At 39.5% G+C, this 144179-nt stretch overlaps 1 long non-coding RNA gene across 2 annotated transcripts; it reads right to left on the reverse strand.

The window, feature by feature from the left end:
• Positions 1-43262: 43262 nt before the first annotated feature.
• On the reverse strand, positions 43263-99072 carry LOC128803597 (uncharacterized). Of its 2 annotated transcripts, none has more exons than XR_008435769.1 (3): positions 99006-99072; positions 96600-96706; positions 43263-44016 (listed from the first exon to the last, which is right to left on the reverse strand). It is a non-coding gene; the product is annotated as an uncharacterized LOC128803597 (long non-coding RNA). The 2 variants fall into 2 exon arrangements; XR_008435768.1 differs by lacking the exon at positions 43263-44016 and adding an exon at positions 49197-50080.
• Between the last annotated feature and the right edge of the window lie 45107 nt (positions 99073-144179).

The following is a 144179-nucleotide window of genomic DNA, read 5'->3' on the forward strand; positions in this document are numbered from 1 at the left end:
CCAAAATTTCCTGCTAGGTTTGGGGGACACTTGTCCAATGTGAAGTGACTATTGCCAGATGCTTTTAATATATTCAAAGTATTTTTATGTTTGAGTTTGGAAATATCTCTTATATTTGAAAAAGAGAATTTCTAAAGGAGTGTGGCAATTAATAAAAATTGTCTTGAAGATCACTTACACAGGTATGTGAATAACACCACAACTATTATATTTTTAAACAAACACACTTTCTTTGCTTTCAGGTGACTCCTTATCTCTCCTTCCTGCAACAAATCCAATGCCCTACAGCTAATATAGGCAGGGTTTTTTGCCAGAAATCAAACATTAGCCTTACAGTCATAGAAATGGCAAAATAATAAAATACTCCTTTAAGAAACATGAAGGTTTACAGTAAAATAGATTTAGCAAAGCTACCTCACCCATCTTCTCTAAAAGACACATCTTCTCATTTTCACCCATTAAAATAAACTTATTGAGCAAATTGCTATTTTCCCTCTGAGAAGCGTCTTTCTTTTGATTCATCTAAATGCCTGGTATCAAGGGAAAATGTCTGTGGGCAAACACCTCTAAAAAAAATGCTCATTAGCTATGCCTCATTTTCATCCATTCATTTTATAGAGTGAGCAGTCACTTCTGCAGGCTGAGATTGATCAGCTGAAATGGCAAATGTGGTGAAAGTGCTCAGAAACATGCCTGGGATGTAAAAAGAAATGTAGTGGATGACTTAGCTTGCTTGCTGTCTTTCTTCTAGCAGAAGGGAAAATATCAGGATCGTGAATATTGTAGGTCCTATAAAGCCAAAATAAAACAGAATATAGAGAGTGATTTGGATGATAAATTTCAGAATGGAAAAATAGCCTCAGATTCCAGGCCTTTTTTTCTTGGTGTGTGTGGGGGTGTGTGTGTGTGTGTGATATGGCAAAAATTAGGAGACTGAGGGAATCTGAGATTTTAATACCATCTGCTTTGTGATAGAGGCACAACAATGGTTCCAGGAGTGGAACTACCATCGCCAGGGTGAGGTCCTGTTCAGAGCTCACTGGGAACTCTTACACACCAGTGGTCAAGCTGAGTCAATCCCTAGGCTGACCTAGCTCAGTATCACACATCTTACAGCAGAAAAAAGCAGATACCCAGAGGAGACCATATGGACAGTGCAACATATATGGCCTTCTCTGAGTGCTATCTCAGCCTTCAACCATTTGTCACTCAAAGTATGATCCCAAATATGCTCTGCTCTTCATGAAGTGGTCCATGAGTGGCACAAAAATATGGCTGGGTTGTGTGGGTCTGAAGACTGCCAGCATAAATATTGAACGATACCTGGGAAGAAATTCTGCATTTCTTATTCCTCATGGCAAGGTTTCTCATTCCTTTGCTAGGCTTAAAAATTCTCAGTTGGCGTCACTTACGCGTGCCTATGAGAAAATAAGTGGGGATTTACAATAAATTACTGAAATGGATGAGACAGTGGTCTTATTTGGGTTTTCCTTGCCTCATCCATAAGGGATCGAGTTCACACCCCCAGGATTGCTGTGTGATAGATATCAGCATGAAATTTGCTTTAAAGTGTGTTCCTGTCCCCAAATGCTAGAATAGATGCACACTGCTTTTGCTTATGTTCCACATGAGTTCTATCAACCACAGTATTAGAAAATTTTCCTGGCACCTAGTAAAATGTTTTGCATATTCAAACCATATTCAAAGAGTAAGGTATCATAAGTAACACTGTCTCACTTTGATATTTTGAAGAGTTCCTAGAATAGAAAACTGCAGTTTTGGCTCTTCCCTTCTACTCTTCTTTTTCTGGGTCATTACATTTCTTGAAAATTATAGATGCTAGATATTTTGAGGCAGAATATGTAAAATTCATAACAGACATATCCAAGCTGAAGCTGAAGAAATTACAGTTTTGGCAATGACAGAGATGCACTTAGAAACATTGCCAAAATTCAGTGAAAATCTTCTACTTAAGGAAATATTAATTCATCTGGCAAAAGAGGAGATCTGAGAAAATCTGCTGACTTAATCTGGAACAAAAAGGTAATCCTGCTTTTTACTCTTGTCAATCTTAAATACTTTTAGATAGAAACTCTTTAGCCTCAGTCTTTATTTGGCTTCATATGTTAGTTTAAATTTCTTTGCTTTCACTGCCCTGGTTTTTAGCATAGTGATTAAATAGCTACATATTATTCCATAGTTTCTTTCAGGATAGAAAGATAAAGTTTGGGAATTAAATCTGATTTGGTGAGATACAAGAACAAAAGTGCCAAGTCAGCATTTGGGCTTGGCTCCTAGCTATTGACCATGGCTCTGAAGCAACACAGAGAAAGGTAATTTTGTTGACTGTTCCAAACTACCAGACTATCAGGAGAGAATTATGGCTGTGCTTTTGTGCACATCCATTCCCGCTTGACTCAGTCGTAAACATCTTGTTGTTAAAAAGGAAATTTTAATTTATAAAAAAGTCAAGAACACAACAAAAACATTAATCTACTGCTTCCAAACTTCTGCTGTGTACCTACCAGCATTACATTTTAGACACTATGGCACCCATTAATGTTATAAAAGACTGCTCAAGAAAAAATCAGCTATTCTACCTGATATTGGATATGGTGGAAGGAGTAATGTTTAAGACAAGTGAGTCAGTGTTCTTCATCCTAATTCAGAATCTAATCTTCTTCCTACTGGAGCAGTTTTAGGTCTTTGTTTTTGACTTCAATGGAAAGAGGATCAGCCCTATTAGTTTTGTGTGGGGAGTGGCAATCAGATTAAACAAAGTCAGCATTACTGGTTTGAAGGATTTATGTCATTGCAAGCATTTATTTATTCATTAAATGGATATCTCATCATAGTAAGGGCAATATTCAAAAGACAAATCAAGATAATAACATTCAAAATATTACTGGATACTAAAAAGAGTTGGGAGCTATGGTGTATCATGATTTTCCTTCTCTCTTGCCCTACAACATCTTAATACATGGTGAATTCCTGGAACAGGGATGTTCCTGTGCAGTCCTCGATGCATGAGACCGCCCTCCCTCCCCCTGAGTTGGAGGCATCAGCACTACCTGCAAAGGAAGCCTTGACACACTGCTCTTGTTAGGTCACTCTTACATGAGATCTATTGTGAAGTATTTTCTATTAAGATTTTTATAGATATTATCACTCAGTATCTGAATGCCTTCCAAACACACTTTACAGTATGGATAACATCTGTCACATGTTGTTTGTTCTCTCTTCCTTTCCTCACTTGGGGACTGGAAATGAATTCAGTGATTCTTGTTCCAGAAGGGATTTAAAAGAAAAATAAACATATATTTACAGGGATTTTAAAGAAAAATAAACATATACTTCCATGTATTTATGTGTATCGAGATGACAGAGTCAAAGCAACCTGCTTTGTCTGGAAGAACCATGTGTCAGGGTTACAGTGGTCCCAGCTATGGGGTACTTCACTTCATTACTTCACTCAGCCCCCACAGACACTGTCTTTTCTGCACAAACAAGCTGTACCCCTTTTCTAGATGCTTTTATTGTCTTCTTTAACACAATTGCCAGCTACAGCCTTCATCCTGAGGATTTTTTAACGCATTTTTTCAGACCATTAAAGCCTCAGCAAAGAAATCAAAAACACTACTTTGAGTGAACAGAAATTGATTTGCTTATCCGTGTTGTTGAAGTGCAATGTACAGTTGGTCTTAATGTTTTTTTACCTCAATTAAGACTCCCTTTTGGGGGAAAAACCACCCAAATTTCTTTTTACTGAAGGCAACAAGAACAGGAACCTAATGGTATGGGGTGACATGGTCTGTCAGCTGATGTAGCACCTCCTCTGGGCCTCAGCCACTCGAAACAGGATCTAGGAATGCAGGCAATTTGTGATAACATTGGACTGAATCTGTCAGGAAAGAAGGATTTTTTTTTTGCCTTTTCTTCTTTATTTCTTGAAAGACTGAAAAGTTTGGCCCACTTTTGCCCAGACTTAATAGAGGAAGACAATGTTTGGAAAGATGTGACATCATATGAAAATTTGTTTATTTTAGTCCCATATTGATTTAACACACTTTCAAGCCAGTTTGAAGGAAGATAAATAAGGAAAATATGGAGGGATCAGCTGGAGCTCCTGTAGCTTTCCAAACCAAGTTGAAAGGGCTTAGCATCAATGGACTCCAGAAAATGGCACTAGGTGGGATCCACGAGGATATCTCAAACTTTCCTACACCCTTAAGTTTGGGGAACTGGTCTAAGATTGCAGAACAGCTTACAGGACACTTCAGATCAATCTGGAATGATACATGTGTGGTCACTGGCTCACCAAACTCCACTGACTAAATTGAACTTACAAGACAAAATTACTCCAAATGTTAAACTGTACTCCAGCCATGGCTTTTCCCACTTCTGTAGAAAATGCCTCCAGGTGTTGGCATTGGAAAGAATAAGGAGTTCCTGAAAAAGAGAGCTCAGAAAAAGTGCTGTACTCTGTGAACTGAGGGAAGTTTAGTTCTCCTCCTCATTGAGGGCAACAGATGACTGTCAGCTCGTACAGCTTGGAGGCACAGATGGAAAAGGACAGCTGGGGCTGTTCTGCAGTGTCTGGGAGGGTTGTGTGTAGGGGTTCTGCTTCACAGGTGAGGAGCCATGCTGAAGAAACAAAGGCACTCAAAATATCCAAAAGTTTTGACTTCTCCCCCCACCTCTGTTTCCTACCATGTTTCCATGTGCCACAGAGCAATTTGGTTGTGGCTGGCTTGGAGCTGCTGATGGCAAGTTAGAGTGCAGAGCCCACTGATGGCAGCAGTGAAGTTCACCATGTCAGTGGTTTGGGAGGAAGGTGGAACCTGTCTCAGGAGTGTTTCAGAGGGCCAGAACAGATTAGTGGAGAATTAGTAGAGCGCAGGGAGGTGTGAAAGAAAAAAGATGGAAGGTGCTTTAGGCAGGGCAGCTGAATCTCTTGATATATTGCCTCCCTGACCTTCAAGTCGTCTTCTTCTTACCTTGGACCTCAGCCAGCTTGGTATTTCTGGAGAGCTAGGACCTGTTTCTGGGCAGTTCCACTGCAGAAAGGTTCATATTCTGGTATACTTGCTCCTTCATTTCCCATGTCCCTCTGAGATGTGAGGTGCCTTATGCCTCACACCCACCCTGTGCATACATTCGACTCAGCCAAGCTTCACCACACTCTGCTCACCTCCTCTGCTTCCCCTGTGCCCATGCTGGAAATCAAAGCTGCCTGGGAAAGACCTGCAATGTCTTAGCCCAGCTCCAGGACAAAACCAGGGAGAACAGAGCCAGAATATGGCACTGGTTTATCACAGCACAAAGCAGCTGTGTCCCCTGGCAGAGCCTTGGGAGGGATCTGTCTGTGTGTTTTGCAAATGGAGCAAGAGTGCCACACTTTCAGAAAAGCATATTTTGTCTCACAGCTGATTGAATGAGATGGACACTTACCTTTTATGCATATGTTATGATAGATCTCATGTCCACAAATTCTGTTTCTAGGTTCTCATATAGTTCATTGCAAAGCATTAACTGGAGGGCCAGCTGTCGGTCCATTGCTATATTGCTGTAGCAGAAATTAAAATCTCTGAAAATTGTCAGCCTTGTCAGTCCTTTCAAAGCAGTGGAAAGAAGTGACAGTGTTTTGCTGACTTTCCACTGTCTAGTGCAAATGCCATTAATTTTAAAATAAAATAACCCAGGTCAAGAAAATCTGGCTTCATGTAAAAAATAGTATTCCAAGCAGAAAAACTGTGTGAAATAAAATATGATCAAAATGGACTCTACAAGGTGGGAAATTGTTGAGGCCTACTCCAGCAAAAGTTTTTCTTCTCAGACATAGAAGTCAATAAAGTGCAAAGAATGACAAACACTTCTAATGAAGCCCTCTCTTAGCAACACCATTGAAGTGTTCAACCCAAAAAATATTTCACTGAAAGGCAAATGGTCCTTGTCAGATTAGGCTAATTCTCCAAGAGAAAGAATATTGTTTTAGGACCCAGAAGTGACAATTTGGAGATCAAAGAAAATGCCTAATGAATCAAAATGGCTGAAAAGTGACAAAAATCAATTAAACATCTGAATGTTTTCTTAACTCTGTGGAAACTGCACACTGGAAGATATAATTTCTAGTTCTCAAAAGGTGGCAATCTGTCACCAATCTACAAGTTAAGGTTGGCAAACAACCTAGAGGGACAAATGTGTGCCATTATTCTGGCTGTGGGAAATATATTTGGACCAACATTTATTGCATGAAATAATGAAAAAAAATGTGTTTCTTTTCCTGCAAAATCAAAACTTACTACAACTCCAGAGTCCAGAAAGATGAGCAAAAGTTTTGTGTCTGTTTAAGACGATTATGAAGATTTCAGGAAGAATCTAGGTAGGTTTAGCTCGGGTTTTTCTCCACAGTGAGTAGGTACAGGGAAGATGTTCTAGTAGGAGAGGCATGACTCCTCTATTTCTCATCACACAGCATGAATGGCATACACTGGGATAGTGCTGTGCAGCTTATTTGCAAACTTCTGTGAGTAACCCGACTAAATATTGCCTAGTGATACCAGAAATTAGTGGGAGGTCATGGAAAAGCTCCTTTCCTGGTTTAACTCATCTTGCCTTCCAGTATTCTCCACCTCCTCATTGTCATATTTGGCTCACTTCATTGTACATTATTGCAAAGCTTCCAGAAAAGATGTCAAAATACCTGTAAAAAGATAAAAAAACTAGAAATCTCAGTTTATAAAATATAAATGAGATTGACAGCCTCTGAGGTCACAGGAAGAGGATAGAGAAAAATTTTGAACTAATGTTGCTTGCATATTCCCACCTTATTCTCAGTAATATTTTTCCTTTGTTATTTTAAGATAGTAGTATCATTTAGCTGGGAGAACTGGGATATAAACATGAATTTAGAAGAATTTATCTGGAATATTTTCTGTAACTCACAGAGATGAGGGAATGATATAGAGATTATTCATGTCCAGACTGGTTAGAGATTAGTCTCAGTTATCCAGACCTGAGGATTTCTATCATCTCAGTGAATACAGTTGGAATATGGATACAGCTCAGCAGCTGTGTAATCTTGGACAGCCTTCCTGACTAGAAATGCCAGTGCCAGAGTTTTTGCAACTGAGTGCAACCTGTTATGTCCTGAAAATTGTTTTTGCGCCCCATCCTCATTTTGGGTGCATCTCAACATAGACACTCAGCAATGAGGCCAGAGGAATAGTTTGGGATTGGTTTTTGCTTTCACGAAAACAGAATGAGATGGGCAATTACTTCTAGTGCATTTCCAGCATCTCTCATCTGTGTTACTTGGCTCTTTGTTTAATACTTCCATGTAGGAGATGAAGCACGTTGCATACACAGAGAACAGTCTGTATCCTGCATCCATGGTGGCAGTTCTTTCTCAGCTGTACTTTTTCTCGTAATTTATTTCCAAGATGCATGCTCGCTTCTTTGAGTGTTTCATAACACACAGTTTATTATGTGGAGCCCATCAGCTCTTTCCTCTCACATTTTAGTGAGAAAAAGCAATCCATCAGTCAAAATTAGACACACTGAACCAGACTGTGCAGTGTGGCAGAGGAATGCTCAGTGTGAGGGAGGAGAAAGTTCATGACTGATGACAGTTGTAGTTTGACTTCATTGGTATGGCTTAAAATATTTTAAGAAAGCAAGCATGCATTAATTAGCATGTTTCATTGGGTGTTTCTTCATGAATCACAGAAGACCCCAGGCTGGAAGGGACTCAGGAAGATTATGTGGTCCAACTCTTCATTACATCTTGGAAACCTCCATTGATGGGAACTCTACCACATCCCTGGGGAGGTTCTCCCAGGGATTAGTTCTTATCACTGTTATCACTGCCACTTGTCTTCTCCCTGTGTGGAGAGATCCTCCCTCCTCTTTCTAGCCACCCTGTAAGTACTGGAGAACTGTGATGAGGTTCTCCTGAGCCTTCTCTTCTCCAGGGAGAGAAGACTTGACTCCTTCAGTCTTTCTTCATAGGGCATATTCTCCAGCCCTTTGATCATTTTCATGGCACTCTTTTGGACTTTCTCCAGTCTGCCTGCATCTCCCTTGAGTTATGGGGATCAGAATTGGACACAGTCCTTCAGGTGAGGTCTGACAAGTCCCAAGTAGAGTGGGATGATTGCTTTTCTATGTTTACTGGTAAAACCCCTTTATTCTTTCTTTCTGAGTGGAAGTTCAATTTTTTTGAGTGAATGTCCCATGTAGACATGAAGCATCAGGGGAAATTGCATCAGGAAAAATCAGTGGAAGAATCTCCCAGTCTTGCATTTTAACTTTTCACATTACTTTTAATTTCATGTCTCAGAGGGGTCTCAGTAATTTATCTTAATAAATGTATAATTTGCTACTGAGATTTCTTTTTTCTTTTTAGGTTATTCCAAAGCAACTGGAAAATTTAATTTTAATCTAAATCTCACTGCTGAGCTGGATTTTTTAAATCAATAATCAGACAGTAGCCGAATAATGAGGATAATGGATAATTAGAAAAAGCATATGGCTTCCTGCAGCTTCATTACTCATGCTAGAAAATCACTGGGCGAACACTCCCAGTCCAATATATTCCCTGAATGCTGAGCAAGTGAAACACAGCTGTGCAGTGCTCAGGCTGAATAAATTGTGGGAGAGGTAAAGGAACCCATTCCCCACCTCCCCCTGCCAAATGGCATTAATTCTACTTCTTAGAGAATAGCAGTGAACCTTTACGATCTATTGCACCCAAGATCTGGTCAGCAATGCAAAATTCTACATCATGACATTAATTCCTTCTGTCCTGAACATATGTTGAATTTCTCTCTGTGGGTAAGGGCATCTCGGGTGGATATCTATGCACACAGTAGGTAACATTTGAATTGTGAAGGACCAAGACTTGGTCTTAAAGCAATCAAAACACTAAGAACTAATGGAACAACTAGCAGTTTCTCAGTAGATATGAAATCTTTATTGCTTTAACATGTCAATATGTCACAAGGTTTGGAAATGCAAATTCTGCTCTCCTATAAGGCAGCAGGGATAGCATCTCTAATCTTACCTTAATTATCCTATTTAAGTCCTTAGATGGCTTAAATGCAAAAGAAGTGCTAAAGTCATGCTTAGCAATAAGATGCATAGCACTGGGTTTGTCCTTAACTGCTCTTGCACCTCTTAGCTCACCAGGTGACATGCTCGAGTGCTTCACTGCTGAGCTGATGTATAACAGCTGTACTAGGTCTTGCCAGAACAACCTGTTTTAGAAATATTTATCAGCAGGGTCCTCTTTTCTCCCTTGTTATTCATCTGTGTACTCACCATTTTCTCTCAAGCACTAAGATCTCTTATTAACAATATCTGTTGGTCACTGTGATAGTAGTTGAGAAGGTTTCTGAGAACTTAACACCAATGTTTGCTACTTTGTGATCCTCCTTTCTCTTTATGATGTTTGGTGTCAGTCTCTGATCATCTACAACAGGCAGCTGATTGCATTGGACTTTTCAGACACACATTGGTTACTGCAAAATTTGGCCTCCAGAGTGTCTTTTGGGCAAGAGATTACAAATGAACCTATCAGTGCCATTCTCCTATTATTTCTAATGGGAGCCAGCTGCTTATTTTAATCAAGATGTACTGAGATACAGGCTATGCTACGAATAATTTCAGTGTGAATAACTCGCCAAGGTGAGTTAGTATTTAGCTCTTGTTAGTGACACTTGATAGTGTTTTCCAAGACTGTTTCCCTTCCCCATCGTGTGTTCTCCTCAACCTCTGCAAAAGGATTGACAGTACTTGACAGCTGTCTTTTATTGTCTGTGAACATGGTAGTTTGTGATGGTTGTGGTCGAGATCTCTGCAAAGAAACACAGAGCTGACCAAAGCAGTGTATCAAGAATAAAGCTGAACAGCATCTTCATTTTCCCTTTGTCTTTAATATTTCGAATAGGATGATCCAGTATAAGGGACACACAGCAGTTTTTCAGTCACACCAATTTAATTTAACAAAAACTTTCCTCTCTGATCTCACAAAGTTTGAAACAAAATAAACTTAAAACTGAGCAATTAATTTCTGTTTGGAACAAATGCTCAAATTTAGGTGCCATGATAAAAAGCCATTGTGGAGAACAAATGGAAATAATTGAAATCTAGGTACTAGCTACATAGGTAGCATCCAACTCTATTTAATGAGTGCTGAAAAACAACTTAAAAAACCCAACACTTTTATATGAGTGCAATTTCTGTGGTGGAAAGGGCACAAGGAAAGTCTAGCTTATCTGTACACTGTATATCCATTTTATCCAAACAAAGCAATACATATATATATATCTAGAAATGACAGAGTAAGGCCTCTCAAGCTTCATGAAAAACCTCAATTTTTTTGCCATTTTTGCCATTTTTGTTTTCCTCTTTTGTTTATATATATAAAAAAAGAACCTGGTAGTATTCAAGAGCATCTGTTACAAAACAAAACAAAAAAAAAAAGAAAAATTGCAAGGAAATCACAAAAATCAAATCTTAAAAAAGAAAGGGGAAAAACTGCTTATGGATGCATGAACTAAGTGTGTTAAATAGTACATGCTGCTAAGCAATTTAAAAAAAGTTAATCAACATCCTTTGAGCATAAGCTCAACACAATTCACAGCCCACAGCTGTGACTCAGAAGGAAAGTTCACTATTAAAATGTCAACCTTGTCATTTATTCCTTTTGGCATTTACTTAATTCTTGGGGGAAAACTTTGTTCATTAATGCTGTTGTTTTTTTTTTTCAGTAGCAGTTGTGCTGCAGTGAACACATCTATTTGCATTCAGTCCTGAAATTTGGACTCTCTTATGTGAAGTTTACATGTGATCCTGTGCTGTGTTTAATATTTGACTCTCTGCAGCTTTGTGTGTGTACATAACCACAGCACAGAACAGCAAATGATTAAGTTAAAAACAAATAACCAGGAGAGTTCTTACAGCAAAGAGAGCAGAAGACAATAAAATGAGCTTGGAACTGAATTTCCTTCTAAAAGAGTCTTCAGGAACACATACATCTAAGACTTGAACACTAAATATATAACAAGTCTGGAGAGGATCATATATTAAAGGCTAGCGTACATGCTACTTTCCAGTTGACCAGGGAACTGGCAATGGTGCAAGATAAAGCCAGGAAGAGAAAGCTATCAAAAATTGCCTTTTCCTCTTTCCAAAAGGAGCCTCTGATTACGCTGAAAAGCTGTGCAGGGACTATTGAATGCTCACTATGGATATTCACAGTGAAGGGGAGTGCCTTAAATAATTTTGTCATCTTCTCTGAGAGCCAGAGCAGAGGTTGGTGGTCCTGTGGTATGCGGATCCCTCAAGATCCATGGAGATTATGGGAGCAAGTTGAAACTATTCCCTGGAGTAGCAAATTGCAGTATACAGATAAGGGGAATCTCACAGTATTCTCAAACTTCCTTGCAAAGAAATTTCCATGGGCCTGGGTGGTATGAGTTACTTTCCTTGGACTTGTTTTGCTCCTAAAGAATGTCAGGAGTATGGTTCTGGGCAAGAACAAACCCTGTGATTATGCTTGTGTTATCTGAATTGGACGAGAAATGTCATGCTCAAAGGAGCAGTGCATTTTTTCTATAAGCCTGATTGTGAACGACACCACTCACCTTTTGGATGAGCAGATAATTGGAAATGCGCTCTTCTATCATGTCTGACTGGGCCTCTGAGGACATCTCTATTACCTCTCTATTATGTCCTTTAGGGAGAATGGAGCTGCTTCTTTAATACTCCCTCTCCAGCTTTCACTCATTGTGATGAGCTTCTCAGTCATGTTGCTCTACTCTGTGGATGATCTGCTCTTCAGGGCTCAATGTGCTCTCATAGCTACCAGCAGAGTAAGGGGCTGCTCTGTGCAGGCAGTGTTTTCATGGTCCATCCCAAAACATTTTCCTGGGACACACAACAGCTGATGTAAGTTAACATCACTCCACTGACTCCACTTACAATGGACCTGCAGTGGTTGGCATCAGTCTGTCCTGCCCTTTGCTGTTTTGCTCCATGGACCTCTGTACCTCCTTTCATCCACAGCACATTGACTCCTCCGTTGCTGTTATTTTCTTTCCCAGTGCTTGCCATCATCTTTTCTCCATAGTTTCCCATTCTGGACCACTGTGTTTTTACCTGCACCCTGACCTGCTCTTAGCTCTGGTGGCACCTCTGGAGAGCCCTTAATAGTTGTCAGACCCCAGTGCAGCTGACTGTGCTGAGACATTGCTGATTTTATCAGCTTGAACCTCCCTGCTGGCCTCATCTGGGCATGAGAAGTGTCAGGGAGCTGGGAGCTCATGGCTTCCAGGGAAATTGTTCAGAGCAAGCTTCTAGGAGGGCAGGCAATAGAGCTCCTTGTTCCTGTGAGTTTTCCACCTCTGTCACATGAGAGCTGAGTTTACTTCCTGCAGAGAGAACCACTCCTGGAAGACCTCACTTGCCTCTGCTCTGGTCCTGATTTACACCGAGCTGAAGGCAGCAATCCTGGGCATGTGAAAAAGAGACAGATGCTTTAAACTGAGGGCCAAACAACTTACACAGAATAGAAACAAAATTGAATTCATCTCGTTTCTTATGGCCACGCTGTGTGCTGAGCTGGGTACCTTTAATTTGTAATTATAACTCACTGGTTTCACAAGGTACGTGTAAGCTCTGCTCTGTCAGCACTTACTGACAGCGTTACAAGGTTACCCTCAATGTCGGAAAAACTCTGGGGAACCAATAGTCCTTAAACTGTTTGTAGGATTTCAGTGAATAGGACATCTAGGACATTACTCTGCACCTCAGGAACAATTTATAATCTGAGGCAGGTACTCGCCTGCTTGTATGTGACAAATAATCTCTCACTTTGACTCCAAGAAATATCTGGGTGCTAATACCTTTATAATGGATGTATCTTACTCAGTTTTGGTGTTGTGGTGTCGATTTTTTCAGGTTTTTTTTTGTTGTGTGTTTTTTTTTTTTTTAAGCAAAAGGGCTGATGAGAAGAAACACAGACTAACTTTCATCAAATGGGCTTCCAAAAATCTACCCCTAGACTAATCTATATTTCATTAGATGAAGTACATAAGAGGCTGTATCCTTTTTGATTTACGAGCAAAAGTTTTATGAGAAATATGAGCTTTATAATGTAGCTGATCCATCATTCAGAATAAGTACTATTAATCCTAGCCAAAATCAAAATTCTCCTGGGTTGCTATCCAATGATACATGAGATAATTTTCCAGAGGTCCCAGAACACTACAACATGGCTAAACTGGCCTTCAGACCAAGTGCTATACTAGAATTTGTGATTCCTTGGAAAAGGATCATTAATATCAATTTTGACCTGAATTAATATACTCAAAGGATGACAACACACTTTGGCTTGAGATTTGTGTACAGCAACAGAGAAGAAGAGAAGGACATAAAAGGACCTGACTAAGGTTTTGCGTTCTTGCATGCAGTAATTAGGTGGTGTCATTTCTTTCCAGCCCTTTCAGTTATTTAGAACACTATGTTACAGCAACACACTTGTTATTTTCAGAGCAATGTACAGCTTGTAAGGAAGTCACCCCACTGCAGAGAGCTGGCTTATGATCCTGTGCTCAGGCTCTGTGAGGCTAGTTGTGCATCCCCTTAATACCCAGTGTTGACCATGACTTTAATTTATTTTCCTTATGGTTGTTTTTCAATCAGAAAAAGAAAAAACTGTGATCAAAATCCTGGAAGAGGAGTGAGAGTTATTCCTGAAATTTAGCCCTACCTCCTATACTGGTTTTTCTTGGCAAGAGAATTCTGGTAGCATTAAGCAGGTCACTTAATCTCTATATTTGTCAGAGATTGGTAGGAGCATTTGTAAAATGATTATGACAATGGTCCCAAAGGGATTTGACATGAAAAAAAATGTTTTAAGAAAGCTTGTAAAAGGACTTAAAAATGTAAGCAAGGTCTGACCACTAAAATGCTATTTAATGGTGATGCTCATTGCCCAGAGATTCAAGAGCAAGGAGAAAAGGCAGAACATGCACAGATAGGATACAATGGCAAAATGAGGAAAAGGTGAACTTATGACTTTTGCATGGATTCATTGTAAAAACCGGGGACAATTGAGATATTTTGAGTCATTAAGGATCTGTGAGGACTTGGATTTCCTCAGTTCAAAATCTCCCACCACAGCCAGATGGTCCAAATCTAATGAAATGAAAATGCACCATTTTTCTAGCTTCTGATCTCTCTTGCACAGAGGACGTGGTCCTATCATACCATCTGTTCTGAATGCATTTTAAAAAGTCCTTGGGATCTTCATAACAACTGCTTCTCGACAGACTTCCATGTTGCATTGTGTCTGCTTTCTCATTGCATCCCTCCTCACAGAGCATGGTTCAATTTTACCATGTCTTTATATGTAAGGAACTTCATCCATTTGCAGCAAGACTCCTAGACAATTAATATATCTATATATTTAACAAAGAAACTGCCCATCTCCTAAGAGAACTTTTCTTGTAAATGTAAAGGAGTATGAATATTTAATGTCATAGTAGTTGTTGAAAGGAGTTTGCAGAAGACTTTTTCTGATTCTGGTTGCACCTTCAGAATCAGGTCCTTGGAGACAATAGTTTTTTTGCCTCTTGTAAATGTTGAACATAATTCATTTATTTCAATAGTTCACTTATTTTAGATTATAACCTCCTTTAGTATTCTTGAAAAAGACAAAGCTCAAAGAAAATAGTAACTCTCTGAAATACTAAAAAGCTTTAAGAAATGAGTAATTTTCCCATGTTCTCAAGGATCATGTCATTTGCTAAAGCCATTGTTTCTCATGCTCTCTCTGGGAAGTTATTATTGTAATTTTTGGTATTTAACCGGGTTGCTATAATCACAGAATATGTAGAAATATTGATTTTTTGACATAAAACTTACTTTCTGGAAGAATAAGAGCAAAGGCATCAAAACAGGGCTTAGCTAGATGTTGCTTGCCCTACTCAGAAACATGGTCTATTAAAATCACAGATGATTTCTGAAAGAAAATCTTACCATTTTGCTGCAGTTATTTCCTCTTTCAGGAACTTTGCCTAGCAGATTTCTCCTTATTTCCCTGTATGTTCTCTTCAGATTATGCCTTGGCAGACCTTGCTGCTGGCTATGCCCTCCAAGCAATTACTATCTTGATTTTAAATTCCAATTAAAGAAAAATAATAAGAGAGAGGAGGTGGGGGAGGAAAGGAGGTTGTGGCCTCTGTAGTGTTTCTCCAAGTATCCTGAACTCTTCCTGCTCCCTTAAAGTGGTGATTTGGCACTTAGAGAGCTGCTCCCACCTTCAAAGAAAGGCATGTTAAGCTCACTAATAGTAGGTAGGTAAGATGTTCCTTCCATAATTACTAAAGCAATAAAAAGGTGGTAGTCCAAACATAGAAAGGATGGGAATTAGACATGTTTTCATGGTTACCTGGAGGACTATGGGTTAAACAGATGTTTTTTTCCTCTTATGTGCTGTAACAACTCTAATCTTTTTACCATGCATGATCCCTTGCTCAGTACAACTTATTCAACATGTAATCAAAGGGATGCAGGTAATAACCATGCCTACTGATCCAGAGATAACTACAAAAGGACAGAAATTGATGTCACTGCAAATAGTTGCAAAATCAAAAAAAAAAGAGCCAGGAACAGGAAATTAAGTCAATGATAACTAAAGTTTGTAAAGACAATTATTAAAAAAAATAAAAGAGGAAGGATTGAGAAGAATGGCGGATTTGTCTTTATAAACAAGCTGTGGGTCTTCTGATAGATAAAATTAGCACTGAGAGATAAAAGAAACAATGGGAAGGATTCCACTGATTGATGAATGGAAAAAGATATTTGCTTTTACAAATAAGCTTTTAGTTTGCTGATAAATGAAATTAGGCATTGAAAGATGAAAGAAACAATGGGGAAACCGCTAAATTCCATAAGAATTAAAAATTAAAAGGGAGGGTTATACATTAGAAGGAAATCTTCAGTATCAGGTGTATCAGGAAGTCTGTACCTCTCAAGTACCTCAGTCAATGGGGAAAGAGAGAAGCGAAATGTGGCTAAGAAATTTGGATAAAAGAGGAGGCAGTGTCCTCCAAATATTTGAGAGACCCCAGGGGAATGTCCCATGGCCTCTCCCTTTATTCGAATAAAGTAAGAGGACTCCTCTGTCTCATTTTTGGACATAAACCTCTGATGTTTGTGGATTAATTTTCCTGACAAAAGCATGAACTTGAAAAGAAAACAGAAGACAGAATGTTGCAATGCAAGAAATATGACGATGAAGAGTGCAGAAAGATAGGGGCATCACCATGAGAGTAAATGGTGAACAGAAAAGCCTATATTTTGCTATTTTGCAGACATCTTAATTTTGCTATGTTTTTCTTTTCTTTGCTAAAATTAAAAAAATAAAGAATCAACCCAGAAAAGTTGGGTGTCTTGCACACAGCATCTTGCGTCTATATATATCAGGTAGTCTTAACCTGACAGAAATAAAAAAAAAAATACAATAAAGCTGTTCACATTTGAATTACATGCCAGGACTCCCTTAAAAGCCAGAATATGATTATAATTTTAGGATGTGATTAATCCCATTTAAAAATTAATATCTGCTGTGGATCACATGAATTGTGTCGTAAAAGTACCTGTTGCCATTTGCTGTCTGTAAGAGGAGCTAGGGAGAATAGTTCAGGCACAAACATCCCTGTGTTGCTGACTTCAGAAAATCTGGTTCTTACCAGCACAGCATTTGAAGGGATAAACTCAAACTGCCTTCCTGATCAAACTTACTTTAGATGATTTTGGTGTTATTTTATACTTCCAGAACCAAGCAATTTTGTACTACTGCTGCTGTACTGTTAATGATTGTTATCAACCAGACAATTACACAAGAGGCAGCTCCGTTTTAATGTTGGGTAAAGTGACCTCTCTTAATTAGTTTCCTTATTATGCTGCATTTCTTGTTCCTTTGGGTTGAGAGTCATTAGATTCATCCAAGCTATTATTGTTTATTATTACAATTTCCCCCCATAATTCTCAGTTTTTCCACAGGTTTCCTCATTTTAATATTTCTCGTAGTTGCTTCTGAGCACCTGTTTTTAGTGCAACTTCCAGCTTTGATTTTCCCAGCCTATTAGTATTCAGGACATGTTAATTAGTGATGCAAGAGATGGTTAGGACTGATGTGTTCTCTCCCAGTGGAGTGCTAGATCTATTTCTCCACTTCTGCTTCTCATTAGCATAATTATTAAAAGAAATATGTTGGGGTGAGGTCTTCTTCCCTCCGCAGAGGCAGCTCCTGCTGCCCCCACTCCTGCCACTAAGTGCCTGTACTGGAGGTGGGGTGAACTGGAACAGATGCCTCCAGGTAGAAAAAAATTGAAGCCCCTTTGTCCCCCTGGTGAAAGATCCACTTGTACAACAGCCCTTATTACTTCTGTGCCTTGGCTGAATGGATGCACCCCAGTTCATCCCAAGGATCAATATCCCACCTAAAAGGCCAAGACTAGGTAATTTTTCACTGCCTTCTGTCCTCAGCCTCTGCTTCCTTTTTCCCTCTTCCACATTCCACTAATTTTCTGGATATCTGGGTCTCCTTTTCGTTTGACTTTGCTATTACTGTTTTCTTTGTCATTTAGGTAGGACTGCTGATGGCCACAAAGATGGGTGGTAAATGGGGTGTGACGGGTAATAGCTGTGTACCGCGAGGGCCTTAAGCTGTAAAAGTAATGCATCTATACCCGAGCAAAAATCAGAGGAAAAACCAGCAAGATCAATCCCAGACTAGGAGGAGTGCACTGCACTCAACATGCGTTTTGGAATATGAGCATTTGAAAACCTTTGCTGAGGCACTAAGAAACGTGACCAACAACAAGGAAAAGGTCATTTCAGACACTGGGAAAGTACTAAGTATGGTTTTCCTCCTTTTCTTTAGTCCCCTTTTCACAGCTGCATTAGCAGAAAATAGGTAGTGGAGGCTGGAGAGTTCATTGCTGGAACAGGTGTGAACAGGCATTCATTCTGGAGAAGTCAACTCTGCAGGGCCAGGCTGGTCCAGGGAGAGTCCAGTCTCCTGTGTGCAATAGTATTCCTCTGATACAGTATTGCTTCTAAGTCTAGGTGATGTTTAAGCATCCCAGGGCCTGGCCATGTGTCACTGGAGGAAAAATACACCTGTTCGTTCCCTATTAACAGATCAGTTAATTTCTAATCATAGTTTGTGGACAGTTGTAAAAGTATCAGCATTCTGTCAGCAAATGCTATTTGAAAGAAACTAAATTGAATCATGACCATGGCTGTGTCAAAATATGTGTGAAAAAATATCAAAATATTAGTTAGATAAAAGTTATAACATTTCATTTTGACCTTATTACTGTTCTCATTTATTTCAGAGGCAGCTGAAACAAAATAAAACAAAATATTTAAGAACAGTCAAAGTGAAGGGTTTTTTTTTTTTCATTTGTGATGTACAGTGAAACCAAGAGCCAGTGCCTTGAACTTCCCCTCAGGATAAGAAATCTGAATTTCACCAGCTTGAATTATATACTAATATCCCTTCCTAATAAGGGAATAATAAACTTGGCTTCCTCATCTATGTTGGAAAGCAAATGAGAGACAGACCTTCCAGTACTGGATCTGCACATGGAGAAGGAAGAGGGCCATTTCTAATGAGGTACCATACGCTCTCTCTCCTGCTCTGTGTTACACTTTTTGAGCCCTATATTGTGATTAAAATCCATTTTGCCTGTACTTTTAAATACAGCTCCACTGCAGGAATAGCAGGAAGAAAACTGTATTTGTCTAGCACAGAATATGATTATAATTTTAGGATGTGATTAATCCCATTTTAAAATTAATATCTGCTGTCAATCACATGAATTGTGTCCTAATTGTGACCTGTTGCCGTTTGCTGTCTGTAAGAGGAGCTAGGGAGAATAGTTCTGTCACGGACATGTTTTCCCCTGCCAAGTACACAAACTATCAAAACAAAATGTAGCAATTTGTCTTTCATTTAATGATGAACGTTTTGCTCTGATATTTGTTCACTTTTCCAGAACTGTCTTAATTAAACTGCTGTAATCTATGTTTTCATACCAAACATGGTAATTTTGTTGTTCAAGAGACACAGAGCTGGAACATTCTGATGCTTCTGAAGTGAGGGTGTATATGGAAATTTTTTCATAATTTTTAGAGGCACATGAAAAGATATAATTGTATTTTATGTAGAATTAATTCCCTTGGAAAATGCTACTGTGAAAAAAAATCACTGTAGTCTGCCTATAAATCACAGAGACATTATCTGTTGTTTGACAGCTAGAAAACTTAAATTCAAATTGCAAGGTAAAAATGTGAAACAAAGTCCATCACAATGACAGGAAAATTTCCATTTCTTTTTTTAATTTCATGAGGGTTGTCCAGATCAAACTTTACAAACCTTATCAAGGTGGGAGTGATGGTAAAGATGCTCCTTTTTTTTTTCAATGTTCTTCAGTCTCAACTCTAGCATCTGGTCATCATCTACCTTCTTGCAGCCATCTGAGTCACTCAGCTTTAATATTGACATAGCAAATTAGTGAATCCTGCCTCATGCAAAGATAGCTGTGATGGATTTCTATGCCTGAAATGTGCAATTATTGTGTGATACTGTGTTGATATTGATGTATCTGCAAGAATTTTTCTTGTAAATGTACACCCTTATCATATTGGAAATACCATCCTCCACACTTCTGTCCTTAAGGTGAACAGGTAAACCCTTTTTTGACAGAAACTAAAATAGCCTCTCCAGGTAAAAAACTCAAGCATTATTTATATTCACACATATATTTACAAAAAAAGCTTTCCTGACTTTTTTAAACTGTTCTCAGCATCCTTTGCATGTCATTGCTTTGGGCTTTTTCCCTGACTTCTTGGTAGATCCTTGAAGTGGTTGATTGCCCCTGAAGCCAGAGCAGAAACCAGCATGGCTGTGAAAAGTGATGTACGGCCCCTCTCCGCTGCAGACCAGGCACACAAGCAGTCCATTTGTTTGAGAAGAGGCAAAATAACTCTTCCCTCTTCTCCCAAGGGATGTATGGGCTAAACTTTTCCCTAGTGCAGTGAATCAGAGAGTCCTATAATGAATTGGGTTGCAAGGAATCAAAGATCATCTAGTTTTGCCTCCCTCATAGTGGGCAAGGACACCTTCCACTAGACCAGGTTGCTCAAAGCCTCATCCAGCCTGGCCTTGAATATTTGCAGGGTCTGGGAATCTACAGCTCCTCTGGACACCCTATACCAGTGTCTCACCACCCATACAATAAAGCATTTTGTCCCAACATAAAATTTAAACCTATCCTGTTTCAGTTTAAGGTTTTGCATTAACCCACTTGTTTTGTTGGTGAAGCTACCACAACCAAGCCCATCAGTACTGCTGCAGTCTGCAAGGTCTAGCCACCCTATTTCACCCACATGTCAATATTGAAAGTAAAAGATTGGGTCTCAGTTCATAGAAGGAATCAGAGCAGGAAAACAGCTCTGTTGTACACATGGCACACACCAAGAAATTGTGAAGGTCTGTGTATAAGCACGGCACAGCGCAATGTTGCTCCTGCCCAAAAAAATCAGATAACTGTTTTACTTCAGTGCTGCTCTATTAAGCTGGTCCTTGACCCACAGCAGAGCTAACCAGCTTGGATTTGGTTTACACTGCCACAAAGCCAGTTCCAGCTAGTGGGTCCTTCTCCTGCATTCCCCTGTGTACTGCAGACACACTCCAGCAGCAGTTCCCTTTTCCACCCCCTCTGCTTCCACCGTGACAGTCCAGCCTCACCATCACCTGCATCCTGGCTAAGCAGGCTTGCACCAATTTGCACTCACAACTCAAAAGAGTGCACGTGTGAGAAAAACTGATTTACCAGAGTTAAAGGGTCAGTGACTGTCCTTATTTTCACACTCTCCATCTATCCATTACATTTCTTATTAGAATGGCTGCTGAGACAACTGGAGAAATATGAAGTCCCTTTAACCTCTTTAATCAAGTTCTGGTGCAGTATCAGTATGGTCCAGCAGATCTCTATGAAGCCTTTAATTTTCATGCTCTTTTAATCTGCTTTCTGGGTATGGGCTGAGAGAAGAATTTCTCATGTCTCCGCAGAGGTAAGCTGGAATTAGACTGTCAGTGATGGTCTTGTGTGTGCTTTGGCAATACAATTTAGGCGGTCATCAGTCTATAATGAAGTCTTAAGTCCCTTCTGGCATTTTCATTTGTGGTGGCTGAGTGCTTTGCCTCCTTTTTTTCCGGCGTGATTTTCAGATAATTGTTCCAACTTACACATAATTATATTAGATCTGCTGTTTAAACGCCATATAGACTTGGAGGTTTTTTTTTTTTTTTAAGCCTGCTGCTGTTATCAAACTTAAAGAAACATGGAAATGTGAGATTTTCACAGCAAAAGTGGACTTCCAGTCTAAGTTGCCTTTTTATACTTTACTCACTCTGTAACCTAAAGCACCAAGTGCACAATTGACAGTTATGTACCACTCACAGCCCTGAAATCCTGCTGCAGCCAGGCAAAGTTTAGCAGGAGAGACTGAAGCAGGAGGGTAAACACTTGACCTCTCTTTTCTTAGCTCTTATTACTTATATTCCGGTTACCACACTGAAGAGATGAGTGTCAGTGTAGTAACTTTACTGAAAGTAACCACTTTGGGGCTTGAAAGATGTTACCTTCTCTTTTGAAAGCACTTTATCTCACAAATGGTTTTGGATTGTGCTCTGCTCATGGATCTTTGTGGCACAAAGAGAATGCATTTAAGCAACTGGAACAATGCTTGTCTTCTCTTGAACTTGCAGGTGCTTCAGACTTGTCTGATGCTCAACTCTTACTTCAAGCATTGCACTACTAGTTTGCAGAAACAGTTTTTCCCCTGACTGGAGGTTATTGCTTGTTTTGTGTTAATTATTTCTTCTTCTGTCAATTCCTATGTTTTAAAAATGTATTATGATTTATGTGCTTCTGAGTATATATAATTTCCTTAAACAGATAATATTCTCCAAGTGCAGTTTCACTCTTTGGATTTCCCTGGGCCCCAAAACAAACCAGAAAGCCAAAATCCTAGCAGGGTCTGGGTGGGAGTTTGTTTAGTTTTAACACCCAGCACTCTGAAGTGCTTATCAAGGACTGAGGTCCCAGCCTGTGTGGGATTAGGTAAACGCTATTTTAAAACATTCAGAATGAGCTATGGGTGAAATATATAAGTACTTTATAATTTATCTGTTGGAGGAAAAGGCATGAGAAGTGATGGTTCTTTTCTAGGTTTTGAATGATTGCAGTAAAATTGGGCATGCACTAAATGCATAATTTTAGATAGGCCTGATGAATGTGTTAATAAAAGTGTCTGATGTGTCTCTTGCTTAGACCCCATTTTCAGTTTTTTCTGTTGCCAGAATTTCACCATCTGAAGTTCTGCCTGTAATGTCTACTCAGGTGGAATTACAAAGAAATTTTGTTTCTTCTTTTGATTGGCATACAATTTTTGTGGAAAACATGCCATTTATTCTACTGGTGAAGTCTTCAAGTCTTACCACTTACATCTTGTAGAAAAACAAGCTTGTATGTGCTCAAGAGGCACTTGCTACACTTTGATTTTCCCTTGCTGTTTTCAAGTGTAGATCTTACACTCTCTAAGGCAATCTCTGTGCCATCAGTGCTTTTAAATGGGCTATGAATACTGCATAAAGTGATCAAGGACCTCTAGCACAGTGTAGATGGGAAAAGAGCTTTGGTCTGGAATGCTCTTTTTGAACTGAGGAAATGCTGGCCAAATCTTCGAACCCTATTCCTTGTGCAAAACTCAATGATGGGGCAGCAGCATGGTCTTACTTCCAAGGCTTCAAAGAGCTCAGTTCCTATTGCAAATCTATGAGTTGTTCTAATGAATATGGTCCTTTGCAGTTTCTTTGATGTCCTTCTGATGATCAGAGTAGCAGGATGGAAGAAACTGTAAAGCATATGGCCAATTTATTTTCTCCTATGTAAAAGTGTGGAAAGGATCTGTGGGAGGAGCTGTGCTGCCAAAATTCTTCTAAAGTCAATGCAAGAGGCTTTAGGATTGCTCTCCCACTGTGTTAAGCTATATGAATAGCACTGTGGTCTACCCTAATAAAACAAAAAGAAACTGCAACGTATCTTTAAATTTTCCTTCAAATATGATGAAACCTAATTTGAAATCCTCTACTTCCACTAAACTAACAAAATTTGAATGTCTTATTTCCACCCCCCCCGCCTGTCTATAAGTGACGCTCTCACTGTGACCACCACTACATTTTCCTCAATAGAATTAATGACATTTTATGTGTTTGCAGCCAGATGAATCTCCATGGTACAAGGGAACAGTTTGTTTCAAAATCTCATAAAAGCACAATACAGAAATTGCTCATGGAATGCAAGGAGAACTTCACATGGGATAGAGAGGAAGTTCTCAGTGTTCAATAGCTTAGGGGATAATGCAGTCTCTCCAAATTAGACTCTTTATTTGATATTGAAATAACTTTCATGTATGACAGGAGAGAATTAGCCATCTCCCTTCAAAGCAGTTGATCACTGGCCTCTTGCTGTTCCAGCTGTCACGAACTGTCCTCTGTTTTGGCTTAAAAACAAAACTTATCTGGTTTTGGGCTGTTGGAGCTTAAAAAGTAATGATCCAGATGAATAACCTCTTGGTTTTTCACTGCCATGGAAGCAGCATTAGTCATTCAATGCTGACAGATATAGTTAGCCACATAATTTTGGCATGCTAGTCACTGAAGAGGACTTCAGGGCTCTTCCACGGATCATTAGGGCTGTAGCACACAGTGACAATTTACCTAAAACAATTTTCTGCCATCCTTAGTTCATATTTGGGTAAAACTGGAGCTCAGAGAAATGTGAAGCAGGTAGAAATTTCAGTGCCAGTATTACAGGACTGTCAGTGAAGGAGATGGAGAGTTCCCCCTCTTTGCAGATCTTGCTGTGACCAGCCTAAGGCATCCTTCTTATAGGTGCTGCTAATACTTTCCACTGTCTGGGTTTGTCTGCTGAGTCCATAAATATTCAAAGTGGCAACACAGTGCTTGAATGCTAAATAGTCCTGTTTTAGTAAGGCAAAACTAGCTATTTTCTATGGTGTTGTCAGAGAGAAGCAATGTATAAAGCAGGTGAAAATGAGAAAAACTCAACGAGAGCATGTAAGAATCAGCTGCTAGCTCATGAAGCACACAGCAATTATCCTTTGTTTCCCTTCACCACAAATCACCCTGATAATCTAGTATTAAGACAAATGAGTTAATCTGATAATTAGAGAAGATTCAAATAATTAAATGTAGTTTGGAAGTAATAAAAAATAGCATCAATGCTGTGCTCCAGAGTTGGGGCTGTACATGCCACAGCTCACAGGGGAGGGTAAGAAGTGAATGCACTCCTTATTTGCAGTTGGTCAGGCACAGCAAAAGATCTTTGAATAACTCCAGGAGCTGGCAAGTCCCTTCAACCATGGACTATTTATGGTGCTGCTGTGAGCATGTTCTGACACTCTCCTTGTTCTCTGACACAGATTATTTTTAAACGAAACAAAAAGGCAAACAAAAAGGCAAACCTAAAGGATGCAGAAAGAAAATCACATGCAGTGGAAAGAAGAAATAAAGTCCAGTTTCCAGGTGCTCTTCCATATGTAGGTGAAGCTGATGGCTGTGGATATATATGCAAGGAGAAGGGCACCAGGAAAGTATAGTCTAGCAGCCCTGAGGATACTATAAATCATTACTTCAGTTCCTCTACACTTTGTCTGGATTTTCCCTTGTTTGAGGAAAACTATTTTTAAGGGTCTCAAAAGAGGAATGGGATGACAATAAACTATTCCTTCATTGTTTTGCTCACTGTCTAGTCCTAGTTTCTGCCATAGCTGTTTTTGTTCATGCTTTTTCAGATTACTTTTCTTGTTTACTAGATGTTATTTCACCATGTTTCTTTGTTCCGTGTTTGGGACAATTTGTCTTAAACCTGAGCTTCCCTCAGAACAGCAGGAGCAGCTGTGGCAGAGCTCAGCAGCAGCTGGCTGCTTGGATATTCAACCATCTTCCCAGTGAGATTTTGAAGGTACAGAGGTGTAGTTATCACTATCCCACCTAGCAAACAAGAAGGCCAGTTGGGTTACATCTGCAGGGTGGTTGTTGGAGGCTCACTTAGATACAGTCTGAGATTAAATTCCTCAGCCTACAGGGGTCCTTGCAGCCAAATTCTTTGATGCTAGTGAAAGTCACTGACACTGTTGGCAGTAGCACAGGTTGCCTTCTGCAGGGTTGAACCCTTTTTTCTTCATTTTTGAAGACACTGCTAGCAGTGGGAAGGGGTATTTTATCAAGTCCAAGCTCTTCCCCTTCAGTCTACACATTTTGGCAAGCTCTGTGCTTCAGCAAAGAGGGAAATCAACTCTGGTACTCAGAAAGATGTTAAAATAAAAATCAACACCATGCAATTATCGACAGCTCCAGCTCAATAGCCAGAATCCTGCACTGCATCAAAAGCAATATCATGGAGTCCAGTATTGGAACATTAGTGCAAGCTGAATATTGTTCCTTTGAACTTAGGTTGTTTTTGGTTTGCTCTGCTATTATTTCCTGTATTGTTTGTTTTACTAAGGAGACAGCAGGAAGATACACAGTTTGCCCTGTTTTTCATAAGCAGCACAGCAGTTCTGACAGTGGTATTGCAGGCAGCAGGAAGATCCTTCCTCTCTTGCTGCAGCCATAATGTAACAACTGGGCTATCTCTGTCTTATCTTTCATTAGGTTTTGTGCCCCTGCTTTGACCAAAACCCCATTGTTCTCTAACTTCCTTTTCCAAAGGCAAGAGACCTTTATATTTCCATACTAAATTATCAAATGTGTGTACATTCAGTTATTTGAATTTATTGTTTGACCTTCTTGATATTTTATAGATATAACCAATGATTTTATATATATGTATTTTAAATTTTTTTTTAACACAGATCTTTCCTCCATCTTGTCTGGGTTTAATATACTTCTTATTCTTCTCTCTGAAAGAATACACAAATCAAATTGTTTTCATTTTTTCCCTCATGACAAACTACCTATTCCTCTGGCCCTCTTAACAGTGTTGCTCTCCATCTCTTTAAGTTTCAACTTGAATCCTCAAATAATGATCAGAATTTTACCCATTTCCCCAGTTTTTGTACAATCCCCCTAATATCTTTTTATGTCCTTCTCCACTAAGAAGCCGTTAAATCTAAATGAAGAGCAGAAATATTTGCAGTTAGTCACTATATCAGTCTTTTCAGCATCAGATGGCTAAATTAGTTTCCCTCATTTCCAGTAATGCTCTGTCTTCAGTGAAGAACTTGCAGACCTCCTTTCATATGTTCTTCCACTTAATATAAACTCATCTTCTTTGGGATTTTATTTTTAATGGTCAAATTTTCTGTAATGGTTTCGGCAATTACAAGACTAATAAGAATAACCACAGTCTCTTGGTTCTATTGGCTATTTGGTGGAGAAATGTGCCACCCATCCCCTCTAGAAGTAATTTACCCTTCTATACCCTGTCACACTTATTCTACATCCTTTATGTAGGTTACAAAATATCCATTAATGATATGATTGTTAGTAAAACTCTCCTCCTAATAGCATTGCCTGAGTATCTATAACAACCAGACGTCAAAATGAAATTATGTAGTGGTTTCTCAGCCCAATAAAACCTCTTTCATTTTTTTCCCAGTGAGATTCAGACAGATACTGTTGTGCCCATGCCATTGTTTCTACCTTTACACTTTTATGCTCAGTTCCTTTGTTGATGCACCCCACTGCCTTTGGCTTCATCTCTGTCTTTCTGCACACTGCTTTTTCGTGATACATCTGCTCTAAATGTGGCTGCTATTTTACCACACGCTGTTATTCCTTCTAGTGTCTGATTTCACATTCTGTTCCAATAGTTTGACCTTGCCTGGTCTGTTTGCCAGGCCTCCTGCGTAAGTGCACGATGGGGAAGCAGTTTCTTACCAGCCATGCTCAGCAATCCACTGGGGAGAGAAACAGCCCCTTAGAAGCTCTATCAGCTGCTTGGCTGTTGTTTCTATTCGTGTGAGTTTGCTTCCTCATGATCCATCAGCTGTTGCCAAGTTTTCTGTTATCTCATTTGTTACTCCTGAGAACCAAAATCACTCCCAGTTTCCCCCCTAATTTCTTTCTGTTCTGAAGTCCTTTCTATGAGCCATGCAAGCCCTGTTTCATAGGAATTCAGGATAAAAATATCTATTATTCATATTTTTCGTCATGACTGGAAATATTCTTAGTGTCATTCACCTACACTAACTTCAAGTGTTTCAAATGTAATGTTTGGAGTTTGAACCAGTCCCACAGACATCCCTTATCTCTGATGCAGAGTGGGCACAGTTGGATGTGGATGGCATGGAGGTCTTTTATCCTTCATCTCTGCTCTGATGTCATCTTTATCATGAGAGTTTCTGCAGTCTCTGTATAGGATTTCTATCCTTCCCTTGCTGTGAGAGGAATGGATGGACTTGTTTCTTCAGATTGTTGGTTCAACCTTTTTGACATTTATGGTTAAATTCTCATTCCCTTTACTTATGTCAACCTGTCATTAAATTGTTAAAGGACTAATGACAGCTTTATTTATAACTCTTGCTTAATCATTAAGTTGGGAGATTTTCATGCCTCTTAGAGTTGGTCACTCTATATTTCAGCAATAACAGTATGTTAGATGGTAACGACGTGCTACCCGGAGTTGTGAAGGGAGTAAACCTAGCACAGATACATGACTAAGCACATAAACTGCATCCTAGACTCATTATTACATGCACCTCTAAAATGCTGCCATACATGTAGTTATTTTAGTTTTCCTAAGCACTTAGACTTGAATCTCAGTTTATAATATGTAATAGTTGATGGGATGCAAACTTTTTCCAGCATACCAGGAGCAGCCTGGTGCCCTGCTGCAAATCAGTCCCATGGGCCCCTTCCCCAGTCTTCGTACTGGAAGCATAATTTAAACATTTTACGGTCTTTCAGTGACTCAGAAACACTCTCTGAGTTTGACAACCTCTGCAGAGATTTTCTGTTCATGCCATGGTCCGTGCAAAGAGAAGCAGCACCTAAGGGACTTGAGTGCAGCAAGACCCAGTTTAAGAGAAATGCACTCCTGATTACTGCTGTGGTTATATGCCATGGCTGAAGTGTTGGATTATTTTAGTGGACCTGGTTCTCAGAAATGGAACAGAACAAATTTGTGCATAATTAGAGCAGAAATTTACCTGGAATTCAATCACAGTTACTTGTGAGTAACAGGATCTAATCAGATATTTCTCCTGGGACACATCTGCACCAGTACTTCCAATTAGGAAGTCATTGCAAAGCAAGCACACACATTTCTGAAAAACTCAGTTCTGTAGTAAACAGAGTTGGTATTGCTTGCTGGCATTGCATGTAAAACCCTTCTGAAAAAAGCTGATTGCATTATGGTCTGAGTATGTGAACTGAAGAGGTTCAGTAATGAAGATGCCTAAGCTTATTGCTTTACTAATATTCGTATTTTCTGTTAACAACACTGCTTACAGTTGGTGCAATGCAGCCCTGTTTTTCACAATATTACTTTACTGCAATTTGGTTTCAGTGAGGCTTAAGCAGATACTTAAATGTGAACTGTTCCAAAAGTGTGGGGCCTCACTGAACAAAATGAATATGCAAGAACATTTCAGAGCATTCAAATCAACCTGAAACAAAGAAATTGGAAGGTGCACCTTTGCTAGAGCAATACAAGACTTTCTTGTAAGGAAGGACTTTAGTTACAATCCCATGCTCAATGTTTAGAGAGGTTGCAGGCATCAATTTTGCATTTTTGCACTGAGCAAAAGTGCAAATTTTGCTATACTTTTAATTTTGCTAAACTTTTCCTATAGTCTGCTGATTTCAAGCTCTTGCAGGAAATTGTCTATTTGGGTTTGAACTGTACTAGCATTTGCCTTCTTGAATATTTGATCATGATACTAGATTAAAAAAAAATATTCTAATTTATGGTTGTCTGTCCCCAGAATGCTGATAGCTCAGTGCAGCACGCAGGGATTCATGTGCCAGTAGATTTGATATATAAGAAGCATTTGTCCATTTAGCTTTCTGCATTTCATAAGGCTATGGATTTCCTTGTTATGTGTAGGAGCTGTCACCCTGGACCAGAGCTATGGTGATTCATTGGCTTAATGCTAGTGGAGCCAGAAGTAACATTCACATGAGAATTTCAATTAAAACTCAGAAGAGATGTAAGATATACACTCTTAACAGGGAGGGTGATTCATCGTTGGGTAGGAACTAGCTTAGGAAGCAGCTAATTTTTCATTTATGTTTGCAAATTAGAATTGGAAGTCTTTCTGGAAGATATGCTGTAGCCAAAACCAGGTTATTGTGCTCAGTACAAGGATAGCCGAGTGAAATCAGGTAGCATATGCTTGAAGAATGGGCTACATGAAGAGACTGTTTTTTCAGTTCATTTGTCCCACATGCAGAAGAACAAAGTCCCTAGGAGCAGGAAAGACTAACTTTCATGGCAGAACAAAGGCCTCTGACTTCTCCTTCTCCAGTCATCTGATGTTGAGAAGGTTTCATGTTGCTGGCTTGGTGCTTGCTTTTGAAAGAGACCATTGGCACAGCACTGATTCTGTGCTGAAAGTATGCATTTCTACTGAGGGGCTGGGTTTAGAAAATATAAGGCATTCTGCAAAATCAGCATGTGTTTGGCATGGGAGAAAAAGGTTGTGGCAGAGTGTATACATGAGGAGTAGGACAGGAATATCAAATTCATAATTTTTGGTTTTCTAGGAACTGTATTAGGAAAACTGTTCAAGGAAGTGCAATCAGCTGGGGTTTGGTTTCTCTGGTGCATTTGAAGTAGTCTGTAAATTTAGAATACATTGTGTCATACACTAGAACATGATTGTACATTGGAAGCACAAGTAGCACCTCTTTGTTTCTAAATTTTTTATTCATGCAGGACAGAGCCCAGTAGGTGCTCTTGCTTACAACCTCCTTTCTAAGACCACTGTGATCTCCTGCTGTTTTCTGCACTGGAAAGGGTCATATTTCATCTGTAGCAGTAAAATAAATACATGTAAATCAGGGCCTCACTTACTGCTGAGGAACAACATCTGCAAGGTGATATTTGTTCATGCTCTTTTTTTTTTTTGTTTTGTTTTTGTGGGATGGTAGAGACACTTTCATTTGGGTATCATTTTTCTTTCATGTTTCTTGGTCTTGCCTTTAATTTATCCTCAAGGTTTACATTCCTGGACAGCTACCAGGAGATACCAAACTGCAAAGAGAAATCCCACAGTCCTCCAAGTGCTCTAGAGTTCAGGTCTCTAATAATTGGCAGATTAATGGGAACTGAAGAAAAGATCAGGTGTTTGTAGCAGCTTGAAGCACACACAGTTGCAAAAGTAATAGCTCTTGTCTCAGTAATTTACAGGCTTTGGCCAAAGTGGTAACAGCTAGCTGCCAAAAGCTTGCAAAATCAGCCTGTAAAAGTCCTCTACCAATAGTGTTGTGTTTCTCAAAGTTACTGAGTATTGTCCCACCAGGATGCAGAGTGGCTGCAGGGATGTAAAGGATGTGAAAGGCAGCTTTGGCTGCAAGCAGTGTGCTGTGTCATCTAACTTCACCATGCCAGATCCCAGGAGCAAAATCCAGCAAAGCATGTTCACCGATTCTGTGCTGCACGTGAGGGGGCTGACAGCATTTCATGTCACTGTGCTTCATGTCTCTGTTCCAGACAATGCCAGAGAGCTCTCTTCAAGACAATAGCAAGATGTTGCTGCCGAGGATAATCCGTGCCAAGCAACCTTTTCCACAAGCAGCAGGTATGAGATATAACCCTACCCAAGTATTACAGCTTTACTTCTCCAGAAATTCCTTTGTGCCACTCTCCGTGACTGGCTACAGAAACTTTTAGCTTCATGCTGTAGCAAGACCACTCAGCTTGCCTGAATTTACAACTTTTCAGATATTTTGCACTGTGAAAGCATTCACAAAGAGGAATAATTTTGTCAGGGAGTGTCATGGAGGTGGGACATGAAGACTGAGTGCTAGGTGGTTGTGGTCATTCTGATCCACAGAGGGTTACATGGAGCAAGGATCGTTCTCTGGTCCATCATAATGAGTTTTACAGACACAGTTTAAGATGTGTGAGGAAAAGAGTCAATATAGCAGCATGGTCAGTAGATGTTCCCTCATTGCAGAATGCCTGGAAAATGGCATTCTGTCAGGAAACTTGCTTGAAACTGTACATTTATCTGGAGCTCAGACATCTGACCTAAAGTTTCAAGGAAGTCCTTCAGCCAAAGTGGTAGCTACAGGTCTGCTTGATCTGAAGGTGCCCTTCTTTAGAAGATGATGTGATGTTCAGGGTCTTCCCTCAGGATGATGAGACAAGTTGTTGTTGCTTCTTTTGACTACCATGGTGAGATATCAAGCGACCAGGCTATGCTGAAGTCCCAGCAGGTTCAATTTCTGCCTTCACCCTGTAGGGTTCAAAGTGAACACTGGGAAGGGAAAGAGTGTCCCTTACCTCTCCTCCTGAATATCTGCCACTGGCTCAACTCCTGGGCTGTGTAGGTCTGGGCTCACTTCAACATGAATTAAAGCTCTAGGTGCTATGAACTTTATCAAATATAAGACACAGATGGAAGTCAGGGACAGAGGACCTTCAATCTGGCAGTAGGATGAAGGTCCCACTCCACCAAAGTACTTCAAACATAGACATTTTTCTTGTATCCTGGCTCTAAGTAGCCACTTCTCCACACTGATTTTCTGTAGAGAGAAAAGTATTTGACCTCCTGCTGGGTTCTTGTTCTGAGCATTAAAAAATTGGTGCTTAATAGCTGGTAATTTTGAGTGAGGGTAAAGTCTATCTAGCACTACAGCTGTTAAAATGTGAAAAATCAGACAGAAATCTAGTCAGAGTGACAGAATGACACATTCAAGAAGGACTCTGAAAATCTCTATGGTCAAGAAAAGGAAGACTACCTTAAAAAGCCTTGTTTCTAATCCCTCTCTCTCACTGTTTTCCATGAACACTGAACTGGAGCAGGCAGCACTTCTCTCTGATGCATTTCCTTCACACTAACAATGGTCTATGTATGTATGATTTTTGAAGTCAGTGGCTCTTATTGAATTAATGAGCTAGTCTATCAAACAATATCCCGACTTCATCGGAATTTCACATCCTAAGTTTGTTGGTTGTGTTATCTTTTGTTATATTTTTCATAAGGCTGTCATGGCAACAAAGGGAGAATGATATTTTTCTTCAAAACCTCCCTTTTTGTTATTCAGATGAAGGGATGGTGTGCCTCTGGTTACTGACTGTAACCACCCTTATGAACCTCTAATCTGTAATCTTCCACAAGGGCATGTCTAAACAGGTATTTACTCAGCCTCACTGTCTCATCTGTTTTCCCCTTCTGTGGACAAGCATGAAAAGGTAGTTTGTCTTCAATAGTTCAATAAATAAACTCCAAAACAGCAGGGTTTCCTCTGTGTGCTCTGCAGTGTGGACATTCACCACCTTGCCCCCAGCATGAAACTCCTCCTTGTCCCACTTGTTGCCGTTTCTGTCCCAAGCTACAAGAGCTGCAAGCAGTAAGGGAAGACAGTTCAAAAATGAAAGGATAAATTGCTGCAGACTTGGGTCTGGAATATGTCAAAAAAGAGAGATAAACCACCCCTGCTGCCAAGCACTGCAATATATTTGCCTGTGATATTTTGTCTTTACTCATGTGTTGCTTGTGGCAATTTGGCAGCTTATTCTTAGAGTCTTCACAGTCAGCTGCTTTATCCCTGATATTTATGTTTTATTTTCCATTGCCTAATTTCTTCTCCTAACTGCTAACTTTTACCTCCTGTGTGGATGAATCAATGCCTTTCCCTCTTTGATAGCTTAACCCAAGATATTTGTATTGGTGTTAGCTGCACAAAACTACTAAGCTTCAAAAATTGTTCACTGTACTAGTTTCTCTGTGAATTATTAAAAACTCACTGATCACGGCCTTAATTTCCTTCATTTCCAGGCAGCCTTTTTATAGGACATGAACTTTAAAACCCAGTTCTTAATGACATGCTATAACCATGAGACAAGGATCTGGCTATTGTCACATTCAATTTATTTTAATATTTCACATTACTAGTCAGGAAACATAGGTGCAGATCATGAACTAGGATTTCCATTTTGCATGCTGATGCTCCCATGAGATTGCTTTTCTTTGTTGTATACTTTGTTGTATTTGAAAGACACTTTGAAAATTCATGCACAGAAAAATTTTCCATTATCATGGGGTAATTCAGATCCATCAGAGGATGTAAAATATGTCAATAACACATGAAAATTGCACTAAATTAATTAATGCTAAATCTAACTATAATTCCCAAGGTATTGCTAGACAAATATCATTATGGTGATGTGAACTGCATTTATTAAAAATGTTATCATTGTGGATTTCTCTGTTAAGAAAGGATGTACTTGCAAAGACTGTGTTTCTTCTTGTTAATTTGCACATGCAAATGCAAATATGCAACTCTTGAAAAGTTACATTGGCCTTTCAAATAAACTTCAAATGTTTGTATATAAGCAGCAATTTTTAATTTTGTGATAAACTGGTAATACCCTAGGGCCCTTCCAGAGTATTTATGTAAGACAGATAATCAACTAAGCAGAAATTTATTTCTTCTTAATGATTATTTGCAGCAATTTCAAGAACAAATCTGCATTATTTTCTGACAGTTTTAAATAACTTTCATCTTCCTTTGTTTCCTTCAGTTTCTTGTAATCAGGATTTTGCTTCATATTTTGATTTGTTTTTTACCTCAATTCAATTAAACAAATATTCATCTGTGATGCTTTTTGAAAGATTTGGATTTTTCTCTCATTAGTAATTTAATTTATACTGTCTTTACAGCAATTGACACCTTCTGTCTATAAAAATATCTTGTAATAATGTCTAATTATTAATACTATACTAATACATTAATATTAATGTCTAATATCAGCTCTATTTAGTTTCAGGTTGTAATATTTCTGTTACCCCCTTCTTCTGCCACTGTCTCGCGGAGTTTCTGTGGCACTTCTGTCTCAGAGTCATAACTTGCCTCTTGTTCCATGTCCCAAAGTACCAAAGGTACCAAGATGGAGAAAAGGTGTGAGTTAGAGCTGGCAAGATGAATGCTGCATGGGACAATGGCTTAAATGTACTTTGGCCTGTCTCCTACTCTTACCACATCTTGAGGCTATGGAGGGACTCAGTCTACTCCTCTCATTTACATCATGGCATTCACTCATGCATGTTTATGGTGGGGTGAAATTCAGAAGTCCACATCCTGCAGAGCAGGAGAGCAAGGATAGCAGTCTAATTTACTCCACTTGAACTTGGGAGTTCTGTTCTTCTGGACCACAAATTGATACCATGAATTGATGGCAAATTTTTCCACACATCCCAAATTAAATGAATCAGCCATCTTGGAGTGTGCAAACTGGAGTGGTGCTGTCACCAACACCATGTCACTGTGCAAGTTCACCCTGCAGAGTGGAGTCTCTTGCTATGCACTACAGGATAAACAAACCTTTAAGGAAGTAGTGGGGGGCTTGTGCTGTGAACAGCCAGCCATGATCACCACAGGCTGGGCATTCCATAGGGGAAATATCTAACAAAGTCCTTGGGCACTTCTGGACTTTTTATTCCACATGCCTTTGGACTTATGATCTGTCTTCCCTGCTTTTGCTGCAATCCTTGTAGCTGATGGTACTTGGTACTTCAGGTGTCCTACTTGACACAATCATATCCAAGCGGAGCAGGGAGAGATGGAAATGATTTAAAGCTAAAACAGAAGAAGGGTAAATCCTAGCACAGTCAGAAAAGTCATGGCACAATATTGGTTAAAGGCATGGGACTTAAGTACTGCTGAAGAAGCAGCAGAGGGAAAAAACACCTACCTCTGAAAACAATGGGGGAAATAATCCCATAGGATTTTGTCTTTCCAGACAGTAAGACAGCAGGAGCTCAGTTTTCTGTCTGCAGAGAAGGCATGTTGGCAGGGGCAAAGCATGACAGGTGTGTTGTCATATTCCCCTCTGGGCTGAGCGACAGATGTTCATCTGAAATCTTACCGATGCAAAGCAGAGTGAGAGTATCAAAAGGTGGGAGAGTGGCATTCCCGGTATTCTGAAAATACATGCTGCAAATGAGCAACAGATGGAACCTCCAGCATCAGCAGCCTTTTCAAGCATGCTTGCTACATTGCAGGCTTGTCAGGTGTTTGAAACGGTGGAAAAGGCTCTGATGACGAGGTTCCTAGTACCTACATGCAGCTTAAGTACCACTAACAATTACCCCAGAGCAATGAATATCTATTCTTTCATGGCCTTTCCTAACATTGCATACATCCCTCATCTTACTACATACAAAAGGATTTTTTGGGAAAGGGTGGATGAAGTGCCTGGGTACACGAAGATACTCGCTAAGCTTTGACACTCCAGCTTTCCATTGGACCAAATCTGTTGGTGACTGGAATCTGTGCCCTGGTCATAGAGGGGAGCTGTAAGTTGATTGTCCAGCTAATGTTTAATCTCCAGCAGCTAGTATCCCTCATCCTTGTTGCAGTTGTTTCTGTAGTGCAACAGATAGTAACCAGATAAGAGTATGGAAGGTGAATCTGTCCAGAAAATCCCAGAAGCATCCAAATTACAGATGATGAGTGGAAAGCAGAAACAATAAGGTCCTCCGGGCTCTGTGGCAAAGTGCTTCTCCTACATATGATTATTTGTCTTCTTCACTAATAAAAAATGAGTGGAAGGGACTACCATTTGCAAGGTCTCATTTAGAGCCTGGTGAAGGGATGATTTCAATCAATTTATCATTAGTATACTTTTTTTTTGTTTCTCATTTGTTTTGTTTTAATATCTACAACATTGCTTGATTTACTGTCTGGCTTACAGTTTATTCTGCTGTTAATTCCCAGATAGAATGTCAATGGCTAAGATGCTATTTTAATGAGCTATCAGTTCTAAAACACTCCAGACTTATACCCTAATTAAACAGAAACATGATGAAGGGTTGTGAAATTGTTCTGTAAAGGACTGCCCACAGCTATAGCTGAAAACTGTTCCACAGGAATATTAAGGAGACAGCTACTGTCTGCAAGACATCTGCTGAAGTCAAAAGTAATAACAAAAATCAAGCACATTTGTGCTTTTACAGTTTAGTTTGCTTGAGTTGTGAGAAAAATAACCCCTGACTGGCAGTGTGCACTCGGTGTCTGCTGAGGGGGAGTGGCAGGGCTTGTCGTGCTGCTGGCAGTGGCACCAGCTCACCCGAGTGCTCGGGGGCTTGCTGTCACTACATTGTTGTGTAGTCACCAGGCCATGTGTTTTCAGAGTTGTTTCCTTTTTTTCCCCTGTGAGAATGAGCACTGCTGTGCCAAACAAAATAGAATGAACAATGATTTGGAGTGTTTGCTGAAGCACAAATGTTCTTGCAGAGCCTTAAGTGGCAGAGTGGGACAGGCAACAGATTATTGTTCAGATCAGTGATTTTCATTGCATACTTGAGACTGACCTGGAGGCTTCTGCTAGCTTGGAGAATCTCACAGTTTCAAAAAATAATTTGTGGATCTATTCTGGTTCAGAGATGTTCTGCATGTACTGTGTTAGTCTTTGGAAATTATTTGAGAAGGGCCCAGAATCCTTCTTGGGGAGTAGAAAAGGAGGTTGTCTCAGGAGAGGAAACAGGGCATAAGGATTGAAGACTTCACATCTGTGTGCTGAAATCAAATGGTCATCAGAAGAGAGGGGATTTGTGCATGGCATGCAACTGCCTTGTCCACTCCAGAAGCCCATCCTATTCCTGGGGCAACCCTCCCTATAAGTCCAGCTTTGGTTTTTCTCAGATCAGATTATGGGGAAGGGAAGGGTGAGAGTATGATGATGGCAGAGCAGAAGTAGTATCCCCTGAAGTTTCACAATGCTCCATGTGAAAAACCCATTATTTGATAGCTCTTATAGTGCCCTGTGCCTGTATGTGCACAGGCTATGTGAGTGTCATCTGGTGGTTTAATCCATCTTTATCTGAATTTATCACCTTGGCATTTGCCTATGGCCAGCAGAAAGGAGAAGGTGCAAAATTTTCCTTGTCCAATGACAGATGTTGAAGACAAGAAACAGGAGAAGCAACCACTGAAATTTAAACTAGAGGAATTGCATTCTTCATTTCTCAGTGATACAAACCTGCCTTTCTACACCATGTGATCAAAGAGCTGGGATATTCACCAGCAAATACCCTGAATATTTGGAACATGTCTTGAGTTCCATTGATGAGTGTTGGTTTTCCCAGCTTTTAGAGAGATGGGGCAATTGAGAGGCATTTTAAAAGCTTTTATTCTGTTATTAGTCTCGATGAAGGATGAGCCATAACAGATGTAAAACTCTACGCCATTCTATCAGAAGCCAACCTGTTTCCTGGTTACAATACCTTATAAATGTTTTTCAGCCTATTAGCTTTTGCCACACAATGCTGCTAATACTTCTAACACCAACCACCTATATTTTTACCCCACCTGCTACAATGCATCTTTCACAGTTCTAATTCTCTAAAATATCTGGTCTTTTTGCAAAGCCATATTTTGAAACTTGTTGAAACTTGTTTCTAGTTCAATCTCTCTCTCAACAATGTCGTCTCTATTCCATGGCCTTCCTAAGTCAGCACACCTTATCTCAGAGTTTGCACACAGATGTACAAGACTGTGTGAGCTTTCAGTCAGGTTTTGAGAATTCCATACAAATCCATTTTGCACAGCTGGACATTATTTTGAGGTGATCATTCAGGTTGCCAGGCTGTGTGTCCCCAGGCCATTTGGAGTCACAGAGGGTGCCAGGCCAGCAGAGCAGTTCACCCTTGTCAGAAGTGCATCCTTTTCAGGTAAGGCTTTGTAACTGCCAAAGCTGCTCCTGCAGAGACTGTAGTTATTGTAGCAGCTCTAGGCCAGCTTGTTAAACCTATAGACTAATTTCTTTTGGCAGTTCTGAGCTTGAATGAATTGAAAAAGAAGTGAAGTTTTCAGATTAATTTAATTTACATGAGAAAAAAAGGTGAAGAAGAAGTTTTTTTTCACTGTCTGTATAGTTCTGTACTAGCAAAACTGAATTCTGGAAAGAGGATGATAACTCTCTTGCAAAGAAAGAAAAGAAGATACCTTCTCAAACACCTCATACCTTCTCAAAGGATTATATTTTTATCATTTGTCTTTTACAAAATACTTCAAAAGCAGTATGAATATATGTGAAGAACTGAAAAGTCAAGGCAAAATTAAGAAGGCATAAACTCTCCCATTTCTGAATGTATTGTTGTCTCTGTCATGGTCAGGTGCACTGGGCATTACAGCAGCAGGATCTGGGCTCCCACAGGGTTTTGCTTTGAAGCCCTGGAGCAATTGGAATATTCCCCTGTCCCTCTCTTGGACAGCCTAGGTGCGCTGATCCCAGTTTACAAGCCCACATGCAAGGAGTTCAGTTCATGGTAACCAGGACACAAAGCTGGCAGCCCAGAGGCTTTCCCTGGCCATCATTTTGGTATCGTGCATGACATAATTCTTAAAATGGCATTTTGGCCATGTGACCTGTAATTCTGGTTCCAAAAAGGTAAGAGATGTGTTTGTGTGTGCTTGCCCTCTCTAAGTTGTGTTCTTCTATGAACTTAAAATTGCATGTAAACTGCCATATAATGTGCAGGGACTTTCTCTATTATTTTTTTTTTTTTTTTGCTTGATGGTTCTCAGCAGTGAGGACCACATTCTCTTTGCTCTCTGTTCTGATTAGGGGGACTGTGTGGTGAAGTTACCTGGGGAAAAGGCAAAATGAGAGATAGACCTTCACCTCCTGCTTGACATTGCTTGCTATGGTGTGTCCCACCTGTAAGGCCAGTCATCACAGCCCCACCAGATTCTGCACAGTTAAGGCAGAACTACCTCAGCTGTATTCTGGTCTCACATAAAAGAAAAACTGGGTCCTTACAGCCAGATCCTGCCTTTTGCAGGCAGAGGCACAGAAATGAAGGGGGAAGGGAGCGTTCTCTGCAGCCTGCCAGCTCCTCCTGTGCAGTATCTCTTTACTGAATAGGAATAAAAAGAACAGGGCCCAGATGGGCTACTTATGATTGACAGGTGTCAGGATGTGTGTGCAGCTTTGTCAGTCAAGCTGCTCCATGTCAATTGAACAGCTAAATGGTCCAGGCTTCCACTTGTTTTCCCAATCTAAAATGCTTATTAAAATCAAGCCAGAAGATATAGATCCCAGTATTTAGCGTTTTGAGCTACAGCTAAATATGTGTCATAGAAATTCAGCCAGATTCTTCATAAATTCTCTTGCGTGAAGTTTGGGTTCATCTGTGTGGACAATGATATATGTGTGAAGTGTATTCATAAACTGCATGGTTATCATCCAGCATTTTTATTGCCTCTGCAGGTGATTGTGGGAAAAACCTGCATTTTTGGATTGCACGCCTTTCCAAAATTTGCGTGAACAAATAACCACTACAGCTCTCACTGTTTATATTTGTAATGTATATTTGTAATGATTGCCACGTTGAGACCAACAACCATCTTTTAACTTAGATATAAAATGATGCCATTTTTGCAAGTGCTACTCAATGCTTGTTTGAAACTTTGTTTGTATCTAACTGTATTAACAAAAACCCATGTTTTATTAGCTATGGGTTGGTTTTTGGATTTTTTTCATCTTTTGTTGTATTTGTTTGTTGGTTTGCTTTTAATCATAATTCATTATTCCTCTGTTTTAGAAAATGTAGTTTTCCAGGTAGGTAACAGAAAAAATATTGCCATATATATGTGATACAGGACATTAGAAAGAGCGATCAGTGAGTTGAGGTAAATATTGGTAAAGTCTGCAAAGAACTATCTAACTTTGATAAACTCCATAAAAGACACTCACAAGTAATGACACCAGTAGCCAATGGCTTTCCCTTTGTGTCACATTCAAGAGTACCAGGTCCTTTTTGTCCCCCCTAGATGTCTGTGTTGTATTTTTGCACATGGCTTTTTTGTTAATTCCTTCCATGAAGTAAAAAAAACCCACCCATACATAGTTGCTAAGTTGAGTCAAAGCTCTTTTCTAGAAAGGAAACAGGATTTACCTCTGTAGCCTCAGAGGGTCCCTTGCTGTCCATATTCTTTGTTTATGTGAGGTTATATATGTTTTTGGTAGACGTTGCTTGTGCTCAGCAAGGTAAATAAAATGTTATATTAAAAACTTGTTTCTTCATTCAAGTCTCAGGGCAAAAAACAAAAGAAACATTATTTTTCTTGTATACAGCCAGTTCACAGGAACTCCCCTGTGGAAACACACATGTATACTTAAGGCTAGAGAATAAATGCTCTGACTCAGAGTCAGAAGGAGTAAGCAGCCCTTGTTCCCACAGCAGGCAGCTGCTGCCTTTCAGCTCAGCCAGGCTCTGTTGCCTCCATCAGCTCCCTGCCAGACACATGTACAAATCATCTTCTGTCTCATGTCTTAGGTTTTGTTTTTCTCTGATGATTTGTTTTTGCTAGTTATGCTAGTTAGTTATTCCATGATTAGGAGAAAAGAGTCGTTCCTTCACCAGGGGTGACACAGCTTGCACAATTACTTGTGTATCTTATCTTATCTTGGTGTCTTCTCCTTCCTGTACTGTGCAGATGCTATTTCCTTTGCAGAGAAAGAGAAGGATTCAGTGAATGGGGAAGTGACTGAAACATGATAGCACAAGTCAGGATTTATAATATCTTTGGCTAAATTTGGGTGGCATTTTGCTCTAGTATTTCTTGACCACTTTCTGATTCTGGTGTTTCTTGACATGCATTTCTTGACAAGCATTTCAGTTTTATGTTGATGATCTTTTGTCCCTTACTGGAGCAGACAAGACCAATAGTCAGATTTCATACACAAAACTGAGTCAGTTGTTGAAAAGATGTGTAAAGCTTAAAAGCTGTTTCTAACTGCAGTGCAGTTCAAGAAAAATGTCACCCAAAAGCCCTCCTCCTCCAAAAGCCACATTATAAAATAACAACCAGTAAAGAGTCCTTTGTTCTTTGCAACTACCACTGCACTCAGCTTTGAGTTGACAGGGTCTAATAATAGACAGGCTAATGTCATCTTGCATTTTTAAAAGACTTTTGTTATTAGAGTAATTAGGTCATCTCACCTTCAATATTGAATTTCAGAAATTCATACAAGTTTTCCTAAAGATTAGATAAACAGCATGCTAGATTTGTTTGAACCATAAGAAAAATAAATTTAAACCAAGGTCTCACCTCTCTTTCAGTGAAATAAGTGATATACCTCCAAAAACTCACTTGGCTATGCAGCCTCTGTTCTGTTTCATGAGGATGTACAATTTCACCTTTTTTCTTACATTGAAGATGAATGATATTCAGGAACGGTCCAACTATTTTATTTCATGGAAAGTGATTTTTTTAAACATAGACATTTTGTACCAAAGTGTAGTTGTTGCTGATCAAGTTTACATTTTATGAGTGAAAAAAAAAAGGGTTTTTTTGGAAGACCATCCCAAATCCATAGATGTGATGAATTGAATATTTCTGTGTGCTTATATGAGATCCTGTGGTGACTCACCAAAATAATAGACCCGATACTTCCTTGTTCTCTAAGTCTCTTGGTGCTTTTTCTTCTTGGCTGAGTATTCCAACAAGACCAAATATTTTATACAAATTATTTGACCATCCATAGTACAACCTCACTGACGATCTAGTTTAAAAATTACTCAAAACTTTTAGGAAGAATGGGAGACTAAGATGTCTACATGAAGTCTACATGAAGTTTGCTATAGTTTAAAATGGACACATAGCTGATATGAACTGGAAATAATCTGTTTTCAGTGTTTTCACAAATAAAACTTTTTGGAGATAGCACACAAAGAAAAATAAATGCATCTACCTTAATATCTCAATTTCCCATGGGATGAAAATTTTGATGTTTCTATTGACCCTACAAAAGCGCAGGAATTTGAAGCTCATTTAGGAGAAAAAATATTCCAGGCAAATAATATGGAAAATATAAACTCTCTTTTCTGAAATGGAGTGATTTTCATCAGCTTCACAGGGTTTTAGGTACCTTTGAAAAGGAAACTACTTTTATAGACATCAAACCTATGCTCAGAGGCTGACAAAGAAATATCCAATTTTGAAAATCTTGTTTATCACATTTATAATGTTCCAAGCTCATCTGTAATTAATGAGCCACTTTGCTGCTCTGAAGATGACGAAGTTTGTTTCTGAGATATGCAGTACACGGAACTGCTCAAAGCTCCCATATCTGGGGTAATTTGGCTGTGTGAGTCCTGTCCTAGGACCTCTCAAAAGTCTTTAGCTCAATTTTTATTCCTAAATGCATTCTAGGAGTGACTGAATATTGCATATCTGAAACAAGGATGGCAGCAGCACAGCCTGATAGGCCTTACCTGTGCCTCCTGTAGTATTCCAAGAGACTTGTCAATGCATGCTGCATAGTGCTAAGTTTTGATTTTGTCCTGAAAAATACAGGGAAAATTCACAGGCTGAAGAGGATGCTGAAGATTAGGCAGGCATTTGAAAAAATTTGCAGAGATGAGGCTTGTAATGTTGTCTCCAGTAAGAGTTATGTTTAACAGTGAGAAGAGATTTGCAGTACAAAAGCAAATGTAGTTGTCAGAGTGTAAGGTAAGTTTGACCATTAAGCTGGCAATGATGATTAACAAACCAAAATTTTTTATGGCTCATTAACCTTTGATAGACAAGTTCCTTATGCAAATAACAACCTTTTAATCCCTTGTCCAAAGCAAACTCTCTCTGAGATGATAAAATATTTTAAATAATTGAGATTTTACTTGTAGCTTCTGTGTACTAGGGGGGGTCTAGAACTTCTCAGGAGGGCAACAGCCTGAATTTTATGTGCAAGTTCACTTTCCTGAGATTCCCAACCAGTTTTGTAGGCCTGGGATGTGGATATGTTCTGCAGAATTTCTGCCTGTGCAGCTTCACCAAAACTGAATGCCACAGCTTTGTTGTTGTATGTAATACTGATTGTACTTGGAAAAATGTAGAATTGGCAGGTGAATCATAGACTTCCAGAGTGAGCTATAACATATTAAGAAAATAGCCCTTTAAAAACACATTCTTTTTAAAAAATTAATTTTAATTTCCTAATATTTTATTAATAAAGTTTTAACATTTATCTGGTGCTGGCATGTCACTAATTACATGTTTATACAAGTGAGAAACATTATTAATACTTCTTCCCTGGAGTGAGAAACTTTCCACTAGGCACTTTGATACAGTTTTTGGAGAGGCATGCAAAATTGGTTCACAAAGAGTCTCACCCTGCAGCAACATGGGGGTTTGTTTTCCTGTTCTATAGGCAAAGCTGACTGCAAATACTTTTTGTGCCTTGTTCAAAAGGTTTCTTTGCACAATACACCTGAGTTGTTCTTTAAAGATGGCATCCCTCAGCAGGATATGAGACTGCCTAGCAGGCAGCAGGGCAGGCAGTAATTGTTCCTGCATCAGCCACCGGGTAAACTGGAACAGAGTCGTGAAGAAGAAGGACCTGGCCAAACTTCCTTCTTCCACTTTCTTCCAGATCTTTCTTCTGTTTCTGATGCAAGGCAAGAAGAATGGGATGTCAGCTAATTGTGTTTTGTCCTTGGATACCCTCAATTTAACTAGCACACTAAAATACATGTTCCCACCCCTGTCCCACTCACAGATGGAAAGAAAATAAATATCTTGTGATCTTCTTCAAGCGGGAGTCTCTTTGTCCTCCTCCGAAGTTGTTTGGTGCCATATTACAAATCCTTAATTAGTGTAATGAGCTGGAAACATGTAGCATTGTAACTGTGATTGACCCCACAGTAGCTGCAAACTTCCATCTGGCACAGAAAAAAAAAAAAAAAGAGAAAAAAAAAGAACTTTCACAGAATAGAAGAGGATGTACTCATTAGATTTGAACTAGAAACCTATTTTAGGAAGATGTGCCATTAGGAAACAATGGCAATATATCAGATAAATCATCCCAAACCAGGAGATATGTACACTGCACAGGATAGTGCTAAGCAGTATCAAGCAGCCCAGAAGCAGGACTGCACTGAATGGGCATTGGCACTGCAGCATGTTGTTCTTGCTCATTTTGTCCCTGGCAGGGTGAGGGAAAGCCCAGAGTGGCATTTGAGCATCATGAGTGGTGTGAAAATGGAAACTTTGTGAGGAGAGGTGTTGTATCCGTACAAAGCATAGCACAGAAATAAAGCCTTTGTTATAAAGCCTTTGTTTTAAAGGTCCCTTCCCACCTGAACTATTCTATGAGTCTACTGGAGTGCTGGAAGTACTGTTGTGAAGACAGGCTGAGAGAGTTAGGCTTGCTCAGTCTGGAGAAGAGAAGGCTCTGGGGTGACTTTGTTGCGGCATTTCAGTACCTAAAGGGGGCCTACAAGAAAGATAGGGTCAAACTTTTTAGTAGGGTCTATTGCAATAGGACAAGGGGTAATGCTTTTAACTAAAAGAGGGTATATTTACAGTAGATAGAAGGAAGACATTTTTTTTTACAATGAGAGTGGTGAAACACTGGCATGGGTTACTCAAAGAGGTATAGATGTCCCATCCCTGGAAACATTCAAGGTGAGGTTGGACCAGGCTCTGAGCAACTTGATCTAGATGAAAATGTGCCTACTCATTGTAGGGAGTTGTACTAATGACTTTTAAAGGTCCCTTCCATCTCAGATTTTCCTATGACTCTGTGATTCTATATTAAAGAGAAATATGCACTAGATGAAGTTTAGAATTTCTGCCCTGGAATCAAGAATCATTAACGAGAAACCAGAAGACAGAAGTATGCAAGGGAGCTAAATACTCCAAACTCACAGAAATTTAAATTTGGATTACACTGAAAATCCAGAGCCATTACTTACCATGACTCCAAATGCCTCACTGGAAACCTACAAATAAAACCAAGGACAGAAGACAGCAAATGAGCTAACATGCAGAGGAGGCAAGGGTTGATCTTCATTTGTTTGCAGTCAAGTGCTTTTGCAAAAGCAGCACAGGAGTGCTGCAGGTCTGGCAGAAGGTGAAGCTGAGCAGCAGTGCACCTGGCACATGTCCCCAAGGCAGGCACAGAACTGATGCCCGGAGCCATGCGAGGGCAGCACAGCTGTACAGCCATGAAGCAGCAGCTCATGTCTCTTGTGTAGCTTAACAGCAAACCAGCACTCTGGAAGAGGAAAAAGGTGTCTCATCACTACACAATCCATGGCAGATGTGTTTCAGTCTGTGTGAAGACAAAAATGTTGTTTGAGAAGAAAGCTACATCTTTCAACACAGCAGGAGATAAAATAAGATGTTAACAGGCTCCTTACCTCAGCTACCCAGCAACTAGAAAGGATTAGATCTTCTCTGAAAATCTTCCTGATAGCAGCACCTGCTGAGATTTGGAAATTCCTGTCTTTTAGCTCATTAAAATGCAGACACAGCCTGTTTCTGATTCCTGAATTACAGTTACAGTCCAAAGGGGCCAATCTCACAGCCTTCAACCCTGTACACAATACTTTTGCTGAAACTGAGTTTGAATAACAACTTCAGAACCAGTTCACAGGGGCTAAAATTTAACCTGAAATAATTGCCAGGGTGGAGAGCCCTTGAAGTTCTCTTGTCTGTTAGAGAGAAATGAAGGAGTCTCCACAAATGAGTAGAAGATTGTGCAGGTGGAACATAGGTGCTAAAACTGTCCTTTGTGATGGGCACCATAAAGCTTGCTGCATGAGTCATCTCAGAGTTTCACAGAAGGGGAATTATATGAGTGCCTGACCACTACTTCAGCCTGTCTGAAGGCAACCTTCCAGCTTATGTTACTCAGGAATTTGGACAATGTGATCACAGCTGTCCTGCTCTTAAAAATCCAGGAAATCTACTTCAAGTAGAATGTTAATATCCTTCCAGCGTTTTTTGATTGTAAATGTAACTATATGGTTTGTGAAGTAAGAATTGTTTCCATTGTGAACATCACTCCATATTAACAGTGTGATCCAGGAGCCACATGAATGGTATTAATAGCATCTCCATCCTTGGGCATACTCAATAATTGACAGGAGAAGGTTCTGAGTGACATGCTGCAGTCACAGAGATGATTTTCTGTTAGATATACCTCCAGAGCCCTCTCCCAATCTAAGTTATTTAGGATTTTATTATTCTCTTGCCTAGACTATTAGGACTTTTGGTCTTGTATTATTTAAGAGGATACATGGTCTGTTAAAAATAAATCTAATTATTTCCTGGAATCAGATTGTCTAGTATTGGCTCGTGTATCTATTGGACTTGCATCACATTCTGGAAAGGGAGCACATCTGAAAAAACAAGTGGACTGTTGCAGATGAGAAAGGAAAAGCTGAAATTCAATTCCAGAAGGAGACTAGAGTGCATAATATTGCTAAGCAAACAAAATAACTAGAGCATTCAAAATTTTGCTTAGTAATTCTTCTGTACACAGAATAGCAGGGTTTTTCACTTGTTATTCTGACAGAAGGGGTTTCAGTTTTGTTTGTATAAACTTCTGAGCCTGAGTTAAGCCCTTTTCATTATGCAGGGTGAACACTGCCTCAACCCTTCCCCCAAAGGACAAACAGGCCTTAATTTTGTTGTTTGAAATCTTAAAGATCTTAATTCTTAGAATCTTCAGTCATCTCTCATGAGGCAAGGACTCGCTGCCATGAGTAGAACCATTGAATCTCTTGAATGATCAGTGCTTGCTCTTGGCTATGTACAAATTTCATATTGATCCAGGGGATCAGTGCAAATTCCATGTATTCCAAATGACTAAGTGTGCTCGGAATACACACTGCAGAAGTACTAAACCAAACCTGCAAATTTCTAAAGCAGACATTCTTACAGGAATGCTAAGTGAGAGCTGAAGTATTTGGTTAGGCGATACACATATGTAGTACACCTCACACAGTTACACAAACAAAGTAGCCATATTAATGAACTGTATCTTAGTAATTAGGGAAAGTAAGATTTTTGTGGACATGAATTTTGGTAGTGATCCTAGTAAATTCAATTAAGCTTGGCCCATTGTTTTAATGGTTATATCCATTAATTAACAAAATGTGCTTTAAAAACTAGACTTGCTAATAATTACAATAACTGCTTTGTAATTTAAATGTCAATTAAAAACAAATCACTGTTGTGTTTTACTGCCTACATACACTGATTTACTCTGGATGCATTCCAGGGCACATATATGTACTCTGAATGCATTTACTCTGCTTTCTAATTTCACCTGATGATTTACCAGTTGTGGAAAGCTTCTGGCAAATTACAAGTCATCATTCTCCTTCTGCATTATACTGTGAAAAAATTAACCTAAGTCAGATATAGATGCTTGTACTCTAGAATCTGCATTGCTGTGGGCTATACACCACTTGTACACAATATGAACAGCCTGATGGCTGGACAGACTGTCAGTGTGCTTCAGCAAACACATTAGAAACAAATTTTCTTCTGAAGATTCTGAGAGAGTTACAGCATACTGAAATTGCTGTCTCTCTGTAAGGGTTGATGTGTTTCTTCTACAAGCAGTTTGTCCTGGTGGCTTTGGGCACCACAGGGGACAGAGTGAAAATACTACTCAGACTTTCCCAACTCCTTAGTTCCAGAGAAAGATAATGTTATTTGGACAATATTAGAACTGTTTAATAAAAGAGTAGAAGAAGACCAAGGCCATGCAAAGTGCACAGCCAAAAAACTCCACCATAATCATGACTTATTCCCCATAGGGGAAGGATGGGAGAAACATGCTTCAGGGAAAGCAAGTCATATATCTGGGAAGATAATTCATTGTAAGTTAATCCAAGCATACCGCAGAAATACCTCTGTTGGTGACTGTTCTGCATAGATGCCATTCTTGATTTGTGAATAGCTAGCACCAGGGACTGGGAAAATGTCTCATATTGACTCATGCATTCCTTCATGGGTTATTCATAAATAAGTAGTGCTATCTAACTCTGGCTAACAAAAATGCCTCATGTAAAATTAATAGAAGCAAAACCCAGAAGGATCTTTCTGTGTTCAGAATCTGTCCCTTAAAAGCAGTTGTCTGATAAAGCTTTAAAAGAAATGTTCCTGACTATTCAGGGTGCCTACAAAGGGAAGGTGCTGGACACCCACAGGTGAACTACTAACTTTTCATTCTTTATTACTGAGGACAGAAGAAACAATACTCCAAGGAGCAAGATTCAGAACATCTTTGTCCACTGCCTGTATGCAATATATCCACTACTGAGACATTATAATGTTTGCTTCCTTTTACTTTCATATGATTTCCAAGAAACATTAAAGCATCCAAAATCCCAATGAGGTTTTCCTAGTATTAATAATAGGAATATTCAGTGCACCTCTAAAGCAAAGCTGGGGGAAAGCAGTCAGAATGATCAGGCTTTGTGTAATACCAAAACTGGCACATTTCTAGGTCAAAGGGGATTGATTTCAAAATACAGACCTCATGTGGGAATCGTCTTGGCAGCACCTCTCACTTTTGATACTGAACTCAAATCAAAACAAGGTATCAGTTCCCTACACAGGAAATCCACTGAGTATAAAGACACCCTAATGAAATCAATCTCTGTGAGTGATTCTAGCCTTCAGTGCTACTTCTGTAACTGGTTAAGATCCGTTTACAAAAAAAAAAAACAAACCCAAAAAAACCCAAAACCAGAGATTGGCAAAGCCATGTTAGATGATGCTGAGGACAGAGATCAGACACCTCTCTGGAGTCTGGGAGCCATTGGGTGCTGTGAGAAAGGATCCAAACTTAGGTCCTTCATAGCATGAAGAGGTGATCTCATCATTAGCTGAGTAGAGAGTTCCTCTCTTTTGTAGTATTGTGAAGAGAGCTCCTGTTCCATCCCTGACCTTCTACACTGCTTTGAATAGAATGTTTGTCAGAAAGAATACAACACACAACTTACAACTTTTTTCTCTTTGATTTCACTTAAAACTCTAGGAAGGTTTATGTGTGCACGTACACACATGCAGAGATTATTTCTTCCCTTCTGGGGTGAATAATAAATGGTTAAGGCAGCTGTGGTACAGACCAGCTCCATAGATGGTCAAGGTGTGGTTTCTGCTAAGTGTGTGGACTGATTGCAGCTGAGGCAACTGAAGGCACTGAATGGTCAGCACCTGAAGAAGATGCTCCAGGAACCAGGCATGAAATCTTTATCAGATTGAACCTGAGTGAAACTTACAACCTTGTCTCCAAGACTTTGTGGTACTAATAAACTGTGTGAACTACATGAACAGCAATGATATTCAGAGATGAGTTAATCCACTGATTACTGAAAAAAAAGACTTAACCTTTTCACTCATCCCTTGAGTAATCTATTCTTATTAGTCAAGGTCTAAAGAAAGCAACAACCCATTTGCTGAGCTCTCCAATGGATAAACTGTTCCAAGAACTAGGGAGTTTCAGCTCCAAGGAAGAATTCAATTCCCTAAGAATTTCCTATTACATCCTAGTGTCCATGAATGGAAATATGGTGATTAAAATGTAAAAGTTATCTTTCCTGGCAGCAAAGTCACACAACAAGACATCTTAGAGATGTCACCTACAACAGGAAAACTACCTGTCACTTGATGCTGTCAGCATGAAGAGCACTAGAAGTAATTATACTTAATGGTGCCAGGTGAAGAGGTGCAGAGAAGGCCAACCTGTATTCATTACTACTTCAGAAACTGCTTTTAAGCCCATTTAAAAACAAGCTTGATGACATCTTCCCAAATGACTTGAAACTCGGTCAGTTCTGATTTAAACTTCCATGATGTTGTTCTACACCATAACTCCCATAATCGTTGTCTCTCGAGGGTAATTTTCAAAGGCTCCAGGACAGGAGTTTTGCAATACTTGATTTGACTTGCAAATCTTGATTTTTTCACTCTTCAGCTAACCTGAAAAATTGAGATTGAAATTAATTGCAGTCTTTGTCAAATGGCAACTTTTGTTTTTTTTTTTCTCTTTTCTCCTTAAACAACAGACAAAATAATTGCAGAGTAAAGTCCATTACAGGATTCAAATCTTGCAATGTTTTCCTGTTTTTTAAGATGTTAATTTGTTTAAAAAGCTTTAAGATTAAATTTTTAATGTTTTGCCTGTTTCTTCTCCTCCTGGGGGTGAAACTACTTGCTGTATTTTACTCCTACGTGCAAGTAGCTATGATCCCCATATCCCTTTGTCCTAGTTACATTTTCAGTGTAACTCCCTCCCCCCTGCCAAGTCGTCTGTTCTCTTCAGAGTGGACAGAATACCAACACACAAGGCTGTGGTTATTAATCCAAACTGAATCTCCTAGTTTTGTCCTCTAAGCTTGTCTCTCCTAACCACCATTTAGGAGAGGGAAGGTGCTGTCCACCCAAAGCTGTCAAGAGCTTGTAGCTAGCACAGTTAGCAACATATCTTGATACCACCCTTCATCTGAGGAAGGGGAACTCCTGGGTATAGCTAGCTGAGAAAAATATTTTCATGTGAGTTAAGTCTAATGGACCTTGTCTGTCATCTTAGCAAAAGATGGCAATACCTGGATGAGTCCATTATCAGAGACAGCTCCTGGAGACTGAGTGAGGCACCAGAAGATTGGAAAAAGACATGGGCAAGGCCTGGCTTGAAAAAAAAGGGCAGAGAGACTGAAGAATCAAGACACCTAAACAGTTAGCCTAATTCAATTCTTGGAAAAAACTCTGGAACACAACAAGAGAAAAGTGAAACTGTAAGCCTCCAAGGACAGACTGAGTAACTGTCAATGTAGAATACTCAGGAGTAAAATGTTTTAAACCAGTGTACTTCATGAACTAGGAAAACATTGCCATAACACTGGGTGGACAGACTTTCTAAAAAAAGAAACTGTTGATGCTTCACTGTCAAAAGGAAGAGTGTCTTGGAAAATTTTCATGAACTCTAAGATAATGTCAGTGTTGTTTCTGTTACATGTTTAGCTGGTTACTTTAATGGTAGAGGGGAGAATAGAGATATTAAGTTGGCCTATAAAAAAAGTTGCTGGAGACTGTGAGACAGACTCCAAAATAATCTTGACAAATTGAGAAAATGGTCTCTGGAAAAAATAAAAAGCAGCAATTTAATAAGGACAAGTGCAAGCTACCATGCAGGCAGAAATGCTTCAGTAAATACAGAATGGGGGACTTCAGTAAATACAGAATGAGTGAGTCAAAGGAGCTATGATTTTTTACATCATGCCCAGATGTGACCTTTTAATGACACTGAGCCCATGGAAAAACCACATCCAGAGAAGTGATTATTCAAGGGTTGAGCAGGAGGAGTTGATATTAGTCATTATGTTGCTATTGGATTGAAGTCTGTAATTCCAAAACCAATAAAATGCTGACACTTCAGCTGGATTGCAGATGGACCCAGTTTCATCACTGCTACTGCAATACAGCAGGAAATGCTAAAACTGTTGGACTGATATAGGTAATGGCTATTTCAGTGACTACAGATTTCCATAGGGAGTGAAATGTCACCACATTAATTTTGTGGATTTTTGCTCTCTGCTTTATTCAATCCAAGTCAAAAGGAAGCTTGCCATCTGCCAGCATGCTGGGGAACTTATAGTCTGAACTGCTGCAAAGTTTATTCCCCTGCCCCATGACTGGGAGTAGAAGGTGGTGTTTTAATGAAAATGCAAAATGTTAAACCCACATTGATGCTGTTCTAGACCTGAAACTTGAGTGTTTGGGGAGCTGATATCATCCACACACTAAAATAGGCAAATCTGCACTTTTCAACTCAGACTCATGCCATTCTTGACTGATATGATTTTGTAACTCCAGTTGTAGCAATGCAAAATGGACTGAAGTTCAGGCTTTGGTCCATGGCATTGTTCTCACTTCACTCAGGGGAATGGGATAAAGGAAATAAACACAGATATAGAATCATAGAGAGTTTAGTTAAAAGGGACTTTTAAGGACCATCTAATCAACCCCTTTGCAATGAGCAAGGACACCTACAACTAGATCAGGTTGCTCAGAGCACTGTCCAGCCTGTCTGTAGGGCTGGGGCATTGACCCCTTCTATGGGCAACCTGTGCCTGTGTTTTGCTGCCCTCATCATAAAAAATGTCTTACTTATAAAAGAAATATAGGGCAATAGGCCCTACTAAAAGCTCTGTCCCCATCTTTCTTTAGGTACTGGTAGGCTGCAATAATATCTCACTGGAGTCTTCTCTTCTCCGGGATGAACAACCCAATTCTCTCAGCCTGTCTTCATGGGAGAGGTGTTCCATCCCTCTGGTCAGCTTTGTGGCCCTCCTCTGGACTTACTCCAACAGGTCCATATCTTTCCTGTGCTAGAGACTCCAGAACTGGACACGGTACTCCAGGTAGGGTTTCACCAGCGCAGAGCAGAGGGACCCAATCCCCTCCCTTGACATACTGCCCATGAGGCTTTTGTTGCAGCCCTGGAAAGAATTGCCTTTCTGGGCTGCAAGTGTGCATTGCCAGGTCATGTCCAGCCTCTCATTGACCAACACCCCCTCAGAGCTGCTCTCAGTCCTTTCCTCCTTCACCTTTCAATTATACTGGGGGTTACCCCAACCTAAGTGCAGGACCCTGTTCTTGGCCTTTTTGAAAACCTCATGAGGTTCACATGGACCTTTTTCTTCTAAATTGATATAAGTGCACATAAATGATCTTATTCATAAGACAATTTTTCTGCATTCATTTATTCTTCCAAGTGGATATTTAAAATAATTTGGCAACTACCCAGGATCACAGTAATGAGGTTTCATGCCCACTGACTGCAGAAATATGTTAGTAGCCCAGTGTCAAAAGGCAGATGAGCTGTGAAATAAAGGAGCACACAAAAGAGCTAAGCAAAAGGGTCAGAATGGTAGCTGCAAAGATTTTAGCTGCACTGTGACAGGGTGATGGATGTGAACTGAAGCAAATAGACCTGGAGGAGATGTTTGTGGGACTATTAATTTTAATGCAATGCAAAATATCCAATGACAAGGAAGGAAGTTACACTTCAATGCCATAGGAGATCATTCAGACAGTAACAAAAGTCAGATGGGGAGAATCTGAGGAAAGATATTAAGACAGATGCCTATGTGATGTCTCCTATTGGGTTCTTGATTGGATCTGAACAAAAAGAAATGAAGAAAAAGGAGCACCTCCATTTGGAAGATGTGCTTTGATAGATTACCTAGACAAGTCTAAATATGGAACTGACAACTAGGAAGAAAAACAAGTTCTTTCTGTGACATTTAAGTTTTTAATGAGTATAGGGCAAGTTCAGATTAAAGCCTATATCTAATAAAAGTAGCAAGTCTAGATCTGGAGTTCACCCCAGCCAGCCAACTAGGGTGTCTGAAATACGTTTGTCCAGATGAATTTAGGATTTTAAGATTTTTTAATAACACTCAGATTTGAATGAATAACCATTGTCACTGATGGATTTAAGAAATTCAAGAGCCCCTGGCACACTTCAGAGTTATCCTCTATGAATAAGTCAGAAATAGCACTCCAAAATAATATGTGAAGATTTAACACATGTTCTCTTGTCTGTATTGAGAGTGGTCCTCCTGTATCTGCCACATAAGCATAAGAAAAATAGTCCATAGAAGCACAAGGTGTGAAAATACAAAGAAATTAAGGAAATGCAGTGTAAGTTTAGACTGTATTGTGACCTTTCTCTGTGGCCTCATGTCAGCTAAGTTTCATAGAAATCTTTCATCCAACAGTACCATCAAAACACAGGAGGCAAAACACATGCCAATTTTAAAATGTGGGTTGGGGTTTTTTTTGTGTGTGTGTGTTTTGTTGTTGTTTTTTTTTTTCTGTGTGTTTTTTTTTTTTTAAATTGCTGGCTCCCTTATCCTTGTAAGGCTGAGCCAGCTGTATTCTATGAAGGGTCTAATTTAAGAGTCAGGCTCAAGCACTTCAAGATTTCTTTGTTTTTTACCATCAATTTTTTCTATACGATAGGAAATTTAGCTCTTTTGTCAAACTATGTCTACTTTATTCAGAATAAACAGCTATTTTATTCCAGCTGTCAGGTGAAGGTTGTCCAGCTCTACTAAGTGTTACAGAAAATGAACAGCTCTGACATCGGGAAGGCATGAGGGGCAGCCATAAGACTAGAATTTGTGTTTGAATGTGCCAGCATTTGATATTCATCACTTGTAGAAAAATGATTCCTTATCTCTCTAGACAGGGAAAGTAGAAGTCAGCAATGGGACTTCAAATTTTGTAAACAACAATTATTGAGAGACTGTTGGGGTGAGACCCAGTGAAAAACCAAGGAACAGACCCACTGGATGAAATGTGTAAAACAAATAGTGCCTAGTTTATAAAAGTGGACAGAGTTTGATGGGATTGACACCCTGTTGGAGGCTGTGGAGCCTCAACACTGGAGCAAACTGGGGCCAGAGGGGTGGAGAACAAGGAAATATCAGCAAACTCAGTGAACAGGCAAGCTGCAAACATTTGGCACTAAACCCAGAAGTGATAAGGATCAAAATAGAGTCTGTATTTTGGACTTTGTAAAATCAGCTGAATTACTTAGTGAGTAGTGAGTCCAAGATAACGAGAATGGGATTATTCCAAATAGGCAAAATGGGATTGTTCCCAGATCTAAAGCCACATCTCCAAGATGTATTTAAAACTCTGGACATGAAGCTGCAGTCATTCAAACTTTGGGAATATCACCCCTGAACTAACACATTAAGGCTCTCTCAGCTCCTCCAGCAGTATCCAATCCCCTGACCCAGGATTAAATGGAATAAATAAGCCTTTGCAATAGCCACATCATGTACAGTTTGAATTGTCATCCTTCAGTCTCTCTGCTGCTCCAGCAAATTAAAAGTCTCACAGTTTCTCCAGAAGGATTGCATTCCCATTCAGTATGTTTGTCACGGAGGCAGGAAGGCAGCCCTGCGTGCCAAGGAGCAATTTATTTCTATTAAATAAATGCATTTGTAATTTTGTGCTGTCCTGACCATGCCAGGTGCCCCTATTCATGACTTCATACAGTGTCCTGGGTCCTTCTTCTCAGTGTTTGCTTATAATTTTTTTCCTCATCCTATGCATTATTAAAGATTTTTATAATGCATAAACCTCACAGCTCTCCCTACAAACACCAAAGAATTGTTTGATTCATTATATAAATGCTGCAGACATCCCAGAGTATAGTTTTGTATAATTTGTTCACAACCTTCGGGTCAATACAGAAGAACAGTTTGAAACTTGCTGAAACGCGTCTTTAAGGCTGTCCTGAACCAGAGTCACAGTTTGCAATTTCTAAGTCATCATTTTAAGTCATAAATAGCTAGAGCCAGTAGAAATCAAATGTTCCTTGGGAGGAAAAGCCCCATAAAGCAGAGAATGTGCTAGTAGTTGACTTGCCTCTGAATTGTTGTCTTTTTACATCTACCTGTGCTTTTTAATATATGTAATCACACTACTAGTTTCAGAAGTTACATACACATGTCTTAAAATATTTTAAAGCACCTTTGATATGTAAAGAATAAGGAAAACAACACAGTTGTGTTCAGGGAGGCATTTTCTGGTTCTGATAAGCCTTTGCAATAGGCTTTGCTTGCATAGCATTGCTTTCTTGATTTTTTTCCACTTGTCTGTATGGATGGTTTCATTCATCTTGTTCTGTACAATGCAAGATATGTGATGTGAGTCACTGTTGAACTTGCTCCCCTTTCTCTAACCAGTCATGTCAGTCTTGTTTATTGTCACTGCCCTAGAAAATGAGAGCTCCCAGCAACCTCAGAAATTTTTCTTCTGTGCTTTTCAGACAGTGGGAAAAGCAGAGGCTTCAATGTTACGGCCAAAGTACTGCTTTCTACCTTTCTGAGTTTCTGCTCCCAGCAATGACCCACCAAGAACCCTCTGCCTGTTCCTGTTCCACCCAAAGAGGTCACAAAATCAGTAACAGGCAGCATAATATTCTGTTTCTTACTGGGTAAGTGAGATATGGAATGTGGGCATTCAGGAGAGATGAATGAGAAATAAATTAGAAAAGGAAAAAAAGCCAGACAAAGTACTGAAAGGACAGATAACATATGCACAAAGGAAAGTGTAACTACAGTGATTCAAGCAGAAAAAAAATGTCAGTAGAAAAACAAGGCTATCTCCCATCAGGTCCTAGAAGCTCAATGCTCTTTCTGTTTCTTAAGACCTGTGAATACTGCCTGGGAACACACAGGGAAGTGATAGGCTGTTAGTCATGTGGGACAAAGCTTTTTTATGGCCTTCAGCAAAAGTCTCTCACCAGCTTGGCAAAGAATACCAAGAATAGAAGTGGGATTGTCATGAGCAGCAATCGTGGTGACAGTGCTCATGCAGCTGTGTTCAAACTGCACAAAGTAAATCTGAAGATTTCAAAACTTTTAAAAAAAATATTTTTCTGGAGGGATTTTCTTCCTCTCCAGTGCACTCTCTTCAATTTCTCTGGCATGTCTGCAATCTGCCTTAGACAGCTTTAAATTCCATTTTTGGGTCCCACTGGCTCACCAGAGAGTCAAAGCACAAAGCACTAAAATATTTTCTGCTCCATCATTCTGTATTTTAGGTGATAAAAGATATCAGGAGTTGGAGCTTTGGCTGCACAATGTTTCACTAAACATGAATTAATTGGAAGCATAGAGACTAATACCATACTTTGAAATCAAAGCAGCCAGGTCCTGTTGTGATTTATTGATAAAAGGCAGCTGAAGAAGGACAGGAAAAAGGGCAAGACAGAGAAAAGAGCAATCACTGTTTAGGACTCAGGAAAGTGTGTGGAGGCAATGCTTGTGTTACTGGGGCTTGGAGAAACTGAAGCAGCAAGGGGGCTAATCAGCTGAGCTCATTAATGGAAGAAAACAGGGACAGAAAATGTGCCTGCTGCTAGGAGAGACTTCTGAGAGAAAAGCCTAGAGCCTGGAAAATGTCATGGTGCTAACTTGTTCCCTGCTGCCAGCAGCTGTGAGGAGCCAGTCCGGAGGAGGATCCCTACACTGAGAACATCTGCTAAAACCCTGCTCCTGGTTTGCTGACACTATGGCAAACACAGACCCATTTGAGGAAGAAAATTGTGGGGCACTCCCCTGTGCAGTGGCAGGGGAAGCTGGTCCAGAGTCAGATTGGCCAAGAGCACAGGGGCAGAATTCAGGGGGAGCTCATCGAGCTGCTGTATGGTGAATGAAAGGTGAGGGGCTGCCAGCAGTCCCGGGTGTCAGTGTCTCCTACCTGGTGATGTCAAGAGCAGCAGTAGAAGTACAACCCTATGACAACTAAAAACAAGGAGACAAATATTATCCTGCAAAGATTTCCTTCTGACTTGAGTGGTGGCTCTGGGAGGCAGTAAGTGGATTGTGAAACCTCAGCATGGGGTGCTGCTCAATAAATAAATTTTCCTGAGGGTACAGCCGAGGTGAAATAAAAGACTGAGAAAAGGGCAGAATATGGGTACAAAAAAAGACTTCAGTTTAGGTCGGGAGTTGGGTAGATACACAAGAAAGATCAGAACCTAAAAAGATTAAGGGTCTACTACCAGGTAAATCTAAAACTGGTGATATATTGAACATTTGGCTAATATCCTGAGGAATGAATGGGATCAGTATATGTTTTAGTATATAGTAATGCCCTTGACTTGTTGATTGGACCCTGGATGTGCCAGCAGGGTACAGCCATAAAGACTAGCTGGGATAAATCTTGAGCCTAGAGCACTGCTGTGGAAAGGTATTGCTTCTTCAGGAAGGACATTTGCAGAGCAAATGGAGAAAGAAATCATTGCACTGACTATCATGAGTGAAACCCAAGGCAGAAAATGGGGCTTGTTCAAGAGTTAAGAACGACAAGAGAGGGAAAGTAAGTTGCAGAGGAGTGCAGGGTGGTTGCAGTTTAACAGGAGGATATCCCTCTTCTCTCCTTGTCTGACTTCCCTGGCTTTCAACATCCTCCCCTGCCAGCACAACATTTCTTAGTCATTCCTGCTCTCTGCCTGTGCTATGGAGTGTGGTACCAAGGGAGAAGATGAACTTAGGGCTCGGGCAAAAAATGGTGGTGTATCAGTGTGTGCAGGTCACTATGGGTCAGAGAGACAGGAGGAAAGTGTCTCAGGAATAAAACCTTCTAGGAAGAGTTAAAAGTACACACACACAAAAAGAGAAACAGCACATAGAAGAGTGGGGAAAAGATAATGAGAGGAGCCTGAGGGAGGGGAAATAGAGGGGTTTGAGTGAAAATGGGAAGGTACAGAAGGGGAGAAGCAGAGAAGGGAAGCAACAGAGGGAAGGAACAATATTGCTGTTTGGAAAGAAGTGAGGAAGAAGAACAAACATGAAACTAAGATAAAAAAGCAATGGAATAGTATGAAATTAATTAATTGAGGAATTAGATGAACACAGGCAGCTTTTTAGGCATTGTCCCCCAGAAGAAACCACATAAAACTCACAGCATAGAAAAGTACATGTGTGAGTAGGGTGGTGTTACCCTGCTTTTACTACCAGTTCTCCGTTTTACTACCTGTGGTATCTGACTCCTTATGCCATGCTCACATGGTAACACAACAGAATTTTATGTCTAATTAAATGATTCTGTATTTTGTATTTTGCTAACATAACTGTCTCCTTATAAGTTCTTGCTTAGCTCAGAAGTCTGGATGTAGAAATCAGTGAAAAGATGAGGCACAATGAATTCCATCCACATTATGAAGTCCAAGAAAAGAAGCCTTACTGTCTAGAAAATCAAGATAGCCAATAGACTGGCATGGCAGAGCAGTGGAGCTTTCCCTCTTGCACCGTGCAGAAGTGTAGAGAAGACTGGCAGGATTATGGATTCTTAGAGTGTGTATTCATGGAAATTGTGTGGGCTCACTGCAGAGTTGGTGTCACAAGGGCCAAAGCATTTTCTAGCCAGAAAAGAAAATCTCGGTGGCTTATACAAGGGTGGGAGGCAGAACACCAGTGTGGATCCCAAAAGCCCTGAAGGCTTTTGTAACAATTGAATTTCACCAATCCAAACAAAATAATGAAATAACAGAGAAAAAATGTAAAACCAAGGGCTTCTTTGCTGGATCTTGCCTGAGAGGAAAACCAACCAAAAGCTGACCTGCAAAGGGAATGTTTTGTGTGGTTTAAGTTTGGAAAATAAATGGAAAAAAGCTAGAGTTTTGTGGGGGGAAGGTGTGTTTTCCACCTGTGATTCTAACTGACAGCTCTGTAGAGAGAGGTTGATGAACAAGTGTGTTCAGTCTTGGGGAATGGTTTCACTTTCCAGCTCAGGAGTGCATTCCCAGCTGGTAGGAATCAAATGAATTTATATTGGCAGAGGACTTGAGACCTTTTTCTCACAAGAACAGGAAAATGAATTCTACTCCTTTTTTTGTGGAGCTCTTGCCTTCAATTCATTCTTTTCATAAATGTGTCATCACAAGCAGCTTATCCCTGTGTGACACAAGAGACATTATGTGAGAGGCTTGGCAGTACCTGCTAGGTTAGAAAACATATTATCATTTGAACTATGATAAGAAGTGACAATAATATGGGCAAGATTTCATTTACATTGTTTTTAAAACACTATTTTAAAAATAAAATTGGTGAGAAAACAACAGAAAAGGATCATCTGCCTGGCTTAAAGTTCTATGCTATACTTTATAAACGAAAACACACCATTAATTCATGTTATGAACTACTGGAATTGATGACAAGCCTCATGAGGGAATGAATACAGAGAGTGCTTATAATAAGGTCTTAAGAATAGAATACCTGCTCTTCAGTGGAAAGGGTGTGTTGGGCATAGAAAAATATGTAATGAAGCAAAAGTAGAAGACACTGAACTGGACTTGGAGAGTGAATAGCCCTAAATGTATTGTTCCTTAGTTTATATTAAATGGTAGTGGATGAGTATGTAAAAAATATCTTTTTTACTTCTTTACCTTCTTTCAGGCAGCTCCCCTGAGCTGAATGAATCAGAATATCAGTGGATATGCTACGAGGCCATTTGTACCCTGACCGCTGCGTGCAGAGAAGTAGAGGGTCTCACTGTGTAGGGTGTTCCCTGCAGATATTCCTCTGGTGCATGTCCTTGTCTTGTGGAGTCCCAAGGCACATGGCAGCCAGGCAAAGGGTGAAGATAGAAAGTGGGCTCCTCTTATGCCTGTTACAGGCACTAGTGACAGGCTTTTATAGAGACTGTAACAGTCCTTCTGTATTAGGATCCTAATCTAATTTTTTCTTGTTATTTCCTGAAAAGATAACTGTAGTTGGAAGTATGTGGGGAGGGAGTCTGTTTCTCCAAGCTTCCTTCTCCTTTGCTCCTCAAAAGAATATGAGAACGAGAAACACGAGGAACGATGGATGTGTTGTCTGGCGTGACTTACATTGTCTGGTGTGACTCACAGTGACACGGTTAACAGATTGCAAATATTTCCCTTCTCCATGCCGCCTGCAGGAGCATCTGCCCTCTAGAGGCTGCACCCTTTGGAAGTTCAGTCAAACTTCATTATGACCCTTACAAGATCTACTTTAAGATTTTTATGAGATTTTACGTGACCATGTAAGTTTTCAACTCAACACATAGCTTAGTCTGTCACCCCCAGAAGCTACAGGCCATGTACACTTCTGTTTTCCTGCAAAGGCTCCCAGGAGCAGTGCTTTGAGCTCAAACGTGACTTGGCTTCTGAAAAAATCGTGATACTGGAACAATGTTTCATCTTCAGAAGACAAAAAAGATGTAGTACAGCTGATTAGTTTTGTCTCCAAAATAATTGTGCTAATACTCAGGACAGGATTTCAGTTGAAGATTTAATTTAAAATTCTAGGTGTTCAGGAATTCATAGTGTATTTGGAATTCTGGATCTTCAAGAACTTATCTTGCACTAAAGAATTTTTTTTAGATTTAAACATGTGGGAAAATATTACAGTTTTAGTATGTGCCAATTGTCAATATCCACTTGCATTCTTCAGTCGTGAGAAACGGACACAATTATTTTGGAAACTATGGGAAAAAAACACCCAAAAAACCAAAAAAATCCCAAGTTTGGAAATCTTAATGATTAGGTGCAGTTTCTGTAAAAATTATTTATTGGCTTGTTAACTTAAATTTTTAAGCTACTGCATATCTGAAATGTAAATGTTTATGCTTTGTGGAAAAATACAAATAAAAACATATAGAAAAATATATTTTTATATATAGGGCAGGAAAAGCTTAGCAGAAGGGTAATATTGGGCAAGAGAATAAGACAAATTCAGACTTTTTTGCTGTATATTAGCCAGGCATGAGAAGGACTCAATGTCCATTGAAGATACAGATTTCAGTACATATTGGTTCAGACCTAGAAACACCTTGTTTGATATCAAAGAAAGTGGGCATGAAAGCCAACAAGAAGTCTTTGGCTTTTTCAGGAGCACTCAAACACCTGAAAGGTGATTTTCATGTTGACCAGCAATATTAGGTGTCATAGCTTTTAAAGATCTCTCTTTGAGACCAACAAAAATACATCTCTTCTTGTCTTGGACTAATGAATGTGCACAGCTGTTCTGAGCACAGCTGGACTTTCCATTCTACATGTACATTTAAGATGTCGAAGATGCTCCCTTCCTGCATTATGGGAGAAAACCAACATCTTTCACAGGTCTTCTGAAAAGGTAGAGAGTGTGACAACAGGTAATTTTAAACAGGTAACAGCCTGGTGTTTATGGCATCTCCAAGGCTGCTTGTGTAAGTAGCAAATGAATCTGTGCTCCACTTTTCAAGTGAGTGCTGAACCACTGTTTTATTAGTTTTTCTCAGGAGGAAGCAAATTTGTCCATCCTGGCCATCTTATTAGTTGTTCTGCACTGTACTGCACAAAAAGAAACCAAACAAAAAACCCTCTCTGTTTCTCATATTGCTAGGAGAGAAGGATTGTTTAAGTCATCTCTGTAACCCAGCAGGCAGGGGACATGCCCAGCCTGCAAGAAATATAGATTCATTTTTCTCCCTCATCTGCTACCACATTGGTTATACAAACTGTATAAGACATTCTTTCTGAGACAGCAGTGGGTTTTTCTTCTCAGAAACAGTGGAAAAAAACAGATTTAAGATTTTGTTGAAATAGTATTTCTGAATCCTTATTCCCCTTAGCTCCTTTCTCTCCTTTGCAATCCGCTTTCTCCTTCATCAGACATAACCAAATAATAAGGATTTTGTCAGAATAACCCCAGGCAAAGGCATAGACCAAACTCAGCAAAACTACAACTCAGTAAAACTGAAATACTTTGTCTTTTGTATGTGTGTTCTTGCTATTTGTGTGCTTTCTTTTACATTAGTGTAACAATTGTGTGTAGCTTCAGGGCAAAAAATGTTTTAGTGGACAGGGAAGGTCTTATACCATTGCACAAATTCAAAGATACAGTTTAAAATCTTGTTTTTTTGCCTTCAGAAATATAAGTGTCTCAAAATAAATAAAAATTTAACATAATGTGAAGAGTTCAAGTACCGTTCCTTGTAAACAACTTGTAAAATGGACTTGTTTGGAGTTTTTCACCAGCTCTTTATTCTTCGTATCTGACTCAGAGGGACCTTATTGATATCTTGAGAGGAACATCTTGAAATCTTTAAGTTGACACATCCCTGCCTTAGAATAGCACAGGGCATTTTTTTCTTCCAGACTTCCCAGAACTGGTACTAGACAGCTATTTTTATGCCATCAGATTTGCCAGCTCATCTTCCACTTTCTCATTCCATTGCTGGTGTTCTCAGAACCTCTTGACACCTCCTGAATCATTAGGGTGAGATCCAAATTGCTCAAATCTTCCAGTGTCCTTCTGGTAGACCATCAGTTCCCTAGCGTGAATGTCTAAAATGTCTGGATTGCCACTGGAAATGGGATTAGCCATTTAAAGATTCAGAGCAATCATCTAGTAGTGTGTGGCTTGACACCTTCAGAGTGAGGCTTGCCTGTGAAGAAGGACTGAACATGTGAAAAGCAGATGGAAAAGCTCATTATTCTTTAAGACTATGGAATCCCACATAGTTTATACTATGCAAGGATAAGGAACTTGTTGGAACAGCCAGCTGTGAACATTGAATTGTAATACATCTTTCAGGAAAGTAAGGTCTAGATCAAATTAAAAGAACTGACAAAGGCATCATCCTCATCTCCTTCCAGCTTCCAGAACCTCTTCCAAGGAAGATGACTTACAATCTTTGTTTCCAAGAAAACCCAAAGGAAAATCACCTTGCTCAGGCTTCACTGAAAGAGGGAGCTTTTGGAAAATCTGCAAGTGCAGAAGAATCTTTGAGTTCAGAAACCTCTTCAGTTTCCAATTGTGCAAAAAATATGTAGTGCAAATCCACAAAATCCATGTTGTGTGACCTGCAGTGGACAGCACCCATGAAAAATGAAAAACGCAAAAGTGCATTTAATTATAAATATTTTTCTGGCAATCAGTTGCTACCTTTAATATCAACAGTAGCTCAAGGCTGTCAGGGTTCATAAAGGTCAGCAGACCCTTGGCAGAAGGTGCTCCATGGATAGGAATATTTTCCCAGATTTTAAAAGGACCAATCCCCAGACTTTTATCTTTGTAATGATATTTGATATTTTTCCCCTGACTCAAGGAAGTGGATAATAATTTTACAAAGTGAAGTGTGCTCTGCTCTTTTAAGTCACTCCTCCCCATGTGACCCCTTTTCCTGGGCAGACTGTGTGGCATATCCTCAAAGCTCTGTGTGCAGTATGCAAAGCTCTTTGGTGTGAAGTTTCCTAAGCTGCTGTGAAACATTTTCCAAAAATCTTTTACTCAAATAGCACTACTTTTTTCTCTCTTCCTAATATGAAAGCACTGCATTTCTGCTTTATCTTTTTTTGGGTCTGTAACGAAACTTTAGCTGCCTGAAATTTCTTCATGCTACTTGTTTCTTTGAAAGCAGCTGATGTACCAACGTATACTATATTAAGGATTGACAACTGGGAGGAAAAAGAGTACAAGGAATCAGTTTCCTAAATTTTCAAAATACTCAAACCCCGTAAATCTAAAAGAACTTTGTTAAACACCTTAACTGTTGAAAACCATAGGCAAAAAAAAAAAAAAAAAAAAAAAAGCAAATACTACATCCAAGAATGCACATGCAATGTAATTTAACAGAAAGAAAACAGCTTTAGTAGTATTCATATACTTTTAAAATTTTTAGAACACAGGCCAACCCATTTAGGATAAATCTTGCCCAAGCATTAGATTTTAAGTAAAGAATATCAAGGTTTATTTTCTCTGCAAAGAAGAACTGCAGACTGAGCTTGGGTACAAGGCCAAAAGAGTAGTGCCCAAGGGCAAAGACCTTCTATATCTAATCACCAGTACAGCTGTGTTAGTATACTAAATGCTCCATAAAATCACCTTGCAAATACAGAAGCAAAAAATGCTTAACCTTTGTCTCCAGGCAGATTAGATCTACCTTCTAACTTCCATTTTGTACCCAGTAGTCATGGTATTCAGAAGTCAGTCCTTGTGGAGAATCTGGAAAAGCTCTCCTTCACAGCCACCTGTTTGTGGCCTATGCCTTAGCTTATAAAACAATTTACACATCCTCTGAGGCACTTAAAGTCTTCAAAAGTTTACTGGCATTGACATACCACCTCTTTAAAATGGTCTTCTCTATTCTCAAGTGTTTGTTCCTTGCTCTTTAGGTCAGCAGCTGTCACCTTTGGTGTGTGTGCAGCAGGAATTCTGAAGGGCTCCTGGGTACCACTGATGATCTAAAACTGCTTAGACAGCTAAAAAATCTGGTCAGGATGAAACTCTGCTTCACTGCACCCACCTGCGTGCAGCTCAGATGCCCAGCCTGGGACCACAGGCTTATCCAGGTTGCCTCATTGTCACTGCAGAGAGAGAGGGTCATCACCAGATAAGAATTCAAATCACCTTGTAGAGATGTCTGGTAGGACTGAGAACTCCTAGCTTAGGTGCCCTGCTTATCAGGGAGGGATGAGCCTGATCCTACACCTGCCACAGAGCAATCCCTTGTGTTCCTGCAAAGTGGTGGAAATAAGGTGGAAATTACAGGAAATAAGGAGGAAATTCAGTCATGGATTGGTTCATGTTTTTAAGTAACTTTACAGAATTTCTACAGGCTTTTGATATAAATGCTGAGTAAATGAAGCATTTATCACAGCAAACTAGGGGACTATCCTAAATCCAAAAGAAAAGGGGTGTTCAACAATAACTATTTGTTATGTCTGTGAACAGACAAGTAATCCAGCACAGTTTGCTAACCTTCAGTAACACGATTGTGTGACTGAGTACAAGTTTAAGATTGCTCTGAAAACTAATAAGCAATTTTTGATGGTAATCCAAGAGCAGCATTGCGCATCATTGAAGCAAAGGCAATGCCCCAAGTTAGGGTGAGGACAGGGCAAATATATGTAGTATAAGTTATTTCCCATGCACAGCAATATATTGATCCTCTTTGCTTGTGTTTAGGTTAAAGCTAGTATTCTTAATTCTCCTTCAGCCCAGTAAGAAACCCAATATGCCTCACCGAAGTCACGGGCTCGAGGCATGCTGGAGTACCAGCATCTTTGATCTCTGCACCCTGCATTGCAAGGGCCTTGTAGCAGTAGACTTTGGAGGAAAAAACTCACCATTACAGACATTCACTTATAATTAAGCTTTGCAGAACAAAAGTTTTAAACAATAAAGAGAATAAATGATACATTCAAATGGAACTTAAATTTTTTTTTCTGGAATGGTTGTCACCCTTATAAACACACTTAGCAATGATGGGAAAATTATCTTGCTAATGTCTAAAAAGATTACATGTGTTTAAATTTATGCTGTATTTAATTTAGCTCTGCTCAGAACTATTGTTGCAATTCATTGAAGAGGTACTTACATGTAGGAAATATTTTGTATAATGAAAAGAACCAACAATGCAAAACCCAGAAGTCCCAAACTCCCTTGCAGCTTAAAGCTGAGTCCATGTCTTATGGGGAATATTTCCATGCTAGTAAACCACGACATCAGCCTCAGAGAGCTGCAAATCAGGAAACTTCTCCCAAATGCTTCCTCCAGAGAAGCTTGAACAGTGAGCCAACCAGTTATGCTGCAGCTGGAATCATTAGCAGTAGCTAATGCCAGTACCAGTGGGCACAGTTTTACACCAAACTTTCCATTTTGATCCTGGATGGTACCAGCTTAATTTACAATGAGGCCTATTTCCCAGCAACAATCAAGTCCTACTTAAACACTGGCATCACTGATAAAGACTTTAAAGGAACTGGTCTTGCTCTGTTGGTCCATTTACCTGTCCTGGTAGCCTGAAGGGTATTCCTGTTACAGTAAAGGGAATTCTTGTTGTATAGTGCAGAATGCTGACTCTAAGGCAACAAGCACAGATTTGTTTCAGCATTTTCTGTTATGTTTTACTTCTACCATTTTTCAAGAAAATTCACTGGCTAGATTTCTTTTCATATTAGGTATAATTCTCCTTCCAGTCTTTCATTATACAGTTCTACACAGTCTTGTGTGCAGCTAGAAAGTGGGGTTTGATATCCAAACTCAAATCAAAAAGCTGACTGGTTCTGACATTTTACAGAATCCACTACCAGATGCTTCAGAAGGACAGAGAAAAAATGCTGAGAAATATGTTCATAAGAAAACTGTCCTCTTCAAATCTCTGTATGTCATACTTATGCACAACATATATAAATAGATTGCTGTTATTCGGTCACATAAATACTGGTTGTACATAAAACCTCATCTATATAATTGCAGTCATTGTTATCTCATAAACTGATAGCTCTTTTCAATTTCATGCAAGGTTTGGCCTTTGGAATAATTTGTGGGGGGAATGTGTTTCCCTTTTAAATGATGCTTTGCATCTGAAAGAATTTAATCTAACGGATTAAAAAATACGTCACCTTCTAGTTCCAAAAAACTGTGACACAGATGTGCAATTAATGCTGTCTTTTTGGTGAGGCAGCGTGGAGTTATGATGCCTCTGAGGTACAACCCAAGGGGCATTGCAGCCCAGGCTGGATTTTCAATGACAGATTATAAGGTACATCTTCAGAACAATGTATGTGTACATATTAGAACAGTTGTAACCCTACTCACTCAGAAATAACCCTGTACTCATAGGAAAATTGGGGAAATACAGACTTTATTAATCACCCTAGTTCATTTATTTGTAGAAATACATTTCTCTTTGCAGGTGAATCAGCTTTAGAGAAGTTTCCTCTGGTCAGCTATCTGCCAGGATCCAGGGAGCTGTATTTTCTCTGGGTGTTTTATTAAATGATTTGTGTGTACACAGAGAAGATTCTTTTAAGTGCTGCGGATGCTTTGAAAGATAATCCTGCTGGAAACTCCATCTGTACTGAATGCAAAACCTTATCAAGACTGAAAAAGCTTCAAGAAAATCCACAACCCAATTTCAGCTACAGCTGTGCTACCCTACTAATTGCTACTACTCTTTAGTTTATAAGATTTTAAAGATACCTTCCAATCACTTGTTTCCAGAAAGAAAAATATATCGTGATTCTTTGGCCTAATTTTATGAAAATGTCTTTTTAAATTTTTCTTAAAAGCTGTCCTTATCTGCAGAAGTGACCAAAATCCAAAATGTTTTAGCTCAGATCGCTGAAAAAGCAATGAGGATTAAACTGATACTGGGTTTATTGTACAGCTGATAACCTCTCAGAAATTACAGAGATGTTGCACAGCACTTTTCAACCCTTTTCCTAGGAAGTGCAAGTCATCATGATTCTTAAATTTTGTTTAGCACTAATCAGTCCTTTGAGACTATAAAAAGAAATGCTCTTCATGCTCTACACCATATTTTAAAAAAACCTATTCTCTATTTCTGTGTTTTCTCTTGCAACCCCTTAATTTCTGCTACTTACCTAAAAGAAAGCAATGGTCCTTCATTACCCTTTTCCACCCATACATAGAGTTGGAAATTAATTTGATATAAAGAACCAAAATACCAAAGTGTGATTAGTTCTGTTATAGAAATAAACACGTTCAAGTGCCAATCTGCCAAACTGTGGTAGCTTTTGCCTTCTCCCTGTGTGCTTCTGTACTAGAACATCTTGGAAAACAGAACAATGTCTTCCAGCGTGTACTTTCAGCAGGTAATGCAATAAGGTATTGACCATAGGAATAGTTTTGGACACCAGCATAGCCTCAGGCAGCTGCTGCTGAAGGTTTTCCCTCAGCATTTTTATCCATAATGGTCTGAGGGTCTGACCAGAATTTCTAATCTCCCAGTGCCCTCACACACATCTTGAGTTGCACTAGAAGTCCTTCATGTTGGGATAATGCTGCCTGTTTCTTCTCCATACCCTTCTTCCCTCATTCATTGTTCAAAATCTTTTAATAAATTGGTTTTGACCTGATGATCCAGTCATTTATCAACAGTTACTAATAATTCTATCTTGTATAAGTGTCCTAAAATATCAAATGACACGGCATAGAGCTTCACACTTCATGACTATTTCAAGATATTGGACAAATCCTAGCGACAAACTTACGTTTTTCATCCAGTGCCTTTCCCATAATTGCAGGAATTTCTTTTTTTTTTAGAAATTTTATCTACAGCAACCAAATCAGCAAGCAACAAAAAACTCCAAACAAATCAAAGCAGGATTTTTTCCATATTGTACTGGGACAACTGCAGTGGCAGAAATGCACTGCTTTGTGTTTGATAAATCAGTGAGATCTAATGCTAATACAATGAAGTTAAAAGAAAAATTGATCAGTTTTTCATGTTTATGTGAGGACAAGTGACACTGACTGCTATTGCACCTTCAAAACATCTGCTAATTGACATTACAGCAGTAAAGGTGGGCGACATGAAATTCTATGCAGTTAAGACTTGGATTACCTCCTTAGTCATGAAGTGTGAAGCTATTGTGTAATAAAGTGAGAAAAGGTTCTGTGAGGTTTAGCTCTGAATGACAGCGAAGAGCACTTGCCAACCGCCAACAGTGCCTTTGTTACGAGAGTCTGTGCTCAGGATGTGCAGCTTGTGGGTGAGACTCCTTCCCAGATCATCTGATGTTAATAGAAGCTTTCACAGGGACAGGCATGTGGAACTGGAACTAAAGCTTTAAAGAAATTGAAAGAAGCTGACTTGCACCATCCTTGTGCCATGATTTAACAGAGGGAAGGAAACTATCTCAGTTCCCATAGCAGGCAACTGTGTGAAGGAATATGTCACAGCTCCAGCTCAGCCCCAGGTCTACCCTCTGACATGCCACAGGCTCCAGAGGGATGAGCCTCGACACATCAAAAAGACATTTCTGAATAATATGGACTGAATGAGAGCCTATATCTCAAATCAGGAAAAACACCTTCTAAAGAGAACATGTTCAAGGGTAAAAACCAACAAAGATCATTAGCTAAAGGTCTGGAAAATAGCAGATTACAGGCACTGGGCTTAAAAGGATATGAGCAAGAGAAAGTCCTTGAATTCTTTATAAATGCAGTAAATATATATACATGTAATATTTGGGGTGACTAAAGAGAGGGACAATTAAAGAGAGGGATGGGTTTTATGGAAAGGCAAAATATTAAAAAACCACATTAAAATTGAGGAAGTGGGAGGAAAAGCAGTTATTTCTGCAGTATAGATGGGTCACATAATCTCATGCTAAACACAAAGCTAGTGAAGATCAGTATTATCTCCAGTTTCTTTCAGTTTTGTCAAAGTGGGGGCAGAGCAATGGTGTAGCTCTGAGGAGCTACACAGATACTGCCTTTCTCCTCCCTTATGTGAGACACCTCCAAACTGCATTTAGAAATGCTTTGGCTCAGATCAGGCTCAGAACCTCTTTCTTGCACCCCTACAAATAAAGGACAAAGCCAGTATTTGTTCCTAAATTGATTATCTGCCTTGGTAAGAGTTGCTCACACTGACAAGTATGAGTATGTCAGTGTATGAATGTAGCCTGGAAGACCTCAAAACTAAACTTCTACTAAACAAGGCTCACATTGCAGAATTAGACTCATCCTTAAGGACTTATTTTTGTTTAGGACATCAGGGAAACAGTAATTTCTTGCTGTCCCAAAGATCTGAGAAATCCAAATCTGTTTTTCTAGGAACACAAGATGAAACAGCTCCTCCAGCAATGCAGACATGTCATTCTGCTGCTGTAAAACTCTGAATCTGAAATTTAACTAGAGATGAAGTGATGTCATCATGGTCCTGCTGACTTGTGTAATTCTATCATTTTTGAATTACTGAGCCTTCCTGATATTTCATGTATTTATTAGAGTTCCAAATTATATCTAGGCATAGTTTTCCTTAATGCTAGTCCTGCAATATTTTGATGTGGTTTATAGCTTTCAAATAATCAATGTCAAGATCACCATGTTGATGAAAAAACTTTCAGAAGACATGAATTAGAAGCAAAATGGGGTTTTGACAGTGATGCAGAGGTCATGCTAATCCTCACAAGAGAGTTAATGCCTTGTTGACTTGTACATGTACCCAAGGCAAATGCTATATCTTCTAGTTTGAACTGTGGGCACAGTGTGCTGTGAAATCATTACAAACCCACACACTTCAGCTGATGCAGATGATGATTCTGTGATTCTATGTGGGTTCACTTCTTCAGACATGATCTTTCTATAATGCAAAAAGCCAAGAAAACTTCTCACTCCTTCAGCACAGTTTGAAATAATAGTAAGAAGACTAGAAAGCTGGAATAGGAATTTCATTCTCTAGTGCTATACCTGAAACACTGAAAATGTTGTCTGATGGAAAGAGGTTCTGAAAAGTAGAGATGACATAGGTCCTGATTGTCGATTGAATGCATACTATGCAACCCCTCCCACCAAAAAAAAAATCCAAACTGCTTTGTCTTGCAGCCTTCTCCCTGCTTTGTTCCAATAAAACAGAATAACCACCTTTAATGCTTTGGAGGGAATTTTGCAAGACCTCATACTGACTTTGTGTATTTTGATAAGTGGCTATGCAGTATCTTGCTGGATAAAAAATTGCAGTGGCTGACATTAAAACTGGCTGCCAGTTAGCAGGCCAGTGTCCCAAGAAGTTGGTGGTGTAAATGAAATACTGTTACAACCCACTCCAGGACATGAGGGTAACCCAGGTTCATGTTAATAGATCCCTTGGGGCGGATTACAGTGGAAGGAGACTGGATGATCAGAGTTTGTAAATATACACACGAAGGGTTTATTTTAGAACAATTTGGTTGCAATGGAAAGCAGGCATGTAGCCATTTTGCTTACTGTTATCTACAGTAATATGTCAATATGAAAGCACATAAATATTACTTAAGAAAGCGCATAAAGAAAAGAAAGATAAAGAAAGAATAAGAGTAGAAAGACACATAAGCACTACCCCAGATCTTGGGATGAGTCTTGATTGTTGCATCTTTGATATCCCTTGGTCAAATACACTCGGGTTCAATGGGAGCCCCCAGGCACCTCCCCTGGGGGCGAGCATTCAGTGCTCTGGTGGAAAGCCTCAGAAATGAGTCTGGGGGCACTTTGGGGGTCTTTGATGGTTTGTGACACCTTCTAAGACATCACAGCTGCCTCTCAGTCAGCGCAGTTGAGCCAGGAATGCCCCATCAGGAGGATGAAAACCCTCAGGACCTTTCCCAGGTGGAGGCTGGGGGGAGTTTTACAACTGAGTGACTTATGTAAGGGAGGGCAATTGGCATGACGAAAAGCACCATCCCACCTCACAGGATCTGCCTCCTATTAGCCTCAAAGGCCGTTTGTGGCCTCCAGTGGTGATTGTTCAGCCCCTCTGGCTTATGCAGACCAGAGGTTTGCCATCACACACCCAAAACCTCACCTCTTTCCCTTTCCCCTCTTGCAGGGGTGCAAACATGGCTTCAGCAAAGCATCCTCTTCCACAAATGGTCAAATGTTCTGAGTCATTAATAATTAATAGACCAGTCTCTCACATGGACAAACGCTGATGTTCTGGTGTGAGGCATTGGCTCTACTCTCAAACAGGGGAACAGAAAGCAGTAACTTTCTAGAATTCCCAAGGAAAGAATGGAGGAACTTGACTCCTTGGCAAAGCAGATTTTTTTATAAAATGCATATGAATTAGAATTTCCAGGAGAAGAAAGATAAAAATAAAAAGCCCCAACTCAATCAAAAAAAAAAAAACCCCAAGCCCAGAATGCTGGTGATGTGATTGACAGAAAACACTTCAACAAAATACCATCTGAACCCTCGTCCTGACAATCAGCCCATTTCTCTGAGGGCTGCTATGGGAAAAACTCATTACTTCAGACAGTGACAAATGACAAATGTTGGTTGCAAATAGCATGGCCCAGGAGGTCTACATGAGGTCACAAGAGGAATTCTGGGAATACACATTATTGGGGGGGTGACTTCTGTTGACAGACTTTAAGGGGGATGAAGATAAGAATCAACAATGCATTTATTTGAGTCTCATACAAGTAGTATGGACAGAAGGGCTGAGGCAATGGAGCCCTAGTACACAGCACAGATGGGGACATTTCCATTGCTGCCTTTTAGCAGTGGTGGTGGGACCACAGAGGGAAGCATGTTGATTTATCCAATAGTAAAAGGAGGCTTACAGAGTAATTAACCATTACCGTGTTTTCTGTAGTATGGCATGTTTAACTTCCCTGTTGTGATTATTATTCAAACATGAGGCTTGGGAAAGCAAATGTGGGGAAGTGCCCTTGGAACAGCTCATGCACAATGCTCTCAGTGCTGAGTGTTTTCTTCTGCAAATGGCCTTTGTCAGAAGTTCATGTGGACCCACAGAATCCACTTGTGGTTCCGACACTTATATTGCTTGCCAGAGAGGTCTCCTAGCTATTTTCCTTGGCTGTTTCATCAGTACAGCTAGCTTTTTTTTTTCAGGCTATGCTGGATGCCACATAATGGTGTGACTAATTGAAGTAGTTTCTTTCCCTTCTCCTCCCCCAGATCTCTTGATTAATATTTTGTTGTATACCTTAATTAGCACTTTTCTGGCTTTTGGCTGCTTGTAACTCAGAGCTTTCTGAATAGACACTAGTAAAACTTTACACATTGCATTATGACAAATATTGCAAATACAAACTCCTCATTAGATTTGCAATTATATCATGCCCACAGAATTCTATTAAAAACCCAGCATGACACTGCAGATGGTGAAATGGGGAATGGTCTGCTTCCAGCCCATTCCAGCCCATATTCTTTCCATGCTTTCTGTATGCATGGAAGTAATTCTGGTAAATCCCATCATAATCATGTTACAACGTTAGACCATTAAAAGGAGAATAGCAATTGTTAGCCTTTCTAATAAAGTTTGTGTTTTCTGGGGTTTTTATTTCAGTGGCTCAGTTTCCTTCCCACTGATTCATGCTCTTAAATGTGGTTTGTATACAAAAACACAGAGGAAACCAGCTCTGCCATAGTTTTCTTGTGAAAAACACTTGTATTCGCTGTAAGAAACAGCCTTTGTAATTTCACTTAAGGAAGTTTAAAATGTCTTAAACTTCTGCTTTTGGCCTCACACATGTAAATTTATCCTGAATTAAGCCCAAGATATATTCACAATGGGTGGGAAAGAGCCAAACTTTACATAGTTTTAAAGAGGGTCAGTAGGAAGATGGCATCCCAAACACAGCAATATGGTCTCCTCTTCAGCACCAATGAAGCCTCCTGCAATTTTGTGCCTACTGATATGAATCCATTGAAAAGGGGCTCCTTTGAGGCTCTGTGAAGAGGGCTTAACATAAGGAAGTGCCTACTTTAAGCTCTTTGCATACACCTTACTTGCTCTTGGAGGGGGACAGAACATCACTAGTGGGAATTTATTTGATGTAACTACTGTTCTTGGCCTTAAAACTATTGCTTTCACATTATAGGTTGCTAGTGAAAATTCACATTTTCTGAGAAAGGGTAAATTTCCTGGGTTGTTATTTTGTGTTTGTTTGTTTTTGGGTTTTTGTGGGGGTCTTGTTTGTTTGGGTTTTTGTTGTTTTTTTGTAAGGATCTGGCCATACAATTTCTCTTAATATGAGGATGAACACCTATAGCTAAGCCCCTGCAAGGAAATATGCCTCCTTCATATGTTGTGACTTAGCAATTAATTACATTTTCACAAAATAGAAAAGGCAATGGTATAGAAAGACAATAAATTAAGTCCTGCTCTGGATATGTGATCCTTGATGGAATACTTTTTTATTTTATTTATATATTGTTAAATAGAGATTTTTTGCTTTAAGCATTGCATCACTTGCTCAGAATGAAGATTATGGGAACTGAGACTTTACTGACATTAACTACAGTAATACAAACCACCTGCATTTATGAAAGAAGAAAGACATCAGTAAGTGAAACAAGCAATACATATGTTCTTCCTGCTGAATAAAGCCCAATCTTGAGGACAGATGCTTGGATGGTGTGCAATAATAATCTGTCTTTCTATAAAAACTGTCACTCTGTGTCTTATAAAAATTTAATAAAGCAGGCATGTAGAGCCAGATGGTAATTTCCTGTTATTAAAGCTTTAAGGGACAAATTAATCTCTGTTGTACCCTCCATTGACTTCAACACTGTCTCTATTGACTTGAATGAAATTACATTGTAAATAATTTGGATGTGGGTTCTGGAGGATGGGAACCATTTAGGTACCCTTTTAGGGAGTCATTTGTGTAAAACTTCTACATTTCATGTAACTGTCATGAATTGTCTGTATCTTTGGACACAACATCACCATATAGTTCCTTGCACTACTAAGACACCAGCTTTGCCCTGTACCACGGAGCATGGTGCTAAGGTTTTGGAAATAGCCTGATGGCCACAACTGGGATTTATAGTGCTGAAACGATGTTAAAATGTTGCTGGGTTTGGAGCAAGTTCAAATATTTCTGTGGAACTGTGAAGTGCAAATGTACCCCAAGACTCACATGGGCCACAAAAGAAGAAGTTTAATGGGTTAATGTGTGTTCAGGTCCAGGTGGGAACACACAGGTACCTCCCCTGGAGGAGGGAGTTTTACACTCTCTGATGCAACACTGTGGATCATGTGCAGTCCTCTGGTGGAAGACCTCAGAAAAGAGTCTGAGGGTACTTTAGGGATCTTTGATGGTTTATGGCCCCCTCTAATGACCACTGTTTGACCCATGCTTAGCTCTTCTTCTGAACTTGTGGCATCTTCTGTCTAAATATTAAAATAATAAATGGCATTAATTTTATTTTCCTGTGATCTGGAGAACAGATGCAAAGATATGACTAGCTTTACATATGCCAGCCATTCAGAATTTAAACTACTTGAGCACTGGTAGCTGCTGAGCTGGAATTTTGAAGAACCAGAGGGTTTGAGGAGGCAACGTGCACCCCAGGGGGCAGAAAGTGGGGCTGGATAGGGTCTGACCAGACTCCACAGATGCTTCTCAGAACAAGCATCCAAATCATAACCAACCTGGGGTGCCTCTAACTGCTACAGTCTCTAATGCTGTAGCCCAGTTGAGGGCTATACCCACATTAAATTGAATCTCAATTAAATGTGGGTATAGAACTATAGTAGTTGAAGATTTCTGTATATACGAGACAAAAAAAAATCTCTTTTTTTTTGTTTTTTTTCAGAAGACAGCACTGTGGTGCCTTTCATCAATGATATAGACCATCTGATACTATACAGGAACACAAGTGTCAGAGTATATGTGGCAATCTGAAAAGTAATTGTAAATAAAAAACCTACAGTTTTAATCTATTTTCCCTTCCCTATGAACAGAGGATGTTTTTCTGGTTGTAATGAAGATAAACAACTTAATGTCTGTGCTTTGCTGTGCTCTGGAAATACTGAGAAGTGGGGAACACTGTGATTATTCTTTCATTTCAAAAATTGTTTGCAGTGTACCTAATTAGTCCTGGTACAAACAAAAGTGAGAGCAACATAAACTGCAGAAGGAGTTCAATGTGTCTTGTTTGACTTGGAAATTGTGGCCAAATATAGTAATTTGCAAGCAAAAATATCCTTACCTTCTTAGTTTTGCTGAACAAGTTATTTAAATGGGAAAAAAGTAAGAAACTTCCTTTCCTTTTACTACTTGAAAATAGAACTTTGAATCAGAATAGATTTTGTTTATCCACTTACTTACAGCAACTTAGGGCTTTGATGAACCACCACCTAACTGTGCTTTAAGTAATGTGCTGGTTACAAATAGCTTGGAGAAAGTTGGGAACTCATTAAGTATTTGGCACTAAAAACAAAACCAAACAAACCACAGAAGTTTCTTTATTGAGCACAAACAGCTGCAGTTGTGTACATATTTCCAAAATTGTAAGATAATGAATTTTGGCACTTTTTTTTCATTTGTTTGGCTGGTTGGTTGGGTTTTTTTTGGCTAGATGTTAATGTGATTAGACTGTCAACAATCAAAGTGAATGCAAACAACAGAAATAAAAGATGTGGGAATCTGACACTTGGACCAAGATTTTCAACTCAAGTGGTCTGGGTAGACAAATTTCCAGACTCTAGGTGTACCAGTGGTTAAAATATAAAGATGAAAAACTGAGGAATTCAAATTGTGTTAACTCAGCAAGGACTTCAGTGTGTTTCAGTGTGGCACAAGGAGGACATTGAGGAGTAGGTCCTTGCCATAAAGAGCCACATGGGGAGGAAGGAGGCAATATTAGAGCAGGTAGAAAACAAGTTGTTCTTGGATTGCTCAGGCCATTAATGTGACTAATGCCATGTAGAAACAGATCTCAGGCTCCTTAAGAGATGTTTGTTTTCAAAGGTATTGGAGTGTGCAGACTTTGAAACTCAGGCCATTAGAGATATATTTCCATTTCTGGTGAAGCACAGGTTGAACTCAACTATGGACTCTCAGGATCATACCTAAGTCACCTAAGCCTGATGTCTAGCTGTGGAGCAGCCCAGGCTTTTATCCTTCTGCTTGGATGTGAGGAGTCAGAGTGCAGCCCACAGCATGTGCATGAGCGCAGAGTGGTTGTCCTAGGCTTTGTTACAAGGGAAAAATGGATCAGGAGGACTGCCACACTGAAGAACAACCTTTTGCCTGTGCTTGCCCCTTGCTCTTCCCAGCCTGGTGTCACCACAAAATACACTGAATATCACAGGCTATTTTTGGACACTGGGACTTCATTCACACTTCCCTGAGAAAACATGAAGAATTGCAGATGACTGAGGGGATAGAAATTAATGTCATCCTTCTGTTGTTAGGTCCTGTGTGATTTCTACTCTCTCCCACAGGACAGTTTTGCTACTGCAAGTGATGGGTTATGACAAATAGACTGAACTTCATAGTTTGCCTTTCTGTGATACAAGGATTAGTATAAATCATGATGGATCTTGTATAGTCCTGCAAAGTCCAGCCTTGGCATCATAATCCATCAACTCTACTGCAAAGGTTTTTCCCTGTGTATCCTCTAGAATGCACCACCATAACACTCCAATGAAGGAAATACAGATTTGTTGCAGGGGTGTTTCCTAATGGCTCCCACATGTACAGTTCATTGAAACAATGCTCTAATAATTCCATTTGAATTCTTCATTTCCAAGAGCTGCTCAGGAATCAAGCAACAGAAGTTAAGACTGCTTTAGTTTAAAATATCAATCTTTGCCTTCAGTCTTTTTTGATGATAGGATCTGACAGACCAAAATATCTTTTGAGAAAACTTACTGCAAAGCTATTTCCAGAAGGCTATGTGACAATCTTTACCCACCTCTTCTTTATCACCTTGATATTATTTGCAAAGTATTTTCCATTTAGTTCTATATAATGATTGTTAAAATCACCCAGAACCTAATTTTTAACAATAAATGCTTTAGTCTAGTTTTAGCCTTTCATAGAAATAATGCTTGAAGCTATGAAATGTGCATTTTCCCTTCAAATCAACATTGCCTTACTTTGGTGCTTTTCAGAATTAGTAAATTGAGAGTAACTTAACAGCTCTCTGGTAAAACCTATGCTCTTTTCCTTTCTGTGAAAAGCCCATTCCAGCTGGGCACAGAACAAAATCCCTCACATTGTGAATGATGAAGGACTAGAGGAGAGACCCAAGGAGGTTATGGAAATCTGCAGCCTTGATAGTTTTCAAAATTTTACTAGACAAGGTCCTGAGCAGCCTGATTTAACTTTGTGATTTTCCCTGCCTTGAGCCAGAGAGAAGACTAGATGATTTTAAAGGCTCCTTCCAAACGAGGTTATTCAGTAAGTCTATATTACCTTCACAAGATTTTCTTGGCCTTTCTCTGACTCCTGGGGGGAAAAAATGGAAATACCTTATGCAAAGATAGTGATTATACGAAAGTTAACATATATATTCTCAGTAAAATCATTACAAGAGTGTACACATTCCTGGAGGGCATTATGAAATGCAGTTGAAAATGCACCTTAGACATCCAACCCAAACACATGAACCCTCCACGTGCACTCTATGGTTTGCAGAAATGCAGTAGCTGCCTTTGCAATGTGGCATGTCATAAAAAATTTTCTTTGAGAGTCTATAATGACCTCTAGGTAAAATACAATTTGAAGTGTATACTGCAATAAGCTTTTCAGGTATTTACAAAGTAAAAACTTGTGATTTGAAAGTCAATTAAAATTCTTACACATCTTCTTAGAATTGCCTAAATACTGTTGGAATACCATAGTAGATTCCAGAATATCTTCAAAAACGTAATAACCTCTGCAGTTATCTTTGACTCAATCTTTGCAGATGTCATGACAGGTCTGTTGCAGAGGAACTGAGTCCAATTTTTCCCTTTAGATAAAGGCTTTCTAAAACTGAGGAATAAATCCCTTTTTCCACTGGGGCAACTTTATGCAGAGCCAGGACTCACCTCAAAAGGGAGCAGGCTCCATTTAGAATCTGCTTTCTCTCTGACAGCATGCAGGTAGGAAGAGCTGGGACCAGCTGGGGGTGGAGATGAGGCTTTCTTTGGTCATCCTGTGCTGGGTTCAGAGTGGCACTGGTCAGCACAGCACAGGAACATCCTGGGCTCTGATGGATTTTACATTCTTTGTTTTATAGGACGCTAAGCCAAAATCTTTCAAAATGAAAGTGCCCAACAATCCTTGGAATGAATGAGCAGCCCTGCTCTGTGGCATGGGTGCATTTTCCAGGATGACTGAAGTGTCACTGCAGATAACAATCACTTGGCTTGTGCTCTGTGGCAGGCAGTGGTTTTCAACCAGGAGTAAGACAACGGTCAGAGTAAAGCTGAAAATTATCTTGAACTGAACAAAAGTTGATTTGGTTGCCAGGCTTAGAAGTAGGGTTTTCAGGTCACAAAAAGAGATGTTTTCAAGACATTCCCTGTCAGAACTGTAAATAGTGACACATCAGGTTGTCAGTGGTCAGGACATTCTTTGTGAGTGTAAATAACAAGAAGAATATCCCTGGTACTGGGTGCTTAAACAAAGATTAAAAGTCACAAGGATGTCAAACAATACCAACTGTGTTACCTTCTGTGTACCTGTACCTAATGGCTTATCTGGACACTGTCCTCAGGAATCCTGACACTTCAGAAGATAAAATGATTTATTTTGTTCTAAGCAAAACCTTAAATTGCTTCTCCTTCAAGTCTTTAATACACAGAGCAAGGTTTGAAAATATCAATTTTCTTTAAGTTAGGGAACAGCCTCTCAACAGTGAAGGAAAATGTGTATTTTGTCTAAAGTAACATAATATTCACCTGGAAACCTTCACTGCAGATACAGTAGGAGAGATGCATCACCAGCAAAACTAAAATTCTCTCCCTACTCAATATTTTGAGCCCAAACTGAACCTTCTCCTGTAAATGTAACAATTACCATAAAAATATTCTATGAGACTAAATTCTACATTTGTTCATTACAGCAAATAAAATTGCAGAAATATTTTATTCTTTGTTTTCTTTTAGTGCTGTATTTCACCATGTAAGTGTCCCAGAAATCCACTGACAATTCACTGAGAGGATCCACCTGGAAAGACTTTGATCTCTAAACATGACAAGAAAAATCATGGTTACTTCAGTCTTCCCAGTGCCACACCCTGTACCTGTCCATTACTGTAGACTTTTTGTGTAAGAAATGGTTTTAGGAGCTTGAATAGGAAAAGGTTAGTTGGATCCCAGTTCCACAATGTGCTTAATTGCATCTATGATTGTGGGCCTGCTGATTGAGATGGGATCAAAGTCATCAGCTTAAATCAAGCCTGTGCTTTGGAGCAAAACTCTGTGAGATCATCTCCTACCCATCATGCATCCAAAGCGTTAAGATTTAAACACATGACTTTATAAAATGGCTGCAACATAATTTCCCAAGGTGAGTGTTAAGTAGAATGAGTTGGCAATATACCAAATTAATTTAGAACTCTACATTAACAGTAGTCTAGACAGAGCGGCAGAATTTTTTCTCCTGCTACACTCACACATCTAGTGTTCTCCGCAGGAACTTTTTATCTCTCCTACTCAATCTATTTCATGAAAAATGTACTTGAAATAACACTAAGGCTTGCATTTCCCAATGCTTCCTACTCCTCTTCACAGCCTAGTGATAATGAAGAGGAAGTTTTGTTCTGGGCTGTTTCTCAGCTTCTAGAGCACCCACATAAGAGACACGTGTGAAAATGACTCAAAAAGTGATGAACAAAATCTCACTACATCTGCATCTTGCTCCTAATGACACACTTTCATTCATTTTTCAAGCTGCAACAACCATCTCAGTCCCGAGATCGTTAGAGCCCTTTAAATATTCTAAACAAGGGTGGGTTTTGCAGTATTCATATTGTTAATTTAGCCACAAGTAGTTTTAAAATGTTTTTTAACTTATTACAAGATGCTAGCTGAGACAGAACTGTCAAATTAAAGTATTGTAAGAAAAAAGATTTAACAAGCATCAACCACAGGCCAAATCAGCAAGAAAAGGGAAACAGCCCAGTTTTCCCACTAAAGTGACCAAGTGTTAACATTTTGGAGGATGAACTGATGTGTGTGCAGCTGTGCAGCATTCGTGTGGGAGAGCTCACTACTAATCTCTAAGACTTCATTGCAAAACACGTGCAACAAAAAATTGAGTCTGACTTCTGTTGTAAATCTCTCTTGATGCTTTGGACATTTTTAAGTCTTCTGGCATGCAAAATCATCTGTGCTTTGCTGATCAGCTGCTCACTTTGACTGTAAGGACAGGAACAATGAGTTTGACTGCAGCATTTCTGTTTTCTCAGTCCAAAATAATGGATTTTGTTCATGTTGTGCCCTTGCAGGAGTTACTTGACCTTGCAGGACGTAAATGACTATCCAGGTTCAAGTCTCCATGTCCTCCCATTTTTCCAGCCTCTATATTCTTTTACCATTTTTCTCCCTCTTAATTTTTCACAGCTCAATTTTATGAAATGTCTTACTGCTTCCCACATGTCTCATTTCTACATTTGCTTAGCCTCCACATATCCTTCTTATCCTCTCCATGTTGTTCTTTTGCCCTTTTATTCTCACTTACCCATCTGGCATGGCACTTGGACCAATGGCTTACTACAGCTTGGCTAAACAAGCAAGGCAGAATTTTTCCCAGTGTTTTCTCTGTGTCAGTAGACTAGGAAGTGAAAGTTCCTTTTTTAACTGGTAGTGAGTGCTGAACCAGAGCTAATCTTGTCAAATACACCACTAATATGATGCATTTCACACATAACTGATTGAAGGTTCATATCTTCCTTCCTTCCTTCATCTGAATGATAATAAGACCATTAAAATTTTTGGTTTGTGACCTGGAAATTCAGATAAGCCACCAACTCACAAAGGAAAAATGCCTTCCTGACCATGTGACTAATGAAAATTCTAATCAAAAAGCAACATCATGTTGAACATACTGAAGTTTTGACGGTGGTGGTGGTTGGAAAGGAGTTCGGATAGGTTGCTGTCTTCATAACAGGCAGCTTAAAAGCTCCTGGATACTTGTGTGGTGTAGAATCACAGATGATGAAATTTCACATCTCTCTTCTAAAGTCCATCCATTCTGACATATTTTGAATAAATTTTAGGCTATACCAAATGGTAGTCTTTGATGGAAATCTAGAAAGGTATTTTCATGCAAGTTAGGTAACATAGGAGACTTAAACAAAGTCCTTGAAAAGGTAATGCAAAGTTTCTAACGCTTCTAGAGAGTGTTCCAGAGCAGAACTAACAGAAACTTCTGTTGTCCTCCTCAGGTTTCCATACCTCTCTGAAGGGAAACCAGGAAGGCTGCATTCCTAAGTCAGATGCCTGAACTTGGTGGCCCACTGCCAGGGATAGCTTTTCCCTTATTTTCTCTGAGAAGTCGACAGTTTGGGAGCAGTGCCTGAGCAAGCAAACTAAGGAGCAGGAGGGCAGCATGTCGACGTATTTAAACGGGAAAGAGAAAAAGCATGGATGCTTTTTGTAGCTCAAGTGCTGGAGAAATCTCAGGCAGTGAAGAGGAGAAGCTAGACAAAGCATTTTCAACCTTCTAGTAGTTTCAGGGTAAAATGACTGCTGTTAAGATGTTGAGTTCTAATATCTAGGTCCATTAAACAGATTAACATATAACCTAAGGATGTGAACATAACCTAAGGGTGATGATGTGAATATGCAAATGGTTGCTGGCTGCCTACAAGGCATCGGGTTTAGGATCTGTGGAAACCTGAACTTCCAACAAGGAACTCAGTTTAAGGGTCTGGGACTGTGTGTGACTATGTATTGGCTTGGAAACATATATAATATTATTGTCAGATTTATCTGCAAAACTATGGGTAGCATAAGCAAAGTCTTATCCAAGAAAACTCAGTGTAGGGGTCACCTTATACTCACAAAGTTATCAGCTAAAATTTTAGATGATCTGAAAGAATAAGGTCATACAGAGCTCCTGGGAGCTGACTAACCTTTAACTTGTCATGAAGAATAACTCTTCTTTATTTAGTTGTTCTTTCTTAGATTATCCTACATTTAAAATCCACTGCCTTCTCAGTTTTGTTCTCCCAGTGCAAAAATAGCTGTGGTTATTGATTTGCAGCCAATGTGATTTTTTTGTTTGGATTTTTTTGTGCATTTAATGCTTTTTGTGAATTCCAGAATTCCGGAATTAGGAGTGGCAAAAGGAAGAGGAAATTTCACCTGGACAGCAACATCAGAAAACACACCAAAAAAAAAAAAACCCACTGGGGAAAAAAAGGTTGTACTGACAATTGGAAAAAACCAAATTTGTAGCTAATCTACATGAGTCTGAGGTTACTGGCATGCTGGAGATAATAGAGTCGAAGGTTTCCACAAGAGGAGGATCGATTGCTTTTTGTAGATGAATTTGAATAAACTTTGATGAGTTAAATATGAGTTTGACTAAACTTTTTACATGAGTTTGAATAAGCTATTTAACTTTGCTAACACTAGAGACTGTGTAGTCTCTACTCCTGCAAAACCAAAACCTTCTGGCAGGATTCTTTGGCTGACTTGTCAAAAATCCACTTATTTAAAAAAAATAAAGAGTTTTTCCTTGATTTTGGAAGCAAGTTTATGTTAAACAGTAAGTATTGTCAAAAATGCAGAATTTGATTTTCACACCTAAAGACATCAGAAGCACAGAAGAAAAAAGAGTGGATGCATGGAGGCCATCCTTTCCAGAATGAGAGGTAGATGTGGACCATGGATTCTTCCAAGGACAGAGCAAATAATGCATACAGTGTTCTACCAGATTCTTCTAAGTGAGATTGAAAACAGCATATTGTTTGACAAAATGTCAAAGGAAATATAGAACTGGAATGCATGGCATTTGGATATTTCTTCTAGAACTGTAGTTTCCAACTTAATTTCAAACAGAATTCATTGCAAATATAGGACAGAATAACAATTTCCATCATGCGAGCTTTAGAACTTTAAAGTCTAAGGAACTGTTTGAAGCTGGAGACACTGAAGATGTTTAAATCTTTTACTGAATATAGTGGCTTCAATAACAGCCAAGAAAAACATGACTTTCCTTGTAAAAGGTATATGTAAATAAAAATAAGGATGTCTTTGCTTTGGAAACCTTTAAAACCACCTTCAATATTGATGTGCAACTTAATTTGTCAAATATCTGCAAAACCAAACCAAATATTTCCTTTAAACAAAAGGAAAAAGAGGTTAGAATCAACAATATATAATATCCTTGATAAAGTATATTGTACCGCTAAACATAATGCAAAAAGTGTAATGGAGTAGATTAAAAAAAAATAATTTTGACCAAGTAAAATCTTTTTTGAGGTTCTTCTAAAGTGTTCTGCTCTTCTTTACACTTTCCTCTATTATTTTCAACAGGGTAGAACATAGCTGTCATACAACACAAAGGAAGTGGGTTAATAACAGCAATTACACAGAATGTTTGAAATAGCAGCATAGACAATGCTCATCTCATTGTTTCCAAAGTGTACTGTACGTGCCTTACTTGTGGCAGAGCTCAGATCTATCCTCTGAAACAGGCAGGAAGTAGGACAAAGCTTTGTGAAGAATCAGCCAAAGTGTGTGAAGGAAGTAGGACTTACAACTATCTTCAAAACCATACATTCCTATGAGTCCTTTTTGTTTGCTTACACAGCAAAGATGCTGAAAAGACAGGATCTTATTCATCTAGTTCCTGGAAATACAGAGCAGTGGGAAGCATTATTGTATGTTCTCAGAAGTGTTGCTGAAATCAATGAGTACAGTCTGGTTCAGAACTGACATTTCCTGTTATTTAACTGGACAAACTGCCCTCACAAGCTCTTCTCATTAGATGTTTCTTTGCTGGCATACAGAAAAGTATTTTCTGCATTTTTTTGTCTTTTCTCTTTCCTTCTGATTTAAATTTAATTCATTGTCCAGCACAGACACTCTAAATCTCTTTGCTCTGACATGTAGAGCAGCAAAATCACTTGGTGCCCTATACATTCTGATGCCATTGTGGATCTGCTGTGTCCAATAGCAGTAACGTTTCCTCAGAGTTCAAGCTGTATTCCAACTGGTTGGCAAACTCTGTGTCCAAAACTATTTAGGCACATAAATAGCAATAATTATATTAATATTGCTGTACTGTGGATCAAATTATTAAGCATTGTAGATCAGCAAAGCTCTAGTGATGACAAATGAGGGAAATTATGCTGATTTATTCCTTAAGCATCAGGCTGTATTTCAAATGATGACAAACTCTGACACACATTAGACATTTCCCTGTAGTATATATCATGGAGTACTCTCTTCATGCAGTGATGATTTCTGAGCTATATCATTGCTCATCCTTCCGTGGATTTTACCCATAATGTAAGATAATTAATTTTATTCAGAATATTCTCTACATTAGCAGTTCTACCTTGTTCATCGCAAAATATTGCCTATGGAGGAAGCCTACAGGAAAATGGAATACTTTTGCCAAGCCTACAACAATATTTGAGAAACTGACACAAGCTAATGAAATCTATTTGGCCAAAACACCAGAAATGAGTCAACGCCTGTCCTTAAAGAATTCCACTATGAAAACATTATGGATTAGTTTGTCTCCATATGTCTCTGCATTGCCTGTGTATATAATACAGTTTCATTTTTTCAGGAAGATTGTTTTATTAGACACCTGACTTTTACATGCAAGCTACTGGTATTGGAACACATTATTTGTCCTCTTTGGTAAAGAAAGAAATGTTTCTTATATTTCAACATTATTGAACATTCCCTCTGAAAACAGGGATGTAAAAGTGGAGCTGAATCATCTCAGGCTGTATGTTTGAGTGATCCTTGTCCCATGTCTTGCATTGCCATTTGCCAACATGAGTTACCTTTAGGAATGGGTTTTCCAGTACCTAGCATGCAGATCTGGAAATACCATGCCAGGGCCACCTGGGAGGCACCCAGGCATCTAGAGATGGGACCCAGAGGGATTGCAGGGACAGCTGAACCACACTGCAACTTCTGCCTAGGATGTACCCAAGTTCCTTTTCCAGGGAAACGAGGGTGCAGGAAGGTAGGGCTGGTTGTCCCTCAGATCTCTGCCATTCAGCTGGGGCTGATATTTGCACTGATGAGGGTGCACTGATGATAGCACAGTCCCCAAGGCTGGAAGAACCAGCTTTAGAGGGTTAATTTGCAGACAGGGATGTGAAATCCCTGCCTTTGACAGAATAGCCTGCCCTTACACGCAGTGGAAGAGAAGGCACCTCCAGAGAGTGAGACATCTGACCTATTTCTTATGCACCCTCTTGGCACCCAGTTAGAGGATAGTTCTGTCAGTCAGTGAGTAAAAAAAAAAAAAGGCTGAAAATTTAAGACACATGAAGATTTGCCAGGAGACTTGTCTTATTGAGAAGCTGACAAGGAGGTCTTTGTCTAAAGCACTCACTTTGGCTTCAGCCTAAGGGTGTTGCAGAGCTGCTGTGGGTGGCCAAACCTTTTTGGGTGCAAGTAACAATGTGGAGTCCTTGGCCCTCTGTTGTTGAGGGCAAGTTTCTTTTTTTTACTCCCAGCCTGCTTCCTCCAAACCAAGATCAATGTGCAAAAGGAAAAAATTGGGGCAAAGCAACATCTCCAACTCAAACTACTGTGTTTTTAAAGAATTCAGGTGATAACAAAAGGTACTCTTGGCAGATTATATTATTCTACTAGACTGGTTCGTGGTTTGATTTTTTGTAGGGCTGTTTGGTTGGTTTTTTAAATAGCCCACAATTATATTAGCATTGAGTACCTTAAATGTAATCTACAAGGCACAAAATAAATAGTACAACTGACTTGTTGTTAGCTTGAATGTTCTTTGGCAGTAAAGTTTTGTAAAATGCAAAATTCTTGTTACTAGAGAACTCAATATCAACACAGAGGCAAATAATTATTTAATAGGCATTTAAGAATCCATGAGCTAGTTTCATCTTTGGTAGGATCAGTAAAATTACTTGTACTGCTTACAGCTTCCTCCATGCAGCAATTCACATGAAGTACTCAGCAATGGGGCAGCTCTCCAGTGTGTCTGGCTTTAAATATTCCTATTTCTCCTGCCTGCTCAGGCAAAGAAGTAGGAAAATAGAGGAAGGTAATTGAACAGTAAGAGTAATGACACTGCAATTTAGAGAAGTTAAAAGATAGTGGAAAGGATGGCAATAAAAACAAATATTGAATGCATACACATCTGTAGAGTTGTAAGGAAAATCAATGCTGTGGTAGGATGTGAAATGATGCTGCTGTTGTCCTGGGCTCTCCAGTGAGACATGGGATGAAATTCTACCTGGAGCTGAGTGGGGTTTCTCTGCCTTAATTGGTATTCTTCTTTGTTACAGAAAAGTACCATGTAAAGAAAACATATTATCCTATGGTCTTCCCCTGATGTTTCCAAACCTCACTCTATCTTATGCCATTTTCATGATCATCTATCTGATAGCTGGTAGGGAAATGTAAGTCTATCCCTTAAAATAAAAGGGAAGTAAAAGCTTGTTACCAGTGAAAGCTGTCTCTTTAAAGACCTTACAGCTCTGGGATTTCCCTTGGCAACTGTTGAGGCAGGCTGCCTAGTGGTATCCACACTCCTGGGTGAAGGTTTTGGGATTCCTGTGCGGTGCACAGGAGCCATGCAGAGAGGACATCTAAGCTGGTAAGAGGTGCTATGGCACTAATGCCACTGCTGCCTCCCAGGATCAGATGTGCTGATGTTCCTGCTGGAAAGAGGTGTGTGTCTCTCTTTTTTTTTTCTTCTTTTTTTTTTTTTTTTTTTTTTTTTTTTTAACTGAATTCACTGCTTCACAAAACACAAGAGTGAGTTTCTAAATATCATTATTTAAAGTGCTGAAATTCCAAGCTGAACCCCCACCAAACCAGCTGTCTTGCATGGTGGCCCTAAAGGACTTTCTTTCATTTCCTCCTCTTCCCCAGCCCAGAAACAAGGGATAAGAATTCTGAGCACACACAGGAGAGCCAAGCAGCACCCACCAAATACAGCCTCATATTTGAAGCAGGTTCAGATGATTTCAGATGGAGAGGGGAAGTGAACCCAAGACCAGCACAGCCTCAGAAGCTGTATTGACCAAGAGATGATCAGATACATTAGCAGGAAGTGAGAAAGAGAAGCCTGTCTTCTTCTAGAGCAAAGAAGCTGCTGCACTCTTCATAGTTGCACTCTGAAGACACCAACTGATTTAAGTCCAGGTGGAAGGTGGAATATGTGTAGGAGTATGTGTGTGTCCTTATCAGAGATACAGTTGTCTTAAGAAGTATTCTGCCCATGCCCAAAAAGAGATGTCTAAATGTCACATGACCTTTAAAACTGAGAAAGTCCAGGCAGTAACTAAGAAAATGGAAGTTTAATTAGCACTCAGATTAGACATATACCATTTTCCTATGTCATTTTGTGCCTCTGGTGTATACTAAATTTAAGGACAGTTGGCATTTCTCCATTTAAAAATTATTTTCTAAAATATGAATGTATGCATATATATGTATGCGCACACATACACACATATTTCTTGGCACACTGAAAGTTTCATACACCCATTTCAAATTTTCCCTCAAGTCTCCCTGCTTCTGGGTAGCTAAAATCTAGCAACTGTGACCCATGAAATCTTATCCCTTTCTCTACATCTTCAATTGCTCTGTTTAAGATGTGCACATGCAGATGCAAAGACAGCTGTTATTTTGTTCCTAAAACATGGGAGACTGCTGTGGAAAAATACTGCACAAATTTCTCTCATTGCTACTTTGATGCTGTACTTTCTGCTTGATATTTTTGTGCCTTAATCTTCCCTGTCCAACAGCTTAAAATTAGAAGTACTGTTTTTTTCTCATTATATATAAGAAAACGTTAAATTCCCACTACTGCTTAAGAGATTCCTTTTTATGGACTACATACATTGTTAGCATAGTGTAACATACTGATGCCACGAGTTATTTAGTTAAAACATTGAATGTAGGGAAAACAATGTAGGCTCTGCTCTACTGCATCAAACTCTAGGATCTGAGGCACATTTCTCCTGATCTCTCTGTAGACAGAGAATATGGAAGATATGTTCCCGGAATGATGGATTTCCTCTTAAAGCCCAAATTACTCTTGGACATGCCTACGATTCATCATGGACAGCCTCAAAGTGTGGGATGTAGTACCATCAGTTAGGTGTCTTGCATTAGAGGGAGAAACTTGATTTCAGGTGCCCCTGCTACTTTCTGGTCCAGACAGCATCCCACGTGACTGGGGTATCTCACTAAAACAGATGATCAGTGGCTTGCTTGCAGACCTAGAGCCTTTGCCCATTTTTCTGGTAGTTATGCTATTGCAAACATAACAATAAATGGAAATAAACAAATAAATGCAGGAACACAGCAGACTTTCTCCCTTTTGGACAGCTGGCCAAATTTTGTTCTAACTGGTGTTAATACAAACAACTCGTTTCTATTGACAGAAATTGCTCTCGGTTCAGCTTGATATAATTATAAAAGGATCTGTACTGTTCTCCAGGGTGTCTTCAGACTCAGAGGTTTCTAAGAAATCAGGAGCTGCCATTATAATTTTTATATAACTTTCAACATGATATGCTATGTCAATCTAATGAAACACTGTACCAGTGTAGTAGTGGGTAACAACATGACAAAATTATTTCTTACATAGTGCTACAAATGACTGATTACTCTTATTTTTGGTATTTAAAATTATAAAAAAGACAAGTGTCTAAAATTTTGCAAGGAAATCAAATAGAAACTGACAGGTATAATTATTTTATTGTCTTGAAAGGAATACAAAATCTCCAAAGTGGAGAGCTCTATATACAGAAGAGAGGACTTAAAAAGGAAATAATGAAGAAATCTGCTTTTTAACCTAGTATCAGCAGATGTCCTGCAATTATCCTCTACTCATTGGAGTCTGTGAATGTTGCAGCCTGCTTTTGGATAGTTATGTTGTTGTAGAATTTGCATTCATATTTTAGCATACTTTTTTTTATATAGCAGAAGCAAGGTGTGAGCTCAGACTCCAAAGCTAAGTGTTGATGCTGGTATGTACAGGAACATGAGCATCACAAAAAAACCCACTGCTGGTTTTTCCAATAAACATTCAGACTGTTTGAAGATACAGGGCTCAGATCCAGAAAAGCTGGATACAATCCTTCAGACTCCTGCATATTCTTGGGAAACTTTGCCCAAAATGGAGGTAGGGCAGTTTTAGGGCATAATTTTAAGGGTCACTACAAAATTTAGGCACTTAACCTGTCTCTAAAATTCATCTGTGCAGTGGAGTACAGCAAGAGCCAGTGTTGTTTGCATAGACAAAAGTCAGGCACAATGTTTTTGTGACCTTCCAAATGTATGTCTAAAATGGATATATAAGCCCTCCCTCCTGAGGCCTTCTGGGTCTCCTGCTATGGAGGAAATTGATAATGTAGGTATTTGCTTAAAGAAAAAACCTACTGGTGTTTTGGGTACACACCAAGGTGTTAAGCTAGGAGCAAACCACATCCCCTAACAGAGGTGTGCTCAGTGTCTGGGGCAGCAGTCACAGGCAGCTGGTGCCAGAATCTCTTCTTAGAGATGGTTGCCTCCATTCCATTTTTGACAGTTAAATTCAGCAGACATCTGAGATTTGAGCCCCCCTGAGGTTTGGGTCTCCTAATGTACAGCAATGCCAACACAAAATAATTGTTCATTTCAGTTTTGCTCTTCAGTAGGAAGAGTTAAATATGAGCATAGGAAGCTTTTTGATAACTTTAAAATACTTATTTTATTCATAGCAACAGAGGCCAATGAAGAGTGTGGTGACAGCCTGGAAACCATGTGGTGTTTTTCTTGCTAGAGTAGGTGGAAGAAAAAGGTTAGGCTGGGCTGTGACACTCTCTCGTGAGTGCTGCAGCAGTAGTTCCTGTGCTCAATCACTATTTGTTTATTTTAGCACCTAAAAGAAGACCAGAACAGACTTCAAGAATATTTCTTCTACAACAAGAAAGGGAAGATGTAGCAAAACTGCAACCTTCTACTAATTTATGTTTATATAGTCATGTACTGTATTTCATATAGAAGAAAGGGGAAAAGGACCTCTTTGAAGGTAAACTTTTGTTTAGTAATTTCAACACAAAAGAAGAGATACTTCAGGGTGTCCAGGACACTCGTAGAGATCTGGAACATATTATAAGTGCCACTGGAGGGCTGTGCCATTCTGCAGGAACAGCTGTAGAGGATACAAAGGAATGTACTAAAAAGCACCAGAAAGATAACCTGTCCTTTCCTGGTCACCATCATCCAGCAATTTCTTCTTCAGCAATAATCAAAACCAGATTGTTCTGTTTGAGTTCTGTGACCTGCAAAAGGGCTTTCTGAGAAAAGACTCCAAAATATGGCAGTACTGAGGGCTGGGTAGCAGCCATTCAAGGGTATCCTTAGCAAGATTTCCTGCAATTCAACTCTTCAGAAATAGTATAAATGTCAGTGACACTTAGGTGTCATTCAGACCTTTTCATACCTTGCTTAGTATGTTGCAGGGCTGGAGGATGGTTCAATTATACAGTGCTCTGTCAGATACCTGCTCATAGTAATGTTGAGGTCATATTGAGCTCCTGAAGTCTTTGCATTTCCCACTGCGTTTACACTAGCCACCCATCAAGAGCACTAATTAGAGGGAAAATATAGCTTATACCAATCATTTATTTTTCTATAACACCCCTAGGCTTATACCAATCATTTCTTTTTCTATAACACCCCTAGGCACAAAATTCCTAATGTCCTTTTCTCTCATTAAAATCCAATCAACTAAAATTATTTTTTATTAAGTGGACCATGAAATAACTTCTAAAAATTTAGAACAAAAGGATTTGAAGGCTATGGCCTGTTTGAAATATTTGCCAGCAGTGTACCTGGAGAAAGAAGAGGTATGTGTATCTTCAACTCACAGAGAGATATTGGGAAAATAGCCTCCAGAAAGGATGGCTGGTGTTTGAGAGCCTCGGTACCTGCTGTTCAATCCCACCATGCATCCTTCACATTGATGTTTGCAGCTTTGGAAGAAGAAAGTGAAAACAAAAGACCAAAGCAATGACAAGGAGGAGAAGCACATTAAAAAAGTGAGAACAAGAAAACAAGCTAAAATGAGTCTTTGCTGATAGCAGGCACAGGGGCAAAGTAATTGTTTCAGAAAATGCTCCTGTCAGAAAAACTCTTTGCCACAAAGGAAAGGAGAGTGGGAAGGCAACTCCAGCACTGGCTGGAATATTTGCATTCTTACTTGTAAAATACTCTCATATAAATAATCTTCATTTAAAATGAAATCCTGCTGTGGAAATGTGCAATACATCATCAGCTGGAAGCTGTTGTAGGACTTGTCTTGCTACTGATGACACATCATCTCAGTGCTTCAGAGAGGTTTATTGTCACTTGTGTGGTCACAGAGTGAAGAGGACAGACACACTGAGACACATTTCCTATGCCTCCCCTGAAACCTATCCCCATAAATTCCAATCTGTTTCCTTAAATTCCATTTGAAGCACTGATTGGAATCAAAAAAGATTTTATTTTTATTTTTTTTTAAAGAGCTCTAAAGCATTTTTTTCTGTGAAAATGAGGATTTTCATGTGCCTGCTTGTGGGATCAAAGCCACCCTTGTTCTGGACTGGGTGAGTTTGCTTTTCCTTCATTCAGATTACTTTTCAGAACATGGTTTAGCTGTCATGTGGTGGTGATGATGGAGAAGAGATGTCACTTGGAACTCCAGTTCTTGGGTTGCCTTTCAATAAACAGCACATAAAGCTGGTGCTGGCTCACCCAGGAAGGAGAATACAGCTGGACCAAAATGCCTGTCTGTGAAGCCACACATGCCAGGCAGCCTGACAAACAAAGTCCATTATTAAAACCAGAAAAATACATGGAGACAAGGCCTGTCCTGCTCACAGGACATTGTGTCTAACTAGCTGTACTTCCAGACAAACCTCCCTAAGGATGAACAACTTCCCAGAGATAGGCACCCCTCTCTCAGGTATGTTGTTGGGCATCTGGCACTTCAGTAGGAGCAGATGGTTAAATGACACTCGGAACCCGCTCTCACTCCAGATTATGAGCATGGAGAAAAAGAAAGGAGGAAAGTTCAATTTTGCTTTTATTAGATCCTTGCCTTTTTTTTTTTTTTTTTTTTTTTTTTTTTGTGCCAGTTTTTTAAAGGTAAGAGCCTTAGAGCAAAAGAGGGAATGAGTCACAGCAATAGCTTCTCATTAAACTAATGACAAGACATATAAACAGAGGGACCTCATTTGGCCAATGTTCCTGCTGACCATAAGAAATCAAACCAGAAAAAAGTCATGTAGTGTGCCTTGGACTGGGTGTTCAATTAACCTTAAACTGGAAATGCTAACATTTGATTTAAAAACAAGTTATGCATTTGCATCAGGTGCCCTGTAGGTGGATAGGGTAAAAAAGCAGTGAAATCAACTCCCAAGCTCTGCAGTTTGCACCTTTGCATGTATATGCACTGGGTAGTAGCACCTCATTTGAACTACATTTCCAAAGGCAAGGAGTTTGTCACTGTTTTCATTCCTCTCTTTTTAATACCAAGTCAATTACACAGGCACCTCCCTGGGTTATGGTAGGTGCTGAACACTTCTGAAAAATACCCTCTCAGTAAAAGCCATTATTTGCCAGCCTGGCTCCATAAAAATCAACCTGCCAGAATGAATTCTGAAGGGCCCCGTGCTAAATCTTTGTCTCCAAAGAATACGCCCCGTTCAGTATAGAAGTATATATGAATAATCCTCATCCAAAGAGATAAAAAAGGAAATAAGGTGTTAATCTGCAGAAAAGATCTTAATACAAAACTATTCTACATCTACAGTGTCAGCCACAGACTGCAGGGAGAATAAGATTTTTGGAACTGAGAAAATAATACTGAAATTATTTTTAGAATTGCAAACACTTCACAGTGTTCAAACCAGACTCGTTTTCAGCAGTGTTTCCTGGCTAATATTTATGAGCCTTTAAAATTGAAATTTTTAATTTAAAGGAATTAAAGCAGCAAACATTACTTTGAAAGATTTTGGTAACATTTTATTTTAGATGTGGAAACATTTTATTTTAGATGTGGACTTGCCTTTTCTGGTATTCTTGACAAAACTGTGGGCATAGCAGTATAAATGGCAACTAGTTTTAAAGCAAAGATTTGAAGAACAAGTTTTTCTCGCAACAACTATATGTAATTGAGTAAGATCTCTATCCTCTCAGCCTGATAACTTTAAGTGTTGGAGTAATTAATGTGGAAGCCAGCTTTGGCAAAAGCATCTAGCTACAACATATCTTTTTGTCTCTTAAATGCCTTAAAACCAGCTGAAGCCCCTTCAGCTCCATGGTTAATATAAAGGAAATGAGGAAAAAATGTTCCATTCATTTCCTCCTTGTGTAAAGGCCAAGGTTTAACAGACAAAGAAGAATAATTTAGAATTTTACCTATTTTTGTAACAGGCAATCATGAGAGCTCATCTATACAAGGAATCTTAGCAACAGAAAACAAAAAGAATAGAATGTTAAAAGCACCAAAGGCTGACACAAAAACTGCCCAACAGATTAAATTACTCAAATATGTGGTCTGTCCATTAAATTTATCCACTACGAAATGGACAGCATTTCTATATGATAACACATGACAGCTGACTAATCATTTACTCCTGGCATTGCACAGTGTGCAGTTGAAGCACAAGTAGAATTATTTTTTCACTAAATAACCTTTGCTAATACACAAGGCATTACCCTGGCAATGAAAAAATTAATTGCAAAGAGTTGAAGTTGGGTGGAGGGCTGAGTAGGGGGCTGCCAATAGACTGTAATGGAGATATTTTTGAGCCTGCATTTATAAGTGATTCTCTCTACTGTTTTTTTGAGAGATGCTTCAAAAGTAGCAGCTAAAAATAAAAGGACATAATTATTATCAAACACCATCAAGCTGACAGACACTTCTGTATTAAGATGCAAATAAAATCTTCATGTCATGGATGATGACTCCTGTTATTTTCAGTTCTTTGCCGAACTTGAATGTTTTAGGCCAATAGTTTTCACAAGAAGAAAGTGCCTTAGTTTGAACATGTTTGTTTAAGCTCTCTTAATGCCATTTGGCCTTTTCAAAGAGAGGGATTAAGGAAAAGCAATCTCTTGTTTTTCTCATCACAAGTTTTACAATGTTTTATAACTAAGAGTTCCTGGCATTGCCACACGACATGTCCAAGATGACATTCATCTCTAGTGACCCGGTACCAAAGCTATTCTTTGTGCAATCCTCGTGCAAGTTCATTGCCATCTTGGCTTCAGTTCCAGCCAAGGTTGATGTGTTCAATACCTTCTTTGCCTCTTGTGGGAATCCAGGGCATCCCTCTCTGGCTGCCCTGGAAGGTCTGGGACCCTGGCACGGGGTCAGAAACCCCCCTGTACAGAGCCCTGAGAGACACTGTCTCTGATCTCTATCCATGGAAAAGAGTTTTCAATCTTACAGGATGAATTACAAGCTCTGAGTGTTTGATATAAGTAGTAATTAGTGTGGTACGGGTGCAAAAGTAGAATTTAAGGATTCTAGATAAGGGGTTCAAAGGAGGCAAGATGGAAGAAACAGGGTGTGCCTTGTCCTTTTTCTTCTTCTTCATGGCCTCCATGTTTCACTGTGGTGTTGGCATTTTTCTATTGGCTTAGGCTGGGGACACACTGTTCAACATGGGTGATAGATACTGGCACGTTATTGTAAATATAGCACACGTAGTTTCTAGTATAGAATGTTTGTAACATCCCACTGAGGGGCAGAGCCCCCCACACTGTCCTGCAAGACAGACCTGCTGCAGGTCAGAGAGAAAATATTTTAGATAAGAAGGAATAAACAACCTTGAAAACCAGCACAGACGAATGACGACTCCTTCTTTGGCAGTGGGGCTGAAAGACAGACACTTTCTACAATCTTGGGAGCATTTAAATATCACAGATCCCGACAGCCTCTGTCTTCACAATATATATCTCCCAGACCTCTATGCTTAGTGGAAGGCTTAAAGTGGCAGAGGGAACAGCAGTACTGATGAGTTGGAGGCTATTTGAGAGAACATGAGCAATAAAAGTCTTTTCTCTATTGTATTTGAAAGACTGTGCAAAATGGGGGAAGTCTTTGACACCTGAAATACTGCATCTTCTTACCAGAGTGGAAGTCTGTATCAAAATACAGACATGCAATGTTGTACAAACAGTCAAAGTCTGGTATTTTCTAAGTGTGTTTGCCATTACACTTATCACCTTTTTATGACATTGTCTTTGTAGTTTGGATCGGTGAAATCTTGAAGCAAGCATTGTGCCTTACCTAACTCTCAGAAAGGCATCCAAGTGAATAGTGAATCTGCATGGAAAACAGTCTGATATGCTATCAGCTGAAACTGAAACAGCAGTAAAGTTCAAATAGTGGTGTTAGAAAAGGTGAAGACATTCTAAAGGAATTTTAGTTTCATGTGGTTTAATATGAAATATTTTTTTTAAAGAAATGGTGCTATTTTTGCTAAAAGCCCACAACTTTGCTCTCTTAAATACTAGGAGAAAAAGGAATGTTCACCTCCTTTCCCCAGGCTCAAATTCTTCACAGCAGTACGGACCCTCTTCCCCAAAGGAAAGGAGGTTGACCATCTGGTATCATTCCAAAGGACATGAGACAGGCCAGTGCTGAAGAATAAAAAAACCACCACAGCCCATTATGCAGTGGGAAAGAACAGAAAGATGGATCTGGAGAAAATAAATGTGGAAAACTGCCCTGAAGGCCTACATGTGATTAATCCCAATTTCACAACCTTCTGAATTTTAAGTCTGAGAATACATTTGAATACTTTTTAAATCTGGACTTTGTCAACCAAAAGATCTGATCTATGCAAGTAGTTTATTCACAAGAGACAAAAAGAATTGGTGCTATGTAATGAGTAATGCAGTTACTCACTGTTTTCATTATCCGGTGTCCCAAGCTGGAGAAAGTATGAAAGTAATTGATGAAAATCAAGCCTTTTTGGATGCAAATATCAAGTCAATTGTTTAAAAAGAAATTTATGATTAATGACTGCAAATACAGCAGGTAGCTCAAGAAGAATCACTTCTTACAGTTCTGAATTTTAGTAGCAGTGGAAACATCAAAGAGACTGAGAAAATCTTTCTTCTACCAGTAAACTGACTTAAAAATAAATGACTGATAGAGGTTGAATTGAATAATAATTGCAGTTAAGTAGTCTAATATGACTAAAGACAATATGTTCTTCAACAGATGAATTACCTACTTATGCAGTACTGTGAAAAGACAATTTAGATATGAAAGCCGTTTCTCAACATCAGTAATATTTATCTAAATAGAAAAAGTCCCTAAGCTCAAAATGGTACTAATAATTATATGCTTCTGTAAAGGAATTCCACACAAATTACCATTTAAAATACATCAAACTTTTAAATTCTGGACATGTTACTTAGTGTGAATTTATAGATGAACAGAAAAAAACCCCACCATGTTAAACACATTCTTGATTATTCATTATATTTTCTTAGTGCTCTTAATAAAGGTAATGGCCTAATTTGAGACAATTTGTTCACAGGCCTTATACCTAATCTTCCTTTATTTATGAACGGCTTTTCTTTGTTCATAGAAGTTTTTCAGGAAATGAAGTCCTGGGATTGGAAATCTCCAGAAGTGGCTCGACAAAAAAAAAAACAAACCCCCCCCCCCCCAAAAAAAAAAACCCAAACAAAACAAACCAAAACAAAACAACCAAAACTGCTACAAAATATACCAGTTCTGTGTGTCTCTATACTGAATCATTACATTGCCTCCTTAGTAAAAAAAATATATCTAATGGATTTGCAGGCCTGAGATGGCTCTTTGTTGAAACTTAATTCTACATCATGTATGGGTTTTAAGAAGAAAAAGTACAATCAAGATAATTATTCAAACCTCTTTGATGTAGTGTATAAGGAAAATAGGCCAGTACCATAACTGGATTTCACATTAAACTGGCCTGGTGTAAATCCCACCAGCATAATTACAGAGAGGCCAGAAGATCACCAAGTGAGGCAGTTCATCACTCAACACTCACTCATCACCATATTTGAATTCTGCAATACGCTATTTTCTTGTTATATAGGGCCAGAAGCTATTTTATCATTTTCTTGGTTTTAGAATATTTCAGGTTCCTCTATCAAACTGGGACAAAACCCAAGAGCGTCAAAGAGAGCAAAATTAAACAAACAACCTCCCTCCCCAAGAAATATAGATTTAGAGTAGTTAAAATGCTTACTTTTACATGCTGATCTTTTTCATTTTAAAAAAATCTTTGTTTTCACTGTAATTACATTTCAGAAGGAATACATTTCTGAAATGAAAAAACAGAGCACTTCTTTTTGAAGATACTGGAACAAGATATTAAAGAAATGTCAAATTTTTTGACTTGGAATAAAATACTGAAAGCAATCCCAAATTGGCATTTTTAAATTAAAAAAAAAAAAAAAATCTGTCTTAAAATGACTTTCAGGTCTACACACCTCCAGGGTGCATTGCAATGAGCTGATTCTCATGTGATTGTGTACATGCATTAGGAACAAATTCAACCGTGGGGTGACAAACAGATAGCCTCCTATGACCTTTGGACTTCTAAATGTAAAAATAAACAAAATTAAAACAATCAAAAGGATATCTCACACTGTGATATTCCTTTCAGGGAGCTTCGAAAATGTTTTTCTTCTTGATTCTTTCTGGAATACTACAAGATGACTACCAGAATATGTCCTTTGTTAAACATATTTATTTCCTTCATTATCTCCATTACTTTTTTGATACATATTCCATTACACATCTATTACTAGGTGTGTTTCAATTACAGAGGATGATACCACAACTTGAAGAACTATGAACTGAGAGCTCAATCAGCCAACTAAGTACCTGCAAATATAATTTGTAAGTATAATGAGTTAATTTTTTCTCCATACTTACAGCTTCATGTCCCCAGTAATTGCAGTGCTCAACTGGAAACGGAGCTGCACGTGGCCCTGTATCCCAGCAGCAGCCAGCACGTCACAGCAGATTGTGCAAGCGCCTGGGTCGGTTATCTCAGAGCGAGCTGGCCTCTGCTTCCCTGTGCTCTTTGGTAAAACATTGAACATCTGAGCCAAACAGCAGCTGGGTTGTTCTTGAGCAGGAAACCTGGGGCAAAAAAATCAGCTAATTTTCTACCCTTCTCACTTTGGAACTCCAGGAAAGAGGTCAAAATATGCCAACAAAATTTTAAGGCACTCCAAATGTAACGTTGATGAGGTGGTTTCACAATGACTACTGAGCTCTGGTGCATCCCGGGGCAGACCCTGGAACTTGGCAGGTATGGAAAGGAGCTGGCATAAGGCAAGCTGTGTCCAGGACACCCTGTCCTCCTTTGAACCACAGAGTACTTGGCTCTTTGCCATTCTTTTTCTATACATGCAGTTTACAGAATTCAACTGCACAGGAAGATCGGATGTCATTGGCTATTGCACTCTTATTTTCCTCTTTCTGCTGATGGAAATTTCTTATCAGTCTGGTGCACAAAATGGCAGGCAGGGCAGCATGCTATCAGAGCTGGCAGGCTGGAGGAGCTGAGGATGTCTTGTCATATGTCATTTTGGACAAGGCAGAAATAGCACAAAGCAGCACGGTTGAAAGGCAATTTTCACACAAAGGACTCAGGAAAGGAAACCTGGCTGACAACAAATGGATTGGAGGTCGGAGGGAACACCAGTCAGTCACCACAGACACGTATTATTTTCCATGGAAATACAGCTGAAGAGGAGGAGGGGATGGAGGACCAGAGTTTGCTGACAGGGGAGCAGATGGCTCAGGCAGTGAAAGGGCAGTGCCACCCAGTCAACAATAGTACAATTTGCAAGGTAATTTTAGAGTATGCCTTCACATTTACTTGTCCCAGTCATGTGATAAAATAAGAAAAAACCTTTTTTATAAGTGATGCTTTGTTGTCATTTATCTATTTGCTTATCCAAGTATGTTTATAGGTCCATAAATATTGTTCTGTGGCTAGTGATAAAGCTGTACAATATGTGTCAAAGCAAGAGGTGAATGATATTTTTAAAACCACTAAATCTTTTCTGTTGAGTTTTCATTTGGAACAGATTTCTTGTCATTATCACTGTTATTATTACTTTATGTTGTACAGTGTTATTGTATCTATATACTGTGATGTACAGAACTTTTCACAGAATAAAATGATGTCCTTTACCCCACAGAAGGTCACTATTTAAATTTAAGACAAAGATTATCAACAACATCAGAGAGATGAAGAGGCTTCTTCAAGGAAACACATTCTAATTGACAAGATGGGAGGGAATTTCAGATTGCCAAAAAAGAGAGGCTTTTCCACAGCTTTTTATAGATATTAGGTAAAAGAAAATTAGAAGTATTCTGAATGACAGCAAGATAAAATAGATGTTTATGGCATTATGTCCACAGCATGGAAGAGAATGGAAGAAAGTTATCACAAATGTGTTCAGAATTTAGCAAGCAGGATTTTGGAAACAGTGGAGCAATCAAAGAAAACAGTGGTCTTTGAAGAACTGAATGACAGGTGACAGGCAGAGTAGGGCCTGGACATGACAGTCTTTGAAAATAGACACATCACTTAAAATAAGTGAGATAAGAGAGACAAGATACAAGACATGGAAAATAATAAATAAGGGGGAACACTCTGAACAGGTAAGGGGAAAAATGTGTTTATCAAAGCTGGAGAAAAAACATGTTGCAACAAGCAAGACAAGCTGGTAATAAGAGCTTTAAAAGAGATTTAGCCATGATTGCAAGCATGAAATTGATGCAATTGAAGTTCAGAATGTCAGGGGATGTAGAGCAGCTACAGATGTAGTTGATGATCAGGCTAGGGACCCAGAAATGGGTACTACCTGAAGGAATTAATAATAGAAGGAAGTGATAAATTACTCTGGCAAGTATAGGTGAAAGCTGCATGTCCATGAGGAGGGGTCAGAGAAACAGGCTGAGATTTTAGTGTGTATCAATAGAAGAAGGCCGGTGAAAGACATGGGTTGTCTTGTTGGAGACTGAAGTAAGATCCAAAGGAATACAGTCAGAGCAACCAGAAGAAGATAATGTTTTTAGAGGAATAAGTCATGTAAAAGATCAGGAAAGTCAGGAAAGACACTCCTGTAACAAAAATGCGAAGCTTCTCTGTGAGCAGTCACTGAGTAAGAGCATAAGGACATGGTGTAAAAGACAGAAACCACCTCCACAAGAAGATACAACCAAAATTTAGGAGTAAGGCTCTTTCCAAGGGGCAGGACAAGAGATAATAGTTGGAGGAGGCAAGTAAATTAAAAGAATAAGTGTTAAGATGGATGTAATGGGAAGTTTTCTGCATGTTGAGAAAAGATGTGCAAGGAAGTGTGAGAAGAAAGGATAAGTGTAAATGAAAGGCTAAGAAAAGTTCTGGGGTCTCCAGTAAGGACTTGGCAGGAGAAGTGAATTTTAGCATTGTCTTAGGTACTCTATTCTGCCTTAGTGACTTATTACTCATGGGTTTGTGAGCTGCTTAACTTGATCAGTTTCCCCTCTTCAGAGCAGAAAGAATCATAAAAGTTTTTTAAAAAGTGAATCGAGGGTTTTGCTAACTCTTCTAATTCAAAGTCAAAGGGCAGTCAAAGGAAGAAGATTGTAGAGGATCATCGAACCAATATATTTGATTGCTTGTCATAATTTAAAGATCAGTCATGAAGCTGGATTGTCAGAAGATTAGATCCTGTACAGGAGAAATTGAAATGATAAAATTACTTTCTTAACTCCACACAATGGAAATGACAGTGTCTTCTGTGAGCTGAGTGCCATCACTTTGCTGTTGGCTTAAGAAAAAATTCTCTCTTGGAGAAAGAAATTAGGAGGGCTTGGATCAATGACTATGGCTCCAAAATCATATAAAGGCATAGGTGTTTTGCTCTTGAAGACCAAGTGATGCAATGATAAAATCAGTGGGTGGTATACTACTGGTTTCCAAAAAAAAAGGTATCTTCTATGATTTAAGACAATGTCTGCATTTTACCAGATGATCTAGTAGATAGAGAGATCCAAACAATACTAATTAATCTATTTCAAGTTGGGGTGAGTTTCCACTCCATGATGACCTCTGTATCACCATCTCTTTAGTCCTTGACCATATGGAAGACTGATGAAGTAGTATGTCACATCTTTTTAACTGCTTTGAAGCCAGAACAGAAACAGAAAGATTCAAAGGGGAATTGGAAGAGGAGGTCAAACTTTTATATGTCTGAATTACAGCAGTTGTATAATACATTTTTGGGTGTGAATCCCTTACTTAAACATGAATATGCTTTGCTATTTGAGATGCCTTAAGTACAAGTCTGTCACTTCACTGTTGGTAATGACAGCATGGGCTTCCCTTAGGTATGGTGCAACATTTGCCAGTCCTGATGGAGGTCTCTGATGTTCTGTGAAGCCTCAAAAGTCTCCAGGGCACATGTGTGGACAACTGAGCAGAGCCCCTTCTGTCTGCAAAAGGAAGGGAATATGGAACTTTCATTCTGGGACAAAAAAACCCCAAACCACATTTTGAAATTAGAATTTTTCTTTCTCTATTCATTTTCTCTGTCTTTTTCCAGAAAGAAATTGGAGATTTCTTTTTTTTTTTTTTTTTTTTTTTGATACTGTACTGGTTTACTCTGAAATAAAATGGTCATCAGGATTCAGAGTTAATGGCTAAACCAGAACATGTTATTTGTTACCTCAATGCAGTTTTATTTTCACATTTTAGACACCTGGTTGGCACTTCTGAAATGTGCATTATCCTCAGACTGGCCCATTCACTGGGTATTTCTCTACTAGTGCCTTTTCCTATTGTTTGATCATAAGAGGAGCCTACATAGACATTCATCTTACAGGTGATTATTTTGGAGCAGAAGAATGAAATCGGTGGCTTGGATTCCTTTTTTCTCCAACCACAAATATCTATGGCAGAGATATTTATTTCTGAATTAATTACATTAGACTCCATTTGTGCTCACTGGGGAGAAATAAGGACACAATTAATTTGACCTATTTTGCTCTAATCTCATTTGACTAAGATAAATTTTGTCCTAGAGGTGCCTATTAAGGGAGATTATGGTGACAAGAGCAGATGTAAATGCGCCTGCTCTGGATATCTTAAAGTGTCACACTTTAAATGTGTAAATAGATCTGCCTGTAGCCAGATTCCAGAGATTCATTAGGTGATTGGTAAGATCTGATTAACCTCTGTCTTCCCCTTGTGCCTCCCTATGGCATGTCTGGCTCAGCAGAGGGGACACAGGTGGGCAGAGGGCACAGTGTCCACAGTCAGGGACAGCTGCTGAAGGAAAGTAAACCTGCAGGTGACCATGTCCCTCATCACAGAGGGTTTGGTTAACACGGGAAGGATTCTCACTGTTCACTCCCACAGCTCCTACAAATCCAATGGGAAGTGCTGTCCCCTCATGGGTGGCAATGAATGTGCCTGGGACAGTGAGGTAATGGAAGGCCTCTAGCTTGGGAGAGAGAAGAAAGGAAGCAGGCATTCCTAATGCAGATCTGATGACTGTGAGAAACCCACTCCAGAAGGCCCTAGATCTGTCCCCAAATCCTTCCCCTTTCACTGGCTGTGCTGGAGATGCCTTTCCAAATCTCCTGGCTCTGTTTTTTGTGTAACTGCCGAAGACCAGAAACCTCCAACAGGGCAGCAGAAGTAATCATTCTTCACTGTTTTTTTCCTTAATCAATCACCATTTGTGCCTACAAGACAAAATTAACAACTCCAGCTGCCAGTGGATGCAAGCTGGAGAAAGTGATGAGCACATTAAACCTTTTAGGCCTAAGCTGGAAACAGAGAATTTAGCCAGACTTAGGAGATCTCTGCCTCACATGGAATACAGATATTAGTGATTTGGGTCTTCTCTCTGTGACTTTGCTCCTTTTGTATTTGCAGGCCTTCTCACTAAAAGAACACAAGAGAAAACCTGTGTGGAAGTACTTGTCTGGAGCATAATGAAACACTTTGGGGAAAAATTGGGTTTTAGAGACCTGCATTTGTCATGGAATTGCCCAGGGAACAGCACATTAATTGAAGTAAATTTAAGTAAAGTGTACAGTCTCAGTGGTATATCTGTATAGATACAGAAGAGACTAGTACTTAATTACTTGATATATTTAAAAGGGAGCTGCTAACAATAAGAAAATGCCCCCATGATCAAGCTCTTTCCACTCTGAGATAAGCCAAGCCAACAGGGAAAAGCATTCCTATGTAATATTTTTGCACTCCATCACCTATATCTATCAATCAGAGATTTCAGATTAATTTCTTCACACTTAGCTTAGGGCCTGCTTTGTTTCCAGCTGGATCAGTCCCCTGCACTGGGTCACTGTTGATGCTCAGGAGCGGGGCAAGAACAAGAGCTGGGGTTTAGCTGAGAAGGGGAGACATTTTCTCTTTGGCAACTCCTGATTGGCAGGGTTAATTAAACTGTTAATTAAGGATTAATTAACATGGCCCCTGCCATGCTTTTGTAAGTATGTATCCCTGAAACTGCTTACTAGACTGTGATTGGCAGGAGTACCTGTTCTGGTGGGTGGGAATTGGTTGGGACAGGGAGCAAAGGGAGAGCATGGCAAACATGTGGACATTAGCCCAGAGCCATAGAACCTCTAAGGCTGAAAAAGACCCTTAAAATCATTGAGTCCAACCATTAAACATGGTGTTTCAAACCAGGTTTGCTTACACCATAATTAGAAATATTATTAGAGATTTAAAAAAACTGAAATTCCAAATGCAGTTAGTGTGGCTATTCCCATTTATAATTTTCCATTTTTCTCATTATTTTAAAAATAATGGTCCAAGTGTTAACGAAGTAAGCAGAAGTTTGTTTATCCTCCCCTTCCCAAGGCTCTCATTGACTCCTAGTCCTACTGTAATCTCTCTTTCTCTCCCAAATTGCTTAATGTGTTAGCAGCAAAATGTGCAGACACCACTGTGAATGTTTCCTAGGCCAACCTGGGGGTTTACATGCACAGGGGAGTTTTGTGGGCTGCAGACTGCCATGCTGTAACAGCACTGGAGATTAAAATAAATTTACTTATAAAATATTAGAAATTGTATAGGTTACAGTTTGATTGTACAGTTTGCTTTATAGCTTCGCATGAGTCAAGACTTAATGAAGATGAACTTTAAATGAATTCTGTTTGTTAGCATGAACAGCTGAGCAGGACTGTAAACAGAGAAAGATGGATATCTCCAGATAAAGGCTGAGACACTGGAGGGCCTCCAGGCTGGCCTAGGCTGGAAGATTTGAACAATTAATGGCTTGCCCATGTGGACATGGAGAAACAATCCAATGAGGTGTTAGAAGACCCCAGACCATACATCTTCATTTGTCCAAGAGGCACATGCAGGGTACAAAAGGGTACAAAAAGAGCACATGAAGATTGGGTGCACAGACAGTATAAAGGCCCAGAGGTTTCCTTGTTTGGGATCCCTCTCCAAGGACAAACACCTTGAGGTGAATTAAACCAACGCACAAAACCTAGGTGCTGACCTCTTCCTTAACAACCAGAGTACCCTGAGTGGGAAGATGACTAGGGGTAAAATTAGAGAAAAAAATGGAAAGTTATATTCTAACAGAAGTTTTAAAAGTACAGAAACTATAGGATGAAATGCAGTTCCTGCACCCTGGCTGGAATGCAGCTGGCATGCTCAAAACCTCTTCCACAATGACTCCCCACACTCACAGTGTGCAACCTTAAGCACATGTTAAGGGAGATGAAATGGGCGTGGATTGGAATGGAGTGGAGACACAGCTGCCAGGCCGTGTTGAAATCCTTGCAGGAATGGGAACTTGATGGTACCAAGTAGCTGATAAACCACATAGCAGCTGTCAGCCAAGGAAGAGGAGAAGATGCCTTACTGCTGAACCAGCAGCTGTGGTGAAATCACTCTCCTTGGATGAACTTGGCTCGTTATAATGTAATTGAAACCCCAACACACACCTCCATCCCACAGTTACTCACCTCGAGATACGACCACCCCTCACTGGGCAGGCACTCCTTATTTTATTGACTATTTCTCTAAGAGCAAAGTGAGAGAATTTTACACCAAGTAACAACAAAGGTATGTGTGACTAGAGTCACTCAAGTTCCACATAAAAATTAAGTTAAGAATAGGAAGAAGTTAGGGAAGATTTCATTTTAACGTCTGGGATCAGTCAAATAGGCTGAACCTATCTTTTCCCCCATAGAGATGACTCTCAGGTAAGAGCCCTATTCTGTATGTGTTGAATGGTTATCTTGAGTTATTTTTGTTGGTTATTAGAGCTTGTCTGTGTCTTGCTTTGAATGTGTTTTTGCAGTCAGTTACTATCAATGGCAATCTTTGACCCTTAACCTGTCACAATTTCAGTGTGGGAGTTAATTAACAGTGTTACTCTGTAAACTGTCTGGCTGAGCCCTTCAAGGGTGCTGCCAGTCGCTGGCAGTGGATAAGGTACTCAGCTAAAAGTGTGGAGAAACAGGAGGCGGCTTCTCTTATGCTGCTGGCATGTGTCCCAACCCTCCTTTCATGTGACACCTCGCTGACCTGAGTTAGTTAGCTCAGGTACTGTGTATGGCGTAGGAGCACTGCAGAGGACAAGCTGCTCTCACTGGTCACATGTCCACATTGTTGCAGTCCACTGCTAAAAGTCGTAGTTAATGGCAGTAACTTTTATTTATCCTTCAAAGAGTTTTGGGAGAGAGGGAGAAGGTTGTAGGAAGGGTCTGTAGGTGCAGCTAGAAAAACTTTTGGAGACTGCCTGGGAGGAAAGGCTTGGTGGATTTTGCAGTTGGATTCCCTGAGCTCTTGGTTCATTGTCTTAGAAGTAAACTCATCTAGAAAACGGCTTTTCCAGTTCAATGACTGCTTTGGAGAAGGTGAACATGACTTTTCGCTTTCATTTTAGTTCCCAAAGAACACAGAAGAGAGAAAGAAGAGCCTAAAGATTACCACGAGAAGAGATGACAAATGACTCCTCTGTAACCAGGGCAAGTACAAAGCCGACAGAAAGAAAACTCAAAACAACTCACATAAATTATCCCTATGCACTTGTCCCTCAGCAACATCCTACCATTTTAGCAGATTTTTTTTAACTTTCCATACCCATAAAGTTTAGGATCCAAGTAGATATTTTTAAAATAAGCTTATCTGAAAGTGGATTTGGTGCACAAGCAGTTGATTGGGAATCTGGTAGGAAACCTAACAGGAAAGATATGTGCTAGAGAAATGAAAGACAATGAGCAGAACTAAGAGTACTGCCCAGGCAGGTATACATAAGTCTTCTTTCTTTCCCTTATTCATAAGGAGCATTTCCTCTCTCCCTGGGGGAAAGATATTTGCAGACATTTAAATAAAATATTCTTGTAGGCTGCTTTCATTAGTGAAGCTGTAAGCAATCAAGGCGGTTGGTACCTTTAGCACACTGCTGGTGTATTTCCTTGAGGCACAGAATGCCTGGCTAAAGCTACAGTGTAGTCCAAGATCTCCCAGCATTCCCCTCTCTTTGAAATGACTGTATCCCAACGTGCATTCATTGCAAATCTTGCCATTCCTACATTACTGAATCACTGCATTATATAACGCAAAAATTTCTTAGTCTGTATATCTGAAAGAAAAAAGGGTTAGATTACTTAGGTTATCTTTGCTATGTCTGATTCTGAAGGAAGATTGCCAGAAAAACATATGTCCATCACAGTTTTTTTAAAGGGTTTATAAAATTGGTTTCACTTAACTATTTGGGATTTAAGAAAGTGAAGTCAGCTGAAAACTCCATTCTGTAGCAGTGCACGAGATGAAACAGGGTATAGGTAGGTGGCACCATAAGAATGATGTAACTGCCCATTTATGAAGCTCAACCTATATTTTGGGGGGTCTTCAAGAAAGACGGAACCTGATTAATTCAGACTGCCATGCTTGCCAGCAATTTAGGTTATTTATGTCCATTTACATTTAAAAAATACAGAGATTGCAACATGTTAGTAACAGGGTAGCCATACAGCTTCCAAATTCAAGTTGAAAAATTTTATGGAGAGGCAATGCCATATATTGCACCAGCTTAAGAGGCTAGAAAGAAGAGTCTCTCAAGTGTAGGGGCTTTTATTCAAGCAAACTGCAAAACTTGTACCTGAAAGCCTTTCTGGGTTTCACAACTGGTATTGATGAGTGTGAGATATTATCACACCTTACCAACCGGAGAACAAAATAACAGGCAGCTTTTCTGGAAGGCATGCAGGTGTACAAGTACTTGTGGTCTTCTCCTTCAGGAATGGAGCCGATACTTTGGCCAGGGAACCAGAAAAACATAACCCTCAAATAGTCCCATTAGAAAACTTTCTTATCAAAGTGGAAAGATTAATATAAGTGCCAGGGAGAGGCCAGAAATACTCTTGAGGAAATAATGCTCATCTTTGTCTCCACCTTGCCCTTTAGATCTTTCAGCTTTGATGGATAATCAACATCCCACAAGATGGGGGACAAAGACACACAGTGCTTTGTGGCAGCTGCAGGACAAACCAAGTTAATTTTTTCTCACTCAAGCTGGAAGAGTATGACTTCCTCTTGTAAGAACAAAATGCCCACAGAGGGAATGGCAACGGAAGTTAATGGGAAATGGGGAAGTTAAGGAAATGCTGAAATTCAGGAGAGTCACAGAAGGTTCGGTGTAGAGCTCTTCTTAGGAAAAGAATTGTACAAATGCCTGGATGCTTGGAAAGTTGCAAACAAAACAAGCTTTTTTGTTTTTCAACAAAACTAGCTTGTTTTTCAACTTGATAATTTTAAAGAGCAGGTAGTCGAGAGTGCTCAAAGCAATGGCGACCTGTGGCCAGCTGTTATTATCTCCCTTTGAAACTCAGCAGGTTTCAGCTCTGGGACAACAAATTCAGTACAATTGTGTTATATTTCATATCCTTAATCACTCACAAATCTCTGATAATACTGTTATAATGGACCACTGAAGACTATGTTAAGAGCATTTGGTAATGAGCCCTGGAAGCACTGGGACACAAATTTAGCAAGCCCAAGGCTGGTTAACACTAGAGGATCAGCTAACAGGCCTCATCCTGTCCAAAAAAAAAAAAAAAAAAACATTTTGGGTGATGTCTCTGTACTGCACACAGGGAAATGGATGGGGAAATTGATGTGGATTTCTCCTCACATGGGAAAAGACAAACACATTTGTGGGCTTGTGTTTGCTCAAGCAAAGGGGGTCTACTTGGTGGGTAATGTGGAAGACTGGGGAGAGCCAGTGTATACCTCAAGGAGATTTAACCATGGGGAAAATAATTTATGGTATTATGTTGCAGGGGAGTGTGACAGTGACCTGGGCTGGGCTGAGCTGGTGTTGGTGTCCAATGAGCGAGTGTGCTGCTCCTCCGGTCCTGAGCACCTATCCTGATGGAATGGGACCCAAGTCATGCATGGACTGTTTTTGAACATCTGAAGGGGTGGAGAAAGCTCATGAAGTGGGAAAAGAATATTTATCTGTGGAAGGAGGAGGGATAGTAGTTAATGAAAATGCATTAGTGTGTATGTTGGGTATAAAGATGGTTTAAAAATGTTTTAATTGTATGTGTGAGTAAGAAGGGATTTCAGTAATGAGAAAATAAATACAATGGAATAGTTAGAAAAAACATAAAATTATATGGGATCTGAGCATGACACAAATGATAAGAAGTGAAGTGTGTATTGGGTCTGGCTGAGATGGAGTTCATTTTCCCTTAGCAGTGCTCACAGTGCTGTGTTTTCTTTGGTAGCTGGAAAGGTGGTGATAACACACCAGTGCTTTGGCTGCTGCTAAGCAGGGCTGGCACAGCATCACTGCTGTGTCCCCAACATTCCTTCAGCATTAGGGTGGGGATGGGCAAGATCCTGGGAGGGGACACATCTAGGCCAACTGACCCAAATTACCAAGGGAATATTCCATACCATATGATGTCAGATTAGATATAAAACCTAAGAAAAGGAGGAGGAAGTGGGTGGTGACATTTTTTATTTACAATGTTTGTATTCCAGAACAATCATCACATATGTTGAAGCCCTGCTTCCTGGGAAATGGCCCAATCTTGCTAGCTGATGGGAAGCTGAAAATAAAATTATTGGTGTTTTCTTTGCTAATGCACGTGCAAAGTTTCACTTTTGCTTAGTAAACTGCCTTATTTCAACCCACGAGTTGTTCTACATCATATTTTCTCTCCCCAGTCCAGTCGGAAAGGGGGAGTGATAGAGAGGTTTTGTGAGCACCTGTGTCCAGCCAACACACTGACTGATGAACATGTAAACAAAATTATAAGGCCATGAAAAAAAAGAAGCTCCAACTTTGAATTTGTTCCTCTGTAATTTTCTTATCTTTGGAGAAAGCAGCAACTTTTAAAGAATATTGGAAGAGAAAGACATGGATAATGAACTCCTATAGTATATTAACCTCTCCTGACTCCCCAGCAGGTACAGTGATTTAAATACAGATCTAGCCATTGTGATCACTGAAACTGTGAGTGGGAAAAGGGACAGCTACAAACTGACAGAAATGCTGTTCTTAGCCTTGAAGCCGTGGCTTCAGCAGGTTCGTTCAGCCAGGAAGTTCTTGCACGCTGGCCTTTTGCAGTGGTGGTGTTGATTCCAAGATGCACGAGTAGTGCTGCAGCTGCAGAGCACCAGCCTCCTGGCCTTGCAGGGCTGCTTTCCTAAATGCTCACCTCTGCTCCCTGGGCTTATACATGCCCTGCTCATTTCTGTTAACACGGCTGAAGCACTGTTTGCTTCACCCGGACCAATGCTACTTCAGGATTGTCTGCAAGCACACAGCATGGCACCCTAATAGCACCTGGCTTCACTCCCTGCTGCTGTTTGTCCACGTCTGGAGATACCTGCACCTCATCTCCCTGAGACCTGTCACTATGAAGTTCCAAAAGTTAAAGCCTTCTAGCTGCTCCCAACGCTCACCCTCATCACTGTCACTGTCAGCACTGGGTGTGTGTGTGGCTCCTATTCACGTGACGTATTTCCGATATGGAGACTGAGCAAAATAAAGAACAGGCCCCCAATCCCATGCAGAGGAAGGGCAGATAGGTAAAGAAAGGAAGGAGCTGAGGGAAGTGAGATAAGGCCTGTGCAGCTAGAGCAAAATACACAGTCCTGTGAGTGGTAGAACAAATTAAAACTGAGCTCACTGAGGACTTACATTTTGAGGAAAATATTCCTATGTGGATGATCTGGTTTTTAATCAGAGCTGAACTAACCCATCAGCCCTTCTCTTTCTGAAATAACTAAAAGTACTTCTTCACTATTCTCATAAGATATGGGGAGAATTAATATTATTAGGAAACTTCACTCCTCTTTCTCATGTGGCTGAAATTAGCCAATTCCTTCAAAACATTACCAGGAAAAGGCAGAAATATATTTACAACAGCATTATGTACACCACATTTTCCATGGAAATTGGGCTAAAAATAAGTGGATCTTTGCTGCATTTGGATATTTTTCTGTAAGATATCTGGCCCATGATATTGCAGAGGTCTCCTCTTGCCCAAAGACAAGGTTGTGCAAAGGAACTTGAAAGTTTTTCAAAGTTTCACACCACCTATCCAAGCTCCTGTTCCACCTCACAGATCTGTGCCACTACTCACACCTACTCTCTTTGTATTGCCCGTGGAGAATATACTCTTACTCTTATCCCACAGTTATGAAACGTGAACACTGACCTTCCTCCCACATAACTGTGGTTAGTAAAACTCATCTGGTATTTACCTGTGTATTTATGCTCCCATGTAACTCATAAATGGCCCATATCACTGGGATAGTGATGCAGAAATGGAAGAACTGGCATATGCTTACTTCACAGAAACACGGAATGGGTTAGGTTGAAAAAGACCTCTGAGATCATTGAGTCCAACCTATGAGCAAACACCACCATGTCAGGTAGACCATGGCACTGAGTGCCAGATCCAGTCTTTCCTTAAACACCTCCTGGGACATTGTCTCCCTGGGCAGCCCATTCCAATGTTCAATCATTCTTTCTAAGAAGAAATTCCTCCTAGTGTCCAACCTTAACCTCCCCTGGCACAGGTCCTCTTGTTCTGTCATTAGTTGCCTAGAAGAAGAGACCAACCCTGACCTAGCTACACCCTCCTTTCAGGGAGTTGCAGAGAGCTATAAGGTTCCCCCCAGAGCCTGCTCTTTGCCATGCTGAAAGTCTGAACACCCCCATCTGCCTCAGCTGCTCCCCATAGGACTTGTGTCCTAAACCCTTCCCCAGCTCTGTTGCCCTTCTCTGGACATGCTCCAGCATCTCAGTGTCCCTGAAATGAGGGGCCCAGAACTGAACACAGCACTCGGGATGTGACCTCACCAGTGCCAAGCACAGGGGACAATCACCGCTGTCCACAATTTTTTCTGATACTTTTTGAGCATTTGTAGTGGAGCATTGGTAGCGATCCTTTCTGTGCTGGAGCATACTTAGTTTCATGAATCTTGGGGGCCCCAATTATGATTGGGGTATTTTAAGAAATTCTTTGTTTAAAAAACTGGCTGAAAACTTATTCCAAGAATAAAGACTCCCAATATTTTATTCCAGGAATAAACTTCTCAGTCATATCCAGTAACAGGAAGCTGACTCTTCTTAGAAACTCTCATTACACCATTGATCAGAGAAAGCTGGTAAGGCTCTCGTGCCCACCCTAAAGTCCTCTTTGGTGTTAAACAACAATATTTTGATTTCTGAGAAGCTGCATCTTTTGGGACTTCTCTTTTGTCTTTGAACTCAAAAATTAGAGTTTCCAAAAAATCTCAAAGGAATATTTGGGGCAAAGTGGAAATCTGCTTTATTGTGTTTGTGTAAGGATGCCATTCCCTACTAGTAATGTGAATCATACTATGTGTGCAGTAGTATGCACAGGCTGGACTGTGATCTTGCTGATATGTGCCAGCCTCAGAGAGTTACTGGCAAGAGACAAAATTATTGGGAGAGGGAGAATACGTGGGTAGTGAGTGGCGGGAAAAGGGAGTGAGAAAGATCTTTGAAAGTGTTTCCCTTCATTCTCCATGTGGGAAATATGCCATTTCCACATCCCATCTTCTTTTGCCAGGAATACATAAACTGTGTTTGATAGCAACAAGTACCTAGTAGTTGTGTTTTCATTTCAGCACATCAATAGTAGGCATTTCTAAATACTTCACTGTACAGAGCTGGCATAGCAGAAAATGGTTACTAACATTAGTCAAGCATGTTTACATTCAATCTCATGTCACAAGAAATCACAGTGGATATGTCTGCACTGCAGGCAACTGCTCTGGAGCATGGAGGTACTTCAGCTCAAGTCAAGTCTGCTTGAGACAGCAGTCCAGCATGACTGCAAAGAGCTCAGTGCAAATAAGAAGTCATTAATAATACAGCTTCTCACTCTGAAGGGTGAATTGAGTTCAAAGTAGTGGAATAAAACTGCTGTGGTCTCTCCAAAAGGCATTGCAGTGGAATCAATATGGGTTCTTGGCAGATAGAAACCACAGGGCTTGAAACATTGGCCACTCCCAAGGTGGATTCGGGGGTATTTTAGGATTGCCTTTGGCTCATTTAACATTAAATCATTAACAGTGCAGTGTTTAGACTCAGGTAATTGTCTGTGGCATGATTCACTTGCCTACATATAATCATAAATGCTATGTTAAAAATGCTAAGGTATCCTCCTGCAGCCACTTTTAGGGACGGTGAATCATCTGTGCAGATACAGTGCATCCCTCCAGTCAGTAAAGGCAGAAAGACAACTCTGATGTGGGAGTAATCTCTTGGTCTGGGTGTCTGAGGCACGAGTCAGGGATGTGAACACAGACATCCAGTAGTACCTGAGACGCACCAGGGTAAATCTGCATTCTTACATACTCAGGTGCTCCAGGAAATCTCGAGTTTCCTAGAGAAATGAATTGTATCCATTCATGAGAGGAATGGGATGAGTTTCTGCCCCCAGGTGCCTATTCTCTCAGCTGGAAAGGGGGACTAAACAAATGGTTTAGATGGGGTTTGGCTGTCTGAAGTTGGGCGAGATGAATCCCCATGCATATGGTAATGCAGAGTTTGAGGGCAGAATAGTGTCAGTGCCAGAAACTGCACACATCACGTGTTGCCACCATGGCAAACCACATCCTCAGCTCCACAGCTGCCTTTAGCCTTTGAACCCTTCATTTAGAATAAGATACTGGCCAAAGAAGGCTCCTCACCCAGTGAGTTCAATACAAGGGACAGCACTCTTGCCCTCATTTACACATACAAACACGGGGACAACTCACCAAGATCAAAGTGTAAAGAAAGGGAGAACTGGCTTGGAAAAGATCCAGACACATCACTAATGAGGCTATTCCTCCATTAGCTGCATTAAGTGCTGTCAGGATTCAGTTGTCAGGAGCAGAATTGGAGCTGAGGGATCGTGTGGGACACAGAAGCTGCCAGCAAGTGAAATTACGATTGGACCCATCTGGGCTCTGAAACTCTTCCCCATCAAACCATGCCACCAGCTGGCCTATGGGGGACAACTTCTCACCCAAATATGAAATGAGTCCTAGACTTCCTCTGCTACAGTTCTTAGGAGTATATGCACGATAATTATTCACTTTTTATAATAATTCTGTTTATTTTATTGCTACCATACTAACACCTACCAGTTTGCCTGACATCTGCAATATGCTTCTTCCTCCTGAAATACGGTTATTAGTGCAGACCTGAGTGAGCTCTGAAGGTGAGATCCCAGCACTATGCAACACAAAACTCCTTTTTTGTTGCCCTGTTCATGAATTTTGGAGAGATTTGATGGTGGAGGGACCAGTGAAGAAAATGCCAATAACTCAGGTTTCCCATGTTACCAGCAGAGTCAAAAGAAAAGAAAATAAAGGTGAGGAAGCTTGGCAATAACAAAATACGTATTTCTCTATGAACCCAGATTGGACTGACTGGCATGTTGGACATCAGTAAAACACTGATGGTAGTGCTCATGGTAGTTTTGTTTAAGTGAAGCAGGAAGCTCCCATCTTGAGTGTTTTGTGTCATCTCCACTCTGGAGGCTGTCTGCCAATATAGCACTCCAGTGCTCTAAGCTAAATTTTAATGACAGCAAATACATTTTGACCAGTGCCAAGTAGATGCAATAGCTGCATTAGTTCCTAGCCTAAGCATCTTTTTTTTGTATTTCAGTGTGCCACTCACCACCATAGCATTCTTCATTCAGAAATAGGGAATACTCCTGCCTTTGTCTCTCCACACCCAGAGCACATGAGTTCTTTTGGGATAAAGATCCTGCTGAAAGCCACTATGTTTTCATTATTTCATAACATATTCATCATGCCTAGTTATCCACAATGCTTTGATGTATGTCAGGAGGCTGCATGGTATGTCCCTGTGATGGTACCTGTCAGAAACATCCAGTTCACAGCTGTCATATGGTATTTGCCATCTGCTTAGACAGCTGAGCACTGAGCTGAACAAGAGCGAAGAAAAGGAAAAGAAGAAGTCAGCAGGATTTGGAGGAGAGACAGAGCTTGAAAGAATTTTCCTTTCTATACATATACATGATACAGGAATACAAAAGTATAATTTTAGTCTCTGCACCAAAACTGTAGGTTATCCTTTCTTGCCTTAAAATATTTAATGTGTGCTTGTATCCACATCTTTTCAGAACCTTGATGTTTACTGTAAGCAGTTCATTTACTCTTTATGAGTAGATCCAATAAAGAGACTACTTCAATTTGACTTTCAGTGATAGGACTAAAGCAGTGGCACAAAAAAACACCTTAGAGAAAAGGTACTGGCTTTTAAAAGCCAAGTAAATTCTGCAAAGAATTAAGCATAAAGTGCAGATGTGGCTTGTGTTACAAAATGGCCTGTGGAAGGGACTCAGCAAGTGTCAGGTATATACAGAAAAGAAAGGTCAGAGCATTCAGACTGCTTTCCATGACAGGCAGCAATAGCAGACTCCATTGGGATCAGCAGCAAGGCAGCAAGAGGCAGTGCAGGAGCCACAAAGAGTGTTGCATGTTGCTTATCCAAAGTGCTGCTCATTCATTGTACAAACTTAAGGGGAGGGAACTTGAGGAGGTTTTAAAATGAAGATTTTTTTTTTTAGAAGCAGGATTGGGTTGGAAATGTTTTCTCCCTTCTGCTAAAAATCAATTAAAATGAAGTCAACGCAAAGAAAAAGTGCCCTGACAAAAATCTGAGAGATCATGACTTTTATTTTAATTTTAAAATTGACTTAATTATTATTACTAATATCATTAGTGCAATTTGTTGAATTTCTGACAAAAATAAGTCTCTGTGATTTTTTTAATGTCAGAAATATATGACATTGGAACTACATAAAATCTCCTTGAACAATGAGGCTTTTGCCAAATCAGAATTTTCTGGGAAAAAAAGAGTACTTTTCCAGCTAGCTTTACAAGGAACTTTTAAGGAAATACCAACTCTGTATAGAAAAGAGACCTCCAGTTTAACCAGCTCATAAACAACATCTGGCACAGAGAACTGTCAAAATGTAGTTCACCTTAGGGGAAAACTGTCCAGATGTAGAGATATGTTTGACTGTATAATGACATCTGTTGTGCAAACCAGGATTACAAGCTTAGTTCTCTATCTGTTAATGGGTAAGACAAAAATTAAGCTGAACTAAAGGATAAGGAATAATTTAAGATTACAGGTTTAATTAAACTGGAGAGAAATGGTTTTCCTTCTGAACAGTTGATTGGAAAATGGAATCTGATCAGAACAAAAAAAAAAACAATGTAAACACATCAACATAAAGGATTTAGGAAAAATGAGCACTTGTAGCCCAAAAGCCAGCTCTGGTTTGGGCTGCATCAAATGCAGTAGGGGCAGCAGGATGAGGGAGGGGATTCTGCCCTTCTGCTCTGCTCTGTGAGACCCCACCTGGAGTGCTGCATCCAGCCCTGGGATCCCAGCAGAGGAAGGACATGGACCTGTTGGAGTGAGTCCAGAGGACAGTCACTAATATGGTCAGGGGGCTGGAGCACCTCACCTGCAAAGACAGGCTGAAAGACAGCTGGTGGTGTTCAACCTGGAGAAGAGAAGGCTCCAGGGACACCTTAGAGCACCTTCAAGTTCAGGGCTACAGGGGTGCCTTAAATTGAAAGAGGCTAGATTTATGTTAGATATTAGTAAGAAATTCTTCACTGTGAGAGTGGTGAGGCGCTGGAACTGGTTGCCCAGAGAGTTGTGGATGTCCCATCCCTGGAAGCATTCAAGGCCAGGTCAGATGAGGCTTTGAGAAACCTGGCCTAGTAGACAGAGGGGGGTTGAAACTAGATGATTAAGGTCCTTTCCAACCAAAACCATTCCATAATCCTATGATCCTCTGATTCTATGAAACGTTAAGTGACTCAAGTGAAAGGCATTACTGGTGCAGTGTAGGTGGATCAGTGTGGATGTACTCTGATGGAGCTCAATGGCACTGTGATATTTGCCTGAAGCTTTGTGGACTAGCTCATACAAATGAAGGCCATGAGCACTACATGAAATTTTTGCTAGAGGCTAAGATAAATAACTACTTTTGTTTTTATATATAGCTGTAAGTTAAAAATCATAGCAATACAAATCTTCTGCTAGATCAGTCTGTGGAAAAAAGAAAATACTAAGCCTGGGATGATTCATGCAGGGAGTGCAGACTTGAGACAGAAGACAACTAGGCTTATTTATATGGCTTATTTACCCTTGTCTTTAATAATGGAGCAGATGAGAGGATGGTTAATAGGAATGAATATTCAAAAAGGAAAATTCCAACAAACAAGGATGAAAAAAAAAATTTAAGTTCAGTGTGCTGAAACTTTTGGAGCAGGTTAATCATGAAGTACTAGATTGTGAAATTGCAAGTCCTGCAGCAAAGCTTTTCTAAATGATCCTATTAATCTCTGGCTAGTGCATTAGCATTAGAAATTGGCAGACATGGCACTTGTGTTTTGAAAAGAGAAGAAGGACCCACAAAGTTACAGGACTATTAGCCACGTTTCCAGTGTATGCAAGATATTGGAACGAATTGCAAAGAAAGACCACTTAACAAATCAGAGATAAGCAGAAAATGTGATACAATACAACCTGAATTGACAGCAATAGATTTTGTCAGATGAACTTGATATCTTTCTGTGATATATGGGACTATGTTCAAATGAAGGAATGTGATAAATAAACCAAATCGACCTTCTGCTAAGGCTCACATACATTCCAAGGACAAATTATTAGTGCTTAAGGCAAAGACATGGGAAATTATTCCATGTACTTTTAGAAAAAGATATGGCTCCAGAGTAGGTAACAACTAACACTGAAGGAAGATGAAGCCAGCAAAAGGCTGGTTCTGAGTGCAATGTGATCATGATCAGCCATTATGTCAATTGTTCACAATAACAGAGCACAAAAATAAATAATGATAATAATTAACAACACAAATCTGGGAGATGATGTTAATGGAGAGGAAGGTTAGAATGTCATATAGGAGACAGCTGATAATCTTGAGCAATGAAGCAATAAAAATCAGATTAAAAGTAACATCCCGAGGTGCTAGGTCAGGCACACAGACACTAATAAAAGGATTTGCTGTAAGCTGGAGGCTGAACTGTGCTACTGTGAGGAAAGGAGAAAGCCCAGACTGGAAATAATCATTGACAGTATGGCCATGAGTCATCAACATGATTCAGCCACACAAAGGTTGATGCAATTGTGTGCATATCAGGAATGATGTTTCCAGTACAGGGACAGATGAGAACAGTAAATCAATAAGGATTATACCTGGAGCATGACACAAACCCAGCCACTTACACTCTGTATGGTCAGCCACCATAAATATCAATGTGGTAAGAGCATCTAAACAGACTTTGTTAGCCAAAGAAGAAAGAGGCAAAAGGGGGACCTGGAAATTCAGGCTGGAAATGAGAAATATTCAAACATGGTAAGATACTGAAGAGACTTGCACAAATCTGTCTGCTGATTTGTAAAAAAAGTCTGCTTCTTTGCAAAAAAAGTCTGTAAGGCACTGCCTGCAAGGGAGACTCCTAGAGGCAAAGTGCCAGGTAACAGGGAGAGGCAAAGTAAGATGTGCTGATTTTTACTTGAAAGTGGATAGGATCTAGATTTTGAAGCTCTAATTCTCATGTCAGACACTCTTCTGTGAGCTTCCTCAGGGAGGGAGTACCAGTCGGTCATTTTGTCTTTTTAACTCCCCTAGAAGTAAATGGTTCAAGAACCATAGCTCAAAGTGGCTTTATGACATATGAGGGAGTTTTGAAATTTTTAACTCTTACTCCAGGAAAGCCAGGTATCTCTCCTGCTTATGCTTTGAGGATGAAACATTTCTCTTCTATGACCTGGCTCAATCTAACCAAATACTCTTGCATCAGCCAGAGGCAGGGACAAACTGGGCTTTGGAGCTAATGGAGCTTGAGGTTTGAGGAAGGTTTTTCCTCACAGATTTTCCCACAGATGCCATGCCCTTCCTCCCACCTTCTCAGCACAAAGTTTGACACGAAGCTGCCACTAAAGTGCCAATAATTAATGTTATGTTGTGTTCCCTGGACTCATTTTTCCTGATTTTGCTTTGCAAGGAGGAGTTCATTTTAAGGCACATGAGTGACAATTCTTGTCACAAGGAGCAGATTTCTGATTAATTCTTTCTACTCTAGATTAATTTGTGTGACAATCATTTGTGACAAAGATTAATCTTTCAAACAATTACTGCGACAATTTTCTCCACGGAGACAAGCCATCACACTGGTGCTGCTTTACTCTGACCTTGTTTTGTCACTTTGGGAAAGTTATTGTTCTCTTAAGATTCATCTTACCTATCTAGAAATCTGTATAAGTCATCTGCAGACTTTACTACATATCTCAGGACAAGGGAACTTAATTAGCTGTGAAATGATCAAAGGGAAAAAGATCATTTGAAAACAATTTGGAATCTTCAATACAAAAGGTAAAAGCTGTAACTTCACAAATGTTTTCATGAAAAGCAAAACAAAATATAAAAGAAAAATAAATTGCCTGGATTTTTTCTGGAAGATTTTTATTGCTGTGCTTCCAAGAACTTCATTAGCAATTTTACAGATTTGCATGAAATTCACATTTAAAATTTCATTAAAAGAGTTAGTGAAGTGATCAAAGCTCTGCTTTAGCAAATAAACAATATTAATTATGCTGAGCAAAGTTAATCTGCTTTTTTTTGGCAGAATTGCAATGCTGAATATTCAAATAATATTTTGAAAAACGATTAAGTTTCAAAACACTGGTCCACAGAGTCACTTTTGAAGCCTGCAGAATCTCTTCTTTACATAAAGAACACCCACTATGTAGAGGGACAGTGTTATTCTTAGTAAAACACAGAGAGGGTGTGAGCAGCAAGATGGAGAAGGCCATGTTTTCTGTTAACAGGCTCTTGCTCTCTCCTCTGTTGTTCATATTTGAATAAAAACATGCTGTGCAGTTACCTTTCCTGTTCAAATGTTGGTGTCTAGAGGCATATCCAACTGCCTGCAACAGGTGTTGGCTGCAGAATACACCTCACAGAACAGCAAAGTGTATGGGATTCTTCTCTAAAAATTGCATCCACAGTGTTAAGGACTCTCCAGTGAGGACTGTCTCTTGCAGGTGAGGAATTTCCTGAAGAGTTTCCACATCTGAGTTTCCAAAGTATTTTCTGCTTTATAAGAGGTAGATTTCACTAAACTGCAGGGTAGAAGCAGCAAGACCTAAGCTCAGATCAAAACAAACTGAGGACAACCTGAAGGAGTCTTGCCCAACCCCAAGCACATGATCTTTGCCTCTCTCACTGAAAAGTCATATCCAAGGTGAGAGCTGGAGGGGGTGGTGCCCTGCCCTGGCCTTCAGGAGGCCCCTGCTTGAGTCATGACCCCAAGTGTGCAGGGCTAAACCACGTTTTCTTTGGGGAATAAACTCCCATGCAAGAGTCATGGCCAAGGTTGCCTTTAACCCTAGGGAGGACCTAGATCCAGACTTCCTGCATGACACGCCCACCTGGTAGGGCTGATGACATCTCCACTGCAGACCACTGCTGGAAGGCTTGGGCTGCAGCTGGCTGCAGGTCCAGTCCCAAGTAGCTCAGGGCTCCAGTCCTGGACAGGGAGAAAAGGGTTCTAAATCAAATCAGTATCCATCCCTCTGGCAGAGAGGCACCTGAATGCAGATGTTGCACATGCTCCTCTGTGATTCTTAGTGGCTTCAGAGTTTACCAGAAACCTTCAATGGAGCTGAGAGTCTTCTCTGGGAACATGAAGTTAGGGATAAGTGCTCCATCCCTACAGGCACTTGTTAGCACTGCTTTCCTGCAGGTTTTTACTGGAATAAGGTTATTACTCCCAGCAGTACAGTGTCACAAAGCTGGATGGGTCCAGCAGAGGACCACACTGAACAGCTCCAAAATGTGTGGTCAGTTTTGTTTTAGCTGGTTGCACAGTCTCTTCCTGGCTTAAATATGCTCCTGCAGCTAGTGGGACTGTGATGAAGTCAGAAAAATTATGCTCAGTTACAAACCATGCAAATGGTATAATAATAACAGAAAATATTGTGATTTGTGTGATAGATCTGACACCAAAAAAAAAAAAAATCCCATGTTTTCAACAAATCAGAGGCTACAATCTGAAGGAAGCTATTTCTGTATTTCGGCTGAAAGTTAATGAGCTTATGCAAAGTGTGAGTAAAGAAGCATGGTGGGAAATTAAAATCTTTCAAGAATCATTAAGAGCAGACATCTGGGTTTTCCAAAGTTCATTTACACTAAAATTAATTTTCCAATGTAAAGCCTTGGCAACCACTTTAAGCAGTAAAACACTTGATGCTGCTTATGTAACCAAGGCACTCTAAATGAAAAGTTTCCCTGTGAAATATTGTCTTAGTCCTTAATTCAGTTTTAAAAAACCAAGCAATATATCTCATGCATTTGAAATTCTGTAAAGCATTATAAACTGCAGTTAAACAGGAGATTGTAGATTAAAACATGGTTTGACAGGAAACAGCTATGTGGGATGTGATGGGAAGGAAGGAGGAATTTCCTTCAAGAGGAAATTTTGATGGTGTGAACTTACTGATGGAGCTCAAGAAGCAGACAGAAATAGCAGTGATCAGAGCACTGTGTCCAGGTCCAGGGTGATTTTCAGGCTCTTTGTGAAGCAGTCTCTGAAAGACAGCTTCAAAGCTAAGCTGGACTGAAGTGAGATTATTCCATAGAAGGATAGGGGATTATAATTTCCACAGTTTTAGGTAACAGTGACACACCTCTTGAATCTTGCATATGATCAGAACTTCCATGCTTAAGACAGCCAGAGCAGAACAGATGCTGGAAATTCTCCACTTAAAATCTTTTCAGAAAGGGTGCTAAAGGACAATTCAAACATTTGTATGATCATGTCCTCACACAGGCAGTGTTTGTACAAGCTGTAGTTCATGTAGGATAGGTGCTGAATTAAGACTTCGGTCACACTGCACTGCTTAACATAGACTCAGTGTTCTCACCTGCAGAAGAGACTGCTCAGTCATGCCATGGCTGACATCAGTGCTTAGGTCCATGGGCTCTTTCCCAGAAGGTGCTGATCCCAATTGCCAAGGAGTGTTAGAGTTTGTATATGAAGCTGAGCAACATACACCCTGTATTGTCACAGTGAGTGTGCAAAGCTTGGGATAAGGAACACACTTGGTTTTAGCTGTACTTCAATCACTGTTTCTAAATCTGGCATGTTTAGTTTTTCAAAACAAAGGCTATTTGCCTTTATAAAGGAGAATACTTAAAATATAAAGAGAAAGCTGAGACTGGCCAGACCTTTTAGCCTACCAATAAATCTTAGAAATCTTCAGTGACCAGAAAAGAGAAATTTGAATTAATTGTCATCTAGAAGATAAGCAGAACAAAAGTCAGGCTTTTGTCATGTCATGCAGTCTTTCTTGCAGCCTGTCTGCTTTCACTTTGCAGCATTTAAAATGTCCTTGCATAGTTGTCAGCGATTGTACAGGGAAATAATTCCAGTCCCCTTGCAGTCCCTCAACACCAGACTATCACTTAGAAAATCAATTACTTTAAGGAAAAAGCAGTGGCTGTCATAAAAGACACAAAACAAAGACAGTGCTATGCCAGCCAGGCAGAATTTGCACAGCCCTGTTTTGCCTTGCCGAGCTGCTGGACTTGCAGTTTCTTAGGCTGCCCTTTGTTTCCTTGACATTCTCAGGCTTTACAAAGATATATGCCAAATTCAGAAGGAATATAATATTTGCTACCTTTTCATCAAAGTCTACGAGGATAAGTCAGTATCACTGATTATTACACCGGGTAAAATCCCTGTGAAGAAGGACCACTGCAGGAGACAATACCTCAAGTGGATTTGTCCATGGCAAATGCAATTCCATTATGGCAGGACTTAGGACATGTTTAAGGTTGCCCCTAATGCAGTGTCTAACCATTTGCTCTCCAAAGCAGCTCAGCTGTGCTTGATTTCTGCCTGCAGTACTTGGAGCTTATCTGTGCCTGGTAGACCCTAGGCAGCAAATCCACCTGCATTGGTCCCCATATTGGCTGTTCCTGACCCTCTGATCTTTCCTTTCTCTTCTCTAGCATCCCTAAATAACTAGAGAAGCCCAAAGGGAAAGAGAAGCAAGGCAGAGACTGCTGAGCAGGATGACTCTACTTCAAAGGTAGTAAGGGAAAGCAGAAGAGTCCTTTGTGACCTTAAAAGACACCATCGTTCCTTCTCACACTTCTCTTTCCTGCCTCCTCCATTGTCCACACTGATTTGCTGAGGACCTGAATGCTCTAAATGAAACCAAGGCAATATTCTGGCAAATAGAAAGATTACAATAGAAGTCTGGTGTTTTTTATTGTTGGTAGTGGGTTTTTTTGGCTATTTGCTATTTGGCTCATTTTGCTGACCCTGTCTACAGCACAGCCCCCATGCAATAATGCTGTGAAGAGGTTGGGGTAGATCTACATCAAATAAATTTGCCAGCAGGCAAATATTCATGCAACTATACCTTGAAGTTGTCTAAGCAATTAACATAATTAAGATAAATTCAGAGCAGTAGGTCCTTACCTGCAAAAGGTTAAACTTCTTCTTTCCTTTTCAAATCCTAGAAAGGAAGCATGCTGAAGAAATGCTTCTAGGTTTTTTTTCCTCAGTTACATTATTAAGTCTAATAAAAAAAATTAAAAAGATGAAATAACTACAAAGCCATCTCAGGAATCCTAATATTCAGAAAATCTTAAAGCTCATTTCAGACCTTTGTACTCATATTACTCTGTGGATTTTGTAAGAAACTACTGTAACTGAATTCTGTAAGACATCTTAATTAAAAAAACCTGATTTTGCAATACAAAAATCCCTAAGCAAGTCACTTTCACACATTCCTTCTCAATCTCCCATAGGTTTCATTCACACACTTTCCTCTGTACCCATGAGTACCAAGACACCTGTGCCCAAGCAGTTTTGGACCATTTGTATGCAACAGGGAGGACAAAGGACATCAGCAGCTGTGGGCTCAACATGTATCTTTGATTTTTGAATTGTCTTTTGTATATTCTAGGAGTGGATGCTGTGTTGGATTGCTTGCCATGTTATTTTGACTCACCCTTTGTAAATGTTTGGCAAAATTCCTGAATTTCACAATTTTTATTTTCCTTGCTTGATAAGCTGTAGTCCTGTTCTTTATCCACTTGTCAGCTTTAACTTTAGTTCAGTTTGTTCACATGAAACAGCAGATAATGAGCTCCATGGTGATTAACACACTCTTATTCTTTTAAATTTTGCTCTGCTCTTTCCTCTGGTGCTTTTGCACACACATTTCCATTCTTACTCCCTTCATACCACTATTATTATTATTAATATTGTTAATATTATTACAAATTTCTACATTGTGAATGGAATCACTCCTAACTTGGGACATTAGAATGGACAATTAATTACAGGGCCCCAGGATGACCAAATTCATGTAACAACTGGGCAGAAGCCCACAGCTTTTTTTGTTCAAGAACTACTAAAAAATGTATTGGACATGGTGAACTGAAAAGATGAATCTCGTGCCTCATATAGTACATTTTTTTTTTTAATATGCATACAACTGTTCAGATAATTTGCCCTTGGTTGATGCTGGGAGTGCTGTTGTAGGCTTTTGAAAATGCATCCACACTTTCTGTATGGGATTTTCTAGTTCAGGCACACCGCAGTCCTGCTCAGTTCTCGTGGAGGCAGATCACTGCTGAAGCACTTCTGCACTCTGTGATTCAGCCCTTTTCTCTGTGACGTACAAGCAGGAGTCTCACACAGCTCTTCTTAATCTCTGGCAAAAATGCTTTCTCCTAACAGCAGGCTCATAAGAAAACAACAAAATGTCATTGTCAAAATGATTATAGTGGGATGACAGAATGCATCTCCATAGGAACAAGTGGGGCTAATGCCACCACTTGCAGCATCACAGGCAGCCACACAAAAGTTTCTTTTCCTTTCTGAAAGAAAAATTCATGAAGGATCTCAGTAGCTGCTCAGCCCTGGGAGGTGAAAAGCCAGTAAATGCCTCTTATGGCTCCTTAATGCCTGCCTAGAGTGGGTAGTCAGATATTGTCACAGCTATAAGCAGCACCTGATGCTCCTTAAAATTGCTTTAAAGGAAGTAGCAGGATATAATAGTTCCCTCCATGAGCCCTCTTCTGTTCATCCTCAACAGAGCAAACAGTCACATACCCTGCAAAGTGCACTTTATATTTGCAGTCAGTTAATTTTAAATAATTCTGTGTTTCATTTTAGAAGTGAAATGTATTTGAGTAGTCAGATGAGGATGTGGACAAGGAGCTTTTCTTATGTGCCTAACTACATGCTTTTTAACTATCAGGATTTTGACAATTGCAGATGTACTATGTTTCAGTAGCATTGAATATTGATAACTATTAGTTCTTTGAAATTCATGCAACAGGAAGAGGCTGAAGTTGTAATCCCTCATTTAGCTGAGATTAGAATTTTGCTCTTTTGGTGCTGTTTAAATCTGTTGTTAATCTCCAAGTTAGAATTCCAGCTAGTATAAACCAGAGTTGCTGTAATGATTTCAGTACATCTGTGCCATTTTCTCCCCTCAGTACCTTGCCCTACTGCCTGTCTTGTTAACTTTGTCTCAAGGCTCCTACTTCTACAAATGGGAGCTCCTTGCAGCTCCCATGACAAAACTGAGAAATACATGCATGCATTTAGGAGGAAACATATCCCCAGCATGCACAATTCTCCACTCTGAACAGCTCTATCAGCCTCCAGGTGGATATTCTGATCCTAACACATAAAAACAATTTCCATAAATGTCACTGCTAGGTACCTGACTCATCCCCCCAGGAACAAAGCAGACTTTCCAAAGTAAAGCCAGGGTGATGTTGAAGACTGGAGCAGATTTTCTGCTAAGTACTTTTCTTTGTGCTTTTCTGTCATTATACATGAAAGAAAGTTGCTGCCTTGAGACTTGATTCTCCCTCGCTTTGGTAGATACCTGGGGCTAATTCATGTGAAGCCATGGCATTTTGTACCTTGAAAAGATGGTGTGCTCAGGTCTCCTTAGGCTCCCAGCTTTTCTGGAGAGTGTGTGAGGTTAAATGATTAATGGGAGTCTGTGAGCTCTTAATATAACTCACATTCACAGTTTATGGCTTCTCCCCTGCAATACATTACTTCCTCCATTTCCATGCAGTTTTTCAGGCAGAGAAGCCATGTGAAGATTTACTCTTCTTTCAACATGAACTTTGCAGAAGTAAAAGCCAATTGTCTGCTCTGCATTTGCAGAAATGTTTTCTGATACACATCAGACATAGCTATAAAAAATAATACAATATATCTGATAAAACGTACAAGCAACACCATGTAGACATGGAACTTGGTGACTAGACTACTAACAAATGTCTGATATTCCTAATCTGTATTTAAAACAGTGGTGCTATAAGGACCACTTATAATAAAATATCTATATAGAGATTTTTTTTTAAAATGTGGTCTAAATTGATAGCAGGCAGGTTTATTTGCTAGGCAATGATTTTTACCTTAATAATTGTCTGATTTTACTTTATGGCATTTTATGACTGATATTTTTGTGACTGCTATTATGGTGCTACTTCTGGAACTTGAAGCAGAGCAGATGACTGGCTTTCACTTTTATCAGATGTTCATTCCTTCACATCACTGAGTTCAGCTCATCATTTTCACCAGAAAAGCAGTGATCTTAAAGATAAACCCTTTTACATTACTTCTACCCCGATTTCCAGACAGTAAAATTACATATGCTTAGCTTGATCCTCTGCTTCTGTTTCTGCCAATTCACACTTATTGAACCCACTGTCCAATTTCTACCTAATTTGACAGGAAGTTTGACATGTACAAGTATAAAGCTTTTCAGACCTTCATGGATGTTGCTATCTGGATATGTGATAGTCACCACTTAGTAATGTCTCAGAATACAAGATGGAGAATTCACATGTGGCCCCTTCTGCCTGGAACCAGCTCATTTCAGCAGGATCACTGGAGTCATTGGCTTTATAGTCACCTCTCCATAAATCCAGGAACAGGCAAACTTGAAAAAGTGTATGGGGTAAATGAAGTGAGGACTGGAGGTAATACAGGTGGCTCTGGGAGGGCTGAAACACGGAGACAGTTGAAAAACAGAAAGGACATGAAAGTGAACAGAGGAGTAGTAATAGAGAAACATTGTAGGGGCTCGCTGGAAGTTGGAAAGATGAGAATTATGAGATCTGTTGTTCTGGGTTTGATTAAGGATTTGGGGGAGACAGGATATTCTTGGGGAAAGGTGCTTATAAAATGAAGCTGAAAGCCTTATTGCATCCTTACTCATGTTGCTAATCTGATTCTTCCCTCAAGTCTGCCTTTCCAGGAGGCCAAATTTGAGAATATGTGGAACAGATCCTGAAATCTTCCTTTCACAAAAAAAACATTCAATCTGAAGCATTGTATTTCCTTTTTAAAGCTATGATGCAATTGCACACTCAGGCTAGCCTCTCATGGCTGGTCCAAGAATGCCGACTTTCACATAATCTTGGTATTGTAGTGCTGTGTTGGATTTTGTACTTTTGAGTCAATCAACCAGTAATTTATCATCTGCTATTGTTAACACATATTAGTATACAAAGAAGAAAGAATGGAAACATTTTCAGGAGAAGGGAAAGAGCATATTGTGAAAGAAAAATAGAAAATTGCAGCCAGGCTAACCCTTTCTTGTAAGATTCTCCAAGGAAGCCTTTTATGCAAGCACGAAGTGTTCCCAGAGTAAAGCTTTTTAGGTGTTCTGAGTGATGGAGTTAACAGTGACATTTAAAAAACAGATGCATGGTAGATCTTCTTTATACTGTTGACTTAGGAAATAAAAAGCTTCCCAGAAAAGGTCCTGAACCAGAAAGTCTCAGAAAATTAGTGGAGAAATTTGTAGAAATAGATAGAGTCTGAAAAAACATAATGAGTAAATGTAGAAGACAGAAATAATAATTTAGACTAACTAATCTGTCACACCAATTATTAGTGCCTATACTCCCATTTTAGTAATATAACCACAATTCCTGAATAAATTTGTTTCTCTTAAGCAGACACTTTGTGTGGATCCACATAATTCTGTCATCTAATTATAACTTTAGCTTCTCCAGGATCTTTTATTTGGGAATCTATTCATTGGTAGTAGTGGGAACCAAGATACAGCTTATAGAAACACACTGAAAGAGGAGAAGTAAAGGAAAGGCACAGAAAGATTTCTTGCCTCAGTGGTATAAAAAAAATGAAGTGATGGAATCTGCTAGCAGGGAACAACCTAGGCCTGGCCTCTCATACCTAGACCTTTAAATTACTCCCATCTGAAGTTGCTTCAAATAAATAAAATTTGAAGGACATGATCTCAAGAAATACAGCCTTTACTTCTCTGTGATCTCTGTGTGATGTTTATTGGCCAGTGCCCTTGGGGAGTTTTGGAGCAAGGCTGGAATGACACCAGCTCATTCCTGCCAGCCTGGGAAAAAAACTGCCTAAGACCTGCCTTCCTAGAACTGTCTCCCCTAATTCTGGAAGAAGGATTTGAATATCTGTGAGCTTAACCCAATTTTCCTGACAGGCTGACAAAACAGAGAGGGCTTTGAGCCCTATGTTGCTGTACTTGGGACCAGACTAAATTCAGTCCCACTTTTGGGTTTAGTTCAGGCTTTGGCTATTTTCTGTGTGCTTTTCCAGTCTCTCTTGATCTCCCTTCACCATTCCTAGGAGTTCTCTGTACCTCAGAGTCCCCAGATCTGGCCCTATCTGACCTTAGGGGGCCTATGAGGCTAGTATCAAGTAAAATTTTTATTTTATGTACCTCACTGAGACTGACTGTTCTTGCTGCTTTTTCATTTGTTTTGGTTTTTGTTTGTGTTTTGTTTCTGTTTGGGGGTTTGGGATATTTACTGTTTTTTTGTTTTGTTCAGGTTTTGTTGTTTGGGGTTTTTTTGTTTGCTTGTTTGATTGGTTTTATTTTTTGTTTGTTTGGGTTTTTTTTTTGTTTGGTTTGAGGGGTGTTTTGTTTTGTTTTAGGTCTTTAGTTTGGGTTTGGTTTTTTTTGTTAAAACTTTTGTCTTTATTCTCAGTGAAAAAGAGAAGAGCTGGATACACAAGAGGTACTGAAGCACAGAAGAGCAAGGGGAAAAAATAATTGCAGATTGTTCTTGAGCACTCTGTAAATCCTATTTTGCATGTTAATGTGGGACTTTGGTGAAAAAAAAGCTTTGTGCTGGTCCTTAGCACCAGGAAAGTTCACCTGTTTCTCTGTCATCTGCACAAACATCTCAAAGTGTCTTGGGAGTGGTCAGAAACATCTTCTGGATGAAAGGAAAAATAGCTGTTTCATGGTATTAGGAAAGTAATCTCTCCATTTGTACAGTGTCTGTTTTGTACATAAGTCAAAATGACCCTGTGCTGTGACAAACCTGGAACAGACAATTAAAGATGTCTGATGGTACTGCTGGACCTAATTCCCCTCTAGGTTTTGCACATGTGCAAAGCTGCCCCCTCCTCTACGGGGACTGCTGAGCTACCTCTTCCACTTCTTTCTCACCTTGTCTGACTCTATCAAGAAAAAACTTTCCTTATTATACCAGAGATACTCTGTGTAACAACCTCCAAATATTCACCTCATATATGTTCTGCAGCAAGTGTTTAGCAAGCTGTACTTAAACCCCTTCACTGGCATGTAATATTAAGCCTGTATTTTTTCAGAATTTCAGCATGCAGGTTTTCCCTTTTTGCTTCTTCCTAATTTGCCTCTGAGCATGATTGAAAAAGGCTCCAAAACAGCTGACCCATTTGGCTTCAGAATTTGCTGTGTATCATGAGACCCTTTAGACCATGCAAAGAGAGGATTTGTCACCAATCTACTTTACAAGTTTTTTAGTGCTCTGAAAATAACTTTTGAGGCATGGCTTCCTCGCTCAGACAGAAAGAAGAAAACGTGGATATAAAATGTGGATATTCTTCTGAACTAGAATTCACATTCAATGTGATAGATACACTTTGTGCTGGCATTATGCCATTTTAACATGTGGGATGCGAGTACTTTGCTGCTTAGGCAGACCACTGTGAAGAGGCTGATTCCCAGCCAGGGACACAGGAAAGCTGGTCTCAAAGGCTGTGTGCCTATACTTAGTGAAGAATAGGAAATGAGATTCTCTAATCCATCCATCTCTGATTTGGGTTACTTTCCAGATTTCTAGTCACCTCGGGCATGTTTGAAGAGTGTTCATTATAATGCAATGTCCCACTTGCACTGACAAGTATTACTTTGCAAGAGAATTACAAGGGTTGGGGGTGCCTGGATATGCTCCTTAACAAATCTCAGCCCATCTGAATTTCTGCAAGCTGATCAATTATTCTGAAGGTCATGTACATCAGTCTGTGGCACAGCTTGGAGAGGGACAGAAGTAATAACTATCAAATATTGAGATGATAGAGGTTTGTGAAGCATTAGGAGATTTTTCTTCCCAAAGAGAGAAGGAAAAAAGCCTCTTAATCTGCTTCTAATGCAGGCTGGTGCTGGTACTCACTATTGAAGTGAATTAGAGACCCTCAGCAAATGCCTCATGTCAGTAAGTGAAATAAAGCTTCCTCCTGACCCCATAGCCCAAAGACACACTTGCAAAAAGTGACCTACAGAGCTGCTGGAAGAAAGGGACCAGATATCTCTAACAGGAAACTCTGTTGAGTTAGTAAACACCTCTGGTTAGGATAAAACTGTGAGCCCTTGGTTATTTTTCTCTTGAAGATTCATGAGGAGACCTTCCACACATAATAAATGTGATTCCTTTTACTAAGAGATCTTGTAAATATTAAATATATTTGCACAGTAAAAGAAATAATGGCAAGCCACCAATACACATAATCTATCAATCTTGATTGCTTATATATCTGAAGTGCTTCCTTTTTCTTATCGTGCCTTTGGTGCTAACATGTCTTTGTGCATTATTTCAGGTGACAGAGAATTACTATAATTCCAAAAATAATTTATTATCTCCCAAGAGCAAAGGTCATTTTAATTTGGAACAAATAAATGTCAAATCGTGGATGATGCACAGGATAATAATTCATGGGCAGCCAGCCAGAGGAGATAGCTGTAATTACATTCAAGTTCAGGAAGACGCAGAGAGCCAAAAGATGAAAATCTGAATGTTCTTAGGCAAGTTATCAGAGCTCATTTTTCTGCAGGATGTGCTGTTATCTGATCCCCTAATCCTGCCTGTGCCCTCAGCTGATCTCATAAAAGAAGGAAACCTACAGGAAGAGGGGTCCTATAGAAGTCCCTCTTATCTGAGAGTCCAGCAAGCACCAGGCTGACTTTCTGGAAGGCACTTGCTGGAACTGGTGAATTATGCCCAGTGGAGCTGAAGCAGGTTCCAGCAGAAGAGAAGCTTCTCATGTCTGTGGAAGCAAAATCCTTAAGGAAAGAAGCAAGAAGTGCTCAAGAGGACCAGAGCTCCTCCCAGGACAAAACTTGCTGGATAGTGTGGGACACATAAACACACCCTTTACTTCCCCTGCTCTGCTTGTCTTTTTAATTTGCAGCTTCAATCAGTTCACTAATTTCATTAAGACACCCAGCTGTAGTTTTGATAGACAGGTATTCAAGAGTTAGTGGAGAGCAAGGCTTCCATGCTGCTTTGATTAAGCCAAATAATTCTCTTGGATTCATTGACTACTTGTGGATTCATTGACTGTGTGCTCCATGCATGAGTCTAAACCCAGGGATTTTCAGTGCCTCTTGGGATAGCTCCAGGTATCTGAGACACCTTGCTGGACCTGCCTTCCTGTGACAGATACAGTAGAAGACCTTCATACCTTTGAATTTACTTTTTTAAAGCATGACTAATGTCAGGAAATAAGCTCTCAGTACCCAGAGCATAAATAGCTTTTAAAAAAATATTAATTTTTTCTGGTGTACTATTCTCCTTTCCCCCTTCTTCTGTACAAGTATCTAATATTTGTCAGTGCCACAGACAGCGTCCAGAATGAGACAGCTGATTTGCCCAATTCAAAAAGGCAAATGTTGTGTCATGCAGTCCTGTACTATAGCCCTGTTACTACAGCTGTAATAGATGCATAAATGTTACTATTAGAGCTATAGGAGGTGATGAATTGGAAAATGCAGGCTAAAATAGGGATTTCTTAGACATTTGGAAGCTTTTGGATCTGGGAAAAAATGAGTAGTTGTTTACTACATTACCTCACTATACAGAGAAATGCTGTTTGTGAGGCTTATCTGAAAATCCAAGATTTCTCACTATTTAAGGATGTTCTAAACTAGATTTTCATTCAGCCCCATTTATAGCCACAATTTGAGTAACCTATTGATTTGAAGGAGTAAATAGCAGAAAATAAACAGTAAAGAAACCCCAATCATCTGTACACATGTAATAACAGGAGATAATTCTTTAGGCGCACAAGAAGCTTTTCAATACACCTGATGACAAGCTCACTTCCAAATTGTGGAGGAAAATTAAGAATTTATGGCTTAAGTGAAGCAAAATCCAACTTTCTGAGAACTTGGTAAACAGATTTTTTTTCCTTTTATTAGAAGTCAGTATATTACATGTTTGAACTATTCTCAGGACAATAGAACTCTGCACAGGAATAAGTAGAAAACTGCAAATTGCAAAGCAGATGTTCTGCTGACCTCTTCCTACTGGAATCTGCTAGCTGATCTGCTTGGCTTATTCTCTCTTTCAGCCATCAATAAATCAGTACATCAAGCAGGTGACAACAGAGGAAATTTCAACTAAGTAGGCAGAAATTTAATTGCAGAATTCCCAACAAATTTGGGATAGTTAAATGGAAACACAGCTATTGCAGAAGGACTGCAACTTAATCCCTAGCAAGTTTTTATAATGTTCAACATTATTTCATTGGCATTCAGCACTTGATAATATGAAAAGAAAAAAAAAAAGGATTTGGGATAAGCAGGGAACAAGTATCTTAATTGTGAAGTTAATTAGGTTGAGGAATAATGCTCTAGAGAAATAGTAAAAGTTTTTTTAATTAGTGATATAGAAATTGCCTAGACAGAACACTGGAAAATGCAGACAATAATTGTGAGTTCCTTACCCTGGCACACCAAATGAAAAGGAAAATTTTCACATGTGTGAATATGATAATCTAGTAAATGATTTTAATCCCTAAATCCTATTATACTCTTGTCAAGTAAAATAGTTGCCAACTAACCATGTGGCTAAAAGTTGCGTTGGAGATGTGCCTGTCTGATGCCATGAATATTCTCTGTGTAGCCCTAGAAAGTATCACAATCTATTCCTCTTCTCTTCACCAATACTAAATTAACCTTGTAGTATTGTAAATGTGGAGGGGTTTTTACTGCTTTGAGATTCATGCTAATTTGTGTCACACTATTGAGTCAGACCATATTAGCAAGAAACCTTTTGAATGTGCCCTTAGGTAACTAACCTGCTTTTGCATTGGATGTTGGGTTGTACATAGTGTTAAAAGCACAAAACCACCGAAAGTGTTAAAAGGAGAAAACCACCACAGTGAGATTCAGGGCTGCATAAGAAAGAGATTTTGTAGCCTGAAGCAAAGTTGGCCAAGGCTTCTAATAATGAAGGAAGTGCCGAGGATGTATCACCTTGCACACAAGCAGTCCTTAGGGGGTATATTTAACAGGTATCATATTTGCATACTCGTCAGATGTTGCCCTTCTGCTTTGCTCACTGAGCTTCAGCTGACTCAGCACATCTGCTTTTCCTCTCACTGAGCATTTTATCCGACAGGGTGTCAAAGCTTGTGTTGTTGAGGAAGACTCAGTGGGACTATTTTCAAGGTGCTGAGACTTAATAAAACGTTTTTGAGAGTACCATCAGTTGGTTGTTATTTAGGAAGTTTTTATTATGAATAAACAAATGACAAATTGAAGTTTTCTCTTTCGGTGTTATATATTCCAGATTGAGACTGTGTGCTGGAGCACTGTAAAGACTATCAGACCACCATATTCAAAAGGGTTTTCTTTCTCAGAAAAAGAACGTCTTTATTTGTTTCAAGGGGGCAAACCATGCCTATGACTCATCTGTGTCTCCTTCTCCTTCTATCCAAGGAATTCAGGCACCTCATTAAGTGGAGAGGAAGAATTCTCATGCTGAGCAGAAGAGGATTTCAGAGCTAGGAAATTTACTCTGAAAGTTGTTTTCTTGTCAATCTTTTATCTTTTTCAACAATTACAGAGTATGAAAATAGCTCAGGATAGCACAGCCTGATGTTGCTGTAGCTGCACAGAAGTCACCACTTTATGCAAACATTCCCTTTCAGTCTATTGAACTGTGTAAAGAGACAAGTATGTGGAATGTTGGTAAAAATGTCAGAACTTGACCTAGAAATAATTCCTGTATTATTGGCCATGAGATAATATAAAGAGCTCCAGAAATCTATTGCAATGAATTGCTAGATAACTGTCACAACACAATTAACATCTTCCTTTTGTTCCTGCCAATTTTTCAAATCTGAATGTTTATATTACTGACTTCAGGCTTGCAAAGCCTGTTTCCTGAGGCATAGGGAAATGAACAAACTGTTAATAAAAATGCAATAAATCCTCCTTGCTGGATGAACATTGTCTTTCTGTATATCCCTGAGATGCAACAGCAAGTATTTTTCTGTCCGTTTGTACCGAGCTCAGTATTTAACTAGCAGCCTGCTACAGACCTTTCTGTGGTGTGACATGAATTGGGGGGCACTGAGAAGTGGTCAAAACTCTGTCATGTCCTGTCTGCTTGAGCTCCTCTTTCCCCAGGAGGAGCACCCAGGTGAATTGTTCCACCATCCTTCTTCTGTATCACCTCTCTGGTGTTTTGCTAAGGGGAGGTGTTAACCCCACTGCTAACAGCACTGAAATGAACCTCACCATGGTTTATGGAGGAAATCATACAAGGATTAAGGATAGGGCTGGACTCAGTACTAGAAGATCTACTTCTGAGACATACAGTGATGAAGGTTGGAAGACACCACCTGATCCAAAATGATCTGTTTCCTGAGCCAGGAGCTTTGATACTGTTACCTCCATATTAAGCTGGAACCCTTGGGCCTGACTAAACAGTCTTTGAGAAAGGCAACAAAAAATCACTGCAAAAAATGAAGCAACAGAGAATTTATCATCTCCTTTGTACCCAGTGGCTTATTACCTTCCCTGTTAGAAATTTGTGACTAATTTCTGCTTTGAATTTGGCTTCACTTCCAGCCACTAGCTCTAGATGTGCCTTTCTCCGCTACATTAAAGAGCCATTCAGTAACTGGTATTTACTCCCCATGAAGGTTCTTACATGCTATAATCAAGCTGTCTTCTGATCTGTCTGATAAGATAAACAGATTGAGCTCTCACTGTTCTCTCTTTTATTTTCCCTTCCAGACATCAAAACGTATCTGTGGCTTATTTCTATATCCTTTGTAGTATTTCAACATCCCTTTTAAAATGTTGACATCAGGACTGTATACATTATTCCACATCAGTCCCAATAATGTCACACAGAAAGGAAAGTCAATTTCCTCCTCCTACTCACTATTCTGTTGTTTATAATGACAAGAATTGAATTAGCACTTTTTGCCTCTGTATCACACAGGAGCTCCTGCTACTCCATTTCCTCTGAGAAGCCAATGCTATTTTCAGTTGGTGCTTTCCAGAGTACTGAACACATTTCTGCAAGAATGGTTTGCATTGCCTGCTTTAAAATAAATATTTTGGTTTGTCTAGGGTTTACCCAACCATACCAGTAGGTGAACCTCTTCCTGATTTTAGCAGTCCTGTTATTCTTGCCAGTTTTTAGTACTGCATCACTGGGGTTTTGTATTAGATTCCTAAAAAGGTGAGACAATTAAACACCATGATATTTCTCACCAAATTCTACAGAAGGTCTTAGAAGTAACCCTGTCTGATAAAGACCCCCAATGACAATTTTTTTGACATCTTTGAGACAGACATACATTAAGTTACTCATTATGTATTTTATTGATACCCTGGAGACCTCCTTTGTTCTTCACCATATTGTGTGATACTAAACTGAACAATTTGTGGAAGTCTGAATAATTCCACACCTGTTCAATTGCCACTGCCAGTAGAACTAAAATCTCATTTAAAAAAATGAGAACAGGATTTGAAAACAGCTAGATCCTTAAGGTATATTGACTGTCATTAATTGCTTACATTCACTGTGTACTTATTCTTAGGTTAGTTTGTATGCTACTTTGCCTGTAGCAGATGTACTTAAATGTCTGTGCAACTTTAAGGCCATGCCACTGCACATTTAAATATTGGCAGGAGAAGCACTTTCAGGGTCCTGCATACTTCAACTGATATTGCAAGATTTAGTGGGAAATTGCTTACAAATGTAAAATATATTTATCATCTCTTGACTGCAAGTAGTGCAGGACTGACAGTTACAGAAATATATGTAATCTACATCCGTTAATGTCCTGATTTCAGATGGGAGAGAGTAGATTTTCTTCCTAATACCTGTGTTTTGGATGTAGCATGAGAACAATGTCGATAACACACTGATGCTTTAGTTGCTGCTGAGTATTGCTTACCCTAAGCCAAGGACTTTTTCTGTGTCTCATGCTCTGCCATTCAGCAGGAACACAAGGAGCTGTGAGGAAACATGGCCAGGACAGCTGATCTGAACTGGCTAAAGGGATATTCCATGCCACAGAACATCATGCCCAGTATACAAACTGGGGGGAGTTGATCCATAGGGTCTGGTCACTGCTGTGGGATGGGCTCAGCATTGGTCAGTGGGTGGTAAGAAATTGTATTGTGCATCCCTTGTTTCTCTTGGGTTTTATTCTTTCTCTGTTTCCTTTCCATTAGTAGTGGTGGTGTTGTTATTAATAACATTAATATATTTCACCTTATTTCAATTAATAAACTGTTCTTACCTCGAAGCACCAGTTTTATCTTTTTCTGATTCTCCTTCCCATCCCATTGGGCAGGGAGGGAGAGTGCATGAGCAGCTGTGTGACACTTCATTGCTGGCTGGGGCTAAATCACAACAATTAAACAAGGCAGTGTGACATCCTGCAGCAACTTATGCTTCACCACTCTAAGACCTCACTCTGTGCTTTCTGAACAGAGCCTGTAAAACCTTTTTTTAGTATCTTTGCATTTTCAGCACCGTTATTAAAATTCCCATCTAGTACGTAATCTATACCAGTGCCAGGGCTTCTTTTGTTCCAAAAATATCCGTTCCTTGATACTGTCCTCTAACTCAGAGAGATACAGACTTTCCCCAATGCCTACCACTTTCTATTGGTTACATATTCTTATAAGGTATTTCCTGATTTAGCAGTGACATGCATGAAGCAAATTTCAGGACCCCACAGAACCTCTCAACCTTCAAACCTGCTTTTTGAAGAAGGTGATGAATGACAGCACATCACCTTCAAATACATACTAAAATTATCAAACAAGCACTAAAATCTAATACCTCTGTATGTTTTGTGCAAAGAACCACAGCAAATGCTGGGTATTTAACTTAATTTACCATCTTGTGACAGAGACTTTAGCTAACCTGCAACACTTTGCCACACAGAGTTTTTAGCATAAAACAGGAGCTTAGACAACTGATGTAGGTGTAGACACCTGAATTAAGGAGTTTTGGGCACAGCTAAATTAATGTGTCCAAATGGCTTTTGAACTGAATTCCACCCTTCTGGTTCCTTCATGTCAACCTGGAACTGAGCCTTTTTATTTTCCTCTTTATTTCCTTATATTTATTTTAGAATGTTGTCATCTCATACTGAGTTAATTGCCAAGATGGGTTAATCCTCTGAGGCAAAAGTGATCTCTGTAGTCCCTTAAAACTTTTCAGTCTCATAGTGATGGTGTGTTTTTTTCCTTCTAGTTAAACAGCTCATTCTCAACATGTTTTGAAGCATTTTAGTTCCTTACTTTTACCCTTAAGAGTAAAGCAGTGTTAATTTTACCCTTTTTCACATCTACTCAGCCATGCAATAGCACTGCAGATGTTAAGGCAAAGTCCTATTCTTTAAAAATTCAGTTCTGCTTTTGTACTACAGCATCAAATGTATCTCAGTAAAAGACATTTGTCATTAAAAGAGAAGTATGGCCTTCAGTCCATAAGGCCACCAAATTAGTACCGCTTTCTTCAACACAGACTGGCAATTCTTCAACTGTCAAACCATAATTCTCAAATTATCTTGTATAACAACATGAATGAAGAAGGGTTAAATCTATGTCCATTTGATCTTCTTGATGCAGAAAACATCTTTTCAGTTTCTCATACTAAGCCTCAATCTTATGTGTGAGAATCTCCTAATAACCCATTAGACAGCACACTTTTTCACCCATTAGACCTCCTTTTTTGTGCTGTTTGTTCCCATTAGCAAGACAAGAACAAAGAGTTGAGCTTTGTACTTGAAATGGCATGAAGTGTCCTGTGGAGCCACTTGTATGTCCTGAAGATTTTGATCCCCGTGCCTTGAGACTGCTTTTATCCTCTTAACTCCCAAACAAGTTATGTCTTCTGTATGGATGGGATATCTTGACCTAGACACCTCTGCTGAGCTACAAGCGTGGAGATACCCATTTGAACCTTTTGTGTTTGGGTCCCCTCAGCTCACAGGACTGAGCTCTTGGAAGGTTGGGATGGGAGGCTGAAATTAAAGTGGGACAAAGAATAAGAATAAGTTGGGAATATGATAACATGGGTTGTAAGCAAGATCTGGTTTTGCAGTTACTGTCACTGTAGAGGGCTGAAGGTTTTGTGATCAAGCAAAATATGTTGCAACACTGGGATGCCACGCAATACAGCTGTGAGTAAAAAGCAAGCTGTCACCACCCAGATGAAAAGTAGGCTCCATTGTCCTACTGCATTTTCATAAAACAAGGTGTAACACTAACTTTTAATTTACAAGCAGATTGATTGGTCTTGTACATTGAATATGCCATGTGCACAGGAAAAAAATGTCAGCACAAGGCCCTGTAACATGGCACCTGTTTCAAGCTCTTTCACCTAAACTCTCTACCTCTGGGAAATAGGCTTTAGCAATATAACTTCTGTTTTGGTCTTTAGCAAAAACTGGATTTATTTATTATTCCCTAATCCTGCATTCCTCAGAATCAAAGGGACTAGTGATTAGCAGAGTTTAATCCATAATTTTGTGTTTTTTTATATTTCAGTTGCGCAGTTTTGAAATTATATTTTAATTCTATGCCATATCCATCAAGTAATTGTGTAGTTAATTGCAGGTAAATTTCTACTGAGGGCTATTTCCAGTGAATCTCACTAATCCAAATATTTACTCAGCAAGTTCCTCTTGACTCTAATGTAGAAAAGTCTCTGTTTCTCTGTCCCTAGGAGACAAAGTACAAGTCAGAAAATGCATTTGAGGCAAACACAATTATTTGATCATAATCATTAAACAATTGGTTAAATAGATATATTTGACCATTTGTTCCTCATTTCTGTTTCACTATCTCCATAGATATAAAAGAAATGTTGTCAATGTAGTCATCTAACCTTCCTTCTTACATTGACAAAAATGATGATTCTGAGGCTTCAGTTGGGTCCACGTTTGATGCCAAACTTGTGCAGTTTATAAGATGTTTGTCCAAAATGGCAAATTTACCTCATAATTAGAAGTGTTTTAAAATCCCCTTACCTTTGTGATTGCAAAATAGGTTCTACATTCCCCATAGAAATGGATGCTAATTAGGAGCACTTTTAACCTCCCAAATACACAGAATCAAAGTTTACAGGCTTGCTGGATGAAACACCCACGTGAGAAGACACTGATTAACATAAACTCTCTGTCAAGCATTTTTAATCTTTTATTCATTATTTGCAAGACTCTGTTAAATCAGATCTTAGATTTTTCACTTTATTTTCCAGGGGGAAAAGCAGACTTATTCTCTCCATTTCTCACTGAGATTGAGAATAGCTCTGATTTTTTTCTCACTTGAGTCATAACATTTTTTGAAGATTAAAAAAATTAATGAAATTCTGATTGCTTGTATTTATATATGCCTACAAGTGAACCTCATCACAAGTATTTTTCACAGATTTAAGGTTAATAATGAATGACTCAAAGGTAACAATCATGACTTCTTACACTCGAGCCGTGGTGCCTGGGGGAAGAAAGGGACTCATCTTGTGTTCTGCCCATTCTTCATCTTTCCTTCTTTTCTTCTGTGCTGAAAAAACTGTTTGCTGTGGCTTCTCTTTAAGTCACCCCCTGCTCATTTTTTGTTATTTGCACTTACTTGTTTCTTTCTATCTTCATCCAGACCTGCTGCTGTAACGCTTCTCAGGCAACATAAAATTGTGAAAAATGGATTCATGCTGTTTCACACCTTTCAGCATAGTTTTTAAACAAGAGAAAACCAAAACAAAAGCTCTTTTTCAAGTGAAAAAAAAATGAGTAAACTAATTACATTTCTTTCTTATCTTTTTTTTGTTGTTGTTCATGCAGGTTCTTTCTCCTCTCTTAACTCCCTCTCTTGAATTTCTCCTTTCTATCTATAATAACTTTTATTTAAATCTTAGGAAGACAAATTGCCCAAACTGTTGGGCTTGTTCATGGGAAAGACTTTGCCAAAATAAACTATTTTTCAGCCTTTTCAGAATATAAATTATTCAAGTCACATTTCAAGGCCTGGCCAAAATCCAGCAGGATGTTTATAAAAAAGTAGTCAGACAGATCCTCTCTTCTAAGTAAACTCTAATAAAAGAGAAAAAGAGAATTAAAAGAGACATTTGAAAAAAAGGTACTTCCAGCAGCATCTCTATCACCCTGCCTGAGGTGATTTTCTTATGCCATCCCCTTCCCAGAGACTTATGGATAGAAGACCTTCCCTTTCCAAACCCTTGAAGGTGGAAACACTGAAAAATCCACTCTTACTCCATGATGATGTATTGGGTTAATGATGGTACAGTGATAAACTGTGGCAGACACAAGCTCTTTGTCATAGTCCATTGCTATGTTGCAATATTTGAATCTATTCTTAGGCTTCCTTGTGCTACTGATGCATTTTATTATAAACTCTTCCTTTTTTAAGATTTATACTGGAGTTCTGGCCTGTATCATGGTGAGTGACACATGGTTCCAGGCTCTAACCTGAGAGAGTTCACAGCCTATGAATTTATAATCCAAGTCAAATATTTCAGTTGTAAATTCTGCCTCAGCATCCTTCAGGCACCACATTGACACACAACTGTGTTCTCACCACCACTGTCCTCTGATTTCTTTGTACTGTAACTTTTTGAACAGAGTAGAGAGATGTGACAAGCCACAGCTTCATATAAAGAAATAGCTGATCCTGTTGGATGGAATGAAATCTGTGCACTGCTGTCCTTTTTTGGGGGATTTTTTCTGGCAAAATTAAAACCTCTTATAAATTGCACAGGTTTGGCATCAAGGAAAAAATATCTAGAAATTTGGCTTTCCTGCTGCTTCCCTGAACTGCTGAATGATTAGTTTTTCCTGTGGTAGTGAAAATAATGTGTAGAAATTGGCTAAACTTCCTCAGGGCAATCTCTGAGCTGTTGAAAGAATCAAAGGAACCCTACACAATCAAGAAAGAAAACCATGAGCTCTGCAAGATCTTTCCAAAGGTAAAAGGAAAGCACCCCAGTGCTCACCAGAGAAAGGCTATTGCTGTGAGGATGCTCACAGTAGCTTTGGCCAACCTCACTGCAGTCAGTGTACAAACCACACCGAAACCTTCTGTTGTGGCTGACAAAGACAGTAAGGGCTGAGGAATGAGTAACCAGGAACTGCCCTAGCAAAGAGCACAGACATTAGACGGGGTCCCTGTCCCATCTCCCAGCATCTGAGAAGATGAAGCACTTTGCCTCTGAGCACCCTGAGTAGGCAGAGTCCCTCCACTCACAAGCATTTGAAGCTTTCTGCAAACATGTGGAAGACAGCAGAGACAAAACTAAGGAAAGTGCAAAAGAATCTGCTGTGTAAACTACAATTGTATCCTGATCCTTTGAGAAGGCTCAGGAAAAGTCCATCTCATTCCTTTCTCCTCTAGCTTACTGATGTCTATGAGGCAATGGTGCATGGGTTGTTTTGTGTTTTCCCTTCACTCTTAGTTTTGAACAATTGTAGCAACTACCCACATCCCTCTAAAAGAGCTGACCGGGACTCTAAGAATCCTCTTCCCTGCTCCAGTATGAAAACACCATCTTTAAAACACTTCTGTGATTCAGATCTTTTAATTTAAAGTTTATCTACCTCTTGTCCAGTGATCTGCTTACTCCTCAATACCTTTCAGATCACAGAGAAGGTCTGAAGCCAGGAATCTTTGCCACAGAATAAAAAACTTTGTTCTTCTGGACATCTGTCATATGACTGAAATATAACAATGACTGGAGAAATTCTGAGCACAGAGCCTAAGCTGAAAAACCTCTTTAGAGGAGTTCTCTTCCCTTTCAATCATGTGGGGAATGCCACAGTGCCTGTAAAGCAAATATTCAATTTACATTGCCATCCACAATGCCAGTAATTAACTCACTGGCTAATTTGTTTTTAGCTGCAACTAATGGATTCAAGATGAAACATTCTTGTTTTATAATGAACTGGTCTTTGGTATACTTCCTTCTTGCACAGAATCTGAATAATTTTACATAAATGCCCATGTTTATAAATTACTTAAAGGGCAAAAATGAAATGTTGCATGCAGAGATATTCCACCTTTCATAAGATCTGACATGTTTCTACTGCAGCTCAGTTTTCAAGTTATACCTATCACTGAATGCTGCGGATCCTCTTTTCCTATTCCAGTAGAAAATTCTGAATGGCTTTGAAACACAGAAAGCAATGAAAGGCAATTCAGTTGCCATGAACAACCCAGAATTCGTCTCCTCTTGTTAAACAGCAAAAGTGGGTAGCAATATGAATTTTAGAGGTCAGTAATACTCACAGTCAGGAAGGGGCAAGGCCTTCTGAACTTACAGGAGGAGGCTCTTGATCCCATTTTTCACAGGATGACATTTACTGGAGCATTTATTTCCTCCGCTTTCCTATACACCCCTAAGATAATTTTACAAACAGCCACATAATTTGAGCTGTATCAGCAACCTCCCCTGTGCCCAAGGTCAGAAGGAATCCAAGGCAGGGCTGAGTGTGTTCAACCAGAATTATTCCCAACAGTGTATGGATCCAGTGGTTCAGATGTGCTGAGAAAACACAAAGAACAGTTACATTGTGCCAGTCTCACATCCCATTGCAAGAGCCGACCATGAGATGTTTTGTCTTTAAATGCCACTTGTGCCTTACAAATTCATTAACAGAGGAATTTGCTTGCACTTCAGTTGTTCTCTTCTTTACGTAAGTGACCTTACAGGGTTGCATAACCCAGCACAACACTGTGATTCACTGCAATGTTCTACCATATTTAGTCTTATTAGCAGCTATTTGAGAAACGCTGCTGCTCACTCTGGAGAGACATCATTTATAGTGCTATATAAAGGTCTCTATATTTTTTCCCTCATGAAAAGGATTACTGCAGCATTCTTATCTGTAATGCAATC

The sequence above is a fragment of the Vidua macroura genome, chromosome 2 (assembly GCF_024509145.1).
Source record: "Vidua macroura isolate BioBank_ID:100142 chromosome 2, ASM2450914v1, whole genome shotgun sequence".
In the NCBI taxonomy this organism is placed as follows: domain Eukaryota; kingdom Metazoa; phylum Chordata; class Aves; order Passeriformes; family Viduidae; genus Vidua; species Vidua macroura.